This window comes from Prosopis cineraria, unplaced genomic scaffold (genome assembly GCF_029017545.1).
Source record: "Prosopis cineraria cultivar Desert tree isolate PC_DT_omini unplaced genomic scaffold, ASM2901754v1 PC6, whole genome shotgun sequence".
Taxonomy (NCBI): Eukaryota; Viridiplantae; Streptophyta; class Magnoliopsida; order Fabales; family Fabaceae; genus Prosopis; species Prosopis cineraria.
Window position 1 is genome coordinate 43,182,342 of NW_026555337.1, and position 144,179 is coordinate 43,326,520.

General features: G+C 30.8%; 3 protein-coding genes, 1 non-coding gene and 4 pseudogenes across 30 annotated transcripts; 2 read left to right on the forward strand and 6 right to left on the reverse strand.

Annotated features, from left to right (window-relative positions):
- The first annotated feature begins 24,020 nt into the window (after nt 1-24,020).
- LOC129314722 (small nucleolar RNA R71) lies at nt 24,021-24,127 on the forward strand. Its single transcript, XR_008594232.1, has one exon. It is a non-coding gene; the product is annotated as a small nucleolar RNA R71 (small nucleolar RNA).
- Nucleotides 24,128-39,629: 15,502 nt separating this feature from the next.
- LOC129313084 (putative disease resistance RPP13-like protein 1) lies at nt 39,630-49,520 on the reverse strand. Of its 14 annotated transcripts, none has more exons than XM_054955956.1 (12): nt 45,842-49,519; nt 44,924-44,995; nt 44,102-44,159; nt 43,590-43,636; nt 43,409-43,485; nt 42,625-42,742; nt 42,076-42,393; nt 41,691-41,807; nt 41,428-41,555; nt 40,538-40,831; nt 40,052-40,376; nt 39,630-39,955 (listed from the first exon to the last, which is right to left on the reverse strand). In XM_054955956.1, exon 1 carries the CDS (start codon nt 49,308-49,310, stop codon nt 45,864-45,866), a length of 3,447 nt encoding a protein of 1,148 aa, XP_054811931.1. In that variant the 5' UTR covers nt 49,311-49,519; the 3' UTR covers nt 39,630-39,955; nt 40,052-40,376; nt 40,538-40,831; nt 41,428-41,555; nt 41,691-41,807; nt 42,076-42,393; nt 42,625-42,742; nt 43,409-43,485; nt 43,590-43,636; nt 44,102-44,159; nt 44,924-44,995; nt 45,842-45,863. The 14 variants fall into 14 exon arrangements, with proteins under 14 accessions (XP_054811931.1, XP_054811930.1, XP_054811929.1 ...); XM_054955955.1 differs by having other exon boundaries at nt 44,080-44,159; XM_054955954.1 differs by having other exon boundaries at nt 44,049-44,159.
- A 2,036-nt stretch (nt 49,521-51,556) lies between these two features.
- On the reverse strand, nt 51,557-61,623 carry LOC129313083 (putative disease resistance RPP13-like protein 1). Of its 10 annotated transcripts, XM_054955941.1 has the most exons (8): nt 57,879-61,623; nt 56,988-57,061; nt 55,304-55,640; nt 54,650-55,047; nt 54,056-54,179; nt 53,060-53,206; nt 52,794-52,923; nt 51,557-51,965 (listed from the first exon to the last, which is right to left on the reverse strand). In XM_054955941.1, exon 1 carries the CDS (start codon nt 61,490-61,492, stop codon nt 57,899-57,901), a length of 3,594 nt encoding a protein of 1,197 aa, XP_054811916.1. In that variant the 5' UTR covers nt 61,493-61,623; the 3' UTR covers nt 51,557-51,965; nt 52,794-52,923; nt 53,060-53,206; nt 54,056-54,179; nt 54,650-55,047; nt 55,304-55,640; nt 56,988-57,061; nt 57,879-57,898. The 10 variants fall into 10 exon arrangements, with proteins under 10 accessions (XP_054811916.1, XP_054811915.1, XP_054811913.1 ...); XM_054955940.1 differs by having other exon boundaries at nt 53,060-55,047; nt 55,304-55,408; nt 55,505-55,640; XM_054955938.1 differs by having other exon boundaries at nt 53,060-54,179; nt 54,708-55,047.
- Nucleotides 61,624-63,891: 2,268 nt separating this feature from the next.
- Nucleotides 63,892-67,757, reverse strand: LOC129313026 (probable nucleolar protein 5-1; annotated as a pseudogene).
- Nucleotides 67,758-74,319: 6,562 nt separating this feature from the next.
- LOC129313027 (uncharacterized) lies at nt 74,320-100,462 on the reverse strand. 5 transcript variants are annotated; one of them, XR_008593831.1, is made up of 5 exons: nt 100,245-100,462; nt 100,101-100,162; nt 80,657-80,699; nt 80,383-80,463; nt 74,320-74,822 (listed from the first exon to the last, which is right to left on the reverse strand). XR_008593831.1 is itself a non-coding variant. In XM_054955855.1 (4 exons), the coding sequence occupies exons 3-4, from the start codon at nt 80,508-80,510 to the stop codon at nt 74,591-74,593; spliced, it is 360 nt and encodes a 119-aa protein (XP_054811830.1). In that variant the 5' UTR covers nt 80,511-80,699; nt 100,101-100,149; nt 100,245-100,462; the 3' UTR covers nt 74,320-74,590. The 5 variants fall into 5 exon arrangements, 3 of the variants coding, with proteins under 3 accessions (XP_054811830.1, XP_054811831.1, XP_054811829.1); XM_054955855.1 differs by having other exon boundaries at nt 80,383-80,699; nt 100,101-100,149; XM_054955856.1 differs by lacking the exon at nt 80,657-80,699.
- Nucleotides 100,463-114,485: 14,023 nt separating this feature from the next.
- On the forward strand, nt 114,486-117,710 carry LOC129312464 (annexin-like protein RJ4; annotated as a pseudogene).
- Nucleotides 117,711-126,717: 9,007 nt separating this feature from the next.
- Nucleotides 126,718-129,697, reverse strand: LOC129312510 (annexin-like protein RJ4; annotated as a pseudogene).
- Nucleotides 129,698-139,695: 9,998 nt separating this feature from the next.
- On the reverse strand, nt 139,696-142,599 carry LOC129312523 (annexin-like protein RJ4; annotated as a pseudogene).
- Nucleotides 142,600-144,179: the final 1,580 nt, after the last annotated feature.

The window sequence follows — 144,179 nt, forward strand, 5'->3', positions numbered from 1 at the left end:
CGAGGGTAAGTAACCAAATGCAGTAGAAGCCACGAAACAAACGTGGATACACAATCCACGAGGGTAATGCTAACCAAACGTGGCTTGAAGCCACAAAACAAATGTGAGCACGATGCTCATGAATAACCATCTCTCCATTCCACGTGCGTTGGCCATCGCACGGGGCTAACATCTCTTATAAGCACCCTACTAGCTAGGTGTACCATGGCACACCAAGGGCTAATGGAACTGCTGTTAGCAACCAGTGTTCTGTATAAAATCTCCTACAAATCCATTTTCAAACATGCGAGAAAGTCATCATTATTAAAATGTAGTTTCCATTCTCAAAATCAAACTCGCATGAAGAATTTTGAACATTAAAAACTTGCCAAAATAAAACTTCATAAATGATGCCCATGCTTGCATTTATTGAAAAATTAAAATTACCAAAGCTGATAAAAATAATTCCATCAATCTTGAAAGTATCCTTTATAAGGAAAAACAAATACACGTCATAATTCAAATATCCTCCCACATCCTTTATAATTTCCCAGGATAAAAATGATTTAATTAAAACTGTATGAAATATGTAATATAATTGTTATTAAATGATCCAAGTAAAAAAATATTTTTGAAAAAAAAATTATTATAAATTAGTTGGGACGCTATCCACTTACCTGTAAAGTTTTCAAGTGTATAATTTACTTCCAAACTAGTCCTCTAGGGTCAATGCTCTATCTTAAAATTCCTAATATTCAAATAACATCATTGTCACTTCCCCACTTATACTTTACCATCCAAAATCTTTAAATCCAAAACAACATAGAAGAATAAAAGAAAGAAATTCCTCACTTCTATCTTTCTCAACATTGCAAAATATCCCAATGATATCCCATAAATGAATAGCAAATTGGTTCTTAGATTACTATTCAAATATCTCTTCCAAAAACTTCTAAGTTCTACTTTAACTTTCATTGCAAAGAACAAATGCCTACATGATTGTTTAATCCATGATGCGATACTTGTCATATATATATCTATATATATATTTTCTACCACTTTAGATCAAAATATTCCTTTCTTATGCTCAATGTCTAGACCATAAAAGCCAGTTCTTTTTCTCATCAAATTCCTTCCCAAAAGCTTTCTTATATTTGTAATTGAACCTTTCACTTCTCAACTTCTATCAAAGAGAGCAATTATCTTCTAACAATAGTTTATTTAGTCAACAATATACTTATCTCATGTGTGCGTGTGTGTGATGCCATTATATAACAAGAATCCCTCTTGATCATTTTGTCAAACACCTTATAGGCAATAAACCTCAAATTATTACCAAGCTTATTCCTATTCAATTCTACTTCCCAAACATTCTCTATCATAAATATATGAATAAAACAACTCTCCAAGTTCCATTTCTTTAATAAAATCAATATAAATTCTAATATAGCTTATTGGACTAAATTTTAGCTTGGTTCAACAGCCTTTTCTCCACACATATGTGTGTGGACCGTCTTACAAACCAAATAAAAAAATTAATTTCAATCTCAAAGAAAACCCAATTCCCGTCTCCCCAACACTCACAGTAAATAAAAATGAGACAACCATGACCACAGCCATTAAATGTACACAGCATCGATGAAGTGAGGTATTGCAATTTCAACCTCTTAAACATGCACACATACGCGAACAAACAAGAAGGAGAAAGCATAGTAACTCCTTACCTCAAACAGCAATGACGGGAGCAGAGAAAGAATAGGGAAGAGAGACGCTAGCTGGACGAACAAGGAAAAGGAAGAAGATGATGATCCTCACGCATCTATATTACGACAGACACACGCACCACACTGGCAACTGGAAATGGAAGAGGAACATTCGTTTCGAAGCTTCTAGACGCTAGCTAGACCCTCCCTCTTGCTGAATTTCCTACCGCACCTCAGGACGACAAAACAGAGGAAGAGCAAGAAGGAGAAAAAGTTGGCCGTGCGAGCTGAACAAGGGAGGGTCTATTGCAACCAAAGCAACAAGAAAGAACAATGATCAACTTGATCGATCTCCTTGTGACGTCAAACTCATGGCAACTTGAACTCCATGCCAACAGCCAACGAGGAACGAAGAAGGAAAGGAGAAGTCAACAGTGAATGAGGGAAGGAGGAGAGGGAAACCGACAGCTCAAAGGAAGGAAACTCACAGTAGTGCTCCCATGACAGCGCACCAGTAGAAGAAAAAAAATCCAGGCGCACCTTCAATGGCCAGAGATCGAAAGGATTAAGGAAGAGGAAGGCAGTCTGGCGAGCTCTCGAAGGTTCCAAAATGCAGAGGGAAGAGAAAATCTGATGGTGCGGATTTTTCTGAGCTCTGTTTCCCATTCATTGTTTCTGTATTTATATATATATATATATATATATTTTTTTTAAGGGCAAACTGGAAATTTTACTATGGGCTAAAGTGAAAATAAATTTCCTAATTTTCAGTTTCAGAATTCGAACCAAGCATCAAACAATAAAGTTTTCACAATGCGTGTATGCTTTTCTTGTTATATTTGGTCCAAAACAAAATAAAAACAAAACAAAAAATTTAAAATCCCTCATTATAAATTTTAAATTTTTACTTAAAATTTTAGGTCTTTACAATAATAGTAATATAATTAAAGAATTATGAAAAAATTAAATTGCCAAACAAAATTAAAAAGAATGAAAAAAGAAATCTGATATATTAAAGTCTAATGAGAACATTTTTAATTTTTAATAATAATAATTTTTTTTAGGTCATTACACATTACATATGAATTTGATTTACCATATGCTGGTACAACTAAGTAAATTTTGTCCTAATGCCTCATAAATCTAATACTTGAGAGCATTGAGTGCATTATGTTACATTTTCCTTGAACTGTGGCTTATGAGCTACGTGCTGCACAATGCCTCTTCCCTTCAATCTGACTATTCTTCTACACCTTAATTTACTTGATCATGTGAGACCTATGGAATGAGTTTAACAGTGCAAAAGCAGAAAGACTGTTCTTTCTTAGCATTGTAAAAATCTAAAAATGGAATCTTAGAAAAATATGGTTATTTGATTTAGGAGAAACCAACAAGATACCTTTTGAATCTGATATTGCAAAAAATTAATGTATTCATAACAATACTAATACATAGATAATAAGTGTCGATACAAGATATTAGTTAATAGAATTCATAACTGGTGTAATCAGTGGTGGAACCAGCATCAAAAGTTTGGGGGGGCCAATTTTCTAAAAATTAATTAGTCTCTTTGGTTCCTATTATAATACTCACCTATCTCATTGAAATTGAGGAAATATAATTAAATTATTAACTTTGTTTGAAAATAGATTAAACTTCCAATTTTATTCATGTTTAAATAAAAATTTTCAAATCTTCATTACATTATCTTTAATAACTAATGAGTTTAAATATAAATAATGCTGAAACAAATGTATATAAATATCTCATCAAATATCTCATCAAGTGCTCTATAATAAGGACCAGAGGAAGTATTATACTATCTTTGTCTCAATTTATAAGACATTTTAAAAGAAATCATACATATTAATAAAACTCATAAAATATACTTTACAACTTTACTTTTTAAAAACAAAAATATAAACTTTTAAAAATATTCTTTATTTAATACTCTAATTGTGAAAGAATACTAAAGAGGGAGAATATAATGGGAAGATAATATTGAAAAAGTATAATTAATAAAATCTTAATTTTTATTAAAATGTCTTTGTATTTTGAAACTGAATATCCTTCAAAAGTATATCATAAATTGAAGTATATTATAAATTAGGATAGAAAGATTATATAGTTCATTATAAATTTATATTTTCAATACTCCTGACCCTCTCTTCTCTCTCTCACCATCTCACCCTCCCTCCCTTGTGACACAATGATAAATTTTTAGTTTTTTTTTTTTCTTCCTCCCTACTCTATGAAGGAGTGCGTGAGGTTGGAGGGGCCTCCAATGCGGGTCCGCCCTTGTGTAATATTGCAAAATATGCCTCCAATGACTCATTTTGTTTGTTTGTTGCTTGTTTAATGTTCTGCTTGATTTTCACAATCAATTTTGGATATCTCAAGCTACTTGGTGCTTCATTATATATAAATACATCCTTGTGACTAATCCTTTTTTACTAATGGGGTATGCTGCATTTGAGAAAATTTTGATGCTGTGATATTTGTGCATTTTAGATTCGATGGTTCTAAGTTTTTAGATATTTTTCAATTTGCCTTACATAATCGTGGTATATGATTTTCCTAACATGATGAGTACACAAATTTCCATTCATGTTGATGCAGTAGATTATTGAGGTGATCTGTCTCTTTAAATGCTAATTTGGTACTCATTTTTTGATACATACTATGTATATGCACACTTCGAAATATTCATATATTTGTGTATGTATATGCGCGCGTGTATAAGAGTCTATTTTCTAGCTTTAATCATAATTTATTGATGAATACTAATGCTCGCGTTGTTTGAAATGCCAACAGATTTTGCCCTTTTCAATTCTAATATTAAAATCTTAATATTATAATCCTAAAAAATTTTAGTTTTTCCCTTTAAAAAATTTCAATTGCCCCTGCCATTCCAAAAATATTCAGTTGTTCCCTTAAAACATGAAACTAATGAAATGCTTGGCTCAGGAAAATATATGAAGAAAAGAAAATGAAAGGAGAGAAAGCAGAAAGAGGGAAAAAAAAAAGTAAAGGAATGCAATTTTTTCTCTTTATACTTGATTGAGTAAAAGAAAATGGAGGAAAAAATATTTAATTTTATATGGATAATAATAACCTTATTATTTAAAAAACAATTATTTATATATAATGAAATTTGATGTTTTAACATGTTATTTATAAAACTGTAGTAAGTTTCTTGTGCACGGGATATATAAAAGTAATTTTATTAGCATAAGTTATGAATAATTAATTATTATTAACACATGAAATGGTATAACATAGTTTAATATATTTATTTTTATTGAGGTAATTTTTATTTATCTTTTTTTATAGAAATAGATCAATTATTGGACATATAGCTATCAGACAGTGTTATTTAAATTTTAAAGACAAAAAGGACTACTTTCATTGAGAGGAATATTTTCATTTTATTTATCTTTTATTTCACTTTGTTATGCATGTCAAATTATTTACTGAAAGGTAAATTATTTTGTTAAGACTTTAATTTGTGAAAACACTATTATGTGAATCAAAGAGAATTACGGATTAATGTTTTCAAATAAAATACATGAACCCATTTATATTTTACCTTGATCGTCCTTTAATTTATTCAATTTACAAAGCCTATATCTGAGGATTTTTTTTTTTGAGAGTTACTCAGCTATTAATTAACCAATAAGTTACATAAGTTTAACTAAATAGTAATCATTTTTAAACATAAACGTTGTGTAAAATCATTTAACCTATCCAGAAAATAAATTTAATTTGTATATATGTTTTTAATTTTTTAAATTCATATTATAATTTTCTTAGTTATGTAAACTAATTTATTCGTAACTTGTAAAAAATTAATATATAAGTTGGCTAAAATAATATTTTAAATACATATATAAAAATTAAATTAATATAATTTAATGCAATGAGGATTTAGTACAATAAGAGATACATTTTTAAATATAATAAGATATTTAATATAATAAAATTGTCATTCAAATTATTAATTATTTGAAACAACATTTGCAACAAAACTAAACATCTATTACCTACTTTTAATAAATAAAAAACTAACAATCCAGTCAAATAGATGCAAAAGAACGCATAACAGGATTAATGTGGATAACAAAATAATAATCAAAATATATCTGGTAGATATTTTAATAGATGCTTATGTAAAAGATTTGCTTGAAATTGCCATACTCTCTCTCTCTCTCTCTCTCTCTCTCTCTCTCTCTCTCTCTCTCTCTCTGCGCAATACAAAACCATGTTCAAAATTAAATTCTCACAAGCTAAAAAGTTTAAAAGTTAAAACCAACTAAAATTAATAAATATTATTTTTTATTTTGTATAAAACATGAAAGAAACAACTTAACTCTTGCACGCAATGATATTACTGGTGTCTAGGAAATTTCAATCAACTCATTAGGTGCCGCCATGAGAATTTCAGCAATTGACTGCTTCTTGGGGCATGCTCCTACGAAACTGCTTTCTAAGTGTGGGTTCATGGAGGTTATATGGCTTTCTATTGGGACCCAATTTTTGTGTGAAAAATATATATAAAATGAAATCAAATCCTACATAACTTCATAAAATTAAAGATCAAATAGGTCCCAATTCAAATGTATTTCAAAATTCCTAATTGGATTTATGAAGACCATAAATAATAATAATAATAATAATAATAATAATAATAATAATAGTCATCGTCGTCGTCGTCGTCGTCGTCGTCATAACAATAACAAAGAGAGGTAGGTATTGCAAATTTGAAATTCAAAGTGATAGATGAGAAGTTTACCTATAATGGAAATGTCATCTTGGTGTGTACGCCTGAGTATCATTAAAATGAATTATAGTTATAAATACTAATAAAATAATTATAAATTAATTATTTAATTAATGTAATATGTGTTTAATAGGGGTATTATTGTTTTTACAACCTCATTTTAAATTACGCTTAGACCTCAAGAGACTTGGTTATAGTTTGTGAATTTTGTAGGACTCGGTGTATAAGTATACTCCCCAGGACTTATAGTGATTTTTTCCTATTTTTATTATATAAATCTTCTCTATTTAAAAAAAAAACTACATTTAAGTGTAATATGTTAATTATGTTAAAAATAATCTTCTAATTAAAATTCCACAACATATTTAGTAATAAAAAATTATAATAACACAAATCATGTTTATCAATTTCCCCCTCATAATTTTGAAATATTAATTAATAGAGAAGTTCGAAAAAAACTTTTTTAAAAGAAATTTTAATGCATAATATTAATATCAACGTTATAATATCATAAAATTTTTAATAACATAAGTCTTCAAATTATTTTTAAAAAATAAGAAGAAAAATTAGGAGCAAAGGAAATTATTTTAATAAAATAATAAAAATACTTTATAAAATACAAATTTCTAGATCTGTCACCTATCTATGTTAAGTAATTAGTTCTGCCTTTGCTGATAATTCGTTGCAAACTGAACTTTTTCTCAATTTTAAAGACATATATCTTTTGTTTAATATACTAATACCATTGAAAAAAAGGATAAAATTGGTCCATTGAAAAGAAAAATCTTATATCTAAAAAATATGGACTAAATTTTTAAAATTTGAAAATGTAGCTGGTTTACATTAATACACAATAATTTTACCATTGAAAATTTAAAAATTTACAAGAAGTTTATTATTGATATGCAACTATATATCATTGACAAATATGACAAATTAGCTATAATATAAAATATAATAAATATTGGGATGTTTGCTTCGTTTGGTCCTATAACATCAATATTTGTAAAAGGCCCATGACAATATTCTTTAGAAAATTTAAAATTTAAAATTTTATTTATTAAAAATTATATTAACACAAATCATATTTACCGATTTACTCTTTATTATCTTTAAATATTACTTAACAAATAAGTTTAAATAATTGTGTTTAAAATTTTAAAATTATAAAATCAATCAACTTTATGACATGGCCAAAATGAAAACAAAAAAGAAATCAATTTTTTATAAGGAAAAACTTATATACCCTAATTTATGTATTCAAGATGTTTAAAGATCTCTTATAAAATATATTCCATAACAAACTTTTATAATTAATATTATTAACACATTAAAATTTACTTGTCTTAATTTAATTTGATAGAAGTATATTAAGTATATAAAGCTAAGCATATAAGACTTGTCATTTTTATAATATCATAAAAATATGTTAATTAAACATAGTACTGTATTAAAACTATTTTAAAATTTTAAAAAAATTAATCATTTGGTCCCTGTAATCTTGACCTAGTTCTAGTTCAGTTTCTAAACTTTGATTAATTATAATTCAGTGTTTATAATTTAATTTAATTATAACTCAATCTATGAACTTTATCTCTTACAACTTAATCCTTATAGTTTCAATTATTTAAATATTGATCACTATATTTTAAAAAATAAAATTCTAAAGATTAAAAATATTTTAAACTTTTAATATTTATAAAGATTAAAAGGTTAGTAATTTCAAATATTAGTCATAAATTTAACATAATTTGAATTTTTACAATTTTATTTTTTAAGATTTAGGGACTAATATTTAAATGATTAAAAATATAAAGACTGTGTTGCAAGAGTCAAAGTTTAAAGATTTAATTATAACTGAGTCAAAATTTTAGAGATTGAGTTATAACAAGCTAAAGTTGAAAGACTGAATTATAACTAAGTTAAAACTACAGACATCAAATGATCAATTTTTCCTTTTCAAAATAATGACAAGCAAATTAGAGAAATGCAATACCTAGGTTGGAGGTGCTAGCCAATCAAATTAGTTTGAGACAAAGCCCACTTCCATTTCTACAACTTGTCATCAATATCGTCTCCCAATAATCTTTCTTCCAACAAATAAGCCAAAGCTTCTCCAAAAGTCCCTCTCTGATGCCTCGCCTTTGATGGATCCACATGATAAAACACCGGATGCACCAATCGACCTTCTTCTTTGAAGCACTCAACAATCTCTTCAATTTCATCTAGACAAAATGTTGAAGATGCGTAGCTTTTGGAGAAAACTATGATAGCGATCCTCAATCCTTGAATGGCTTTGAACAAAGATGGTCAGATTTCTTCGCTTGCATGGAGGGATTCATCATAAATGAAGGCATGAATTCTTCTTTGCTGTAGAGAATCGTAAAGATGGCCGATGAAAGTGATGCAAGTATCTTCACCGTAAAAGCTAAGAAACATGTCATAAGTCCATCTGTAAGTGACAAAGGAGAATCCTGATCCTTGAGCCATGATACAGAGATGGCCTGTGTCATTGATCTTACCAAATTCAAACCTCAGAAATGATAGAGATTAGAGCTAAGCAACAAGATATGTGAAGATTGGAAGATGACTTGTAGGTTTAAATTCTTATCAAAACACTGATTACATATCTCAGAGTTTGGGGAAGATTCAAATCCTATTTCAAAGGGTTATGTTTTCTTTTGCCAAAAAAGAGTCATGTGTGTATAAGGTAACATTTTGATTATTTATAGTTAATATTTTCATTAATTATTTTTAAACTTTAAGCTTCCAGTTGCAACAATAAAAACATGTTTTATTTCGCTAAATAAGGTTTTGCTATATATAAAAAATATTTTTATAGGATTTGAGTTATAAGTGTTTCATATCCTGCCATCTAGTGAGTATCCACACTACAGTTGTATGATTTCAATGTTTGAAAATTCATGCTTGATCAAAAATAAATGAAACAAAAGTTAAAGGGCATTTTTGTGAGAGTTCATTTCAATTTTTTTTCTCTACAACCATACACATTATGGGATTAAGGTATAAGGTATAATAAATGGCAAAATTGTTTATGGTTTTGGGGTTCTTTCTATATTTTTATGAAGTTAGGAATCATGGATAACAGCTCCACAAGCGATGCAAGTCCAAATCATTTGCGTTATGTGATGGAAATGGTGAATGAGGAGTGGTACCACATGGGTTTTGCTGGAATTGAGATACATGTTCATAAATAAAATCAGGATAAAGAGTTGCAAGTCAAATTACATGGAATTGCAAATCTAAGAAAATAAGTTGCAAACAATTTCAAATTCAATATTGAAATATTGTGCTTATAAATAAAATTAGGAAATTAAGTTGAAAATAAAGGTAAATGAAGTTGTAAATCTAGGAGGATAAGTTGCAAATTTTTGTATTTGAAGTATTCTATTATAATTATTAAGGGTGTTTGAGTCTTTTCTAATGTATCATGATGCCAATTAAGGACCTATGGGCCTTATTTTTTTATTTTGGAATTTGTTGAGACTTTATTGGGATAAAATGGCCCTTTGGGAATTTGGTTGTCATTCTCCCAACATTTTCCCCCAATCACTGTATATTAGTCATTTTAAGATTATCCAAGTGAACAAAATCAGCCCATTCAAAAAACCTTAAACAAAATCAAAAAGAAAATAAAAATAAAAATAGGAAAAAATATTGAAAGATATGAAATCATCTTATTAAAAAAAAGAGAGAAAATTGATCTATAGATTCTTATAGTTTTTCTCAATTTTGATTTAGATTCTTGTAGTTTACTTTTATTTTAGTTAACCCTTATAATTTTATCCATTGAATATATTAATCCCCAAAGATTAAAATTAATAATGAATATAACAAAAACTCTTGTGGAGTCTATAACAAATTTGATTTAATACTTTTGGCCAAAAATAAAAAAGAAAAGAAAAATAAAATTTGATGTAATACAATATTTATGCAACATATTACTTCCTAAAACATTATTTTGTAACAACTTACTTTCTCAATTTCTTTCAAACAACATATACCACAGTATTTAAAATTCTAAAACCAATACAATCTTCTACCATGGCAATTAAAAATTTTTAGGAGATCCAATTTTAGAACAACACATAATTAACATGGATATCCCAAACTTGAAATTCAATTCTCAAATCATTGTTAGATGTCATCATCATAGTTATATTTTAATCACGAGCATCATCCTAAGACCTCAACCCTATCTACCAGCACACAATTTAGAACAAAATTAATGTAAATATAATTGTCATATATAAAGTATTAGTTGCTTGCCTTAATTTAGCCAAGGCAAATATAAAGCTTGTGTGATCCTATGTTTTGAAAATATTATTATTTAAAAACACTAAATTATCCACGATATTGACCATTGTTCAAGGACACTATAGGAGCAACTGATTAGTCTTGCTTATCAACCTAGATTTATTGAAAAAAGGAACATACAAAATGTCATGATTGTATGTGATTAGAACGTGTGTTTTACTTTTATAATTGTAGAATGGAAAGTATGGCCCTTGATGTTGGAATATTTGATAATGCCTTATCAACTCTATCGATGAATTTCCCACACCACATATTTTTTATTGAACTTCATTCTAGTTATATTGCATTGATTAATTAGCAATAGTCAAATTTATAATATTTCATCTATTTATTAGATTAATATTATTTGGTCAATTATAGTTATCCAACATTAAATGGGCATCTCGATCTTTAATGTTGTGAAAGTTATCACTTTCTAGACTTCAAATGATTTCTATTAAATTGTGGAAAAATTTTCTATTTGGTTAAGAGGCAAATCCACTAAAAATCTAGTGCTGAAACAAATAAATAAATGACAAATATCCAAGAACACCTTTCAAAGTTATAAGACGTTAAATTGTGGCAAGAAATTAAAATACCTTAATCCTTGGCCTGTATATTAAAAAAAATAGGAGGAAAGAGACTCTTAAAAATAAAATAAAAATACTATATCTAAAAATCTCTCTTTCTAATGTTTAATTCTCCTTATTTTCTTTTCCTTTGTCCTTCCATCAAAATTAAGCCTAATTTCCACTCATTTGTCAACAAATTACTTGTGCCCATTTAATGCACATAATGTATATAACAAAACTTACAAAATACAAAATAAAATAACATAAAAAAAATTAAAAAAGCTTCACCCCTCCCATTCGTTTTTGCTATTCCCAACGCTCTCCAGATCTTCAGTCTCCCCTCAATTTTCATTTGTTGGTTTGGCTCCTCTTCTCTTTAAATTATTCACTCTTTTATTTTTTTCTGTTTAAATATTGCACTAATAATATTTCAATTAATTTTTCTTTTTTAGATGGAGCGATTAATCCTCTTATCAAAAGAGAAAAATTTGAAAACAAAACTTCCTCCATTTCATCTTCTCATCTATTGATAATTAATACAACCAAATTTTTATAAATACAAATGTATTGAGAAAAAAATTAAAAATACAAAATTCAAATTTTTTCAAAAAAATTAAACTATAATAGCAGTTAAAAAAAAATCAAAACCATTGTGATATTACAAAATCACCCATTCTTATTGTTTTTTTCTTTTCAAAATTTTAATTTGGTAGAGATTTGTAAAGGTGCAAACCTTGCCAAACTTGTCCTGCCAAATATTGGCAGCAAAACTTGGTAGTGGAAAGACACCCCCAACTATAAGTAGTTGCAAGTTTGAGTTTGACTAAATACATGATGGTTTTTTGCAATTGCTACTAAGGCCTTTTGGGTGCATTCTTATCTTAGAGCCAAATCAATTATAGTTAATCCTTAGTATTCAATTTCAAAGGTCCAAATAAAAAATCCCTTTCTAAGTTAAACCTATTTTCCCAAATTATCACCTAATAATGCCCAATCATCAAGCAATAACACAAAACAAAACAAGAGTTTAAACATAAAATATCCATTAATAATTACAAAGTAATTGGTAAATCAAGATACAACTAGAGCAAATAAGTTCATAGCACTCTAGAGTATCAAAGTTCAACCACGCAACTAAATAAAAAATAAAAACAGCATAACAATGATTCAAATTGGACACATAAAAAAAAAGGAGAAAAGTGATGGAAAACTCAATGAAGGTGTGAATAGTGATAAGTTCTCTTTTTTGAAACTCCAAAATCATCCCAAGATCTCCAAAATCACCTCAAGAACTTTAGAGAACATCCAAAACAATTCTAGTTTCAAAACCCTTCCTTCTTTTATCTGATTGAAAATGGAGTTGTGAGTTTTGACAACAAAAATTGCTATGGCAGGTTCCTATTCTAGTATTTTTCTGAGAGCTCTACTGCAGAAATTTGCCGTGGCAATTGGGTGACATGCTGTGGCATCTTTCTCTTTTTAATTTTTCTTCATTTTTGACATCATTCCATGCTTATTCAAATGTAATCTCAAGGTCATTTAAAATAATACAAACAAAATAAGCAATTAAAGACATACTAAAAGATGAAAAGAAAATAAACAATCACTATTTACAACAAAATTAAATAATAAACCAAATAACTAAATAAAAATCAACACTAAGAAAATAAAAGAGAAAAACATTTTGTTGGTATCTATAGTTTTTCTTTAATTTTTAATCTAGTACCTCTACTCTCTTGTTTAATTCCCTCCTTCAACTCACCTCTATCAAGAGACTTTAGCCCTTATAGATTAGAAAATTGCTTGAGGGACAAGCGGAGACAAAGATGACGTTAAACTAGAACATGGAAAAGCATCCTGAGGCTACATGTATGACTAGCGCGACTCCATTAGTCTACTTTACTACCAAGCTAACTCTGTGAAGCTCTATTTCTCTCATGATTGACTTTTACTTTACCAACCAGCTCTTCTCGAAGCATATTCGAGCACTGCTCTATGATGCCTATGATGATTCGCCTGCCAGAATACTTTGTTCTACCTAAGGCTCCATTGTCTGTTTGAATTGTGATTAGGAAAATCACAACCTTTTATGGAATTGGGCAATCTTAGAAGACTCAAGATAGTCAGAAAGGGTTTCAAGAGCTGCAAATTTTCCATACAGTGATGAATAGTTAGAAAAGAGAAGAAGCATAATTGAACCCTCACTGAATTATACACACAAGAGGAAGTTAGATTTGAAAGATGCTACCCACTATATGCAACATATCTTAATCCGAATAGCAAAATCAATAGTGGATTTCAAACAAAGGCAAAAAGGATAACACTCATGAGGATAATCACAAAATGTTCAAGTACTATGAAATAAAGCAAAGTTTGAAAACTGCTATACCTACTATACACAACATATCATCCTCAATTGAAGCAACATGAGCAATGGTAGGTATGAAAAGATTGATAAAGGAAAACCTTAATGGTGCGGGATTGTTTAGCTGTAAGAGAGGCTTTGGCAGAAGTGTCTTCATTGACAAAAACAGCTTTCTTGAGGAGAAAGTTTTAGAGTGAATCCAAATTGGAAGACATTTCTTATTAGATTAGTGATGGCTCTACTCCATCTCTTGCTGACCTTTTCTTTCTCCTCCACTTTTTTCTACCTTATTCTCCCAACACATTACACTCAAGTGTAGACTTGTGTGTAGTCGTCAGTGTCAAAACTTGAACCCTGCACCAATAAACTTGGGATGGTAAAGGAAGTAAAGATTGGAATGCTTTCTTTCTTTTCTTTTTTTTTTAATAAAAATTGGATATCCATTAAATCAATCGGAAAAGAACAAATAACTCAATGAAAGCAAAAATGACCTATTCTCTTTCAAACATCTTCTACTCTTATAATCAAACGTGGATGATGGTCAGAGAGATAAAAACAAGTATCCATAGTAATAGCATGCCTAACTAGGGAGTTAGCTTGTTCAATTCATACATGGTTAAAGGTGATGCTACCATCCCTAAGGAGGAAGTTTCTTGCCTCCTCAATAATATCAAGAAAGGGTCAATTGCTGTCACAGCCTCTAATAACTAAATTAATGGCTTCCATACAATTCAAAAAAACATCCACATGATGAAGACCTCGTTGCTAGCATAAATGAAGACCTTGGGTGATACCAATCAACTCAGCTACTAAAGGAGGAACATAATTGAATTTAAAACTAAACCCACATATCCAATTGTTGCATTGGTCATTTAAAATACCTCCACCACCACTATGACCATTAGTAAACACATATCCATCAATGCCAAGCCTAGTAACCTCAGCATCTGCGACCTACCTTAGAGGCATCTCACTAACATGAGGTTTCAAAATTGAGCAATTGTTAAAAAGCTCTCTATTGATAAAGGCCCTAAATAAACTAGAGATACCATTATGATTCTGAATATCATATCCACAAACTAAGTTGCATCTAGTTACCCAGATATCGTGACAAATGTAATCGAATAAAGTCTCTCAGGGAACTCTCCTTGTAAACTCCATCCTAGCTTCATGCTTCAGGTTCCATTTCACCTGATCATGCTTTCTATTAATTGGAGAAGGAGAGTAGTTGACTTTTTTTCTTAAACTGATAGTATTAATGAATTAAGAAAAAGATTGAGATTAAAAAATAAAGAGTCTTGTGGTTTAACTCCTTTATTTCCAAAGCAATTAATATAGTTAATTAAATTTTTTAAACTGTTTAATACAATTTTTTATTGAGTTTCTGCTGAAAGAGGTGTCTATATTTAGCATCTGATCATTATCTTATAATTAAAATTTAAAACATGTGTTTCACTTAAAAATAAAATTTTTTGTTCATACTAAAATTAAAATCTAAGAAATTATTTTTAATATTATTCCATTCATTAATTTATATTTAATAATTTTTAAAATTGAATAATAATTATAACAAATTTAGAAGAATTTTATAAAAATCATACCCTTTTAATAGTTACACATTTAAAGATAATTTTAATAAATGGCATTTTTTTTTCAATTCACAAATCATAATCACTTAAAATTAAAATTACTTCTTTTTTAGTAGAAATGGAAATCATATATTAAAAGAACTCAAAACGGAGAACAAACAAAACAGGAAAAATGACAATTAGGATCCCATAAAAATATTAATGACAAATACAGATCTTAAATTATTGAAATTTTAGTAATAAACCATAGTTCTTACTTGCAATTAGAAAAATACAAATAGTCAGTTAGAAACAGTTGAGAATTATCTCAATTTTTTGATTCAGTTAGTTGAAAATTTATAAGATTTAATTATAAATGGTAAGCCAATTACTTATAATTTTTTTATTATCAATATATAGATAAATTTTTTAAAAATTATAAAAAATATAATTAAGATTATTTGTGACACTAGTAAGGAATTTACAATAATCAGTTGTAATTCACAAGTCAATCATTCATGATTTTTTATTTTTGTTTGGAAAATCAACAAAAAAAAAATACTTGAGAGAATCTTTGTAACAATAATTGAAAATTTATAAAAGTTTGTTGTAAATATTAAGATAATTAATAAAAGATAATTTATTATAAGTATGAATTATAATTTATTATTAAAATTTTAATAATTCAAAATTTGTAAATGTTATTAATGTTCTTGTAAAACCTCTAACCGTCATTTTCCCCCAACAAAAAAAAAAATAGCAAGAGCTAAGGATCTCTGTCATTATTCACGTCAAGAGGAGGGGATGATGAAAGATTAAAAATTTAAAACATTGCAATTATCCAAATTTTTGAATTTATATTTTTAATTAAAATAGTTCTGAGGAAAAAATGGAATCGGAAACGCCATCATTTCCTCGATAATGACAGGTAAATTCATACCCTTTAACCAACGATGAGTAAATCACATTATATTTTTATAAAAAAATAAAAAATAAATGCTGAGACACGTGTTGTGTAGCGGAGAAACTCACACGAAAGGCATCACAGAGCACTATCGGACAGGACCGGTTTCTACGCTCATCTCAAGAACGAACACCATATGTTTTATCTTGAGATGAGATTGAAACCATCCAGATTTAATTTAAATGGTCTAACTTTAATGTATTATAATGCATTATATTTATTAAATAAAAACTTATAAAAATTATAAAATAATTTTAATAAGTTTTTTATTTTTAGTCAAGTCTATATTTATATTTAATTTAGTTGGTATAATTTAATATTAAAATTTTATAATTGATATGTATTGATTATTTAGATGCACTTTGTATATTCCTGAATTGTACAGAATAAATCTAAATAATCAATATACATCAATCATAAAAATTTTAATATTGAATTAAATCCTCTAAATTAAATCTAGATCAAATTAAAAATAAAAAATTTATTACAATTATTTTATAATTTTTATAAATTTGTATTTTAGTAAATATAATATAGAATAATATAATAATACTTTAAATTTAGAACATTTAAATTTTAATCTGAATGATCTAGATCTCATATTAAGGATGAGCGGAGAAACTCAATCCCAATCGAACTCGTTGCTTCCTGAACCGTTCCACATTCCCTCCTTGCATTGTATGTATGAACCTGAAAGCTCACCGATCGCTCTTGCAAGTGTACAAGATCACAGTAATAAATTATCCAGAGTATTTTAAGTGTCGAACCCACAGGAAAGTTACACTTTTTCTAATTTAAATAATTAATAGTTTAAGAAAAATAGATAAAATGGATAATTTGATGAAAATATAAAGAATAAAAGTAAATCAAGAAAATGATGATGATGAAAACACAATCACTTGAAGCATTGGGATTTAAGATTCACCCAAATTATTAGTCCTAATATTCTTAAAGTATCCTAATATAGTGACAACTATTCTTAAAGTATCCTAATATTCTCCAAATTATTAGTCCCTTTTTAATTAGTGTTGAATTCATTTCCATGATATCCAAACAACTAATTAAACCATGAAGCTATAGTTTAAGTCACCATAAATTTCTAGAACTATCCCTAGCCTAGTTATTTATGTTTATTTTTCTAGATCTAGGTTCTCTCTTCACTTCCCAGTCCATCAAGATTACCCATAGATTTGATTAAATGATGGCCAATCATTAAATCAATATAAAGAATAAGAGAAATAAATATAATTGGAAAAAAATAAAAATATTCATAAACATAAATGCAAAGAGTCAAAACAAAGGAAATAAAAAACTAGCTCTCCAATTGGGCTATATCCTTACCCCAACTAGGTAATTTAGAAACACATAATATAATCAAATAACACCGTTCTAAATTCCTCAATCATAAAAAATGATCACAGAGAAAATTAAGGAGTAAAAAAGAAATAATTATAATTTGTGAAACTTCTCAATGATTTTGCTTTTAGCCTTCAAAATGCTTCTACGAGCTCCAAATATCTTAGAAAAATTCTTGAGGTACTCAGATAAGTGATTGCACGCCTTCCCTCTTGATGGAGGGAGAATTTATAGTTAAAGTGGAGGCTCCTTCTTTTTTTTTTTATCGATGTGGGACTCTAATATATATATATATATATGTATATATTTCTCTTTTCCTTCTTTCCTTCTATTTGGTTTATTTTTTTTTCTCTGCAAAATATAAAGATAAAAAGATATGAGTGAATTTTGTATTAAAATTCCTTTTCATCTTATAATTAAGTGATGAGAAAAAAATATATAAATATCAATTAAATAGATATGAAATCTTAATAAATATAATCAAATTCAAACTAAAATCTATACCTATTTAATTATAATATATGCATTTATCAAATTTCCCACACTTAACTTGTTGCTTGTCCTCAAGCAAATACTTCTGCGTTTAGCCTTATTCCTTAAATAAGTATATCAAATATAGAAACTTTACTCAAAGTACTAGTAAAACTTAATTATATAACCAACCTACAGAGCTTCAATGTGAGAGAGAAAGTTAATAATTATACTAGTACCACCACAGGGAGTGAATTAAATTCTGATTGAGTGCTTATCTGTAAAATAAATTTGTCTATACCCTTAGACCTTACCTATTTCTTTTTCTGAGTTAGTGCAATGGGGTCACCATCCTTAACTATTCATAAATTGCCTTTCTTCTTAAATACTCCTTAGGTCCTTTTGACGCGAACCCTCGTATTAGTGATACAAGGATCCAGTTACTCAAACTTCAGGAACTTTATTAGCATACTCTTGATCCTTACTAAGCTGTTTGATGCGAAGGCCAACATTGGTGATAAAGGTCCCTAGTTACTAGGCCCAATTGGTATTAGCGGAGTGGGTACTCAGCAATTTTTTTTCTCTCTCTTCTTTTTTCGGATCATTCCCCTTTTTAACTACTTTGCAAGGTGTTAGCTTTCTAGGCATAGACATAAATAATTAGGATAGATAATTCATGCATTAAGTATATTTTTGATAAACTCTTATGGGGTATTAACAATTTTAAATTCTTTCTCAAACACATAGTTGCCCTTAGTAGTTATATAGCTAAATAAAATAGTACAAAAGAGCAAAAAGTTTCAAAAAAAATTCAAAAATTTTCAAACTTTTCGGAATTAAGGCCAATTACAGCATGTAAATTGCTAAGGAAATTATAACAACATAAGCAATAGAAAATTATCATGATATGCCCTCCCCCACAGTTAAATTTCACATTGTCCTCAATGTTCGTAGAAAAGGAAAAAGATAAAGGAATTGAAACTCCCCTGATTTAATTTATTTTGATATAACTTTGATAACCTTTAAGAAGCTCCCTTTTAAGCATTGTAATCATGCAATTCATCTTAGCGAGGGTCTTAGTGATCAAATAAAATTTTATGGGGATAACAGACAGTAAAAAGAAATTAAAACAAATTAAAATAACAAAGAAAAGGAAATAAAAACAAAATTGGGTTGCCTCCCAACAAGCGCTACATTTAATGTCTATAGCCAGACACTGCTGTAGTAGTTTAGATTTCTTTAAGTGAGATAGACTGAGATGTGTCAATATAGATTCCTTCATAATATAACTTTAAGTGTTGTCCGTTGACTACAAATGTCCTCCCATCATCAGCTTGAATTTCAATAGCTTCATATGGTTTTACATCTACAACTTCAAAAGGACCAGACCACCTTGATTTTAGCTTACCTGGGAATAGCTTCAAATGGGAGTTAAATAATAAAACTTTATGTCTAATTTTAAACTCTCTTTTGAGAATTCTTTGGTCATGCTAAGCTTTAGTTCTTTCCTTGTATATACGGGCTTTCTCAAAAGACTCTTATCTAATCTCATCCAACTCATTAAGTTGTAGAAAATGCTGTTCACCTGCAACTTTCAAATCATAATTTAAAGCACACACAGCCCAATATGCTTTATGTTCAATCTCTATAGGAAGATGATAAGACTTACCATATATTAACCTATAAGGGGACATACCTAAGAGTGTTTTATATACAGTCCTATATACCCACAATGCATCATTCAATTTCAAAGACCAATCTTTCCTAGATACACTTACAGTCTTTTCTACTATACCCTTTAACTCCCTATTCGAGACTTCAACTTGACCACTAGCTTGTAGATGATAGGTAGTACTAGCTTTAAGGTGACACCCATATTTACTTAATAAGGACTTGAATTGTTAGTTCCTAAAATGCACCCCATTATCATATATGATGGCCCTAGGAATGCCAAACCTAGAGAAAATTTGTTTAACAAATTTGATCGCACTAAAAGCTTTATTATTTGGTAGTGCCATAGCCTCTACCTATTTGGTAACATAATCAACAGCAACAAGTATATAGAGATTACCATATAAAGGAGGACAAGTGCCCATGAAATCTAATCCCCAAACATTAAAGGGTTCAACTTCTAATATACCTTGTTGGGGCATCTCATGTCTCTTACCAATAAAACTTGTTCGTTGGCATTTGTCACAAGTTGTCACAAAGGTTCTTGCATCCTTGAATAATGTTGGCCAATAAAATCCACTTTGAAGGACTTTAGCTACTGTCTTATCGGGCCCATGGTGGCCTTCGTAAGGTGAGGAGTGGCATCCTTCAAGAATTGGGATCATCTCTTTATCTGGCACACACCTCCTTATGATCCTATCAGCACATTATCTAAAAAGAAGTGGCTCATCCCAAAAGTAATGTCTTGCTTCTGCTAGGAACCTTTTTCATTGATTGGAATTCATGGCATTAGGAACTATACCTGTAATAATATAATTAACAAAATCTGCAAACTAAGGAGCAGGTAAGGATTTAACCACCCAAAGCTTTTCATCTGGGAATTCTTCCTTAATAGGAATTCCATTTTTTGGCAAATGTTCCAATCGAGATAGATGATCTGCAACTAGATTTTCTGCACCTTTTTTATTAATAATTGTGACATCAAATTCCTGTAAAAGAACAACCCATGTAATTAACCTAGCTTTAGTATTTTTTTTATTCATTAAATATTTCAAAGCTTGGTGGTCAGTATATACCGTTACTTTAGAACAAGAGAGATATGATCTAAATTTCTCAAATGCAAAGACTATAGCTAAAAATTTCTTTTTGGTGGTAGCATAATTAAGTTATGCTCCATCTAAGACCTTACTAGCATAATATATGACATGTAAGTGTTTATCTTTCCTTTGTCCTAACACAGCCCCTATTGCAAAATCACTTACATCACACATAACTTCAAAAGGAAGACACCAATCTAGGGAAACAACTATAGGAGCAGATTAATTTTAATTTATTAAATGTATCTAAACAAGCCTTGTCAAATAAAAAATGTGTATCCTACACAAGGAGGTTAGTAGAGGTTTAGCAATTTTAGAAAAGTCTTTAATAAATCTTCTATAAAAGCCTGCATGACCTAAAAAACTCCTTATACATCTTACTGAGGTGGGTGGGAGCATATGCTCAATAATTTTAACTTTTGCCTTATCCACCTCAATTCCCCTTTTAAAAACTTTATGGCCTAAAACTATACCTTCACTTACCATGAAGTGACATTTTTCCCAATTAAGCACAAAGTTAGTTTCTTGACTTCTCTGCAAAACCTTAGAAAGATTAGTCAAACATAAATCAAAAGTATTACCAAATACAGAGAAATCATCCATAAAAATTTCAATTATGTCCTCTACCATATCAGAGAATATAGCCATCATACATCTTTGAAAAGTAACAAGGGCATTACAAAGCCCAAAAGGCATTCTATGATAAGCAAAAGTACCATAGGGGCAGGTAAAAGTTGTTTTTTCTTGGTCATCTTGTGCTATTGGTATTTGGAAATACCCAAAGTAGCCATCTAGAAAACAATAAAAAGCGTGCCCTGCTATTCTTTCTAACATACTATCCACAAATAGAAGAGGAAAGTGATCTTTGCGTGTTGCTTCATTTAATTTTCTATAATCTATACATACACGCCACCCAGTAACTACTCTTGTGGGAATGAGCTCATCCTTATCATTTTTCACCACAGTTGTACCTCCCTTCTTAGGAACTACTTGCACAGGACTTACCCAAGGGTTGTCAGAGATAGGATAAATGATACCATATTTAATCAAATTTAAAAATTTTACTTTAACTACCTCTTTCATATAGGGGTTGAGTCTTCTTTATGGTTGCACCTTTGGCAGGTAATTTTCCTCCATAAGAATTCTATGCATACAAATGGATGGACTAATGCCCTTTATGTCAATAATAGACCATCCAATAGCATGCTTGAATTCTCTTAGGACTCTTAATAGTTTATTTTCCTATTCAAAAGTTAACACAGAAGAAACTATGACAGGAAAAGCCTTAGAATCACCCAAGAAAACATATTTTAAATGGGAGGGAAGAGGTTTTAATTCAACAAAGGGTAGTGAGTTTGGGGAAGGTAAGGGCGATAAATTGCCTATTCCTAAATCCTCATATTGTTTCCTATAATATTTATTTTCAATTTCAAAAGCTTCCAAACTCATTATTGTTGATATAAAATCATGCTCATCCTCTTCTTTTTCACTTAAGTTTAGTGCAATGCATGCCTCAAGGGGATCACTATATGAGTACATGTTAAAATGTTCTTGGGTAAGAGTATCAGTAATATCAATGATAAAAATGGTTTCATCAAAAGATTAAGGAGAATTTAACAGCTTTAGCTACTTGAAACACTTCCTTCTTGTTACCAACTCTGAAAATTAATTTTCTCACAGGTACATCAATTAAGGCTCTACTAGTTAATAAAAATGGTCTTCCTAAAATTAGAGAGACGTTCCAACTATCCTTAATGTCTAAAATAATAAAATCTGCAGGAATGTAAAATTTACTGACTTTCACTATTACATCCTCAACTACACCTCTTGGATATCTAACTGATCTATCTACGAGTTGAAGAGTAACATTGATTGGCTTGATATCTGTCATCCCAAGTTTCCTGCATAAAGAATAAGGAATTAAATTAACACTAGCACCTAAATCACATATACAATTTTCAATAATATTTGAACCAATGTCACAAGGAATAGTAAAACTCCCTGGATCTTTCAATTTAGGCGGTAGATTTTTTTATAAAATTGCACTGCACTCCTCTGTAAGTGTCACTGTGGCATATCCTTCCAACCTTCTCTTGTTTGAAACAAGCTCCTTGATGTATTTGGCATAAGCAGGCATCTTTGCTAATGCCTTGATAAAAGGAATATTGATTTGAATTTTTTTAAACATCTCAAGGAATCTTTGGAAGCTTAAATCTGGATCTTTTTTTCAAAGGCGCTCAAGATATGGAATAGGGGGTATATAAGGTTTATTTTTAGAAGAAGGGCCACTTTGAGTTACAACATTAATTTTAGGCATCTCAATTACCTCATCTTCATCATTTTTCTATTTGTTGACCTTTTTAGCCTCATTATCAACCTCTTGGAGTTCTTTATCATTTCGTAAGGTGACTGCCATGACTCCTTCCCTTAGATTAACTTCAGTATTACTAGGAAACTTATTTTGACTCTGCCCAGTGAGTAAGTTAGCGAAGTTACTTATTTGGGTTTCTACATTTTTCATAGAATTACCCATTTGCAATTCCATATTCTTCGTAGAAGCTTGTATTGAAGTGACTGCTTGTTTAAATTGGTCAATCTCTTGATTCATACTCTTCATACTATTCACTTGGTAATTTTCCATTTGAGCCAAAGCTTCTTCCAACTTTATTGTACGATCTTCAATTGTATTTCTTTGTTGTTGAAAGCCTGGTGGTGCTTGTGGCTTTTGAGTGGTATAATTTTTTCAAGAGAAATTTGGATGATTTTTCCACCCTGGATTGTATGTGTTAGAGTAGGGATCGTTTCTAGGATTAATTCGATTGGTACCAGTTCCTATATAGTTAGAATCCTCTACATAATCACCATCACAACCTGTATGAAGAGAATTATTAGTAAAAGAAAGGGAATTAACAGAACTAAAATTTTTCAAAAATAAATTTAAACTCTTTGTTAAATCTCGTAGTTCATGTGAGACATCTGATGTAGAAACTTCATTAATCATCGCCCTCCTTCCTCGAATCGCTTTCTGCCTTGAATTTGCTGCTAGCATTTTATAAATCTCTTCCCTTTCTTTAGCCGTCATATTACTTGGATCACCTCGAGCTGTATTATCAACTTTTGATTGGAATTTAGCATTCAACCCATCATAAAAAAAAATCCATCAAGAGTATGTGTGGGAATTGGTGATGGGGACATTGGCTTATGAGGAGATTATAACGTTCCCAAGCCTCATGGAACAATTCACTATTTTGCTGTGTGAATAAGTGAATCTTATCCCTTAATTCTGAAGTCTTTTGAGGAGAATAATATTTCAATATAAATTGCTCATACATCTCCGTCCAAGAGCTTATGGAAGCTTCTGGTAATCGTAAAAGCCATTGATGAACTTCTCCTTTTAAACAGTACGGAAAGCAATGCAGCTTTAAATCATCATCTGATAGATTATTTAGCGGTAGTGTATCAATTACCACATAAAATTCTCGTATAAAATCCAAGGCATCTTCAGTTCGGTGCCCGTTGCAATTAGGTAGTGCATTTAAGTGAATATTCTTAAATTCATAATTACACACTCTCGTACTCAGTTGGATGCATGATAGATTAGATGTGATAAATGGGCGTTGAATATCTCTAAATGTAATGAATGGCTCTGGAATAGTTTTGTCACCCATCTTTCTTCTTCTTTGAGATCTATTTTTCCTACAAAATTGTTCAATTTTTAAATTAATAGGAATCAAATTTAAATCACCAGAACTTCTTAGTTGCATAAAAAATAAAAAAAATAAAATAAAAAATTTAAAATTTAAAATTTAAAATTAAAATGAACTAAAAATTAAATAGTTAGTAAATTTGTGACTTCCCCAGCAATGGCACCAAAAACTTGATAGCTCTCGCAAGTGTATGAGATCACAGTAATAAATTACCCAAAGTATTCCAAGTGTCGAACCCACGGGAAAGTTATACTTTTACTAATTTAAATAATTAATAGTTCAAGAAAAATAGATAAAATAGATAAATTTGATGAAAATATAAAGAATAAAAGTAAATCAAGAAAATAATGATGATGAAAACACAATCACTTGAAGCGTTGGGATTTAAGATTCACCCTATAGGTTGTTAGTTTCTACCCCTTGAGTTGACTCGAATCAATTATAGTGACAACTATTCCTAAAGTATCCTAATATTCTCCCGAATTATTAGTCCTTTTTTAATTAGTGTTGAATTCGTTCCCACGATACCCAAACAACTAATTAAACCGTGAAGCTATAGTTTAAGTCACCATAAATTTCTAGAACTATCCTTAGCCTAATTATTTATGTTTATTTCTCTAGATCTAGGTTCTCTCTTCACTTCCCAGTCCATCAAGATTACCCATAGATTTGATTAAATAGTGGCCAATCATTAAATCAATATGAAAAACAAGAAAAATAAATATAATTGGAAAAAAACAAAAATATTCATAAATATAAATGCAAGGAGTCAAAACAAAGGAAATAGAAAACTAGCTCCCCAATTGGGCTACATCCTTACCCCAACTGGGTAATTTAGAAACACATAATAAAATCAAATAACACTGTTTTAAAATCCTCAATCATGAAAAATGACCACAGGGAAAATTAAGAAGTAGAAAAGAAATAATTATAATTTGTGAAACTCCTCAATGATCTCGTTTTCAGCTTTCAAATTGCTTCTACGAGCTCCAAATATCTCAAAGAGAATTCTTGAGGTACTTAGATAAGTGATTGCATGCCTTCCCTCTTGATGGAGGGAGTATTTATAGTTAAAGTGGAGACTCCTTTTTTTTTCTTGTCGATGTGGGACTCTAATATATATATATATATATATATATTCTCTTTTTCTTTTTTCCTTCTATTTGGTATATTCTTTTTCTCTGCAAAATATAAAGATAAAAAAATATGAGTGAATTTTGTATTAAAATTCTTTTTTATCTTATAATTAAGTGATGAGGAAAAAATATATAAATATTAATTAAATAGATATGAAATCTTAATAAATATAATCAAATTCAAACTAAAATCTATACTTATTTAATTATAATATATGCACTTATCACTCACACAATCAGAGAGTCACTGAGCACTCGCAAACGTTACCACAGTGAGTGATAATGGCAACCTTCACCTGTGAAAGCATCGGCAACGGAAATGGTGTCTCCGCCACCACAGCCACAGCCACAGTAGAAGGCAGCAGTGGAAATAGAAACAACTGCATCACTGATTTCGTTGGCCAAGGGAGCGTGGAGAGCTCAAGGTAATACTTCGTTCGTCGGATTGTGTGTGAAATGCTTTGAGATTGTGGTTATGATGTGCCTGACTCGGAACTCACCCGCTCTCTCGTTGATTTTCGTCGTGTTTTCGGCCAACAACCGAACTTCAAAAGCCACCGTATCTGCATCCCTCTCCTCTCTGATCCATGAAGCAAGGTCTGTACTCAAATCAGTAACATATTAGCATTGCTTTGTTTCAGTTACTGAAGAAAGCTATGTCTTGATTATTATTGTTTAGCAATACAGAGAAATGCATATATATGTGTGTGTGTGTATCTCTTTTTCTCAATTTCAAAACGCAAAAATGTCATCAACTATCGTGTTTCATAATGACATTTTATTATTATTTTCTCAACTTCAAATCATATTTCATCGTCTTTGTTATTTTTGGTATGACCATGCCATTACACATTAAGGAGTCTGAAATGAAATCTTCCTTGAAGAAGTAAATGAGAAATGGATGTGAACTTTAAATTGTTAGAAGTGATAGTTCGAGACTTGAGGACCAGATACATTTTTGTTTACTTATATTGAATGAAAGGAATTCGCAAATGAATCGAAATAATTTTTTTTTATTTAATAGCTGTACAATGTCTTTCAGTCGCTTGACTGGTTTTGCTCTGTAATCATTTTTCTGAAGTAGGGGAATGCATAATTTTGTCTTCATGGAAGAGGTGGAAGGTCTAAATGAATAAATAACTTGGAGTTATTCAGATTATAATGAAACTTTGCTTATTTTTTTGGAATTTGAGTCGTATTACTAAATGGTATGGTAAGGGATTATTAAAAAAGAAAAAAGAAAAAAGGACCTAAGAGTCTTATTGTGTCTACGTTGATTCTGCCAATAACTGTGTCATTCCTCTTGAATTATCAACGAACACGACGGTGTTGGTAAAGCTTCTGACCTTTCTAGTTTCCATCCTGCTAGAAGTTCACAGTCATAAAATTGCTTCTTTCGTCTTCCTGAATTTAATACAATGAATCCAGCAAAACCTTTCCCATCTTCAAAGAAAACTGGCACTTTGCCATATATTTAAATGAGTTTCTCAATATTTATAGAGTATTTCACTATTTTGTGTGATTTATATCCTTTGAGCTTTAAATATATTTCTCTGTTTTGCATTTGGTGATGCAAAATAATATTTATAATAGGAGATGGACTCAAGTTTGACACTGTTGTCAAACTTGGGATTTAAGTAAATTCATGTGCATGTGTGGTAAAGTAAGAGTATGGAATATATACATATAAAGAAATTTGTGATGAGTTCCATATTAGGAAACATATAAATAAATGATGTGGAGTTTATAAGTTCAAATAACTATTTCTTTTAATGTACTAGTCTCTTAAGAGACGATTTTACGGTCCAAGAAAATGGCTGATGAGTGGAGAAGAAGTACATTAATTCCTATTTATAAAAATAAAGGAGATATTCAGAATTGTAATAACTATAGAGGGATTAAACTCATGAGCCACACAATGAAATTGTGGGAGAAAGTAATTGAGCACAGGTTGAGATTGGAGACAAGTATTTCTGAGAATCAATTTGGTTTTATGCCAGGTAGATCAACTACAGAGGCGATTTATCTACTAAGGGGATTAATGGAAAAGTATCGTTGTAAAGATAAAGATCTACACATGGTTTTTATTGATTTGGAAAAAGCTTATGACCGTATACCAAGAGAAGTACTTTGGAAAGCGTTGGAAAAAAAAGGAGTACGGATTGCTTATATTAAAGCCATACAAGATATGTATGAGGGGGTAAAAACTAGTATAAGAACACCTAGTGGTCAAACAAAGGATTTTCCTATAAAGATTGGATTACATCAGGGATCATCTCTGAGTCCTTATTTGTTCAACTTGATTTTAAATGTTTTGACGGAACATATTCAAGAAGAAATCCCGAAATGTATGCTTTTTGCGGATGATATAGTTCTTATAGCAGAGACAAGAGAAGAGGTTAATTGTAAACTTGAATTATGGAGGAGGACATTGGAGTCGAAAGGTTTTCGTCTGAGTAGAAGTAAGACGGAATATTTATATTGTAAATTTGGTAAAGGAATATTCGACAATAATTTGGAAGTGAAATTGAGAGATCAAATTATACCTCAAGTGGAAAAGTTTAGATATTTGGGAGCCATTATTCAAAATGATGGCGAAATCAGTGGAGATATTTCACATAGAATTCAAGTTGGGTGGTTTAATTGGAGAAAAGCTAAAGGAGTTATTTGTGACCGTAAGGTGCCTAATAAACTTAAAGGAAAGTTTTATCGCACTGCTATCAGACCGGCAATGTTATATAGTAGTGAATGCTGGGCTCTAACGGGACAGCAAGAGCATAAAGTTGGAGTAGCAGAGATGAGAATGTTACGATGGATGTGCGGACATACACGTAAAGATAAAATTCGAAATGAGCACGTACGCGAAAAAGTGAGGGTGGCACCTATTGAGGAAAAAATGGTAGAAAATCGGTTGAGATGGTTTGGACATGTACAAAGAAAACCAAGGGAGGCACCAGTGAGAAGAGTGGAACATATAACTTTGAGTCCGATTAAGAGAGGTAGAGGAAGGCCTAAGAGAACACTCTTGGAAGTTGTTGAACGCGATCTCTTAATTAATAATATTCCTAAAAGTTTGATAAATGATAGAGCATAATGGCGTCTTGCAATCCATGTAGCCAACCCCACCTAGTGGGATAAAGGCTTGTTGTAGTTGTTGTTGTTGTACTAGTCTCTTAAGAAGAGCTTCCTTTAAATTTAATTTCCTCTTAAAAATTTAAATAGCTCTCTTGCTTAAAAATTAGTTTTTTGAGATTGACTCTGTCTACAAACTTGTTATGTTTTTCACTCTTAGGTGGACTTTGTGTAATCAATTGAAAACAGAGCCACATACATGCATGTGAGGGGGGCAAATGTAACCCTTCATATGGAGAAAATTATATATGGGATATGTAAAATTTATAATCTTGTATCCTTACTTTTAGATCAACTTCACTGTTGGAAAAAAAATACTTGATAAAAAATATTTGAGTTTAAAAACTTTTTAAATATATGATATTTTAACTCATATTCCATAAATTCAAACAAATTCCCTTTCTGTCAAACTTAAGCTTTATATCAACCTTTTCAACATATTTTTGTTCGAAAAAATTCTCAATATATTTTTTCCAAATGAAAATATGCATGATTTTACTTATGTTAGTGTATTTTTTGCCTAATGTAATTATTTTTAAAATCATTATATTATTTTTTAAATTATTAATTTTTAAATTTTAATGTTTCATACCCCCGATCTCAGGTCCTGGCTTTGCCACTATTTTGTCATCTAAACAAAATCAGAAATGCATAGATTATGATTGAGAATGCAGCAAAGCATGAACTAGAATTAGGCCTCTAAACACACACACACACACAAAGATAAATGTCACTTTCAAGTTATGCTCGTATCAAACTTTTAGATATCATGCATTTTAGCTATTTTATTGAAGCACTTCTTTAATATATTTTTTTGGAGGAAGCTTTATTTTAATAATTCTAATTGCATACAATTGAGGTGTCATGTTCTCCTTATATATTATTGATTTCTGGTGGCTTAACACCTTTACAGGTATTGGTTATTTTTTTAGGAATTGTTGATGTCAAGATTGAAACCATTCGTCTTCTATATGACAAGATTATGAGTGAAGAAAGATTGAGTCTGGTTATACTTATTCTGCAAAGCAAAATGATCCCGTACGCAAGAAAAGAAATACAAAATTGGCCATTTAGCAGGGTCGACTTTTAAAGTAAGTTACAAATTCCTAATTATGTCAACCAATTCTTTTCAAGGGTATTTGAATAATTTACAAGTTGTCAAGATTTATGTGAATTTTAATTTAATACTGAATCTCAATTTTGGTTTCATGGTCACAGAGACAAGGAGATTCTTTGTCCTCTTTTGTGCACTTCAATGATGAACATTTTGAGTTGGATGCTTTCTAGGGCTACAAATATGGATGGTATTAAGGTCTTACTATCTGTTCAAAGGAGGCCAAAGTTTTTTGTGCCAGGCTAATTTTGGCTTGTTAGGTTTAATCACGGCTTTTTTTTTTTTAATATAAAGGAAGGCGGAGCCTTAAAAAAGATTAACTTGTAAGGGCTAACACATGTCTAACATCGACAACATCTCGATCCTCAAAATGTCTATGCATCGTGGTGGTGGTTCTCTAATGATCATCACGTTGTCATCCATGTCATGAGCATTTTCCCCCTACCCAATCAGCACACCTATAATTGCTAATCTCTTGATGTGCTCATGGGATATCTTCCAGTTCACATGATTAATCCTCTTATGCCATTAGCGAGATTTTAAACATTGGGTGATAAGAAATCATGGCTTTCATTTACTTACATGTCCCTTTTGAGGGCAATTAATTTACAACCTACTTTCTGAGATCCAATGTGCAGATCCAATCGGAAATTTTGCCTCATTTATTTCTTCCCCTTGTAGGAGTAAGTTACCATTAGAATAGGTCTCAAGAGATATTAGGTGTGTGTTACGTTAACCTAGCCCAATTTGAATATTGATGTCAGGCGCAACTCAAGGTAGAGAAAAGTCACGTGGATGTTGCGTGACCACCTTTCTACTTAAGTCACGGAGATACACGTGAGGAAGGGCTTGCATGAAGAATCACGTGGAATCTCTCTTTGATATCTCCTCCTGTCATTCTCTCTGCTTTCTATTATTTTTCTATTATCTTTTCTGTTACTCAATCATTTCCTCCTGCTGTATGTTGGTTCATGGTTAATTAATAATATTGCTGCCCTAAGAGTTTTCTATCAAATCCTTGTGATTGTATCATTTGGTGCTTTCATTGACCTCCCGATTGCCGACGGTACTCGTCTTACTGTTCTTAGTGCGAACGTCAAGCAACTATAGGATTGGTTAGAGGAACATGATTTGATTCTTGAAAAACGTGCCTCCTAATATGATTCCTGTCTCGAGCTTCTTGAATCTACCATGCGTCATGTTACACTTCAGCTAGAGTCCATTGGTCGCCGTTGTGACCGGATTCTCCACCAATCATCGTCTGGTTCTTCTTCAGTTTCGTGCTGCCCAAACCTTCCACTTACATTAAGTCAAGCTTGATTTTCCTTGCTTTGATGGCTCTAATCCCTTGAACTGGATTTTTCATGCCGAGCACTTTTTTCATTAGTACGATACTCCTAATGATCATCACTAATTGTTCGATTTCATTCACTTTGATGAGCATGTAGTTCCTTAGTTTCAAATATTGATGAAGGCAAACCAGTTACATGGCTGGGCTGATTTGGTTCGTGCCATTGAAGATCATTATAGTTCATCCTAGTTTTATTGCCCCTGGGTTAAACTTTTTAAACTCTCTATGTCTTCTTCATTCGATATTTATTATCATGATTTCATGACTCCAGCTAATCGGGTTGATGATTTGTCTGATCCACTTTATTAGATTATTTTTTGAGTGCTTTACCAGCAGATCTCAAGCGTGAGGTGCAGGCGAAGGAGCCTCATTCCCTTCTTCAAGCGGTTGCCTTGGCTCGTCTGTATTCTAAGATACACTTACCCCCTATTTCAGGGCATTCCTTCTTGCTGACCTTCAGGGGCTTTGGTTTCTTTGGGCTCCATTGTTCCTTCAGTTCTGAAACCATCCGCCACCTCTGCATCTTCGTCGATTGGGTACACCTAAACTTATCTTCCTACTCCCTCTTCTAAGTTGCAATGACTGGTGCGTTGCATCTTTCCCGTGAAAATGCAGATTCGATGAGAGAAAGGGTTGTGCTACAACTGTGACGAGAAATCCTTATGGAATCACAAATGTCCTAACAAGCAATTCCTCATGTTGATCACTGATGATGAAGGCTCTGACTAGCTTGATACCATCGACCTTGCGGATATGCTCATACCTGCTCTATTGTGCTCAAAGCAGCCACCATCTTCTTCCTTGCATCACTTGTGCTTACAAACCTTTCATGGATCAGGTGACTATTGTACAATCCTTTTTGATGGCATCATCGACAGTCTGCCCATTCAAAGGCATCTGACTATTTCATTCATCTTAGGGTGGTACGTCACTTGAAGCTACTTATGAAACCCTTGGCACATCCATTACAAGTACAAATCAAAATTTACACCTGACTATTGGCGGCCACTCCATTCAGCTTGATGTCTACGTTCTTTAAATCACTGGTTCTGACTTGGTGATAGGGCCAACTGGCTTGTACTCTCAGTGAACACATAATGAACTATAGTACTGCCACACTTAGGTATTTCATTAATGATTCATTTATCATTTTGCAAGGCTATCATTTCCTTGCTAACCATGCCATGCAGCCTAATCAACTTCGTTTAATGGCTACCACTGATTCTATCATAGAATGTTATCTACTTAGCTATGATCGTGTGGAGACACCTTCCATCATCGATACTTTAGCTCTCCCTGCCTCGACTCCTGCTGATTTGGCTACCCTTCTTCAAATTTTTACTAATATTTTCTAGGTGCCGAAGGCACTGCCACCACCGAGATCCCACGACCACTACATTCCCTTAGTACCCAGCACTTCCCCTATCAAAGTTTGACCGTATCATTATCCGATGATGCAAAAAATAGAGATTGAGCAACTTGACGAGGAAATGCTTTCTTCTAGGATTATACAACCTAGCCAAAGCCCATTCTCAACCCCTATGTTGCTAGTCAGAAAAAAAGATGACACCTGGCACTTTTGTATTGACTATCGTGCCCTGATTTTTGTCACTGTTAAGGATGCGTTCCCATTCTGACAGTCGACGAGCTTCTAAATGGACTTCACAGTTCACAATTTTATTCTAATCTAGATCTTCATTATGGGAAGACTGCCTTTCACGCACACCACGACCATTATGAATAGATCGTGATGCCATTTGGCCTCACTAATGCTCCAGCGAGTTTTCAGGCCTTGATAAATGACATTTCCCAGCCATTTTTGTTCAAAATTCATCCTGGTCTTCTTCGATGATATCTTGGTGTATAGTCCAACTTGGGCACTCCACTTAAAACATTTGGTTGTAGCCCTGGAGCTTCTCCGTCAACATCATGTATTTGTAAAACTTTGTAAGTGTGTTTTTGGTAAATGTTAGGTCAAATATTTAGGACACTTGGTGTCTACCCATAGTGTTGCTAGGGGCAATTCGAAGGTTGAGGCCGTTCAACATTGGCCTAGCCCAACGACCATATCCTAGCTTCGCGCCTTTCTAGGATTAACAGGGTATTTCTATAATTTTATTTGGTCATACGCTTAGATTGCAAGTCCTTTGACTCATCTTTTATAGAAGGATGCCTTCCATTAGACCTAACAAGCCCAAGACGCCTTGGCTCCTTGAAACAAGCACTTTCCACAACCCTTGTTCTAAGTCTTCCCAAATTTCACTCAACCATTTGTTCTTGAGACAAACACATCAGGGGTGGGTGTTGGTGCCGTCCTTAGTTAGAATGGCCATCCGATTGCTTTATTCTCCAAGCAGCTATCTCCTTAAGATCAATCTAAGTCGGCTTATGTTCGGGAATTACTTGCCCTCATAGAGGCTGTCGCCAAGTTTCGTCACTACCTTTATGGCCACCATTTTGTAATTAGGACTGATCACCACAGCTAATAGCACTTAACCTCTCAGAATGCTCATGCTCTTGAACAACAAGCCTGTTTACCAAAGCTCCTGGGATATGATTTCACCATTGAATTTCTCTCTGGTAAGTCTAATATTGCCGCCGATGCCCTGTCACGGGTCTCCTATTTTGCTTTTTCAATGGTCAACTCATCTTACCTAACAGACTTACTTGCTGCCTTATGAGCTTCCCCAAAGATTCAAACCTAAATACATAAGTTGCTGGCCGACCCGTTGTCGATGTTGGGGCACACAACGCACGACTGGTTATTGTTTTCGCACAACCATCTCGTTCTTCCAATTGGCGACTCTCATCTGCTTGATCCCTTGTTGCGAGAATTCCACTCTTCATTTTTGGGAGGTCATATCGGTTTCCTCCGTACTCATGTGAGGCTTGTCACTTTTTTTTTGCCACCCATGCGATGGGATATTTGCCATTTTGTTTAGAACTGCTCTGTGTGCCAACGTACCAAATCTTCTTAGCAACACCCAGCTGGGTTATTAACACCTCTGCCTATTCCTTCTTATGTCTGGGAGGATGTCGTGATGGATTTTATTGTCCGCTTACCTTCTTCTAAGGGTTATACTGTCATTATGGTGGTTGTGGATCGTCTTATAAAGTATAGTCATTTTGCCCCCTTACGATCCAATTTCTCTACTACACAGGTTGCCTCTGCTTTTCTTACTCATGTGGTCAAACACCATGGCATTCCTAGACCTATTGTGCCTGACCGTGAACGGGTATTCACTAGTGTGTTTTGGCAATACCTCTTTAAACTACAAGGTACTGAGTTATGAATGAGTTCGGCATACCATCCGCAAACTAAGGCCAACCGAAAGTCCTGAACCAGTGCTTAGAAATGTATCTTCACTGCTTTGTTATAGATAATCTATACTCATGGCTTTCTTTTTTACCATGGGCTGAGTTCTCTTATAACACTGCATTCCACTCAGCTATCGGGATGCCACCTTTTAAGGTGTTATATGGCCGCAACCCTCCTTCTATCTTGCGTGTCAAACTAGCTGATGGTACCCTTTGGGTTGTCCAATACCATCTCACTCTCTGTGATCACCTATTAGAACAATTGAAACAGAACCTTCACTAGGCTCAGGACTGTATGAAATTACAAGCGGACTCTCGTCGAGCTGTTGGGGATTTAGTCTGGGTGAAACTTCAACCCTACAAGCAACACTCATTGAAGTTGCAGTTGGTTTGGGCCCTTTCCTATTTCTCAGCGTATTGGCCCAATGGCATATCGTCTAGACTCGCCTCTTTCCTCTCGCATTCACCCAGTATTCCACATTTCGTTACTCAAGAAATTCGAGGGTTCTTTGTCTACCACACCCGTCACCATTCCTTTTGCTCTAGCTGATCAGGGTCTTATTATCTCACCAACTGATGTTAAGGATGTTCGTCATGTCAAGCTTCGAGGCACTTGGGTTACCCAATTACTAATTTAATGGCATGGCCGCGATGAGTTCACATGGGAGCCTTTGGATTTGATTCTCAAAGACTACCCAGCCTTTGACCTTGGGGACAAGGTCACTTTTGATGGGGACGGAAATGTTACATTAGTAACCCAACCCAATATGAATATTGGATCTACCTCAAAGTCCGAGCTCAATCAACCTATTGATGTCAGGCATAGCTCGAGGCAGAGAAAAGTCACGTGGAAGTTGTGTGAACACCTTACTACTTAAGTCAGGGAAATACATGAGAGGAAGGGCATGCATGAAGAATCACGTGGAATCTCTCTCTGACATCTTCTATCATTCTCTCTGCTTTCTATTATTTTGCTGTTATCCTTTCTGTTACTCAATCATTTCCTTTTGCTGTTCGTTGGTTCATGGTTGATTAATAATATAGCTGCCTTGAGAGTTTTCTATCAAATCCTTGTAATCGTATCAGTGTGTCTTAGTACTTTGGATCAATTTCTACAAATTCACTTTAAATGATTTGGTAATAAGGATAGCAAAAAATTTGTTACACTATGATATTTATGAGATTGGTGTTTTTTTCCAGGGAATTTCCACTTCTGATGGACATGGTTTGAACAGCTTTCATGCACTAATTAATTAACATTCCATGCCTTGTGTTTATTAATTTATTCAAGCTTTTTTTTTTGTCTCAAATATTTCTTATCCTTGATATATTATTCCTCCTTCTGCTTCTAATATAATATTCTTTTAAATAAATGATATTGTTCATAGATCAATGACTTGCTGATGAGTATCTCAAAATGTATTAATTTGCTGTATTAATCAATGACTTGCTGTAATAATGTGCAAAATGTAGATACATAAGGTGGCAACAACTATGAGTATAACAAGATTTAAAGACATTTAACTCGCACACAATTTGATAAACACAGGTTATATCAGCTGCTAATCTTTTTTTTTTTTTTTGGCTGGTATTTTTATGACCTCAATTAACTTCAATTGTGATTGTATATATCAGCTGCCATGCTTCAAGAAACTGATGCGACGACATGTTACTATAGGCTGGAAAAAGGACAAGTGGTGAAGATCATTCACATTGTTGGGCGCGTTATTCCTTTGTAATACTTATCGTTGTGTAACTTAATATTTTTATTTGCATTTATGCTATCTGGGGCAACAGTGAGAACCAGATTTAGGAGAAATTTGAACAAAATAGGTATTATTATTTGCTAATTAAGATCTGGTTTAAAAATACATTCTTCATATGGAATGATCCTTGTCATCACCGAGCAATTTGTTTAGTTGTCCATAATTTTAACAATATTAATCTATCATCTCATTTTATTTATAAGTCACTTCTAACTATATTAGTATAATTAAAAAATTAAATAAGAAATTGTGTTTATTTTCTATTATTAAATTTATCATATTTAACATACATTTTCTCTTAAATGCAATATTTTACAATATTTATAGAAAATTGTAAAAGGTAGAATTAAAAGAAAGTGATTAATATTTCATATTTTTATATAAAATTAATTATAAAGTGACTATTAATTTTTTTAAAAAGGATAACTTATATATATTATTCAAAGAATAGATGTTATATATAGCCGAGCTCCATGGGCTAAACAATATTATACTTGTTGTTAATATGTGTGAGGCATGTGAATATTTTTGTAACTTGAGTAAAAAGACAATTACATCCTTGGAGGTTCTAAATAGGGGTGTTCATAGTCCATAATTTGCTTTTTTGTTGATTAATTATTGAAGCAGATATTGACACTTGTTCCTTTTCAATTTCATGCATAAAATTCAGTTGTTTTCCGATGTAACAGTTTATGTTTAAGTTTCTGTAGAAATGAAAACAACCAAGATTTTCAAATTTAAAATTATATTTGATGTGTCAAAAAACTTTCTAAGGTGAATGAAAGAATATGGGAAAATCTTTTAAATGATACAGCACTCAAAACTATTAGTTTGATTAATAATAAACAAATCATTTCAAATTGAGTCTTTACGTGCATGCAAATTTAATTTGGATGTCCTGAATCCCAATGTTAGTTCAAGCAAAATGAACAAATCATTTTTAATTAATTATCTAATAGGAATAAAAAAAACTAATAAAACAATCCATTTTGCACATCAAATAATGAAAAGACAGTTAAAATTATCTTAATGTACATATTAAAATAAAAGATGTGAAGTACAACATATAAAAGCATATTAAGAAAAATTAATTGATAAAATAATAATTTTTATTTATTTAATTTTCTAATAAAAAAATTAAAGAAGCATTAAAAAAAAAAAGCTAACCTTACTTTGGAGAAGCTAAGGAAGGAATAAGCTTTTAGTGAATTATATTTTTCAGTAAACAAAACAAATGACTAATAAATACATAATAGAGCAATAAGCTGCAAAAAACTAGCACTTTTTGTTCTGAATTCATTCACAAGTTGTTTAGTTCTAATTTTAAAATGACCAACATTCATACATTGCAGCTGGAACTTTTAGAAGACAAAGTTCTTATAACAATTTACAATCTCTTAAGTTCTCACTATAAGAATTTTTCATCTATGTCTCTTAATCCTTCAAGGTCAGTTCTCTAACATCACAATGTTCAGTTTCTCAACATCAGTACAAGTAGCAAGAACCAGAAAGCCAGGCCAGGATCACAAAATTTGCTATGAATTTGATCTCTTATATGGCAATATTGTTCTTGAAGTTTCCATTTCCTAGCAACTTGAAAATTAGCAATTCAATATGAAAAGTTTAGTGCAACCATATAACTCAAAAGCTAGCAATGAAAAAATTTTCAGTTCAATTACATTACATAATTTTAAGTTTTTAACCGAGTCTTTGAAATATTATTTTGGCCAATTTATGTATTTAAATTTTAAAAAATATTACTAAAAAAATATGCTTGTATAGGTAAAAAGTTTAAAATATAAATAAAAGGTAAATATATGTGCTTTAATTTTTTTGGTAATTTAAATAATTTTTAGATAATATTTATATTTAAAGAAGGAATATTTTGGTCCAACATATATAATTTAACCGCCAACGAACATTTGGGTGGATGGAAATAAAATATTAAAAATAAAAAGGATGTATATGTAATTAAAGTAAAATAGATGGAAAGTCAAAATATTTTCCTATAAATATAAACTATTTATGTAGCAAACTCTAATTCTTTATATCATATTACTATTCTCACTTTGTTTATGCAAAATTGATTTTGATGTCTTGATCAAAATGCATTGGAGTTGGACTTAAATTTCTTTAAATATTGGAATTGTTTGGCTATAATTTAGTAATTATGCAAAATTCTCCCATTAAATAGAGTTAACTACAAAATTTATACAATCAATTATATCATTCACTAATAATCAAATTTTTTTTATTATCTACTTTTTATATCCTCACCCCCGTTTTTCTTTTGTAATTTCCATCTCTTGGCTTCTCGCCCTTTTCTTTTCTTTCCTAATCCATGTTCCTCTAGAGGGATGACAGATCCCGAATGATAATTATGGCGGGCAAAATTTTAAATAAGGTGAAATATGAGGGATAATCAGAATTAATTTTAGCAATTTTTATAAAGAAAAAATAAATAACTTGCCGCCACTCCAACAGAAAAGGTGCATGAGGACATAGGAAGTTTTTCTGTGGCGATGGATCATGATGATTCAATTTTTAAGCATGAATGAAAATTTTCTACTGAGGCAGAAAAAAGTTCTAATCCTCATATCTTAAACCAAATCATGTAGCAACATCTCCTATCATATACTCCCTCCAGACTACAACATAAATTATAATTAATTAATTTACAATTAAAGTTAGTTGAAACTTTAAGTTCTTAAAAATGCCCATACCTTTTTATTTATACTCTTATTAAATACTCTATATAAAATTCTTGATAATAGCAATTAAAATTTCAAAGCATGATTTTTTTCCAAAAAAAAAGTAATAAATAATATAGGGATATAGTTAAAATAAATAAATATAATTTTTTTAATGCCCTGTATTTTCCAATGCCCTGTATTTTACTTTGATAGTCTGCTTTTAATTTCCAAAAAATGAAAAGGAATACATGTGCCCGCCACACACATCTACATACGTAAGTATACACAAGCATATGTGTATAGCTTTCTTGATCCATTTACTATCAAACATTGGGCTCTGTATTTAGATATTCTTGAAAAATTAAGATAAATGTACTATGGTATTATATTTATGATAAATCAAAAGGAAATTCGTTTAGTTATATCAGCATATGACAAATCAGATTCATATGGAATGGTTGTTCAAACCAAACAAATTGGTTAGCTGCAGCAACCTCAACACAACCTTGGCTCTACATTACATAAATACAGAGAGAGAGAGAGAGAGAGAGAGAGAGAGAGAGCAAAAGGAAAAGAAATAAAGGGGATAAACAAAAGGCATTTGAAGGAACATATGAATTCGGTTACCACATGGAGAGTTGCAATCTCTAAATGACCAATATATACAGTAATATATTAGCTCATAATTTGAAATACCCTTTGAATAGGTCTCTCTGGACCAACTAGCGTACATTGAATAGAAACAAAACAATTTACAAGCTCAACAACAAAGGACCGACCACTAAATTTAATTTGTTGACAATTGTAGCATGGAACATGATTCTTCCCTAACTATGAATATGATCTCTTGCATTGTTCATCAGAGGAATGGATCATTCAGCACAACACTGTAGAACTGAAAGGAAAGGATTATAAATTCAGTTTTGTCAAATCGCATAATTGGGCTTCTTGTTTGTGGAATAGACTGTCACATGAAGAATTGAATACTCACCCTTGACTAAATGAAGTTAGCTATTGGGATTTGCCACAAAGCCTTTTTTTTTTTTTTTTACCCATCATTTTTTGTTGTTGTTTTAATAGCTTTGACAGCATCTCTAGCATGCTTGCAAATTCAGAAAAATGTACATGAAATGGTTCAAACATTGGCACTACACTACTTCACTTATTCTGACAAATCAACAAGCTCCTCATGCTCCCAAAGACATCAAGATAAAAGCCTTCCACCCTTAAGAATCAAGCCATGAATGGCACTGGGCATTGTCATAATTGAAAATACAGCATGCTAGGCACCAAAGCATTCGGTTTCCACCGCTTGACTGAGATTATAACAACAAATTCAGACAAAATGAAAATGAATGAATCCCAAAGCATAGCAATCAATCTTGGCTTCACTAGATTTCTTGAGGAATAGTGAATAGTTATAAAATTAAAAAGGGCAGTGCTATATAAAAAGCCAGATTGCAATCTCATAAAGTACCTGCAACCAGCAAAGATTCCAGTTAATATGTCCAGAACCATATTCCCACCCTATCCAACCCCATTGTTCATCTGCACTTTTGACAACTTGCACAAGAATACCATCAAATGCTGTGGACGATGAAGACCAGAACTAGGAATAGCAGCACATGGGAAGATAAGGTTAGAAATGGTGGAGGCTTCAAGCATGTGGTTCCGTGGACAAGATTTGTTGTGAGGATGTGATCATCACAAATTTGCTTCACATACATTGAAACTCATGATAATCCAAAGACATGATCTTTCCTTAGCATTTCTGCATATGGATAAAGAGATAAAAGCATGAGAAAGAATCATAATTATACTTTAGTTGGATTTTTGATGATTTAGTCATCATTTGGAGAGTCATTTATCATAAGAAAATTCGAAATGACTAATCCTCTATATTAGATTGTTATTTATCTTTATGAAATCATTCACAAAAATGAAACTGAATACATCAAGATAAAACCACCCATGATAGTGGTGACATTATTAGAATTGGGAACGTAATTAGTATGTGAGGCATCAAAATAATATCCAATAATTATCCCCACTAAACTTAGACTTTCACAGCAAATAATGCAGACATCATGAAATGAATGAATCTCAGAAGTCCAGCATTGAATTTTGGCATGATTACATTTCTCTAGGAATTATGAACAATAATAAAACTCTTAACAAAAGAGAGATTCAAATAGAAAAAAGTAATCACTTTAGTTTCATTTAACATTTTAGTGCAATACTATAGAGAATAACTTCATAGGCATATATCAGTTAAGCAGTTATCTGTTTCTCTTGGCACTGTTCTCGGACATTTATCAATGTTTAAGAAACAAAGTCACGGAAAGAGATAAAAGGACTGGGGGGTACTTGAATCATGGGAGACTAATTCAACCATTTGAATTTTCCCTCATGCTGTTAGTTTTTGGCAGTTGTTTCATTTGTTGCTACATTGATTGACAAGCTGGTACGTAGTTTTGTTCCAGAGTCAAATCCAGCTACAGATAAAGAATTAAAAAGTGAAACAGATGATTCAAAAAGGAGAAGTAGATGCAGGACAAAGTAAGCTCAGGCGTTTAATGTCAGCAATAAACAGAACAGAAGATTTCCCAACCTCCACAGAAAAAACATACCCGAGGCTAAAAGAGGAGAAAATTTTTCAGGTAATTGATCTCACATAAACTGATCTCACATAGAATCAATGCTGTGTGTTGGTCACTTCAATAAGACCAACCGAAGTCTAGTTGTACCTGCAACCAGGAAAACTTAAAGCCAATTAATTTATCAATTCACACATTTTCAACATCCAGTGCAAGGGAATATAAGAAAATCAACAAAAATTGCAGTTAATGTGTCCAAAAACATACTCCTATCCTTTCCAACAGGGGAAAAAAAGTAGAGTTGGAGAGTTTTACTGTCAAATTCTTAAAAAACCAAACAACTTCGAGGAATTCAAACCTCTAGAAAAAGAAACCAAAACATAGCAGAGCTTTATTTTCAGGAAAGGAGGACTCTTACAAAACAAAAATGAGCCAAAGCAGAGTAAGAACATCCACACCCCTCTGATGGAAAATGATAGGTCCTCCTTACTTCCTTGCATGTTAAAGAGCCAAACAAGAACCAAACTAAAATATCCATAGAAAATTAAAAGCACCATTGTTCATCTGCACTTTTGATAACTTCCTCAAAGAATACCGTCAACTGCCAAGAATGAAGACTACCACTAGCATAGTGGAAGCTTCAAGCAAGTGGTTCTATGGACAATTCGTAGATTTGGTTTACATATATACATGAGACTCAAGATAGTCCAAAGACATGGTCTTCGGCTTAGCATTTCTGCACATGGAATAGATTTCATGAGGAATAGTAAACAGTCATAAAACTCGCAAGTCTTGATAAGAAAGAGTCAAATTGAACAATGGAATCAATTAGTTTCATAAAATACTATTGCGAATAACTTCATAGGTATAAATTGGTTAATGGTTATCCTTTTCTTTGAAATGTTATTGGACAAATATCAATCGTAAAGAAACAAAGCAACAGAGGTAAATAAAGGACAATAGGTACCATTGATCGTTTGCAACTAATCCATAAATTTCATGTGTGCCATTGGTTTTCGCCAGTTGTTCACTTGTTGCAGCTTTCATGGACAAGATTGGCAAATTTATTTCAGATTCAAATCCAACTACAAATAAAAAATTGAAAAGTGAATAGAAGATACAAAAGGAGAAGTAGATGCAGGACAAAGTAAGCTTCAGGTGCTTAGAGTCAGTTACAAATAATTCAAAAGATTTGTCAACTTCTATTGAAGAAAGAAACCATGAGATAAAAGAAGAGTATAGAAAGAAACATTAACACAAATAGAAAGCTTTTCAAAGGTGATCAATTATGATTCAATTCTCAAGCATGCCTAAAACTGAATTTCAATATCTTCACAATTGTTTTCAGCAGAGTATTGTCTAAGAAGTTCTAATCCTCGTTTAGCAGACTTCTTTCCAAATAAACAAGATTCCCTATCTTAAACCAAATTCATACAACTGTCTCCCATCATATATTTTGATGTGGTTAGATTCAAAGTTTCCTATTATCTAACGATTGAAAGTAGAAAAGACTATAGATTTTTGACATTTTACTATCAAATTCATCAAAATAATAAGTAACCTTATCCTGGAATTCAAAACTCTAGAAAAAGAAACCAAACACAGCAGAACTTCAGTTTCAAGGAAGGTGATTCTTCCAGAACCACGATAAGAAGGAGTACAAACAAATGGAAAATGATGGATCCTCCTTTGTTCCTCTCAGTAGAAAATTAAGAGCAATATCACAACTAGGGTGGTGAATAGAATCTAACCCCATTGTTCATCTGCACTTTTGATAACTTTCTCATAGAACAATGCCGAGGAAGATGAAGACCACAACTAGGACTACCTGCACATGGGAAGATAAGGTCGGCTAGCGGAAGCTTCAAGCATGTGGTTCTATGGACAAGATTTCATGCGAGGATGGGATATTCACAAATTTGCCTTTCGTACATTGAAACTCAGGATGGTCCACATCTATGGTATTGGGCTTAGCATTTCTGCACATGGAGAAAAATAAAAGCATGAGATAGAATCATAACTACACAGGCAAACATGTCTGTTTTGAAATTCAAATTATTGCTGGTGTGCATTAGGTGTTAGATAAAACAAAACTCATGTAAATTTTGCCACACAATCAGATGATGTGCATGAGTTTCTACGTAGCCGTGAGGGCATAATTACTGACATTTCTCGTGGTTGTAGAATTATGAACACTCAATGAATGAATGAATGATGAAAAAGTTAAGGCGCTAACTTTTAAAATTCTTGAGCTTGTTGTTAAGGCAAGAAAAACGGTTATAGATTTATGAAACTTTTCATGATGATCATATTATTAGGATTTTCACGTCCAAAAAGAGCCTACAAAAGTGGATCCTAAAAGGGTAAAACATATCCTTGGAAACTACCAACAATGTAAGAGTAGTATCATTAGCGAAATCACATGTTGCCTACTGGAAAAGCACCATGAGATGCTGAGGAAACTCAGGATAGTCCAAAGACTTGATAATTGGCTAAGCATTCCTACACAAGTAACAACAATGAGCTTTTAAGTAAATGGAGATAGCATCATAATTAAACATGTACACAGAGCTTTAATCTTGCTGTAAAATCAGATACTCCTTCCCATCCTCAATGAAAGAGCTAGATAACTAATTCACATAGATTGAGGAAATTAATTAAGTTGGTTAGTTGTAAAGATTGTATGTTGATTTTCCTAAAATAACCCTTCCTTTTAATCATTTACTACCTCTATTAAAAAAATATAAGGCATTTATTTTGAGGTTAGATATTAAAAAATATAAGGCTTTTTTTAATTTTCAATGTATAGTTAATGAGTTTTTGTTAAAAAAATCGTAATAAAAAAATCAGTCAACCCTTCAACTATCTTAAAGTCAGCTAGAGAAATTTTAAAGTAACGAATTTTTTTTCCCAAAAGTAATAATTATTTACATGAAATTATTTGATATAAATAAGAAAAGTTTTCAAATATGATTATTATTGTCAAAATACAATCTGAACACATGCAACTTAAAATGATCTAATTTCGTTTACCAAAAATAAAATAAAATAAAATCATCTAATTTCAAAGTTTGGTTGAACAAGTGGCAATGATTAGAAGATGTCGTCATTTATTAATGATTCGTACACGCTCACGTTTTTCTGCAATAATTTTGCTGCTCACAAATACTTTTAACAGTTGCACATCATTTTTAATTTTATGAAAGATAGAGAGAGTGAAAAAAATAAATTAAATCCAAGAAACGCAATGATATTAAAGTACTAACCTAATTAAGAAAGAATATTAGGGACGAAACTCTACATATGCATCATAACTCCCAGGTGAATGAATGAATGAACTGTCAACAAGAGACGAAAGAAAGGTAAAATATTAAAAGTTAAAATTACAATATTGGTTCAGCCACGGAAGAAACAATATTTTATTGTAAAGGGATTCAATAGTGCAAGGCTTCTTATTTATGGGTAGGGGCGTACTCCAACTCCAACAAATGCCAATTTTTGTTTTTTTAATTATATTCATTTTCATGGTATTATTTTTGTTGAGAATTATCATGAACTATAATATTTTCATGATTTTTTAGACATTTCTTGTCATTACAATTTTTTAATCCCTTTAAAAATTCAAAATTTATTTTTAACTTAATATCATGAAAAAATAATTGATACTCCCTCCGTTAAAAAATGCAAGGCATTTTTTGACGGGTTGAATGTTTAAAAATGTAAAACTATTAAAAGTATTGGAATAAGATTCGGTTAAAAATGCCTTACATTTTTTAACGGAGGGAATAGTTATTTATCATATGCAATTTTTTTAAAAAAATACTTTTCATTCTAATATTAATTTTATAAAGAATATATATAATTACATTTTTTTAAATAATTCTTTTAATATATTTTTCAAAAAATAAGTTTCAACTTAATAAACAACAAAAAAAAAGAAAAAAAGTAAACGGACGAAACCAAACAACTCATTTAAAGTCCCAAAAAAAAAACTCTATAATTGTTAATCCAAGGATTAAAACTAGGAGACTGGGTGCTTATTGAGTTTCAAATTCCCATGTAAAAAAAATAATTACAATGACAATTTCGTGGATTTTGAGTAGACTACAAAATATGTTGCCTTTACTTTTAGTTTGTTTTTTAAAAAAAGTGAATGTCAAAACAATGGAAGGTAAAAAACATACCTGTAAGGGAATGCAGTTCCATCTAATCCATATACACCTCTGGAATGTGAGAAATTTTATGCCAGCCTGGTCCATCCACTTTTTGTTGGTACCGCTGCTTTAGTAATGGACTATTTCCTCCAATATGTATTGAAGAAAGGGAGTCGGGTAAACCTTCCTCTGGAAAAGAATGGAGATTTGGGCAATCCCAAATCTCTAAGGATCGAAGAGATGTGAGGGAGAGAAGGCCATTGTTGTTTATTTTTGTCAAATTTGAACATCCATTGAGAAAAAGAGATGTTAGATTGGGCGGCAAATGTTGCTCTTCTAAGAAAGACGCGGCATCTTCAAAATCATGACCACCCACGGATAACTCTTGTAGAGAATGAAGCTTGTGCAAGCCCCAGCTCATACGACAAGCTATGAGTTTCGGACAACTTTTTATTGAAATCCTGACAAGGCTTGAAGGAAAACCTCTTTGAGGAACCAATTGTAGCTGTGGACATCTCTTCAGCTCTAAAGAACGAAGACAGGGGAGCTGTGCATGCATGTCTTCAAGAAGTGACTTCAGATGGGTCATGCCAGAAAGGGTGATATTTTCGAGTTTCGGATAAGAGGAATGTTTAATAGGGAATGATTCAAGTTCCAAGCCTTCACATCCTGTAATTAATAGATATCCCAAACATGGAAGGCGTAGAGGAAGGGATTTCCTTAATTTCGGACAGCTTTCTATAAACATGAGTTCAAGGCGAGGAAAACATTCACCTTCAAAATGCTTCCATTCTTCCAATTCCCCCATATCTTTAATTAGCAAATTTTCAAGGGATGGAAACGGAGCAATTGATAAATTCTCCCCGTAAAACTCTGACCCAATCTCCTTTATTCCTTCTAATTTAGAAATTCGAAGCATCTTTAGAGAGGGCAGCTGCCCAAGTGGTGGTAAACAAAAGCAATATTTACATGCCCTCAAGTCAACAGATACTAAATTAGGTAGATAAGGAGCATCCATCCAGTCCGCAAACCTTGTGCCACCATAGTTTTTAATAACAAGATGGTTCAAGTTGATATGAGGTTGAAGAGCCTCCAAAACGGACATTTCATTTTGTGAATCCACATTGTTTCCACTCCATCGCAAAGTTAAGTTTTTCAAGTGATTCTTCTCTTTCATATTGGCCACCTTGGCATCCATTGGATCGTTGATGTTATCCAACTCAAAAATCTCAAGCCTGCCTAACTCTCTAATATTGAATTTTCCTAACTCTCTAATATTGGGCCAGCTTTGCTTTCCCACACAGAATCTTGTCAATACTTGAAGATGTTCCATCCTTCCAATGTTTATTGACATCTCCCTTATGTTAGTCCCAACCAAATCAAGATGTCGAAGATTGATGAGATTGTGCAAATCTGCTGGCAATTCAGCCAAAGACCTACACCCTCCCAATTTCAACGATTGCAAACTGAGCACCTTACAAATTGAATCAGGTAACTTGCTGATCCCAGTACCTGAAAGGTCTAAATAATGCAAATTCATTAATTTGTACAAATCCTCGGGTAACTCAACAATTTCACGGCAGCAGATCAATTTCAAAGTTTGCAAATTATACACGGTGCCGATTGAATCGGGTAACTTTTTAATCCTACTACGAGAGAGGTCTAAATAACGAAGGTGCTTTAAATTCCTTATACCATCACTTAATTTAGTGATAGTTGAAACCAAATTCAAGCTCAAAACTCGCAGGTGCTTAAATCTTGAAAACATTTCAACCTCAACCTTACCACCAATAGGACCGTACATTTCTCGTGGTAGAGTAGCAAAACATCGTAACTGCTCACACTCATAAATAGGTTCCAATGATAATTCATCCTTTCTGACAAAAGTTGAGAATGAACAGTAGCGTATCCTTTCATTAATATTATTTTGCACCTTATCACCCTCCATCATCAAACAAAATCCTTCGGAGACTGATTTCGCTAAATCATTTATCAGGTCGTGCATGATTAATTTGTCATCATCAAATCTTGATTTCTCAACAAATGACCTTGATTCTAGTTCTTCCAAAATTTCATTCCCCAATTCCTCCACACTTTTATTTCCTTGGTTGCAACGTATCAAATCCTCTGCCATCCACATTTGGATTAGAGACTCCTTGTCAATTTCAAAGTCTTTAGGAAATATAGAACAGAACGCAAAACACCTCTTCAAATGAGAAGGAAGATAATGATAACTTAGCCGTAGAGCTGGCATTATATTACTCTTTGGTAACTGCCATATCTCACTCTCAAGAATTTCATTCCAATAGTTCTCTGAAAATTTTGTTTGCAAGAGGCTACCCAATGATTTTATGGCCAGAGGCAACCCGTCGCACTTTTCAATAATTTTTTTGCCAATTGCCTGTAGACTTGAACACAAGCTAGCATCGTTGTTTTTGAACGCATGTTCCTCAAATAACTTCCAACCATCTTCTTCATTCAGTAAAGCTATGCGATGCACTTCAACAGAGACCATGGCTGATGCTACCTTTTTATCACGTGTTGTAACAAGGATCTTACTTCCAGAAGCCCCAGAACGAAAAGGAACTTGTAATGATTCCAAATCGGATTTCTGGTCATTCCAGACATCGTCGAGAACCAGCAACAATTTCTTCCCCGTCAATTTCTCTTGCAGTTTCAATTGAAGCTGATTTAGATCTTCATGTTCTGTTATTGGACAGTCAAGTGCAGAAAGTATTGTTTTTGTAATTCGGAAAACATCAAATTCTTCGGAAACACACACCCAAGCTTTGAGCTGAAATTGATCCTTCATCCTCCGATCATTGTACACCAGTTGAGCAAGAGTGGTTTTCCCCGAACCACCCATACCCACTACAGAGATCACAGACAGTGGGCCCCTGCTCAGATCTTCATTAAGTAAAAGACGAATTATTTCTTCTTTATCACCATCTCTACCATATATGCGGGACTCATCAGCCACCAGAGATGTAGTTGGCAATCTAGAGGATACTTTCCCACCAACTCCAATCTCGCTACGACCACCAGAGATTTTCTTCAATCCCAGAGCATCCTTTTGTTCTTTAAGCAAATCCAGGTCGTGAAGCACTTCCTGGATTCTAGCTTCCATGCGTTTGTCAAATGAATTAACAAAACAAGTACAGAAGCGTCGTACCTTACTGGTAGCAGGTTGAGTCTTAGCTTCGATCTTTAACCTGATCGCCTTTGTAGCAATCTCATCTAAGAGGTCATCAGCCACATAAACAGTATGTTTGAGCTCCTGAAGCCACTCCTTGACATTAGAGCTTGTGTATTCCCTTGCTTCTGCATCATCAAGCACTTCATTCACAGAGATGAGGTTGATCTTGAGGTCGTGGAGCAATTGATCCACGAGCTTTCTTGACCCGAAGCAGTTGTTTGTGCTAGAAGTAGTACCCAGCCTATCAAAAACGACCTGAAGAAAAGCAGAGAGAAATGCTCCACCCACAACCTCAGCAGCCATTGTTTCTGGTATGCTTATCAGAGGAGATCAGTAGAAGAAATCAAGAAAGTTCTTTGGGAACGAGAGCGCAGAAGAGCGTAGTGTTGAATAATAATAGAGCTTATTTTCTTTCTTCGATGGGAATAATCTCAAAGCCGCGTGAAGGGATAATAAAGTTGGAAGCTTCAATTTAATTGGTTTGGTAGGTTTTCTTGTCGGCCAGTAACTGAAGCGAAGGGCAATAATGCAGGCTGCTTTAATTGCTTTTACTTAGTACTTTGCCAGTAGTCGGAATGTGAACACTGTGACCTTTTGGCTGTTTCATTCTAAATCTTTTTTCCCCCTCTCTGAATTGATAAATGACGTTAGCATCGTCGGAGGTTGGTTGCATGTTCATTGATAAGTTAAGAAAACCGCTGTGAATTTTTTTTTTTTAATACAAGACATCATTGCCCCTCTTCTGATTTCCTACAAGTTGTAATTAATATTATCTATATATTAATAATCACTTCTCAATATCCGCGAATGCTTTATTGTTACATGTGCAGTGTGTTTTAAATGATTTGTAATCAAGATAACTTTACTTTCTTTTGATTATTTTTTCAATTTATTTCCAGTTTTTTTAAAAAAAAAAAAACGTGGAGGCAGCCCCACTAAGGAGGAATTTTCATACGCACTTTGGAAGACTTGCTGCCATTGACTAAAAAGCAAGACTTTCATTTTGAAAAAATGAGTAAGAATACTAATGATAATTATACGTATTAAAATATTAAAATTTCAATAAAAAGATCATGAAAATTAAAAAAATATGAATATTCAGTTGAAAAACCAATTACAAGACAAATAAAAATAGTTGAAAATTCAGAGATTATAAAAACCTATCAATGAATGAATACGTTGTTAGATTGTCACAAATTTAAGAATCACGGTCAGACTACTAAGGTTAACGGTCAACAAAAATTTTTTGTCAATCGTTGGATTTTGAAAAATGCGTCACATTGCACGTTTAAATATTTTAAAATATCAATTACATTTCCAAAAAAATTTTAAGGGCAAATTTTATAGTTTATCCCTTAAAATTTAGAGATTAACATTTTAATAGTTAAAATAATGATAATTGAGTTAAACTTAAAAACTTAATGATAAATAATTAGTTTTTTATATGTTAATATTAAATGTTTTAATTAAAAAATATGATAAATATGATTGGAAAAGGCCAAGTTGAGGTGGCACCATTATCATGTGTAGTCAAAATTTTAAGGAAGACGTAATGTAGTAGTGTACCTAAATTTGAACCTTATTGCCTTTCAAGGTGACCCACGTGTTCTCTCTTGATCTACTAGTCTATTTCCCTGGACTGTGTTCGGGTTGAAGGAGGGGGTTTGGTTTTGTTGAAGGAAAAGGGGAAGGAGTTTTTAATAACATTTTATATTTAGTTCAAGAGGAAAGATGAGAGGAGGTTATAACCAAATTACTATTATATTCATATATATTATTTTTTTATGTTTATAACTTTTATCTTATATAAATTAATTTAGGGAAAAACCATTTTGTTGGCATCTATAATTTCTCTCAAAATTTAATTTGGTACCTCTACTTTTTTTTTTCTTTCTATTTCCTCCACTGAAGATGTTAGCCCTTCTGATTGGAAAATTGCCTGAAGGTGAACGGAGGAGAAGATGATGTTAAACTAGAAAGTCCAAAAAGGGGGAGGGTTCACGTGCGACTGGAGATAGGTGATTCGTGATCTTTGTTCATGCAACTAGGCAACCTACAATCACGAGATAGGCAACTCTATGCTCCCAAGTTTCAACAGGTTCTCTCTCATCCCCTCCGTTGTTTTCTTTCTGTCTTCATGCTCCCTTATTCACCTTCATTTCATCTTAGCTGACTAGATGCAAGCAGCCCAAAGTGAGACTGGGAATGTTCAATCTAGGGAAGTTGAATTGAGGGCTAAGATCCAAAAGGCAAAATAGAGCCCGGAGAAAGCCATGTCTCACTGCATCCAGTCATTGAAATAGGAGCTCTAGCACACTAAGAAAGAATTGTAGGAGATGAAGGGGAGAGAGTTAAGGTTACTGAAACAAGAGGGACGATCCAGATAATGAGAACCTTAAGTTCATTGCTAATGCAGTGATTATAAATCCAGATATTGAGAACCTTAAATTCAGAGATTATAAAACCTCATTGTTAATAAAAACCAAAGTATCCTGTTTCCACAACTTGACTGAGATTATAACAACAAATTCAGAGATAATGAAAATGAATGAATCCCAAAGAACAGCAATCAATCGTGCCTTCACTAGATTTCTTGAGGAATAATGAACAGTCATAAAATTAATAAAGGGTAGTGCTATATAAAAAGCCAGATTGCAATCTCAAAGTACCTGCAACCAGCAAAGATTGCAATTAATATGTCCAGAACCATATTCCCACCCTGTCCAACCCTATCGTTCATCTGCACTTTTTACAACTTTCACAAGAATACGATCAAATACTGTGGAACATGAAGACTAGAACTAGGAATAGCAGCACATGGGAAGTTGAGGTTGGAGATGGTTCAAGCATGTGGTTCTGTGGACAAGACTTGTTGTGAGGATGGGATCATCACAAATTTGCTTCACATATATTGAAGCTCATGATGGTCCAAAGACATGGTCTTTGCCTTAAGCATTTCTGCATGTGGATGAAAAATAAAAGCATGGGAAAGAATCGTAACTATACAGGCAAACATGACTTTTTTAAAATTCAAAATATTGCTGAGGTGCATAAGGTGTTATGAACACACAATGAAGGAATGATGTAAAAGCTAGGCAGTTACCTGATACAATTCTTGAGATATTTAAGGATAAAGACAAGTATAAGGGTTATAGATTCATGAAACTTTGCAGGATAATCACATTATTAAGATTTTCATCTCCAAACTTGAAAAATATTTTGTCCATCCTTAGAGACAATTTAGTGGATTTTTGATGATTTAGTCATCATCTGGAGAGTCATTTATGAGAAGAAAATTTGAAATGACTAATCTTCTATATTAAATTGTTATTCATTTACATGAAATTATTCACAAAAATAAAACTGAATACATCAAGGAAAACCCATCCATGATGGTGGTCACATCATTAGAATTGGAAACTTAATTAGTATGTTAGGCATTGAAATGATAGCCACTAATTATCCCCATTGAACTGAGACTTTGACAGCAAATAATGCAGACATCATGAAATGAATGAATCTCAGAAGTCCAGCATTGAATTTTGGCATGACTACATTTCTCTAGGAATTATAAACAAAAATAAAACTCTTAACAAAAGAAATATTCATATAGAAAAAAGTAATCAGTTTAAGTTTCATTCAACACTTTAGTGCAATCCTATAGAGAATAACTTCACAGACATATGTCAGTTAAGCAGTTATCTTTTTCTCTTGGCAATGTTCTCGAACATTTATCTATGTGTAAGAAACAAAGTCACAGAATGAGAGAAAAGGACTGTGGGGTACCTTTGATCATGGGAGACTAATTCAACCATTTGAATTTTCCCTCATGCCATTAGTTTTTGGCAGCTGTTTCATTTGTTGCTACATTGATTGACAAGCTTGGCACGTACTTTTGTTCCAGATTCAAATCCAACTACAGATAAAGAATTAAAAAGTGAAACAGATGATACAAAAAGGAGAAGTAGATGCAGGACAAAGTAATCTTAGGTGTTTAAGGTCAGCAATAAAAAGAACAAAAGATTTTCCAACTTCCACAGAAAAAAACATACCCAAGGCTAAAAGAGGAGAAATTTTTCAGGCAATTGATCATTCATTTGATCCATAACACATAAACTGATCTCACATAGAATCAATGCTGTGTGTTAGTCACTTCAATAAGACCAACCATAGTCTAGTTGTACCTGCAACCAGAAAAACTTCAAGCCAATTAATTTATCAATTCACACATTTTCAACAGCCAATGCAAGGGAATATAAGAAAATCAACAAAAATTACAATTAATGTGCCCAGAAACACACTCCTATCCTTTTTCCAACAGAAGAAAGTGCTGAAAGTCACAGAAAAGTTCACTGTCAAATTCTTAGAAAACCAAGTAACTTCATCAAGGAATTCAAACCTCTAGAAAAAGAAACCAAAACATAGAAGAGCTTTATTTTCAAGAAAGGATGACTCTTACAAAACAAAAATGAGCCAAAGCAGAATAAGAACATCCACACCCCTCTAATGGAAAAAGATGGGTCCTCCTTACTTCCTTACGTGTTGATGAGCCAAACAAGAACCAAACTGAACTATCCATAAAAAATTAAGAGCACCATTGTTAATCTACACTTTTTGATACTTTCTCATAGAATACCATCAACTGCCGAGGATGAAGACCACCACTAGCATAGTGGAAGCTTCAACCATGTGGTTCTGTGGACAAGATTTCTTGTGAGGATGGGATCATCATAGATTTGCTTTACATATATACATTGAAACTCAGGATAGTCCAAAGACATGGTCTTCGGCTCAGCATTACTACACATGGAATATATTTCTTGGCTTCACTAGATTTCTTGAGGAATAGTGAACGGTCATAAAACTCTCGAGTCTTAACAAGAAAGAGTCAAATTGAACAACGGAATCAATTAGTTTCATAAAATACTAATTCGAATAACTTCATTGGTATACATTGGTTAATGGTTATCCTTTCTTTGAAATGTTATAGGACAAATATCAATCTTAAAGAAACAAAGCAACAGAGGGAAATAAAGGACAATAGGTACCATTGATAGTTTGCAGCTAATCCATAAATTTCAATACTCCATGTGCCATTAGCTTTCGCCAGTTGTTCACTTGTTGCAACTTTCACAGACAAGATTGGCAAATTTATTTCAGATTCAAATCCAACTACAAATAAAAACTTCAAAAGTGAATACAAGATACAAAAGGAGAAGTAGATGCAGGACAAAGTAAGCTTCAGGTGCTTATTGTCAATTATAAATAATTTGAAGAAAGTAACCATGAGATAAAAGAAGAGTCTATAAAGAAGCATAAACACATATAGAAAGCTTTTCTAAGGTGATCAATTATGATTCAATTCTCAAGCATGCCTAAAACTGAATTTCAATATCTTCACAATTGTTTTTAGCAGGGTATTATCAGAGAAGTTCTAATCCTCATTAAGCAAGCTTCTTTCCAAATAAACAGGATTCCATATCTTAAACCAAATTCATACAGCTCTGTCTCCTATCATATATTTTGTCATTTTCATGTGGTTAGATTCAAAGTTTCCTATTATCTAACAATTGGTATAGGTTTTTGACATTTTACTATCAAATTCACCAAAATAATAAGTAACTTTATCCAGGAATTCAAACCTCTAGAGAAAGAAACCAAACAGACCAGAACTTCGGTTTCAAGGAAGGTGATTCTTACAGAACCATGATAAGCAAGAGTACAATAAATGGAAAATGATGGGTCCTCCTTTCTTCCTCTCAGAAGAAAATTAAGAGCAACATCACAACTAGGGTAGTGAATAGAATACAGCCCCATTGTTCATCTGCATTTTTAAAACTTCCTCATAGAATAATGCCAAGGAAGATGGAGACCGCAACTAGGACTACCAGCACATGGGAAGATAAGGTTGGATAGAGGAAGCTTCGAGTATGTGGTTTTGTGGACAAGATTTCATGTGAGGATTGGGATCTTCACAAATTTGCTTTACATGCATTGAAACTCAGGATAGTCCAAATCCATGGTATTTGGCTTAGCATTTCTGCACATGGAGAAAAATATAAGAATGAGATAGAATCATAACAACACAGGCAAACATGTTTGTTTTGAAATTCAAAATATTGCTTATGTGCATTAGTTGTTAGATAAAACAAAAATCATGTAAATTTTGCCACACAATCAGATGATGTGCATGAATTTCTATGTAGCTGTGAGGGCATAATTAACGACATTTATTGTGGTTGTAGAATTATGAACACTCAATGAATGAATGCATGATGAAAAAGTTAAGGCGCTACCTGATAAAATTCTTGAGCTTGTTGTTGAGACAAGTAAAAGGGTTACAGATTCATGAAACTTGGCATCATGATCATATTATTAGGATTTTCATTTCAAAGAAGAGCCTGCAAAAGTGGATCCTAAAAGGCTAAAACACATCCTTGGAAACTACTAATAATGTAAGAGTAGTATCATTACTGGAATCACAAGCAGAATCCAACCATGTTGCTTATAGGAAAAGCACCACGAGATGCCGAGGAAGATGATGATCACAACAAGGATTGGCAATACATGGGATGGCATATGATTCTGGGAAACTCAGGATAGTCCAAAGACTTGGTATCTCGCTAAGCATTCCTACACAAGTAACAACAATGAGCTTGTAAGTAAATGGAGATAGCATCATAATTAAACATGTACACTGAACTTAAATCAAGGGGCAAGAATTCTCTCCTCTTCCTTTTTCATCCTCTCCCCTTCTTTTCCTTTTTAACCATTAGATTAAAATTTGGATGGTTTATATTTAATCTCCTATAAAATTATTATTGGAATGTTAAAGTATAAAAAATATAAAATATTAAAATCCAAACTAAAATTTACTATGAACAATTAAAAAATACAATAAAAATAAAAAAGAATATTACATAGGAAATCAAATATAGACTATCATAACCTTGATCTAATGGTTAGAAATCAAGCAGATGATGGGAAGAAAAGTGGAGAGAATCCTCACCCTAAAATCAGATACTCCTTCCCATCGTCAATGAAAGAACTAGATAACTAATTCAAATAAATTGAGGAAATTAATTAAGTTGGATATTTGTAAAAATTGTATGTTGATTTTCTTGAAGTGCCCCTCCCTTTCAATCATTTACTTCCTTCGTTAAAAATATATGGCATTTATTCTTAGGTTAGATGTTAGAAGATATAGGGACCTTTGTAGATATAGTCCATGTTATATGACCAAACCAAGCAAATAGCTCAACATTTATCATATTTTGCATTATGGCTAATTTATTATATTTGTTAATAATATACAATTGTATGTCAATGATAAATCCCTCGTAAATTTTCAAAATTTTAATGATAAACTCCTTGTATATTAATGTAAACTGACGTTACTTCCAATTTTTAAAAAATTTGGTCCATGTTTCCTAGATATAAGATTATTTTCAGCTAGTGGACCAATTTATCCAAAAATATAAGGCATTTTTAATTTTCAATATATAATTAATCAGTTTTTCTTAAAAAAATCATAATAGATAACTCAATCAATCCTTCTACTATCTTAAAGTCAGCTAGAGAAATTTTAAAGTGAAGAATTTTTTTTCCCTAAAATTAATAATTGTTTGCATGAAATATAAAAAGTTTTCAAATATTATTATTATTATTATTATTATTTTGAAATGATTATTATTGTTAAAATACAATCTGAACACATGCAATTTAAAATCATCTAATTTCTTTTACCAAAAAAAAAATAATAATGATAAGATCATCTAATTTCAAAGTTTGGTTGAACAAGTTGCAGCGATTAGATGTCATCATTTATTAATGATTCGTACACGTTCACGGTTTTCTACAATAATTTTGCTGCTCATAAATACTTTTAACAATTGCACATCATTTTTAATTTTATTAAAGATAGAGAAAGAGAAAAAAAATAATTAAATACAAGAAACGCAATAATATTAAAGTACTAACCTTTAATTAAGAAAGAATATTAGTGACGAAACTCTATATATGCATCATGACTCCCGGGCGAATGAATGAAGGAACTGCCAACAAGAGATGAAAGAAAGGTAAAATATTAAAAATTAAAATTAAAATATTATTTTGAAATAAAACTGTCTGAGAAATAAACAATTTTTTTTTAGAGGCCAAAGAAGAAACAATATTTTCTTGGGAAGGGATTCGATAGTACAAGGCTTCTTATTTTATGCACATTATCCGAAACCTTGATCAATCCTGCCCTGCCTGAGCCATTTAGGCGTACTCCAATCCAAATGCCATTTTTTGTTCGTTTTTAAATTATATTAATTTTTGTTGAAAATTATCCTGAACTATAATATTTTTATAATCTTTTAGACATTTCTTGTCATTACAATTTTTTTAATCCCTTTCAAAATTTAAAATTTATTTTTAACTTAATGTCATGTAAAAATAATTGATAGTTATTGATTATATGCAATTTTTTAAAAATTATTTTTGATTCTAATATTAATTTTATAAAGAATATATTTTCAATGATAATAATTATATTTTTTTAAAGAACTCTTTTAATATATTTTTCAAAAAATAAGTTTCAACTTAATAAAGAACAAAAAAAAAAAAGTAAATAGACGAAACCAAACAACTAATTTAAAGCCCAAAAAAACAAAAAACTCTACAATTGTTAATCCAAGGATTAAAACTAGGAGACTGGGTGCTTATTGAGTTTCAAATTCCCATCTAAAAAAAAATAATTACAATGATAATTTTGCGGATTTGAGCAGACTACAAAATGGTGCCTTTATTTTGGTTTAAAAAAGAGAGTGAAAATGTCAAAACAATGAAATCAACTTATTAATGGAAGGTTAAAATAAAATAAAATACCTGTAGGAATGCAGTCCCATCTAATCTATACGCACGTCTGGAATGTGAGAAATTTTATGCCAGCCTGGTCCATCCACTTTTTGGTACCGCTGCTTTAGCAATGGACTATTTCCACTAATCCATATTGAAGAAAGGGAGTTGGGTAAACCTTCCTCTGGCAAGCACTCGAGATTTGGGCAATCCTCAATCCATAACCATCGAAGAGATGTGAGGCAGAGAAGGCCATTGTTGTTTATTTTTGTCAAATTTGAACATCCAACAAGATGAAGTTTCGTAAGATTGGGCGGCAAATGTTGCTCTTCTAAGAAAGACTCGGCATTTTCAAAATCATGATCACCCACTTGTAACTGTTTTAGAGAATGAAGCCCTTGCAAGCCCCAGCTCATACGACAAGCCATGAGTTTCGGACAACTTGTTATTCTAATATTGAAAAGGACAAGGCTCGAAGGAAAACCTCTCTGAGGAACCAATTGCAGCTGTGGACAGCTCCTTAGAGTTAATTCACGAAGACAGGGGAGCCGTGCATGCATGTCTTCATGAAGTGACTTCAGTTGGGTCATGCCAGCAAGGGTGATGCATATAAGTTTCGGATAAGAGGAATCTTTCATAGGGAATGATTCAAGTTCCAAGCCTTCACATCCTCCAATATCTAGCCATTCCAAACATGGAAGGCATAGAGGAAGGGATTTCCTTAATTTCGGACAGCTGAGTATGCGGATGTATTCAAGGCGAGGAAAACATTCACCTTCAAAATGCTTCCATTCTTCCAATTCCCCCATATTTTCAATTATCAAATATTCAAGGGATGGAAACGGAGCAATTGACAAATTCTCCCCGTAAAACTCTGACCCAAGCTCCTTTATTCCTTCTAAATGAGAAATGTGAAGCCACTCTAGAGAGGGCAGCTGCCCAAGTGGTGGTAAACAAAAGCAATATTTACATGCCCTCAACTCAAGAGATACTACATTAGGTAGATAAGGAGCATTCATCCAGTCCGCAAACCTTGTGCCACCATAGTTTTTAATAACAAGACGTTTCAAGTTTATATGAGGTTGAAGAGCCTCCAAAACAGACCTTTCATTTTGTGAATCCTCATTGTTTCCACTCCATCCCAAAGTCAATTCATTCAAGTAATTCTTCTCTTTCATATTGGCCCCCCCGGCATCCATTGGATCACTGATGTTATCCAACTTTAAAATCTCAAGACTGCCTTGAAGACAATTGAGTTCTCCTAACTCCCTAATATTGGACCCGCTTTGCTTTCCCACAACGAAGCTTGTCAATCCTTGAAGATGTTTCATCCTTCCCATGTTCATTGGCATCTCCCTTATACAAGTCCCAACCAAATCAAGATGTCGAAGATTGATGAGATTGGGCAAATCTGGTGGCAATTCAGCCAGAGACCCACACCCTTGCAATTTCAACGTTTGCAAACTGCGCACCTTACAAATTGAATCAGGTAACTCGCTGATCCCAGTCCTAGAAAGGTCTAGATAATGCAAATTGATCAATTTGTACAAATCCTGAGGTATCTCAACAATCTCACCGCAACTGTCCAATTTCAAAGTTTGCAAATTACACATGGTGCAGATTGAACCTGGTAACTTTTCAATCCCACTATTAGAAAGGTCTAGATAATGCAAATTGATCAATTTGTACAAATCCTGAGGTAACTCAACAATCTGACCGCAACTGTTCAATTTCAAAGTTTGCAAATTACACATGGTGCAGATTGAATCTGGTAACTTTTCAATCCCACTATCAGAGAGGTCTAGATAACGAAGGTGCTTTAAATTGCTTATACCATCACTTAATTTAGTGATAGTTGCAACAGAATTCAAGCCCAAAATTCGCAAGTGCCTAAATCTTGAAAACATTTTAGCCTCAACCTTACCACCAGTAGCACTGTACCGTTTTCGTAGTTGAGCAAAACAACGTAACTGCTTGCTCTCACAAATAGGTTCCAATGATATTTCATCATCCTTGTTGACGAAACTTGAGAATGAACAGTAGCGTATCCTTTCAATAATTTCATTTTGCACCTTATCAACCTCCATCCTCAAACAAAATCCTCCAGAGACTGATTTCGCTAAATCATTTACAAGGTCATGCATAATTAATTTGTCATCAGAAAATGTTGATTTCTCAACAAATGACCTTGATTCTAGTTCATCCACAATTCCATTCCCCAATTCCTCCACACTTTTATTTCCTTGGTTGCAATATATCAAATCCTCTGCCATCCACATTTGGATTAGAGACTCCTTGTCAATTTGAAAGTCTTTAGGAAATATAGAACAAAATGCAAAGCACCTCTTCAAATTAGAAGGAAGATAATGATAGCTTAGTCTTAGAGCTGGCATTATATCCTCATCACCATCTGCTAACTGCCATATCTCGCTGTCAAGAATTTCATTCCAATATTTCTCTGAAAACTTTGTATGCAAGAGGCCACCCAATGATTTTATGGCTAGAGGCAACCCTTTGCACTTCTCAACAATTTTTTTGCCAATTGACTGTAGATTTGAACACGAGTTAGCATCCTTGTTTTTGAACGCATATTCTGCAAATAACTTCCAGCCATCTTCTTCATTTAACAAAGTTATGTGATGCACTCTAATAGAGGCCATGACTGATGCTACCTTTTCACTACGTGTTGTAACAAGGATCTTACTTCCAGAAGCCCCAAAACAAAAAGGAACTCGTAACGAATCCCAATTGGAGTGGCGCTCATTCCAGACATCATCAAAAACTAGAAAAAATTTCTTCCCCGTCAATTTCTCTTTCAGTTTCAATTGGAGCTGATTTAGATCTTCATATCCTGTTATTGGACATTCAAGTGCAGAAAGTACTGTTTTTGTAATTCTAAGAACATCAAATTCTTCGGAAATACACACCCAAGCTTTGAGCTGAAATTGATCCTTGATCCTCCCATCATTGTACACCAGTTGAGCAAGAGTGGTTTTCCCCGACCCACCCATACCCACTACAGAAATCACAGATAGTGGGTCCCTGCTCAGATCTTCATCAAGTAAACGACGAATTATTTCTTCTTCATCACCATCTCTGCCATATATGCGGGACTCATCAGCCACCAGAGATGTAGTTGGCAATCTAGAGGATACTCTCGCACCAACTCCAACTTCGCTACCACCAACAGAGCTTTCCTTCAGTCCCAGAAAATCCTTTTGTTCTACAAGGGACTTCAGGTCGTCAAGCACTTCCTGGATTCTAGTTTCCATGTGTTTGTCAAATGGATTATCAGCGGCAGTCAAGCAGCCTCGTACCTTATTGAAATCAGTTTGATTCTCAGCTTCTATCTTCAACCTGGTCGCCTCAGTAGCAATCTCATCTAAGAGGTCATCAGCCACATAAACAGCATGTTTGAGCTCCTGAACCCATTTCTTGACATTGGAGTTTGTGTACTGCCTTGCTTCTGCATCATCGAGCACTTGATTCACAGAGATGAGGGTGTTGTTGAGGTTTCTGAGCAATCGACCCTCGAGCTTTCTAGATCGGAAGTACTTGTATATGGTAGAAGTAGGACCCAGCCTATCAAAAACAACTTGAAGAGCAGCAGAGAGAAATGCTCCACCCACAAGCTCAGCAGCCATGGTTGCTGGTATGCTTAACAGGGGAGATCAGCAGAAGAAATCAAGAAAGTTTTTTGGGAACGAGAGCGCAGAAGAGGAGTAGCGTGGAATAATGATAGAGCTAATTTTCTTTCCTCGATGGGAATAATATCAAAGCCGCGTAGATGGACAATAAAGTTGGAAGCTTCAATTTAATTGGTTTTGGTAGATTTTCTTGTCGGCCAATGCTTGGAGCGAAGGACAATAATGTAGATTGCTTTAATTGCTTTTACTTACCTTGCAAGTAGTCGGAGTATGGACACTTTGACCGTTTGGGCTGTTTCTTTCTAAAAATTTTTCCCTTTTTGAATTTGATAAATAACGTTAGCATCGCTGGACATTAGTTGCACATTCATTGATAAGTTAAGATAACCGTTACGATTTTTTCCCCTGATACAACCGTTATGATATTTTAAAACAGTGATTAAAAATAAACTTTTCATTTTGCAAACTAACATTTGTCTATAGATAGATCTCCTTAGAATATTTTTTTTATATTTTTATAACTAGTTACCTGCATTGTTTTTATAATTAATTATCCACATTGTCAATTATATACTCACTTTGTTAAAAAATGTGAAACATTTTTAATCAAATATAATTTTAATAAAATAATTACTTATTTTTGAATAACATCATATTTTTTATACTTACTCTTATTTAATTAAGATGTTTTACTTAAAAAAATATAAATAATTTATTTATTATGGGAACTTTTAAACAAAGTACATTAATTATATCTTGAATTGTTAAAAATATCTTATATTTTTTAATATTTAAATTTTTTAAAAAAATATTTTATATTTTTTAATAGGGCAAATACGTTTTGTAATTTCTTGTTTCAGACGCTACATTTTGATTGTTTAGTTAATATTCACCTTTATGTTTTTAACTTTAATCTTTCAGTTATAACAAATATCAACAATAATAACCCCTAACCAATTAAATGAAGTTAACGACAAGAATTATATTAAGTCACCACTCCTTGTTTTATAAATAAGTCATTTTTAACTATCTCCAAAATTAAAAAAAGAGTTAAATTATTAATATTATCAAAAAGACAATAATTTCTCATTTTACCCTTATTAAATATATCATGTTTAAAAATAAACTATCTTTCTTATATGGTATGTAACGTTTTACTTTACTAATAGAAAATAACAAAAAGATAAGATTAGAATAATGTTATAAATGATATATCTTTCATACAAAATGACTTATAAAAAAACCATCAATTTTTCTAAAAAATGATTTATATATAAGATGGGATAAATTCTATACGCTAAGGGAAACAAAAAGAAAATAAATAAAAAATAAAACTCATGGCTGAACTGGTGAGAAATAAAAAAAAAAATCAAACTCACAGTTGAACTAACATGATACATTCATAGTATAAAAATTTAAGTCAATCCACCCAATTGAACTAGTAAATTGTTAACTCATTATCTTAATCAATTTAATAAAATATTAAAATATTTTGTTTATAATTGATCTGACCACATCATTTGACTGTCATTTTAATCATTAATCCTTAAACTTGTGTCTTAACCAATTCAATAATCAATTTGATGTTCAATATCTTAACTATAACCAATATCAAATTGTGATCAAACGCATAGTAATTAAATATAAAAATTTTCTTTTGAAATAAAAGAGATCATAAATGAATAAATATTTCTTCTCCCTCCTTCAATTGCAGATTTTTTCATACCATTGGAATTAATGAAGACTATATTGACCTAATAATCGGTATTTACCAATTCAATTACTTTTTGAATTTTGCAATTGTTCCAGATTATATTGATGACCAATTCAATTGTTCATGGAATCACAAGCTGAGATAGCCAATTCAATCTTTTTTTTAACACACTGCTACTAATCAACAAATTTCGATTGATAATTTCCTTAGTCATTCTCAAGTATGTAGACCAACCCAAAAATTAATGCTAGAAAAGTAGGCCTTCTCATACACTACATATTATATGTAAACTTGTATTAATGCATGACATATAAACATTTTATATATCATACTATACTAATACATTGTAAACTTGTATATGAACTCTCCCAAAAAAAATCTAACATGCATATATTATCGTATCATACTATCTTCCATGGGCAAAGCCTACTTTATCAATGAATATTTCGAAGCATGCATGGCATGGATTAGAAATTGAGCACTGACTAGCGTTTTAAAGAGATAGAAATTACCCCAGTAATCTACAACATCATCATGAATGGAAAGTTGTGTGCTCATCATGTTAGGAAAAATTATATACCATGACTATGAAAGAAAATTATGAATATATATACATATATATCCCTAAAAGTTTACAACTAGTAGCATTTACAATGCACAAATAAACATCACAGCATCAAAATTTCCTCAAATACAACATACTTCATTAGTAAAAATAATTGGACACAAATGTATTAATGTATAATGAAGCAATTTATATATAAGGAAGCACTGAGTTACTTGAGATATCCAAAAGTGATATTGTTACCGATAGATGGGTTAGCTGATAACTACAAATTCAATCCCTATGGCTATTGATCCTCTATTTTCTTCTTTTAGTCTCTCTTTTTTTTAGGCATTTCATCTGATTCTTCTTGTTTTGCTTGCATTTTCCTCTTTTTCTTCTTTTCTCCCGCATCAGCATCGTCTCCATTCAACTCACTATTCTCACTAGACTCCTTCCTTTTCTTCTTCTCCTTTATGTTAGCTCCATTTTCATACTCCTGAACAGCATCTTCATCCTCTCCATTCTTCTTCTCCTTCCCTTTCTCTTCTCTTTCTTCTCACTAACAGAAGCCTCCTGGGTTCCATCTTCATTTTTCATTGGTTCCTGTTCAGTGTTCAAATCTGCTCAACCAAGAAAAGACTTGATGGCAAGATTATATGTCTGCAAAACACAGTAGAGTCAGCATTTATGAAAAAAGAGCAAAACATTACAGAGGCATCAAACAAATAAACAAGGGTGATTCAGAATCAGACCTTAGCCAGTGTCAGTAGTGCTCTAGCTCTCTTCTTCCTATCCTTATCATATGCTTTTATCTTGGGCTTTCCTTTAGCTGAGCCAGCAAATCAACCTAATTCCTTGCCTTTAAGATTCCTCAACTGTGCTTCAAACTTTTAGAATAGGCATGTCAAACTAAGAAGCATCGATATGGATACCTGTATTAGATACCACACAGCATAATTCGATGGATACGGTAAATTTCAAAAATTTTAGGATTCAAGTACAGCAATATTTATAATATATATTTCATCATTTTATGATATGGGAATAGGTATTTTAATTTTTAATCAAGAATTTCTAAAGTAATATAAGGATGTTTGAAACAATCAACCAAAATAGTAAGCTTTTTTTAAGTTTTTAAGTTGTAGAACAAATTTATTATAAAATAGAAATAATACAAATGTTAGAATATGTAATGCATATGCTAAAGTATCCTACCCCACAAGTATCTTATTGGATAGGTATCAAAAAGTCTCGAGTAAATATGAACAAAGGGAAACTACCGATGCAACATTGAGAAAGTACCTTGCCTCTGTTCTCCAAGCCCATGGAGTTATCCTCACATCTTCCAAAGCATCACACCATATGGCCAATGCAGCCTTCACAGCAAGTGACCGAGAAATTTTACCCTCGAACTTGGGACCTGCCTGACTAATTAGTGATGGATGGTAAATAAGACCATATTTAGGAATAGAGTGCTCAGTCTTCAAGGCCCTGAAGAGAGCCTTTTAAGCATTGATAATCTGCACTGTGCTCCCAAGCTGTTTTGCAAGATTTAATAATCTGCCCCAATGGGCAATGAGACAAGCACCAACTAGCTCCCTAACAAGAATAGTCAAATTGGGTGCGATGGTGTCCATCTTGCTTTTTAGGTAATCATATAGCTGGGCTCTGTACTCAGAAAGAGATAACACCTGATCACACAATTCTTTGATATTCATCAAACAAGCTTACCAACTTCAGTTCCTATGGATATAACAGCTGCCTACTTTAGTTCTATCTTAACATCCTCTGACAAGATCTATGGCACATAAAGTCAAAAAACTTACAAATCCATGAAAACAGCAAAGCCTAGCTTCCTATTTTGTATTACTATATATAAAGAGGGTTTTGATGTTAATTAAATTTACAATAAAGGGTTTCCATGTAATGTAATCCTAGGAATAACTGTGCATCCTTGAGTTCAAACATGCATGATAGTGGAACTAACCTTAAGATGTTAAAACCAAAAAGCAAAATTACAAAAGGTACTTTCAGTATAGCTCACAAACCATACCTCAGAGAAATCAAGTTTTGCAGCATTGGCCCGATCTCCCATCAATTTGACAGCCTTTACATACTGGATGTTATCTTGTATTATTTTAGTAAGCTCAGGGAAATGCCAATCGTACCATTCTCAAACTCTCAAGGCATATGTATTTAGCTCTTTATCCAAGTCATCAAGCAGACTAATGGCCTGGACAATCATGGTATCTGCCTGTAACAAAATAGGTGACATTCAGACAACAGAAACCTCCAACTATGTTTCCCAAGGGATATTAAAAAGAAACTATGTTTATTGAATGTTCTAGAAGTACGTTATTCTTCTTTCAATAATTCAAATGTCATATCTTTATTGTTAGCATGTTGTTCTTTTTTTTTTTTAGGCCAGCCACCTAGGTTTTGTTTATAGTTTTTGAGTAGGGATAAATCTAGGGCGAACTACCATCATTTGACTACTTGATTTATGTTTATTGACTTATTGTAATATGTTTCAACTCCTTGTTCAAAAAAAAAACCAAAAGGGAATTCATGTGGTGAAAAATTTTAAGCATTTTTTTAACATTTATAATTTAAGATCCAACAGTTGATAACACCACAACCCACTGAACATAGGGCAAGCAGCATGCTTACAAAATGATTATATAGCAAAATGGGTGTCAATAGCAACTTCAGCAGGAAAAAAATGGCAAATACAACATGCTACCAAATAAACATCCACTCCTAATGGCAATTGTCAAAAGTTTAAAGAAACCACACCTTATCTGTACTGAACTTTAACTTATATCTTGATAGACTATAAGATAACCCCTAGCTCATTAGAGCCATATCTTGCATTGAGAGACCAGTTATGAGTTCATTTAACTGATTTCTCACACCTCTCATTAACTCCATAACAGCATTGCTGTGAATACATTTAATTTTTTGCATGATCAAGTTATGCCAAATTCAAATTACAAATTTAGCTGCAAATAGTTTCACCACTCTTCAAAAGCAATTTGATTTTCTACCAGGTTTTCCTTTATCACATTCCCAAGCTTTGAGTCAGATATGGCTAAGGTTTCATTTTCACAATGTGCACAAAAGAACTTTCATAGTCCTTTGCTAGCTTTACCTTCAATTAACAAAGTTACAGCCTCCAGAGCTTCAAAAATATTCTCAAACTTAGAAATGTTTTCACCTTGACAACCTGATATGGTGCCAAACATAGTGAGCTTTATGCATATGCTATTGGAACATTGAAGCAAATTTAACAGTAATAAAGTCAGCATAGAGCATAAGATGGAGCATGCAAACTGAAAACTTGTCTAGCTGTTTTTGAACTGTTAAACTCCTTCCACAAGTCTTGCATGAAAAAATAAATTAAGATGAAGAACAACAACCTGAATTAAGTTACAATAATAGGCAAACAAAAAATTTGAGGGGGGGTTGGGGAATTGTGCCACTCATAGCTCATAAGTCATGTCATAAGCTTTAGATAAATGCACCATGGTATCAGATTAATGAGAAATCAAAACAAAATATGGCATGCTAGACTCCAAGGCAAATACAAGCTTCTGCTGTCCCAAACCTTGAACACACTTGCTTCCCTAGAAGCCTTCTAAATGGTTAACTAAAAGGGGAGTAAGGGAGAGAGCATGTATGCTTCTAAGCTTGCCAAATTACAAGACACAGATGATACAAGTAGTAGAATTCCATATTTTAAAAATTAAAAAAATAGAAAAACTTAAAAATGACACCAAAACCACTCAGCCACCTATGAAATATGTTAGACTTCCTTAGAGAAATTTTAAGCAAATGAAATTGTAATCTAATGCTAGATGGCATTCTCTTATAAATCAAATAACTATCAGTATTGTTATCTCAACTTTTGAAAGCTTTTTAATAAAAAAAATTAAAAGCTTTCTTTCATCCAAAACCTTGAAAAGGGCAAAACTTGCTGGCATTTCAAACAACACAAGCATTTTATTACTTGCTGCACAAGCCTGGGGAAAACAACATGAGTTCTTTAGTAATAAAAGCTCAAAAGTCAAAACTACGTAACAGATTCTAGCATCACCATCTCTTAGCAACAGCAATAATACTAATAATAATGGAAGCTGACGAGAAAACAAACGCTAGTAGCGTTCTCGAAAATGCACTAAACTATACAGACATAGTTTTTTTTTAAACTAGTGAGTTCCAGAATCACCATAACCTAACATATAAATCATAGTAAGAAACTTTAAAGTTTAAAAGTTGACAAGATTTTACCTGTTGTATCGAAATATCAAAATGAGATAGATAAAGAATTTCACAAGTAAGAGCTAGATTGGTAGCAAGAACGTAGCAGGGAGGCTGGGGCATCTTTAGGGTTTAGGGTTTAATGCTAACGGACGTGAAATGAGGGTTTCATAAACGGACTTACTAGGATTGAATTGAATGGTATGAATTATGAAAATAGCATGAGTACTATATTATATAATTATTTTATTTTAATTATTAAACAGTCTTGGTATAATGCAATATATTATATTGAAATTAATTATTTGGACAAGATTATGTTATATTTAACGGTATAATGTAATATATTTATATGAAAATAAGCTTCAGGCAAGGTAATTATTATTTACTTTAATTTACATGTCATATTTAAATTATAAATAATGTTAAAAATGTATGAAATTAATGAACATGAAATTTTTTGGCCAAACAAAAAAAATGAACTTTTTAAAGATAAATAATAATTTAAAAAATAATAATACTCCATTTACATTCATTTTTTGTTCAATTTTTATATGTATGCAAAGGTATTAAAAAAATAGAGGGTATTGAATAAAAGAAAGATATGCTCAATATATATTTGTAATTATTACACAATAATTTATTTATTTCTTAAATACAAGTCAATTAAAAATAATTTTTAAAAGAAGAAGCATAGTATATATATTTTGAATATTCTATAATTCTCAATTCTTGGTATCTTTTACTCTTTATTTTTTATGTTCTAAATTCCATAACCAATGAATGGCTTTGAATGAGCCTTCTTAATTTTCATGGTTAATGATATATAACCATTATTTATACTAAGAATTTTATTTATTTCTTTATAATCCTAGACACCAGAGTTAGCTTTTTATGATTGAAAGTTTATAAATAGTGATGACATTAAAAGAATTGGTCATTTATATCACTATATGGATGGTTTGGTATATTGGAAGTAAACCAGTTTTTAAAAATATATTTGATATGTATATATAAAATCTATATGCAGACTATATGCGTTTGCATGTATTTATTTATATTAAGAAAAACACTATGCATTTGATTGAAGTGAAGTAATTTCTTGCTCATGTTAATCATGGACGGAGGGATATTGACCAAATAATATGTAATATATAAACTATTTGCATATGCATGCTTGTATGCATGTATGTATTATTCTTTATATTAATTTTATTAGCTATTTACTGAATTGTTAGAGATATATTTTTATGAAATTATACTCCCTCTATTTAAAAATATAATGCATTTTTTAAAGAGTTAGATATTAAAAAATGTAAAATATTTTTAATTTTTTAAGGTGTAAGTATTGTATTCTTTTCAAAAATGTCCCTATTGATAATAACTTTATATTTATTATAGTGTATTTAATAAAAATAAATATAAAAACATAGACTTAATTTAAAAGTAAGTAACTACTTTATTAGAGGATAAAATTTAATTAAAATATCTTACATTTTTTAACGGAGGGAGTATATGATTATAAAATTAAGTAGCTGCATGTATACAAACAAGCTTTCTATTTTTGTTTCATTCTCTCAATGCTTTTTCTGTTTCTTTATTTATATATGAAATCTGGTTTAAGCATATCACATGCATGATTTTTTATACATTTAAGTATCATATCAAAAGACTATATTTTTATATGTTCTTTATAACAGTTTAAGAATTAACATATTAATATTGATGGCTTTTCTTTGCTTTGCGTGTTTTTGAAATTTTTAAAATATTTTATGCTTAAAAAGAATTTATTATCTAATTACATATTTATTATGAAATTATTTTTAAAAATTATTAAAAATGGAGGAGGGAGTACTATAAAAAAATGCGGTAGTAAATTTTTTTTGAAAATATCACATCTAAAAATATTTCAAAAAAAATTATTCATAAATAAGAACAAATAACAAGTCACCATTCTTAAAAATATAAAAAACAAGTCTCCATTACCATTTTTTATAACAAAGTTTCCATTATCATTTTGACAACAAATAATTCTGAATTAATCATTATATGTAATAATTCTTTTGGATAATCCTTGAATGTGATTCTCCAAAACTTTTTCTCACACAATGTTTGGCATTGTCAAAGTGAAAATTGTACTATTGAAGAGATAGTAATGAATTGAAACCCTTTTGAATATTTGCTTTTGCTCTTCACCCCCAAGGTTAGCGTCCCATTTGCATTTGAAAAGTTCCAGCCAGGCCATTGGCAAATCCACTTTCCCGTTATTTTTAGTGTACTTTTGGAAGGTCAATTTGGCACATCTTTAAGTATTCAAACAATATTTCACCTTTTTTAAGTGGAAAAATACTTTCTAAAAGCTAAAAGCACCAAATCCAAACAAGCCCTAAAACCTATATCCCATGCCAATTGTAGGTATTGTAAGCATGCCCAAGCTTCAGCTTCAAGTGGACTATATTGACCAATGTTATGAGTGAAGCTAGTAATCCAATGACTATTGTAGTCTCTAATGGCTCCTCCACAACTGACACACTGAGTTATACTAATTAAAGGCATTACAATGGGATGTAATGCTTTTGTTGTTTTTGTTCATTGGGGATGACATCAATGCATTGTCTTGTTAAGGTAGAATGAGTTAGTGCATTGTTTCTTTCTTTGTTTTTTCTTTCTAAACCAATCTAACCTGATATAAGTTTACCAAAAATAAAGCTTCATTCTATAAAAAATATGTTGAAATCTTGACTTCAAAAAAGTTAATTTGTTTCTGATTCACTAGAAGCCATTGAGAACATCCAAAAAAATCAAGATAAGTTACACCAAGCTTTCGGAATCTCATAATAGTAGGAAAATACTACTTATAATAATATGTTTAAGGAAGTAAATACTTGAACAAACTAGTTAATATGCAATACACTTTTTTTAGATTTGCATAATTTGAAACTACCTCTAGTGTCACGCTCCAAAAATAAGGCATGACTAGCATGGAATATAAAATAATACCCTATATCCCAAAAGCCTTAATTTAAGAAAACTCTAATTTCTAATATCTGAATATGTAATTAATATAATTAAATAACTTTACAATACATTTTTTTATATATAAAAGCTGCGAATAACTAATTTTTTTTAAAAAAAATTGAAACAACTCCTCTTGAAAATAGAACCTCCCAAAAATCTTACAGCACACAAATTTACAACATCAATTCAATAAAGAAAATTCTACTCCTCAACAACAATCAAATAGTACAATATGAGAATCAAGACTCTAACTATAGTCTATGTAAAACGCCTAAAACATTATTTATAAAATACAATATATAACTTATGATTTTATATCAAAATAGAAATCAACCAAAATAGCATCTCAATTTCAATCAAAGAGCAAAATCCCTTCAAGGATCGGATGGAGGTACAGGGTCAGCTATGTTATTTGAAACCAAAAATATTTTTTCAGTGAATAACATCCCAACAATAAATAATTAAATATGAAAAAAGAAAAGAAAAACTGAAACTATTATGTAAGTTAAAGAGGCAATGATCTTCATAAAATTTAATAAACTTTAAAATAAAAGGATTTATATAACTTTAAATAAAATCTTAAACCATTGAAATATCATATCAAATATTATTATAACTTGATTAAAAGGAAGCAAATAAATAAAATAAATAATTATAAATAATTTATTAATTAAAATCAATGAGATGTAAAATCACCAAATAATCAAATCTATATTATAAAGATTTATATCAAAATAATTAACAAATGTGAACACACAATCCATGAGAGTAAATAACCCAACGCGACTTATGCCACGAAAACAAACGTGGACACACAATCCATGAGAATAAATAACCAAATATAGTCTAAACTATAAAACAAACGTGAACGCACAGTCCATAAAAGTAATCCTAATCAAATACGGCTCGAAGCCATGAAATCAAACATGGGTGTTAGACCCAAAAATAACAAACATAGGAACAAAGTTCATGGAAACAAACTAATTATCATTAACCAAGGCATGTCAAGGGCTAACGGGACTACCATTAGCAACCGGTATTTTGTATAAATTCCTTTTCAAATGTAATTTTAGACATGCGAGAAAATATTCACTATTAAAATAAAATTTTCATTTCAATGTCAAACTCAAATGAATCATTTTCCATATCAATCCAATAATTTCCAGAATCAAATCTCTTAATTAAAGTCCACACTTGCATTTATCGAATAACTAAAATTATCAAATTTGGTAAAAAGAGTTTCACAAAATAAAGTAATTTAAGTATCAAAATGAACAATAATCACATTGTTGTTATTAAAATGATTTATATAAAAATGTAACATTTTAGAAAAGATAAATTTAATTGAAAAATTAGTTGGGACGCTATCCATTTATCTGTAATGTGCCCAAGGCTCAAAATTTACTTTTTACCACTTCAATCTAGATTTTCTTCCTCCAAACCCCCTATTCGATATTGAAAAAAGAAATTCAATGGCCTTTACTCAAGTTAAATAAATTATCGTCCAACATTGACAATTCTATAATCAACCAAATTTCAAATTATTATAATTCAAGTCTTAGTTTCTCCAATCCCTTTAATACTTTTGATCATACTTTAGCCTGTCTTTTGATGCTTCTAAGTTCTAACACATAACTGAACATTAAACAAGAGTGTGTGAGTAAGTATATATATACACACCCGCATACCACTAGCACATAATCACCCTATCAATCTATAATTCTTCCATTACTCATTTTATCAAACATCTTAGCTACATCTAGAAATTAAAGAAAGTCACAAAACTGTATCACAATTTATAAATTATCAACCACAAAATTCTAAAAATTTAATTAATCATATACTAGCTCCATATTCATTAAATTTCTTTGCAATACTCAAGTTAAACTCACAAATAAATAGTACTCAAACCTTCTATGCTTCTCATAAAAATTCATGGAACTTCAGAAAATACATATTCAAGCAAAATCTTCCTAACAAGCATTTTATCAAACACATTGCAAGCATTAAATTTCAAATTTTAATTCTAAAATCTTCTCTTCAAATCTAAACCCAATAATTTCGTAATATCAATATTTGAATTAATCTGTCTTCCCAACTTCATTCCTACAATGAAAATCAATTTTAAACTTAGAGAAAACCAAAGCCATCCATCTTTATCAGGAAGCAACCAAAATATAATAATGAAATTACTACAAAAAAAATGCTCTGTTAAACTTCAATCCTCAACTCATTGAAGCCCCATCTTTTTTTCTCAACATATTCGCATATGATAGCTGAACAAGGAAAGGAATCAAAATCTTTAGCTACCCAAACACATACAGATCCGATGCGAGTGAGAAGAGAGAAAAATTTGAAGCACCTAACCTCAAATCAATAATGGATGATGCAAGGATGAGTTGCAGGTCATTTGAACATGGAGGAGAAAGAAGAGAATTAAAACTCAAAGCCATTCACACTCAAGAAAATGCCACAGCCACGAGACAAGGGAGATGATCGATTGTGCATGAAGAACTTGCGATTCCACCTCTTGCAGCGACAGTCAAGCTTCTACACATACCATCAGTGGCGACAAGATAGAGACAAGAAGGAAGAAGATGAAGAAATGAGAGGATGGCTTAGGGTTCAGTTTGAGGCTCTCGTTCTCGGTCTCTTGCTAAAATGAAGAAATGGTGGGACGAAATAAATTCAGATGGTATGCGTGTGATGGTCTCTGATTTTTTTTCGAGGGCAAAATGGCAATTTCATAATGAAAGAAAATAAAAATATTTTTTGACATTCAAGAAGGTTCGAACATGGGACCTAACATTCACATTCATTTCCATTGCCCCACCATTTCACTGTCAGTTAAACTATTCCAAAATTAATTAAAAAATTAAACATAATTAAAATACTTTCTCATTAATTTTAATCTTATTCAAATTTTTGAATTATTACATCTAGAGTGTTTAGCCATCATGGGCTTTAATCTTAGATATAGACCTATGGACATGAATTAATTATCTTTTAGTTCCTTTTCTAATATGTAGGCTTTTGCCTATGTTTATAATTTAAGTATTTAACAGAAAAAATTACCTCAATTTGAAATACAGAAAAATAAAAACCAAAAACTCAAACCCGATTCATAATATCAGACAATCATATAATTTAAGGCAACTTTTATAAAATAAAGCACATTAAAAATATTAAGTCTGATAGGACTTAATGTAAAGCATATACAGAATATCAAATTCATAGTGCCCATATTTCAAATCACAGCTAATCATATTATTATTAAACTATACGTAAAAAGAAAAATATATATTTTTCATACTCCTAAGTAAAACCATCAACCTAGAAGCTAGTTGATGAGACTACGATCCCCACCAGCTTTGTTTTCATTTAGAATATGTGGAAATCTAGCCATAAGCATTTGAGATTTAGCAATTCTGACATGAGCTCTATTGATCTCATCCTCTGTCAAACCTTCAACTTTTAATAGTTGCTTGCATAGCTATTTAGCTATTGAAACCATTTGAGATTCCTGACACATGTTTGCATATAAACTGCTAAAACTTTACAAGACTTGGATCATAGTGGAAGAAGCTTCCTTCATTGCAGCTATCAACAGTTCTACAACAATGTCATGGCTTGTCCTTTGTCTCTTCCTACTTGATTCTGCTTCACTGAAAGGAATAAATGGCTCCTCAAATTCAGCCTCATCTTTATCCAGCTCATCATCTAGCTCATCCTCTGTCTCAGGTTCCTCCTCTATTGCCTCTTTACTGTCCTCTTCTTGTTGCTCTATTCTATGAACCACAAGTCACAAAAAAGGGCGGTAGGTAAAAAACCATATTTGAAGCAGTCAGTTTTTTTTTAATACAAGCCCACAGGTAAATCGTGCAATAACAAGCAATTAAGACATGACTAAACTCATAAAATTTCAACACCCAGGTGGTTGGTCATAAAAAATTTTACTCCCTCTATCATAAATTATAAGATAACTTTAGAGGTATTTTGTTGTCCTAAAATATAAGAAAATTTAACAAAAATAAAAATATTACCCTTTAAGTGGAGAGGTAATTAAAAGGATTATAATGTAATAATTAAGTGTATAGATTTAAATTTATATAAAATGAATGACATTTTTAAAAGTTTATTTTTTTAAAAAAAGTAATTTTGTAAAGTGTCATTATTGAATTTTATTGATATATAGTAATCTTGTTTCTTATAATTTGGGACAAAAGTAGTTATGATAGCATGCCCTTATTAATATATAAAAGGCACAAGAAACACATTAGCCCAAATCCAAAGATGGATTCTGCTGATAAGAAAGTTATACATGTTAAATAACTTCTATCATCTATGTGTCCACTTGATATAGTTGCAGTTTTAGATTCCTATCCCAACATGCTGAGTTGTCAATTAATTAGGAGATCAGTTATTTTGATGTCACTTAACCGTAGATTGCAGTTGCATGCTATATAATCTTTGTAAAACTCTTTTATGGGGAGATATGAATATTTTTATTTTTGACTTATTGGGGATTCTCCCCCTTAGTCTTGTCTAAATTGTATGAGATTCTCATTTAGTTTAGGCCCAAATTGAATTTTATTTCTATTAAATATTTATTTCTAACAAATTGGTATCAAAGCCTGGTTATCCCCAGGATGGTGAATACAAGATCTAATAACTATAATGACTCTTTTTCTGCAACTCCAAATTTCTTAGAATCTATAGTACAACAGTTAAATCTACTATCTACTTAAATGAATGTAATGGATGATATCTCTGTCGACTTAGTAGCTTTGAAAGCACAGTAATAGCATCTTTTAGAGGATACTGTTCAAAATTCTAGAAATAAAAATCCTCATCACAGTCATCAGGTGATGAAGATAAACGTGATGTACCTTGGTGGCTTTAAAATCCTTCAAAAAGACCTTATACGAAGATGGATTTTCCTAAATTTGAGGGAGGAAACCCAAAAGGCTAGGTACTTAAAGCAGAAAAATATTTTAGATATTCCCAAACACCTAAAGTCATGAAAGTTGATATTGCTACCATGTATTTAGAAGGAGGCACACTTAACCTTTTCACTTAGGCAAACATTGAAAGGACGATTATCTATTAGGAAGATTTAGTTCGCACACTGTAAGAGAATTTTGGGCTAGTCGAATTTTAAAATCTTGATGAATATTTATGTGGAATCAAACTGGTAGGCACATTGCAAGAATATTGCCTAGAATTTGTAAAGAGATCAGCGAGAGTTAGCAATTGGCTTGAACATTGTTTATTAGGGATTTTTTTTGAATGGGCTCAAAGAAGAATTAAATGCTGATGTAAGAATACAAAAGCCCAGGACTGTTTACAAAGCATTCAGCTTAGCCTTAGAGTACGAGTTTAAACTTTAATATTCTAGAGGACCCAGGACAGCAAGTATTACTTCTTCTTCAAATTGGACTGCTGCATCTTCTACATGGCAGACTATAGACTCTAAAGGAGCAGTTACAACTCCTTTCAACACATTGCCCCTTCCACTTCCCAACATGCAATGCACAAACTCCTCTTGGGACATGGAAAAATAGTAATGATGTGATAAGGCTCTTTGTTTTCGCTGTAGAGACAAATTAACCCTAGGCTATCACTACAAAAATGGAAATCTAAATTTAATGGAAATCACAGAAGAACTCGATATGGAGACTAAAAATTTAGAGGCAAGAAGTTTAGAGGATGGCCAAGATGTTCATGTTTTTATCTCTTTATGCTATTCTAAGACACCCAACGAGTACAACTATGAAAGTGGAAGGATTGTTAAAGCAAAGGAAGGTACTCATTTTAATTTATAGCAATTCTACCCATAATTCCATTTCATCTATCCTGGTGAAGGATCTACAAATTCTTTCAAAACCAATCACTTCCTTTGGGGTACAAATTAGTAATGGTCACATTATTCATTGTAATGAAAAATATCCTAAGTCTCGATTAAAGTTCAATCATTAGAAATTATTGAAGACTTTTACCCATTTTCTTTAGGGGTGTGGATCTAGTTCTGGGCATCAAATGGTTGGCTTTACTAAATACGGTCCAAGCAAATTGACAACGTATGTTTATGGTCTTTTAGGTCAACGATAAAAGGTATAAGTTACAAAGAGTCCAAACAGGGAGTTAAAGTGAAGCAAGTTTACGATCCATGACTCATTAGGTAATGACTAATACAAATCAAACAATATTCCAACATTTACTCCAGGAAGTATTTAATGATTATGCCTCTATCTTTGATACTCCTACTACTCTTCCTCCCTTTTAAAGCAAATTCCACTCTATCAACTTAAAATCCAAGTCTAAACCACCCAATATTAGACCATACAGAAGCCCTTATTACTAAAAAGATGAAATTAAGAGACAAGTTATAGAATTACTAGCCAAAGCTTTCATCTGCCCCAGTGGAAGTCCATTTGCAAGCTTAATCCTACTATTCCTGACAAGTACCTTATCCCCAACATGGATGAACTCATTAATGAATTACATGGCTCCACAGTCTTTTCAAAGATCAATATGCATTTGGGATACCACTAAATTAAAGTTAAACCTAAAAATATTCATAAAACTACTTTCCGAACTCATTTAGATCATTATGAGTTTACTGTCATGCCATTCAAACTCACCAATGCTCCTTTAACTTTTCAATATGCCATGAATGATTTATTTAGACCCTACTTAAGGCATTTCATGCTAATCTTCTTTAAAGATATGCTAATTTTTAGTTCTACTCTTATGCATCACTTAGTTCACTTACAAACTGTACTTCCAAGTTTACAACAGCATTCCTACTTTGCTAATACTAAGAAGTTTTCTTTTTTATTGTCTTAAATTGACTTCCTTTGACATGTCATCTCATCAAGGGAAGTAGCCATAGATCCTACAAAAATCTAAACTGTTGTGGAATGGCTAAGGCTAAATAATGCAACTGAATTAAGAGGGTTTTTGGGACTTACAGGCTATTATCGAAGGTTTGTTCATCATTATGGGCATATTGCTTGAGCACTCACTGACTTCACTAAACAAGGAGCCTTCTAATGGACCACCTTGGTAGACTAAGCATTCTGAAAGCTTAAACATGCCCTCATAAATGCTCCTCTTTTACACTTACATGATTTCACCAGACCTTTCATAGTTGAATATAATACTTCTTCATTAAGTGTTGGAGGCATTTTAATTCAGGATACTCATCCTATTGCCTATTTCAGTAAGGATTTTTCATTCTTGAATCGTCATAAATCAACTTATGATCGAGAATTATTAGCCTTAGTATTAGCTCTCCAAAAATGGAGACATTATCTTCTTTCATCATTTTGAAATCTATATGGATCATTCCAGTCTCAAATATTTAATAGAGTAGCAGCTATCCACTCCTGAACAACAGCGACTTTTAATAAAGTTGTTACCCTTTGATTTCATTATCCGACACAAGAATAGGTGTTCTAATAGTGAGGTTGATGCATGATCCTGTCTTCCTCAACATGTAGATTTCTTTTCCCTACAAATTTTGAGGATCTTGATGCTTGGATTGTACTAGACCTAACTACTCAACAGATAAAATAGTGTCTTCTTTATGACCTTTCTACTGTTCCATATTATGCTTTAGTTGATGGCAAACTTTTTTATGATGGTCACTTGGTTATTCTTGATCATCTAACACTTAGATCTAACTTATAAGGGGCTATGGGGCTATCTTCGTACTCTTAAAAGGTTTTAGACTCATTTCTTTTGGCCCCATATGAAGAAGGATGTCAAACAACATATACAAGATTTCCAGGCATGCCAAGTTTTTAAATATTAGACTTTATCATCGATTGGACCCCTCTAACCTATCCCACCTCCACAGCATGTATGGGAAGATATTTCGATGGATTTTATTGTTGGGTTACCTAAATGTGGAGGCTTTGACACCATCTTTGTTGTGGTCGATCGTTTTAGTAAGTATATTTATCTTCTTGGCCTTTCCCATCCTGTCACTGCTAAATCTATTGCTGCTCTCTTTAGTTGTTAAGTGTTTGGTCTTTATGGTCTACCCAAATCTATTATTTCTAGGAGAGACCTACTCTTTCTTAGTACATCTTGGTAAGAACTCTTTTGATTATGTTGTACACAGCTTCATATGAGTACTGCTTATCACCCACAAAGTGATGGTTAAACAAAAGTTGTCAATAGATGCATTGAGACTTACCTACGCTATTTTGCTCATAAATAACCTAGATTATGGAGCAAGTACCTTTTGTGGGCTGAGTACTCTTTCAACACTAGTTTTTACACAACAACTGGTTATACACCTTTCAAAATTGTATATGGTCGATCATCCCCATCTCCTTTTGTCTTAAGTGAAACTAAGGTGGTAGATTTGGAATCACAACTTTTGGAGTGTGATGCTATGTTACAATTAATCTGTGACAATTTGCTCAAAGCTTAACCTCATATAGATATGAATATTTTCATCTTAGACTTATTAGAGATTCTCCCCCTTAGTCTTATCAAAATTGTATGAGATTCTCATTCAATTTAGGCTTAGATTGAATTTTATTTCTATTAAACATTTAGTTCCAACAAGTTATATCTAGATTGTTATTAGGAGCCCAATGAGCAAGCCAAAGCAACCAATTTAAACATGACTAAACAAAACATATAGCAGTAAAACACAACTACTAATAGAACCTAAAACAATTGAAGAACATAATTCAATAGACTATAAAATGCATAATAATATGACAGAACTAAACATATACAAGTCACAATAAAAGACCATAAACAACTTCCATCTCTTGTGATTTAAATCTTCAAGAATTGGCTTATGAGTTTCAAAAGGCTCTACTTGGACATGCATCATTTATCCGAGCAATATGTTGAAAAAAATAACAGCTGTAGAACAAACCATATTCAAAAATATTGTGTGAACAGCATGAGCAATCATAAACCACCCAAGCATAAGATGAAGATTTCCTTGTTCACATTTTTGGTCCATGATTGTCTTCTTTTGTTAACTACCGAATTATCTTAATGTTTTAATACAATAATAGTATCATAAATATTTTTTCTAAACTAAAATTAAAAGTTATTGAGCTATTCAATTAGATATATGACCAAATGCAAGAATGTTTTGCTATAGTCATAAGTTGAAAATCATACAAAAATTACAAAAATCACAATGTTTAACCATAAAACTAGAAAAATCATAAAGGCAGCAGACCAAAAAATTGAAAATTAGAAAAATTAGACACTTGAAAAAAAAATTAAGAGACCACAAGTTCAAATGATAGCAAACCACAGTGTTTAAACATAAAACCAATTCGCTTACATTACAGTGTAAGATTTTACCTCTCCAGTAATGGAACTTCACTCTCACGTATCTTAGTTGTATCCTCAGCTTCACTAAGCTTTAAGTTGTCTCCCAATAAACTACGAGATAAATCCAAGCTCATTGCATCTATATCTTGTAATGGCATGCTATTTATGAGTTCTTTAAACTGAGTTCTTACTTCTTACACCTCTCATTAACTCCATAACAGTATTATTATGAATATATTTAATTTTTTTGCAAGTTAAAATGATGTTAATTTCAAATTTAGTTGCAAAGTAGAGAATCTTTCACCACAAAAAATTTGAAGAGATGATTGATGCCCTACCAGCTTTTCCTGTATCACATTCCCAAGCTTTGAGTCAAACACAGATAATGTTTCATTCTTATAATGTTCTTCTAGGAACTTTTCCAATCCTTTGCTAGTTTTGCTTTCATTTAATAGATTCGCAGCCTTTAAAGCTTCTAAAGTAATTTCAAACTTAGAAAATGCTTTCAACTCAACAACCTAACATGGTGATCAAATTAGTGAGCTGTTCATGTTATGAAGATTGAGAAGATGAAGCAAACTCAACAATGATAAAGTCAACATAGAGTGAGAGATGGAGAAAGCAAGAACCTGTCTAGCTATTTCTGCACTGTTAAATTCATTACATAAGTCCTGTATGACCTAAAAAAATTAATTAAGATGTAGAAGAACAACTTGACTGAAGCTTTAAGCAAAATGGAAAAAGAGACATTGTGCCACATATAGCTCATAAGTCATCTCATAAGCTTCACAAAGCCCACAAATATTAGGTTTATAAGAAATCAAAACAAAATATAGCATTGCTAGACTCAATGGAAGGATGAAAACATGCAAACTTTTAAGGTTCGCCAAATTACGTGACATAAAAGACATATGTAGTAGATCTCTATATCTTAAAGATTGAAAAAATATAGAAAAGAAAAAAGCAATTTGAAGTAATATAAATTTTAGCATTTAGACTTTCTTTTAATTATTGATTTAGTTTTTATAGTTTATTGAGATAAGAAATTATAAGAACTGAATTGTAACTATAAGAATTGGTTAAGAAAATAAAATATAGGGACTAAATTGTTTTAACTTCTGAGTCAAACTTTAAGGACTGATCAAATTGATAATTGAGGAAGAATTTAAGGCTAAAAGTTATATTTTCTGCAAAAAAAATTAAGAAATAAAATTACAATATAGTACCAAATGTATAGAATTCTTGAACAATTAAGGCAAGAATCATCAGCATTATTACATCAACTTTTGAAAGCTTCCCTTCATCCAGCACCTTAAGAAGAAAAAAAACCTACTAATATTTCAAATAACACAAGCATTTTTTTTTGTTTTGCTTCCCAAATAGGATTGGGAAAGGGAAAAATGTAAGTTTTTAGTGAGAAATAAGAAAGGATCAACACAAGTTAAAAATTTTGCAAAATACCATCTTTCAACCTACCATAACAGCTTATGTACAACCAAGATACTAATAATAATGATTGAAGCCAACAAGAAACAAGAACTACTAGCCTTCCCAAAAACAAATTGTACTTGCTCAATAAAATGTTTATAATGATTTTACAAATAAACTATTTTCTCTTTCTTCTCAAGACAAAAACATTATTGAATTAAAAAATAATACAAAAGCATTATATTACTGCAAGCAAACGCAAGACATTTTTTGTATTTTACCTTCAAAGTCCAAAAAAAAGTCCAATTCAGTTGTCAAAATTTGAATTGATATGGACGGGTGTAAAGCATACATAAGAACAATTCTACTTAAGGCATGTTCATCACGTTGAGTTTTTCAGTTATAAAAAACTACCTCATTCTACTAGAATCAACATCCATTGATTCATATGTATGTATTCATATGTTCTCTTATAAAGCAATTCATACATTTCTTTTATAAACAAATGCTTTATTAAGCTTATATATTAACCATGAAAAGTGTGTATTTGGTTTTAGGCAAAAACAAACCACCAAACTTTAAAACCAGATATGCTGTAAGAAACTCTAAAATTCTAAAGTTAACAACCATTTACCTTTTATGACGTAACACCAGAATGAGAGAAGTAGAATTCCAGAAGTAGGTGCTAGTTTTGTAGCAAGAATATAACAGTCAACAAAGAAGCTGAGACATGTTAGGTTTTAAGGGTTTATGTAACTGACATTGGTGGAATAGGATAATTATTTTAAATTATTTTAGTTTGATAATTTTAATTTTAAATTATATATGAAAGGGCAAGACTTATATATTTAATTTCATATATTTCATATAATTTCATTCAACTAAATTAAAACATGTAAATTTTAATACGCTAATAATATTAATAATAAGAATTTGTTATAATTACATAATTTTTAAAAGGTACAATCATTTTGATTTAATTAAATTTTTTTAAGTATATAAGGTTAAATATATAATTTTTTTTATATGAAATATGATTTGAAATCTACATTAATTACATTAATTCATTTTCATCAAATATATCCAATCTATAATTAGAATTAGAAATTTGTATAATTGATCTAATATATGTTGGATATGCTATCAATTATGTTCAATGCATCTTCCAAATAGGAAAGCAGCTCCTACCAATTTAGGAAATTAGTATTAGTAATTATATAATGAAAATTGGGCCCAAAGGATGTGACTATTTTTTATACCAATGTTTAAGGTTCTAAAAACTGAATTAATTATTGAGCCAATTAAGGCATTGATTCAAGGGTTAGTGGTCAAAATTGTAATTAAATTATGATCAAACTAATCATAAAAAATATTTTACTAAACTAATTAAGATACTGATAGAATAGTTTACTAATTTAACCAGGCAGGTTGATCTAGATTTTCATTATATGCAATATTAATAACAACGTATAGTATGATTTTATTTGTCATGTGTATGGTCCTTATTATGGTGGAGATAAATAAGCAACTTGTCATCTTCTACTTGAATTCACCTTATAGTAAATTATGGTGGTCCCCTATATTAAGAAAAAATTAATATGGGTTAAAAGTCAATTTTATTCTTAAACTATAGGTGATGTTTAAAATCCTAAACTCATTTTTTAATATAATTTTCCTATTTAACTTTTAAAAATGGTACGGCATCACCTTTACCATTAACAAAATTAGCTTTAACCTTTAATTGATAAGAAAATTACCAGAAAGGACCTTAAAAATACCAAAAAAAACCAAAAAATTACAAATATAAATATAAAAATTAAAGAAAAATGACCAAGGAAATGACCCTATTAAAATTATTCATATCTTTAAAATTATCCATCACACGCACGCATAGGTCTTACACGCACAACATGCACATCACCTACCACTCACGCAATTTGTTCCCCATCTTGAATCACTCGAGGATTGATATCTGTACCCTTTCTTCAAGGAAAATATCATGCTATTTAAGCTCTAGCTTACTGGCCTTACTAAGACATTATGAGTAATATTGTTAACCTTATAAATGTGAATTGGAAGATCTCTATAAATCTCATGTACGAGGAAACAAACAATTCTTCTCACGGATTAGCTAGAAAAAAGTAAGGAATTATATACCATTTCATGATCCTCCGCCTTAATGGTGGTGAATGCTGAAGGATGTCCTTTCTATGTTTTTAATGTAATTTTGTAAATGTTTCCCATTAATGAAGATATTTAGGTCACCATTAAAAAAAAAAGATTTGCATTCGGTACTCATCATGCTCATCACCTAAAAGGTGATCTGAGCTCTTCATTTTCTCCCTTAAATGATCTCTACAGTTGATTTTAAATTATTTTTTTGAATATTTTTAATATTATATTTATCAAAATAAAAATATATTAAATTTTGTATAATTTTTATATATTTTTATTTTGATAAATATAATATTAAAAATATTTTTAAAAATTTAAAATCAATGGCAAAGAACATTTGAGAAGAAAATGAATGCCCCAGATCACCTCATACATTACAACCATAATAACAAACCTTATTTTAGTAGGTGAGGTTGGTTACATAAATTGCACGTTGTCATTTTACTCTATTATCAACCAACCTTTTAGAAAATATTGTTAATTAAGAAATCTCACTCCAATTAATATTAGGAAAAACATAATCATTGATGTAACATCCCAAAAATTTTAAGACTCAAATTTATTTTAAAAAATAAAATAAAATATCTATAATTAAATTAAAATTTAGAATAATTTGATAGAGGTCCAGAGTTTGAATTTTTCTCATCAAAAGTTTGGTTTTGTTTGATTTTTAACTATGAAAAAAATTACCAAAGTTGACCTGGGCTTTTGTGTTATAATAAAAAATGTTGGACCCTTTATTTTAATTTTCTTCAAAGTCTAATATCAGCAATTTAAGAGGAAAAACAGACGCAGCAACGCAGAAAAGGAAAAGGAAAGGAAAGGAAAGGAAACGTGTGTGAGAGAGAGAGAGAGAGAGGAAGAAGAAAGAAAAAAGAAAGGGAGTTAGGCTCGGATCCAGGAGACTTTACGGCCATTGTGAGCTCGGCTACGCGATAGGTAAACTCCCTACTTCAATCCTCTTCCCTTCCTCTTTGTTTTTCTCAATTTTTGGAAGAGGAAATTTGTGGATTTTGATCCCAAAGGCTTTATTCTTGTAAGCTTTTGTTTATTTGGATCCTAGGGAGGATGTTTTGAGTTTTTATATAGTGATATAATATTTTTAGTGGATAATTGGATGACAAGAGGTGTTTTGAGCACAAATTAAACCCTGAGAGATTGGGTTTTGCTCCTCAATGGTTTAAGCCTATTGATTTAGTTATAATTTTGCTATTTAAGCCCAATAAGATTTAAATTAAGGTTTGGTTTTCATTATAAGAGCTAATGGCAAAAGTTGGTGACACTAAGTGAAGGTTTTTAATTGATTAAAAATTATATAAATTGGAAATTAGCTTAGTGATGGCTAATAAATGGTTTTGGTGGTTAAGTGATACTATGTGAATGGTTAGTTTAATATATGGACCATTAGGATGAATTATGGCTCATAGACCCAAGTTGTGTGGTATGAGTTGTAGTCTTCATTAATACTATTTGACATGATAAGTGATGTGGATCACTTATATGTTGTAGGAATTGTTAGTAGAATTTGTTCGGAAGTTAAGGAATAAGTCGAGCCCTATTTTGTATAAGAGGAACCCTTTTGGTACTAAAGGGTTGAGGTAATAGGGGAATTTATATTTCTTATTACTTTGTTTTAGCTATTTTTGAATAAATATTACCAGCTATCATGCATTACATGTTTTAAAAGATTAAATGTACTTTATAAGGGGTTACGGGGTACTGCTTTGATTATAGTGCAAATATGTTTTCTAATTGTTTAACAACAATGTTTTTATGGAAACGAGATTTGTTTACATGTATTTTAATCATAAAGAATATAAGTTTCACTTAAGGAAGTGTAACTAAGTAAGGTACCTTAGATAGGCTAAGGAACCGTTTAAGGGAGATTTATAAATATTATACTACCTTAGAGTGTTGAAGTGGTCAATACTCGGGAAAGGTAGACACGAATAAAAGGTATGATCTTGGTGGAAATTCACCAATGAGAAGGTGTGGACTTTTGATATTCCATGGCACACTGCCAGTACTCAGTGTTGCCTTACGTATTATAGGCTTAGTGCACTAAAGTGGTTAGTGTATTGAGTGTTCGACACTTCTCAGTAGGGGAGGGAATTCGACATATGAAGTGTGAAGTTGAGTGCCTAAGCCAAGGTAGCCCTCACATGGAGAGTAAGTCGGGCTGGCTCTGGGAGGGAGTTACCTTTGATTGCTCAGGATTCACGTCGAAGGGGCATAGGCGGTTCGGTGGATTAGATCATGCCTTAGATTATGTTTTGTGCCTGTGGAGGTACAAGTAGGTATAAGGTTTACCTGCGAGTTAAAGAGTGCCAAGGGGCATTCTGTTGGTCATGAAAGGCCATACCGGCCTAGGTCATGCATTCATGCATTTTAAATGGCTAAATTATATACTATGTTGAATTTATTATTCGCTTATTTGATTATGGCTTGCTTTGTAATAATCAATGTAGATTTCTCTATTATTGAGACTATGGTTGTCTCACCCCTTTCTTTTCAATATTCTAGGTCTAGGTGAAGGAACTAGTGGAGGACAGGGAAAGGAGCAGAGTTAGGGGTTGTTTGTGAATTGTAAAAAACTGCAACCCTTTTTCTTTTGAGCAAATCTATTATAATGTATTTAGGATTAAAGTGTCAGTAGGATATGATTATGTATATGTGCGTGAGTATGTGTGGATTGTATGGCTTGTGTGTGAATTTTTGATTGCTTCTAGACTTGTGGCTAGGAAACTTGGCTATGGTATGTGGTTTTGATGGATTTATTTAGTAGACCAAGTTTTCACTACAAGCAAATATTTATTTTGATATATATGTGATTCCACAAGCAAATGCAAAGTGGTTGTATTGCAAATGGTGTGTTATGGGCAAACATATACCTTGGCTAGAGAGAGTGAGTGCATGGGCCCCACAGAGATCTCTGAGGCAAGTGAAAATGTTTAGCGTGTGTATTCATGTGTATATGATATTTGGAATAATTTTTGGCCACTCTTGTGTGATTTGTACATTTTGGGGGTTTAGGGTCCATTTTGGGAAATGACACACGAGTGATCAAATTTTGGTATAAAGGATTTTTCTACTATTTAAATGTTCTATCAGGTGTTTTTAGTCCTATTTGATGTGTCCGAAGTGTTCCCACAAGTTTGTAACCATTAGGATGAGATTTGGACAATTTTGAAAATGGTTTTTATCAAAAACCTGCACTTTTACATCTGGGTATTCAAATCTTAATCCGACCGTTGGATTCCTCTAAAATTTGGGTCACAAGTAAAACCTTTTATAAGCTTTATATGAGCTTTGGAATCACTTCGATCGGATTTTGGACGGAGAAACGGCACACTCCAGAATTTAGTCCGGAGGAGCTGTGGTGCTGTCATGACAACAATATATGTTAATGTTGCAACATGCACGAAATTTAATCCATCCATTGGATCTTTCCAAAATTTGGTATGCTAATAGTACTATTTAAAAGTGACATGTGGGATTTAGAATCGCTCCGATCGGAGGTCGGATGATGAAATGGTGCACCCCAGAAGTTAGTCCGGAGGTGCTGTCATGACAGCAAAAATAATTAATCTTTTAACATATCTAATTTTTAATCTGACCGTTGGATATTTTTAAAATTTGGTGCACTTATAGTACCCTTTGAATGTGATGTGTGAGCTTTAAAATCACTTCGATTAGAGTTCGAATAACAGAACGGTGCCTCCCGGAAGTTGGCCCGGGATGGCTGTCATGACAGCATCTTTTTATTCCACTTTTGTCTAGCTTGCTTCCGTGCACTATAAGTAGAACCTATAATTTTTTTTTAGGTTTTAAATGATTTATTTCTTAAGTTGGTTAGAGGATCAACTCCTTAATCACACTTAGTTTATTTGAATTATATGATTTTTGGATAATACTCAGGGCAAGTGTTACAATTGAGTCCTATAGTTTTTTAAGGTTTTGCATTTAATCCCTTTAATTTTTTTCAGTATTTTTAGTTCCTATAGGTTCAATAAGATTAGATGACAATTGTTACTCAAATCCCTATTTATAGTTTTAGTTATAAGGAATAAAACAATGAAAATAAATAATAGAATTAAAAGTAAAATCTAATAAAACTATAGGGACCAATAATTATATTTTTCCTTAATATTAATATTAAGATTGCTTTTTGTGGTCACCCAAAAAAATATTTGTTTAGCACCTATGATCATGTACTTGAGAATTGACATCGATATTGAGCAAGATTTCTTTTAGAATATATGCCTATCAAGGGCTCAACCCAGGCTACCCCACTCGAGCTTTTATGCCTTAAAAGCAAGACAAAGCATAAATCTTGCATCATCACCATCACTATCATTATTATTAGATGGAAATGCTAGTAAAGATAGATTGCTCACACTACTAGTTACTTGTAACATGACATTCCCTTTTAACCTTATACTCACATTTATTAAAAAAAAAAAGCACCTACATCTGACACTTTTGTGCTAGGACCTTCTATTGAAATTAATGACTGAGAATTAAGCCAATAATTAAGTATAACTCAAATTGCCAAATCAAAATGTCAGTCAGCCTACAATATGAAGTACTAACTAATGGGGCCTCTTGTATTTCTCTTATGAATGACTTTTTGCCTCCAACCAAAAATGTAATTGACATCCTAATCAAAATCACTCTTTGCTACCCTAAGTTGATGATGAGGGTTTCCAAGTCGCATAAATAAAAATCTTACAGTAGTTTTAAAACTTGGTCTACATCAATGAAGCCAAGACTTGACCTATCTGAGATTTGAGTGGTTTAACTATAGAAAACATTCATGGAGATTTATGACAACATATCATCTTATGTTTGAATGATACACTCTAGTCATGTTTTTAAAACAAAAGAGATGTAAATATCACTGAGACTTAAAAATTGTGCATGCATGACATTGATACTTGGGATTCTTTACGACGATAGCCCTCAACACTTGTGCTAGATTAAGAACAAGATGGCTGCCAATAAAAGAAAACCTTTGCATTACTAGTAAATCCAAACATGATTGCATGTGAGAAATATATTAGTTAAGTCATACAAGAAGGAATTACCCTCAGTGTTTATTGAGAACCTCCTCCTTTATTGAGAAGCTTCGAGCTCCTAAACACCAACATCAGCAAGCTCATTTGTGGATGTATTTTTAGATGTGTCAACGTAAGAACTATTTTTAAACTGATCCATAGGAGGTGCCTCAAACATTGAGCTAGAATTCTTAAACCCTTAGAGAGATAATAGTTGATTACTTTTGAAATCCTCATCTAGCAAGCACACCAAAGGCAAGTCTGAAAGGTTCGTTGCCTTGTTTTCACATTGCTTGTTGGCAAAAAAGGTGATCTCAATTTGTCAGGATGATTTCCTCTTAATTCCAGAGGGCTATGAAAGAGCAAATAAGCCACAGCTTGATTAATAGGATTTTTTTTCTGTTTTAGCATTAAGCGTCTTGTGCATTTGTGACAATAAAAATGATTCATAAAGAAAATTTAAAAAAAATCAATAATCTAGAAAAATCATCGCCAGAGCACCTACTAGACATGCTATTTAGTGGAGATATATGTCAAACTACAATTGTTAACTAAAAAACTATAGCCATATATAAGTCAAAAAACAAGTGTTCAGTTAATACAGAGAGACAAATAGTGTTAGTGTTGAAGAACACAAGTTATCACACGTTGCACAATTTAATTCAATTAATCCATTTTATTTTATTTAGTTGCAGTATTTTCAGCATTCTCGTCATGAGGGTAGAGCCAGTAATTCGGGCGGGCCGGGCTTATTTGGATCGGGCTCAATTCGGGCCGAGCTTTTTCGGATCGGACTTAAAGCATCCTACCCCTTCTAAAAAGCCCATATAGCCAAGCCCGGCCCTAACACCTTCAGGCTTCGGGCTTATTCAGGCTAGCCCGAATACCCGAAACTTTTAAAAATATTTTTTCTTTATTTTTTGAACCAATTTTAATTTTTAAGTAATTCTATTAATCATAAAATATTATCTTAATTTTAAAAGAATAAAATAAAAAATAACTTATTAACTTTGTATTTAAGTAGTTCTGTTATTATTTTGTTGTATTATGTATAATTTATTCATGAGTATTTTCTTTACTTGTAAATTAGTTGTTTAAATATTGCTCTTATCATAGTCATATATAAATATTTTATATATTTTAATTAAATTATATTATTTTAATTATGATTAAGCTAATCTCAATTCAATCATAGTTACACTACTAACTTAAAATTATTATCTCGATTAGTTCAAAATTTTTAATAACTTTTAGGTAAATTGTACTTTTCATTTTTATGAATATAAAAAAAATTGCCATCATTATATTATATAAAAAATTATTTAATTATGAGTAAAATATTTTTTTTTTTTGAAATCATTTTTTTTAACTTTTTATATTATTTAACTCTTATATAAAAGGGATTCTTACTCTAATTTACCCTTAATTTTCAACCAAATCTAGCATGGACAATAACCAAGTAATTATTCAAGAATATTATTCTATTTATTATGTTTATCTAGTAGTAGAGTCGGGAATTCATGTATGCCTAAATTTTATTTTTAAAATTACTTTTAATTTTATTTTTACTTTAAAATTAATTATCTTAATTTATAAAAAATATAAAATTATTTTTTATATGAAAATGATTTATAGGACTAAATTTTTTTAAACAAAAATTGGGTCTTAAAATATTAAAATCAATATTAAAATATATTTAAATATGATTTTAAGATATTTTATTGATTAAAAATAATAAAAATATGAAATATAACTATTTTTAATTTTTTTCAAAAAATAACTACATTAAAACACTTATATATATAGTATTTTGGTATAAAATGATATAAAACTTGAAAAATTAATTAATATTTATAATTTTTTATATATTTTTTAAAAAAGTTATTTTTTTATTTGGGTATTCGGGCCAAGCCCGAACCCGATCGGGCTTAGCCTGAATTTCCTTGAGCCTATTCGGGCCGCCCGAATAGGCCCAAATAATAAAATAATAATATTTTTTTGGGCTTGGCCCTAAATTTTTCGGGCAGGTTTGGGCTGGTCCGTTGGGCTCGGCCCAAATTACCGGCTCTACATGAGGGCAATAACAAAGAAAAAGAATTAGAGAAGGTGGATTACGTGAAGGGCCATGAGAGCATTATAAATGGTATCAGTAAATGGCTAAAGACTAAATTGTTCTTTTTCTTTTTTTTTAAATTTCAAATATTCTCATTAGACAAATTTTTTTAACAAGCTTGCCTACAATTTCAAACGAGTTTCAGGAAAATAAGGATTCCATTCCTTTTTCACCTACTTTGCACCTCTCTCTTAATATGTTCTACCTGTTTGTCTACTTATTTAAATTGTTGTGAATGTGGTCAGAATCTATTTCCTACGACAAAGTCCAATCTTGCTTCTTTTGCAATGCAAAAATAAAAAAGAAAAAGTGTGGCCGTGCACCTCTTCTTTTAAAGTTATTCTTACTATGGTTAACAAGCCTAGCCAAGGGTCCTGACTCTATCACTGCGTACAGAAACTAGAGCCATAAGTGATGGATAATCTCATAAAGTATTCCTAAAAGTGACACATGATAGTATTGTTTTCCACCTTTATCAGTTTCTAATTCCGTCAATCATTGAAGGAGGAACTATACTGTACTCATAATAGCACATGCTTGACTTGTAAGTTGTATGGTATTCTGGATCAATAAAAAATTAACTAGTTGTGGCAGCTATTAATGGTGAATATGGGTAGCTTACTAACCTGTTCAAGCAATTGCTTTCCTCTATTCCAACAACTTCAAGTTCTTCTCTGCTACTTTTGTTTGTACTACTTGTATCACTGGCATAATGCCTTTGCATTACACTTTGGGCCAACCAAAACAAGCTATCTCTGATACAGAGTCATATTTTGATATCTAACTATAAAAAAAAAAATTTCCTTGCAAATGTAACCATGTTCAAGTTAGTACACAGGGAAATTAATAGATTACAAACATACACCTAATCAATTCATACCTTTGAAACAATATCTTGAAGCTTGTATAGTATCGCATCTTTATCAAAATAATCATCAACTGGCACAGAAATTATATTAGAATCATCTTGTTCCAGAGAATGCCCGGGTGTAGGAAGACTGATTAGATATTTAATTCAAGGATCAGTCCTATTAAAGGAATGACTTGGCATTTCTAAAGGACATTTCTGAGGCATGGACTCATTGCTGCTGAGAACTTGATGGCCTAATTATTGTTGTTGTTATTTCTAAATAGCAAGCATTGCCTGTAATTACTGCTGCTTTCCTTAATTTCTCAATTTTTTCTTGAGAAGTCATGGCCAAAGGCTTGACTGAGTCAATAGGATTCACTATTTCAGGAGACATTTCACAACTAGAAAGTAGAGGTTGATGCACAAGATCCTTTGATTGGGCCTAAGAGAGTAATGGCATAAAAGGACATGTATTTATAAGGCTTTCATTGACAGGAGATGCCACATACGGATTCATTATATTCTGTTACAATGTCTTAGCTACTTAAAGCCACTTCTGTTACCCCAAAATTAAAGAGGGAGAAGATTGTGTTTTGCTCAAAAGCCTACATGTATACATGTACAGATATAGATATATATAAAATGATAAAAAGATCATTTTGATCAATCTTAGTCAATTTGATAGGAATAAGCTGGATAAGAACTTTTTTTACTAGATCTACTACACATAGTTATCAAATAGTTGTCTAATATATCCAAGCAAATCATTTAAAAAAGCATGGATATACAAGCAAACACAAAGTAAACAAAGGTACAATTTAATAAAGGAACAACACCATTTGTTAGAAAAGAGAAAATATTAATGAAATAAGTGAAAAGAAAAAATGAGATTACTCATCAAGAGATCTTCCTAATGCCAACAAATGTGCATATGAGTTCTTGAAGGTAAACCAGTTTAAATGGATGACCCAATCCCTATACAAAAAGTAGTATCAAGGAAGAATATGTCTTAAAAGAGCTGTGGTGGTAACAATCCTGCTGAATAACTTTATCAATGTATTCTATTTAGGCAATTTCTACTAGTAAAAATTTCAAATAATGTAATTATTTTAGTTGTGTAATAGGATGACCCTAACTAATGACCCTACATATAATTTCAACTCCTTCCCCATATTTATAGGCACCCATGTATACATCCTCAAACATATTCCCTTCTCTTGCTTTCTCACTCTTCTAACTATCTCAGCTAGATTGCCTTTGCCTCACTTGAACTCTTTTGGCTACTATATTTATTCCCTTCATCTTTCTATCATAAATAACTATTGGCACAATATGATACATAACTCTCCTATTTTATAGGGATTTATATTAGTTCTTTAATTTATAGTTAGTTGTAGATTTATTTGAAATTATTAAGAAATATCTTTCTTGTTTTCATATTTATTATTCTATTCTAAAATTCTCTCCTTCTGTTCTGATTTGAGTAGAGGGATTGCTACTGCCAATCCAATAAGGGTTTGTCAAGATCCCTCAAACCATATCAACTATTGTAATTCTTTCTTTTTGTACTAATGTTTAGGACTAAATTTCTAATAGGATGGATCCCTAGCTTTTGGACATAAATTTTTAAAGGGCTATGGCAAGATAATAAAGACAAAAGAGAGGAAAAAGGACTAATGAGAGGGAAGAGAAGAAAAGTTGGGTTGCCGTGAATGTGACTTAGGTCGCAAGTCAGTTAAGCTAGACAAGAGTGTGTCAGTGTGATTGGAGAGGTTTATTAATGGGGGTTTGGAAGTTTATTGGGAGGTAGGCAGGTGGTGGTTTTGTGAGGGAGAGTGCCTAGTCTCTCAAACACCAGGTTGTGGGGGGTGAGGAAAAGGGTCTTTCTTCTTCATCTTTATCTTTTCTGTTTTTAGTGTGTTTTATTGTTAGTGAGATTTGTGAGTGAGACTGTGTATTTTTTGTCATTTTTAGTATCTTATTTCCTTTGTGTGTGAGCTTATTTATTCTGTAATTCTCTTTCTTCCTAATGAGAAGGAGAGTATTTTGATACTGAACATATATTTAATGTTAGATCTCTATCATTTAGATTGGGCTCCATTATTTTGGCATTTGAGCTATTAGACTTGTTCATTTCACGAAGAGCAAGTTAGGTTAGTTTTTGTTACTTATACAGTGAGGTGCAAACTATAAACTCTTGCACATATATGATTTGTGTTTACAATTTGAACATATTAAATCTCTAAATTTATTTGTAAGCTCATTGTGTTTTTCTAAGAATACCTAAATAGATGTTAGTTGAGTTTATCAGAGTCTGTAAAAATAGGACAGTTATCTTATGGTATGATTATAAAGTTCTGGAGTAATCAATGAAATACCTTAGCAGTATGTTTATTTACTGTTCCAACATTTTTAGAAGCTAAACTAAGGGCCACAGAAGTGATCGTTCCTCCTATGTCATGATTTGCCTGTGGGAAGAAAAATGGAATGAGAAATTTCCTTACTCCACTACACAATTTAAAACTTGATAGCGTATTGATTGCACATACTGCTAATTGTCTGGATATACCAGCCGCTCCTTTATGATAAGCTTACTTCTAATTCTAGCATATCCCACACCAACAGCAATTTTAGGTGCATTTTGTCTATCTTGAGATGCAGGACTTGTGATTTTGTCATAACAGAGCATATATGATTGATCATTATCACATTGAATAGATTCTGCTTTATTTTTTAAAAGGCTCAAATCTATTCCTTAAACCACTTACTAATCTTGTGTCCAAGGATATGGGCACAAGACTGTTACTCTCATCTTTTAAAGACCACAGCTCATCACCATTATCAATACATACATGGCTAAAAATAGGGTCACCATTGCTATAAACTGTCACTTGTAAGAATAATGAGTCAATCTAATGCCATTATAAAATACAATAAATTGTAGAACAATAAAAATTAAGGAAAAATGAGTGTCAAATGACATACATCATTAATAACAAACTTGGCTTCTAAAATTAAATAAAATAAAAAGATGGAGCCTTAGTCATTAATGTTTTGACAACTTAGGTTGTTTTCAAAAAAAATGCTTATTTTCCTTTATCAATAAATTCAAATAGAGTTACTTATACAAGTGATGCATCCATAAATTTTCCTTGTGACAGTAGTTAAAATTTTCCCTTTTAAACTCAGATGGAACCATGAATATTCTTATGATTGCAATAGTCATTTAAGTAGCATTACTCGTTTGATATCTTAAAGTGGGATAAGAGAGATAAACTTGGTCCTTTACTTCTTAGTCAACTTCTAGAAACATGTTTGTGAAATATAGTAATGTGTGAGAAAAATCATAAAGATTTACAGAATCTCTAGTGGAACGACATCAAGGCAATGCATATATCAAATATTTCATGACATCGTGATGGAATCTCTTTTGCTACGCAAACATATAAGAGGAGAATACGAAAATACAAGGAAATGGAAAAGCAACTTTAGGAGGGGCTGAATGTTGACTTTGTAGGCTTAGCAGAAAATGATGTTGGAGACTGTGCAAGGTGCTTTTGGGTCATAATAGTCACAAGTGTCATTTAGGAGAAGAGGATATTTTTTGTATTTTGAGAGAGAAAAGATTGGCTCTCGAAAACCAAAGGGCATCTTCGTTAGCATTACAGTGTTCTTATAGTTCTCGTTTCTTAATTGCTATTTAAGAACTTTAGCTATAATAGGGAATAGCATTTTGTTCTAAATCAGTAGAGTGCATTGTAACACTGATTTAGTCTTTTAGAACATTAATATCAAACCTCAATATTTCCCTTGGACCTATCGAATGTTTCTTTTTTCTGCTATGTTTTGCATTTATATTTGTTAACAATAAGGCTGTAACACATAGATTTTCTACTTTACCTAAAAATGTGATCAAGATCATCAAAACATCCTATATTAGCCCAGCCATAGTCAATTAAATCTCCTTGTTCTTTCCCTTGGCATTCATTCTTGAAAATTTTAACATCTTTATCTGGTTGTGTAGCCTCTTTGTCAAACATGTATGTAATTAGCAACGGCCAATGAAAATTACATAATGCGTGTATTTTTTAGTTTTCTTAGAAAGATAACACTACTCATGTATAGAAAACATACACAAATACATAGAAACCCAGCTATTTAGTGTTTAACCATAATTCTAGAAATTAAGAAATTCACTACTTTTTGATGAGCTGTGTTTGCTAATTTCACTTAAATTTTTAGATACTTCAGTTCCCAAGGCACCCTGATCAATTTTAGTTGCATTGGATGAAGATAAGTTAGGCCAGGAGCTTTTACCATATTTAAAGGGAGATAGTCCTTTATTGATATCAATGTTTGAACTGCTTCCTATCCTTTTATCTTGAAAATCAATTTTAGCCTTAGGTTTCTCCTATTCAAAAAGTGTAATGCTATCAGCTTCTTGATTCCATTCTTTCTTTTCACAAAGATCTTCATTTGCCTCTGGGAAAAGCATAATATGATCATCACTCTTAACAGCATCATCCAGTAATATGTTAGCTAGCTAAAAATAAGTCATGACGAAGCATATAATAAATATGGATAAGGAAAATAGTCAATAAAGAAAGAGAAAAGGCTTTGTAACCTAATAGTATTAGCATTCTTACCTATTACTAAAACTTATTTCACTATTTAAGCTCACGAATCTAGCATTCTATCTAAGATTGCCTCAGTTTCACTCTCTTTATATACCTACAAACTATCTTTTTAAATATGCCCTCCTAGCTCTTTGCTCTTCCTCATTACACTTTCCTTTTTCTCCTCTCTTTCTTGTGTTCTCTGGTTCTTAATCCCTGAGTTTTCTTCTTGATCTATAGTCGCCCCTTTTTGCCACTTGCCATTCCCTTATGTTTCTTACTATGCATTTTCCATATAACTTCACACCCTGAACTCATTAGCTATTTAGATAAATTCTATTTTTTTGTCCATAACATTCTCATTGAAAGGGTTATACCCTATATAGGCTGATGAATTGAGCATTCTATCTCAAATGTCTCAACTATACTATCACAAGAAGAATAGGCTTCATAAGTTGCCTTTCAACATGGGCAGCCCTGAAAAGGTGTACGATTCTCACCTATCTCTTTGCTCAAAGTTTACCACCCAAGTCATGACTTGATAATTTTCAGCTTTTCAAGTTTACATTTTGTATTACAAGTAATTGAATACGTAGCCTCTCCACTCAAGTAATCTCCCCTTCCTTCCCTTAATTAAAAACTATCATAGACTCGCCCTATAATAGATAACCGTGACCTAATCTATTTAATATGTAAGCAGTGCTCCAAATGAGCATTGACAGAGAAGGTCTAAAAGGTTTAGGTTTCCTTGTTAGTGGGAGCTCATCTTTTTCTTCAATCATAATGGACTGGTGACTATACTCGGTCATGGGAAAAAATCAGGCCAGGGAGATTCCAATACCATGTTAAAAAAGTGAGAGAAATATTAATTTGTTTCACTGGATTATTTATTTCATTCCTTTTTTTCATATAAAGGGTTGATACATAAATAGGAATCAAGGTAGTTTAGCTTCCTTAAAATCCACAATAGTGATGAAAGGGAAAGAAATTAAAGCTTAAACAAATAAAAATCATTACTTGTAAAGGATAAAAAAAAAGATGAAATTAGGGTTATTGTGTAAATTAGCCCCTGAACTTTAGGTCCAGTAACAGCATAGACTCTGAACTCATTTGTTATATAAATTATTCCATTAACTTTTGAAAACAGTGCAATCTTACCTCTATTGTTAACAGAAATTAATTTTGACTATTAGTTAACCAAACAAATATAGAAATGACCTAAAAAATGATAGAAAATGACTAAAAAAATTGTTTGCAATTTTTAGGTCCTTTATTGTAATGTTTTTGGTATTTTCTGATCAACTAACTGTCAAAGTTAATCTATGTTAATGGCAGGGGCTACATTATATCATTTTTAAAAATTGAGGAATTAATTTGAACAATAAATAAATTTAGAATCTATGGTGCTATTAGACCTAACGTTCAAGATATAATTTACTCATTTAGCCATGAAACAAAAAGATTTAAAAGTACCATAGATGGTAGACCTAGACTGCACAGGATCTAAGCTTCAATCAAGCATGAAAATGACTCAATATAAAAAATTTTAATATAACAAAAAAATACAGAATGGTTCACAAATGAAGGCATGTCCAAACGATAGAATTTTCCTATCATGGCACCTTATTTATCAAATCTATAATCTACAGTGCCTGCACCATATTTCAATCTTTTCAACTATTTTTAAATTTCTATCTTCTAAGCTATTTCTTTGTACCCATTCTTGTATTTTCTTACTTCTTTAAAGACAATGATATTAATTTAATTTTTAAAAAAGAGAAAAAGTGACTCCATACATCAAATTTAAAATCCTTCTCCCACTCTGTTAGAGATTATGATAACAAATATTATTCGTGGACCTTCACTTACAAACGTAAGTTTAGAGTTGAAGTTGTTTTTGACATGGTATTGCAGCATCTATAACCAAATGGCAAAGAATCTTATCTTTATTCTCTTAATTAAAGTAAAGCTTCAGAAAAATATATAATAGGACTAGGTTTTGTCAAAGATATAATAGGACTTTTGCGTGAAGAAATCTAATAGAGATTAAAATCATACTATTCAATGACTATCAAAATCATTATTTCCAAATAATGAGTTATCAAGGCCTTTTATTTCCAAATTGACTATAATGGATAGAAGACCAAAAGAATTATATGAATCCATCAATCTAGATTTCCAAGTTAAGGAAAGAAGGAAAAACTAAAGAACTTGGAGGGAAAAACAATAGAATTATTATTTTAATGAAAAATTAAATAAAGTGAGTGTTTTAGTGGTTTTCAGTATCCACCTTTTTTAGCTCACTTCTCTAAATATTGGTTAATAAGAACCAATACTAAAAGAATCATGATAGGAAGAAACCAAATCATCCTAATAGCTCTAGATGCAATATCTTACTCCACTCCTCACCCATGCCACCTTAATATAATAGGTAACCACATAAGATTGTGAATTAGAGACAACTCACCTTCCCTAAAGCTACCGATATGTCTTGGATTTTCTAATCTCTTCTAAGAAAAGGGATCATTAAAATATGAAGTTATTCCATCTCCTCAAACTAGCTTAAGGTAATATTTTATCCTCAAACCAACTTAATGTAACTATACTTGCAGACCACTAGCCATGTCATCAACCCTATACCATCTCCATAACTCCATATTGTGGTCAAGATCTATCTCACATCTTCTCATGGAAACTAATTACAACTCAATTCTTAGTACCCCTGTAACTACATATACTTTAATAATTTTAAACTGGAACATTAGTCGCTAAAATAAAAACACACTGAAACCCAATCGATTCCTTGTCTCATCATGTGAATGCAACTTAAAAAAAGGAAAAGGAAAAAAAAATCTCCCAATGAACTCATATTGGCATATTCTTAAATAAGTTTAGGACTACCATAAATTGAAGAGCAACAACAACGTATTGAATAAAAACAAGTGAACTCATGTTATTCCACAACCAACATAAACTCTTCTTAAAATAATGTAATTTATTATAGCCTTGATAATATAATCATTAGGAATTTAAATATATAAAAAAAAATCTCCCTTTCCTTGTTTCAAATATGTAGTCATTATTCAATATGCCTATAATAGGGTAAACAAACATATGAACATTATGAAAAGAAATCAAAGTTCTTCTCTTCCCTCTTAGTTTGGACTTAGGCCTCAAAGATACACCAATGACAGAGAATATGTTGATACAACTCCCATAATGTGCATGATAAATTTACATAAACTCAAAAAATGTATCACATTCAAGATACAATTCAAGAGGTCCTTAAACTATACAGAAGAATGCCACAAGCACAAACATTTCACCAAACGTAAATTGAAAAGATAGTAGGGAAAAACTAAAGAGGAAAGTAATGAATTCACCTCAATTTCTTATGTTTACAATAATGTGCAACTACGCAACCATATAGACAGCAAACCATTAACTTAAATTTAAAATACAACTAAAAAATCACAAAAGGGAAAAAGATAATTGAAAAATTGACTCACCTCTTCATCGTTCCAATCAAACATTTCTTGCATATAGACCGCAACAATCCTTAAAGCAAAAACTAGAATCAAACACAATCTAGTAAGTTAGCTCACTCATTGCCAGATTTCGTAGAAAAATCACAGAGAAAAGCAACCCAATACCACTGTTCAATCAGGCCTAGAAAATAGCAGCTTTTAGAGACATCACAAAAAGTAATAACGGAGACACACGCAACCGAAGAGAAAAAGAAGCAAAGCTCTTTCAGTTCCTCCCTCTTCTCTTTTCTCTTCAAAGCTTACATGGTAAAATTGTAACAGAGTTTCCGGAGGGTGGGTGAAGAGAGAGATGAGATAGGAGGCACGGGGTCTATCGCATGTGACGTCACATGGGTCGTTACGTTAGGTGATTTTGTGAGCCGTATGGTTGATACGTAGGAAGTACGCATATCTAAATTAGTGGCTTGGAGAGGTCTATCTAAAAGTGAGTTATGATTGGTTAGGATTTTGGGTCTCGAATCTCTTGCTTTGGTGGATGATGTCATTTTAAAGGTTGCTTTCCCATGCAACTTCTTGACCCTCGTAAAAGCCACATGTCTTATCTTCTTCCACAAATAACTCAATATTACAATTATTCTATACTAGATTATTCAAGCGAGCCGCAGGAATTGACTTTTGATTTTTGGGTACACAAGGACAAAGCCCAAATAAAATTAGACTAAAATTAATCGTGGGCAAGTTAAGTCCAGTCCATCTCCATACAGTAAATCAAGTAAATCTTTAAGAGGCTCACTCAAAACCTATAGTCCACATTCCCATAATAAACTTCAATTAGCCAACCAGTTAGCACCAAAATTTCCTTCCCTATAAATATGGGTCATGTGTGTATTCTAGCTAGCATCAAGCATATTCTGTATTTGACAAAGGAATTGATTCTTTACACAGGAACATGACAACAACTGTTTCAGCATATGTAAAGAACAACATGAAGCATTGTAAAATCAAAACTTAAAGCCAGCAATCCCTTACATGATTAATTTTTTTAATTTATTAATTTAATTTTGAAATTTAAAGTTATTTGTGTATAATATTTCTATGTTCCGTATATCAAGAGCTATATTTTTGTAACATTTAACAAACTGGGAAATGGTCTGAAAAAAAAATAAAAGGAGGATGGCAAATAAGGACTCATAAGAACATTAATGTCGAATTAGGATTTTTTAACACTAGCATTCCTAAATTTAGTACTCCTTCTCCCATATTTCAGTAGTAAAAGTCTTGATTTAATATTAATTTTTTACAAAGTCCTTACTTTTCATTCTCCCAAAAATAAATGTAAACAACTAATAACGGAGTAAATGATTTTTTATGCGGGTTTCAATAATATATATTTTTTAGCCAAATATATATATATATATATATATACACTCTCTCCATTCAAAAATATAAGAGATTTTTTGAGAAGTTAAATGTTAAAAATATAAGCTATTTTTAATCTTTTAAAGTATAATTAGTACTTTTTTTAAAAGTGCCCCTATTGAATAGATAACTTTTATTTTTTAAGGTGAAATATTCTATTAAATAAGGGTAAATATAAAAATATAGAATTAGTTTAAAGACAAATAACTACTTTATTGGGGTGAGATTTTGTTAAAATGCCTTACATTTTTTAACTGAGGGAGCATTAAAGCCTGTTTGAAATTATTTTTATTTTATTGTTTTAAGATTTAGTGTTTTGTATAACATGTTATGAGAACAAAAGAATAATGAAAATAGGTATTTTTTTATTTTTTTGTTCTTCAAAACAATAATCACATAACACTTAAAAAATATTTTTATTTTTTTATTTTTCAAAATAATATTTAGTTCTTTTTAAAAATATATTACCAAATATATTTTTTATTTTAAAGAATAGAAAACTACTTTTAAAACACTATAAAACATTGCCTTAGTTCTTTTGTTTTTTGATGGCAAGTAGACAGACGCTTGAATTATCATCCGTCAAAACAACAGAACTTGAGGGTGTGAATTATCATCCGTTAAAACAACAGAACTTGAGGGATTTGAATTTTCCGATTGAGAAGAGAGAGAGAGAGAGAGAGAGAGAGAGAGCTAATTAGAGTCCATAGCTAATTGATGTTTTATCTTCTAGAATAGAAATGACATGTTTGAAAGCTTAATGATAGGAAAAAGAGACATGACACGTGAAAGGAGAATGAATTTGGTGCATTCGTTTTCTTTTCTTCTTGTTTTTTTTTTTTTGGGAATTTTTAGTATAAGGATTTAAATACTCATAAATTTAACTAATGTATATTTTAATTTACTGATATATGTTTGCCTCACGGGAAGGAAAAATTATATGTTACCCTTTAATTTTTTATTCGCCTTCCTTATCAAATATTCACTTGCCCTTTCTAAAATTTTATTTTCTTTTTAAAAAAGTTAATTTCACTAGCCCCTTAAATTTTTTTTGACCCAAAATCATATATGTGTATTTAAAAATATATAGTTTTATGGATATCTAATTAAGTGAGATCAAATATTATTAAGTCCAATTAGGGTAGCTATCCTAAAGACATTTTCTAGATTTATATAGACTCCAAATTAAGATCTTGTGCAACATATATATATATATATATATATATATCTTATTGATTTTAAATACTCCCTCTATTAAAAAATGTGAGGCATTTTTAATCAAATCTTACTTCCTAATAAAAGTAGTTACCCACTTTCAAACTAACCCTATCTTTTCATATTTACCCCTCTTAACCACCCTATAATAAATATAAAATTATTATCAACAGAGGCATTTTTAAAAAAGACAATAATTATACCTTGAAAGACTAAAAATGCCTTACATTTTTAAACATCCAACTCCTAAAAAAATGTCTTACATTTTTAAACAGAGGAAGTATAAATTTTATGGAATAGATAAAATAATTTAAAGTTTTTCAAATCAATTTGTGGTTTTTATTCTCTAACAGATATTGATGATATATTCTCTAATAAGAGACAATTGTTCTAAATTTATTTAAGAAAAAATAAAAAATTTCAATTCTAATAGTGTATAGGTTCGATAAAAAACTTGTTTGTATTAAGATAGTTTTATTTTTATTTTAAATAATATTATGATACATCTATATATATTATTTATTTTGTATTCAATTTTAATAAAGTTTACCTGTAAAGTAATTTTATAAATATTCAAAATTACATTTCTTAAATTTTTGAAATTAACTGGCACAAATTTTGCCACGTTATCTAAATTTTCTGGTTCCGGTATAATAAACTTCATTATATGGTATGTATATAATTAATTACATGAGTCCCTCAATTTTTTCCCTGGAAAAACCGGGTGCCGATCTTCTCAGCGTCTTTAAATCCTGCCAGTTTAAATAATCTGTTCGCCCATAATATGCCACGTCACAAGACTTTTTTAAAAAATGAGAATGACAGAAAAACCCCAAAAAATAAAAATTAGCGACATTTAGATTTCTGACAATTTTTTTTTTAAAATGAGTTGTAAAAATTGATTGTAGCATATGAGAATTCCAATTGTATATTGAGAGCGACATCTAAAATTTAAATGTTTTACAAGGCTTTTAAAAAAGGAGAATGACAATATTAAAAATTTAAAATTAGACTGTTCACTAATATATTTTTAAAAGGAGAGATGAAGTTAAATCTTAAAAGAGAGATTTAATAACAATTAAAATATCTGATAATTTTATAAAAAATAAATCATAAATATTTATTCAAATAATTGTAAATTCAGATTTTCCAAGGCTTTTAAAAAGGGGATGACAGTATCAGAAATTTGAAAATAAACTGTTCATTATTCAAGCATTTTTTTTAAAATGGAGAATAATAGTTTTGTTCTAAAGGATGAATTTAATACTCCCTCTATTTAAAAATATAAAAAAAAAATTTAACTGAATCTCACATTCCAATGAAGTAATTAGTTACTTTTAAACTAACTCTATTTTTTTATATTTATCCATATTAAACACCCTATAATAAATATAAAGTCATTATCAACAGGGACATTTTAAAAAAAAGGCAATGATTACACCTCAAAAGACTAAAAATGATTTACATTTTTAAACATTTAACTCATTAAAAAATGCCTTGAGGGAGTAACACTCAAGTCTTTGATATTTTTTCAAAATAATTTATAAATATTGTATTTTAAATAATTACAAATTCAAAAATTTTAATTGTAACTAAAATATTTAAATTCTAAATATCACTCTTAATCTATAATTGAAATTATTAAATGCAACAATCAAACTTTTTAAAAAATTTCGGAACTCAAGCTATCTTCAATTTTTTGTTTTGGGCCGTTATTTTCTTTTTTGAAAAAGCTATTGATGTGATGCATTATGAGCCAGCAGATTATTTAGACGGGCATGATTTAACGACGCTGAGACGACGTGCTTCCGAAAAACCAGAGACAAATATCATATATGATTGAATATATATCAAATAATGATTATTTTGTTTAAAAATAATTAAATCATTTTCACTGGATCCAACTGTTATTAGTTTGTTGCCGTGTTGTAGTAATTCTATGGTTTTGCCTATCAAACCAATTTAACGGTAAAAAATAATTAAAAATACGAAATTTAATTTTTTAAAAAACACAAGAAGTTGACAAATCATGGAAAAAAATTAATGTTATGCACAGAAAGAAAAATGTGGGAGATTTATTTCTTATTTTCATTGAAACAAGTAATGTGCTAGTAAGGGTGGAAATATGCTAGACCGAGTTAGACTTTTAATCAAATTCATTTGAGCTTGTATGATAAGTTAGAGGCTTAAACCTGACCTGAAACCCGTATAAGACTTTTTTAATTACTCAAGCATAAAAGCTTTTCTACTTAAATGTAAACCTTTTAAATAGGTTTAATTTTAGTTTTAAACATTTCAAATATACTTTAAAACTATTAGGATATAATATATAACTTAATTTATCAATTACAATATATAATAATTAAAAGGACTTATAAACTACAATACAATACAAAAATAAAGTAATAACATTAAAATTATATATAAGTCCAATCCGATTAAAAACATAATTAGAAACAAAAAAAAAAGAATAGATTGACTCAAAATCAAAGGGTGAAAATGATGTGTGTGATATATTACATAATGTGTGTGTAAATAGGCCAGCTTGTTAGACTTGTAGGTTAGACTTCAAAAAAAAATACCTGACCTAATTAAATGCTGGAATTTAACCTAAGTCTATTTAGCAAATAGATTATAGGTTGAGTTGAAGTAGGCTTGAACGTAAGTTTTTGATAGAGCTTTGATCTATTCCCACCCTATGTGCCAGCTAAAGATAATGTTAACTACACCAATTACTGTCCTTTATTAGAAAAAATAATTAAAAATGGACTTTTCTTCCTTAATTGCATTGCGATGCATGGAGAAATCATAAAAGAATTTGGTATGGTAGCATGAGAACTTGAAATTAGTTTAGGAGAAAAAATAATAAAAATTGGAATTAAATAAAAGTTTATGACATAGTAATATATTGCAATATTCTTTGTCATTCTGTCTCTGAAAAATCTCTAAATGGACTGAACTTAATGAGATGCATCTAGTGTGACAAAATAAAATAAGATATGTAAGAAATGGGTTTGAAGTTACCATACCATTAAATAATAAATAATACCAGGTAATATATATATATATATATACACACATATACATGCATATATATGTGTGCGCCCATTCAAAAAAGGAGAAATTTTATTTTCATTTTAAAAATTTACTTGATTTACCTAGCTAAAAGTTAAAATTGTTTGGCCAAAGAAATAAATTTGAATAATCCTCTTAAGACATAAAAAAGTGTAGATAAATGACAAATAAATCCTTAGATATAATAAAGGAGTACCATAAAATGTGGCAGCTACTCTAAAGTTTCTAAAGACTTATTTGACATAATTTTTTTTGTAAAATTATGTCATGACTCTTTACAAAATAATAAAAAATGTGGTTGTTAAAAATAAATTAAAACTGTTAACAACAAATGAAAAATTATTGTTATTAATATAAAAAGTGTAGCTATTATCATTGTTGTCAAAACTGGATTAAATCGGCTAGTTTGACTAAGAATTGGCCTATGATTTGTTCCGGTCAACCTCCCAAAATACGTTAAAAGTGAACTGGTTGCCAGTAAAACCAACCAAAAATCAGTTTTTTTTTTCAAAAACCAATAACTGAAAATTATGTTATTTTGTATTTTTATTTGTTTTGTGGGTGGTTTTTCTTTAAGTGTTACATATGTATTTGATAATTTATTAATGGTTTAGTTAATAATAAACATTTATGTTTGTTTGACTAGACAATTATTGTGGCATGTTCAATTATTTTAATTACTTGTAATTGATAATAAATAGTTTATTATAGTGTTTGTGCAATTGACAATAAATTTGATATTTGTGATAAGAATATAGTTAAATATTGTCTAAAATATTTTTATTTTTCATACATAATTTTTGAACTTCATTGAGACCAAACCATGGTCCACAAGTCAGTGAACTAGTACCATGAGCTGTTCAAATGTTTAATAATGTCAGTCTAGTTCTAACCACATTAATTACTACATAACTAAAATGAAGCTATAGATAGGTATGTTGTTAACAAGTAAACTGAAATTATTAATCACTAAGCTAAAGTTAGTGTACTTATTATTGCATAATTAAACTAACAACTACTTTCTTCGTTTAAAAATATGTAAAGTATTTTTTAAGGAGTTGAATGTTTAAAAATATAAAGTATTTTTAGTCTTTCGAAGTGTAATCATTATTTTTTTTTCAAAAATGCCCTTATTAATAATAATTTTATATTTATTGTAGAGTATTTAATAGGAGTAAATATGAAAAAATAGGATTAGTTAAAAAGTAGGTAACTACTTTATTATGAGGTGAGATTCGGTCAAAAATATTTTATATTTTTGAATAGAATGAGTATGTTTTTTGTATTAACATTTTTACTTTAGATTTTAAAAACTAATAGGCTTTCTATTATTTTGCTGATGGTTAAAAACATAATTTTGTAAAAAAAATATTTTTTGGTCTGACAACAAAATCTAAATATGTAAAAGCCATATATAATATAATTCATGAAGACGATTTAAAATCTAAAAAATCTAAAAACAAACTCTTAAATCTATATCTCTATCCAATTGTTAGCAAGATATCAAACACCTCTAACCATATTCCCTGTCAAGGGTAGCCAATTATTTCATGTTGATTTCAAACATGATGTTACCTCCGGTATGAAGCACGCTCGTAAGTCACAATTACTTAGCTCATGGAGTATATATTAAAAAAAATTAGTTAAATTAGTTTTTCTCATTAAATATGCTTCAAATTAATTTTTTTTTCCAAATTTTTCCTTGTTTATCTCTCTTTGCTTCTTGATTTTGAAATAAGCATTTAATGATTTTTGATACATTAAGACAACTTGAACTAGAGAAAATGACAATTAGAGACCTTGTATAAAGATATTAATGACAATTAAATATCACAAAATATTGAATTAAAGAAGAATCATATTCTTCATTTGCAATTAAAATACTTCTAATTATTGAAATACCAATAGAAGATCATTAATAATTTATGGAAAGTTAGTTGTGAATTTAAGGAAGATAACTTGTAAATATATAAAAAATTAATTATGAATGAATAGATAGTTTCATGAATATATACATACTCATACATCTATATGTTTAGTTTATGGCAAGTTAGCATGTGGCTAAAATAATCATTTAGTAATAAATCTACTAATATTGTAAGGTATTTTTAATTGAATAACATCGTCAATAACATTGTCTTCAAAATTATATTCTCTTTTCATATTTATTCTTATTTAATAAGATATTTAAATTAGAAAATATTATTAATTGTACTCATAATTAAGGATATTGTTGGGAGAACTTTATTAATTTCATCTTGAGAAAACCAAAATGTCGTATTTTTTTAATACAGTACTTTATAGGGTTAAAAGATAATTTTTTTCTTAAACTATAAATCCAAAAATGTTTGGGGCTTTAAACTCTTTTTTGGGAGTTGAACTGAAATGTACCTGCAGTTATTATATGCGAAATTAAATATATATTATGTAACTGCATACACATATATCAAATAATATATGATTAAAAAGATATACATATATTATATTTTATTTTCAATTATTAATATGACAAAATGATTTATATGAATATTTAAATTATAATTTTAATAAAATATTATTTTTTTACCAATAAATATTATTTTTTTAGGAAATGAACTTAAAATAAAAAATTTTTAAATATTAAAATAATATTCTTATATACATTGTAATAAATTTTAAATTATATTTTTATTTTTTAAATGAAAATTATTAAGTATATAATTTATTTATAAATATGTATTATATTATTTTATGTTAAATATCTTTTACTTTTTTCTTCTCCATATTTTTCTCAAAAATTGATAAACTAAATGATTAAATTTTTATCTTCTCTCAAAATAGCTAAATATTTCCCACTCTTTTAATAAAAATATATTTTATAGATAATTTTTCAATATCTTAAAAAAATTATTTTAATAAAAAAATTAATTTTAACCACATAAATTTTGTTAATAGTCATTTTGAGTAATTTTGAAAATGAATACTAATAACTTTTGCAATATATGATAATTACAAGAATCTCTGTTTGATCAATCTAGTTAACATCTAATCATCTTCAATCTTATAGAAAGGTGGATTTGAGTAGTTATTCATATTATTCTTAGTAATAATTAGTTATAAAATGTTATTATAGCAATAAAAACCTAAATATACTAGGAGGAATTACATGAAATCCTTGTCCAAAAGTCATTGGAGCTCAATAGAAGAAGTAAATACCATATGTTTATCAAGCTAAGCATAAAGTACTCAATATGCTAAGTAATCTATAATATCATTAGTATCTCACGATATTTGTACAACTTTAACTTCCTAATGCCATTTATGTATTTGATTGTAAGTAATAATTTATGTATAACTTAACCTAATTATAATTGAAGTAATAACCCATTAAGATTTAAATTTATCATATTAAAATACTAGCTTAATAACATAATTCCTAAAAATATGAGCTATATATGTCTAAAAAATGATTATGAATAATATAAAATTAAAAAAAAATTAATAATTAAACTTAGCACACTTTAACTATTTTTTTTATTTCACATTCCTATATATAATTTATTTCTAATTCTATACATAAAAAAGAAATTTAATTTCATAAATATATTTTGAATAATTTTATTAAATTATTTTTTATAAAAATACTTTTGATAGTAACAAAAAAGTAAATTATATTAATTATTTTTAATTTTTAAATTATTTTTTGTAAAAACGCTTTTGGTGGCAACAAATGTCGCCGCCAAAAGTAAATTATATTAATTATTTTTAATTTTTAATTTATTTTTTATAAAAATACTTTTGGTGGCGACAAAATGTCGCCGCCAAAAGTGAACTTTTAGCGGCGACAAATCAAAGTCGTCGGTAAAAGTGACTTTTGGTGGCGAGTTTGATTAGTCGCTGCTAAAAATATATAGTTTTGATGACAACTTTTAACAGTGACAAAAAGTTCACATATTTTTTGTAGTGATGTATTAGGTTTAAGGCATAGTTTTTTTTTTTTTTTGGGATTGGCTAAGGTATTTTCATAGTAGCCAGCTGTAAAACTAATCCTACAAGAAATCTAAGCATATTCAAGGGTTTTTCTTCCCCCAAGCGATATTTTTCTATACACATCTTGAGGAATTGAACTTTGAAAATGCTTAAGAGGCTCAAATCGTTAACATTTATACCATACTCACTCAATGGGTGTGAGGCATGATTATTGATTAATAAAGGTGGGTTTTGTTAATGCGGGGTTGTCCATCTTGATGGATCAAAACCCAAACTACAAGCCCAAATCAAAGTGAGGGCTTTATGAGAATATTTAGAAAGGCTGGGTTTTTGCACATAATAAAACTGGCCATAAGTGTAACATTTCTATTGTCATTTTGAAGATGATGCACGATCTACACATTATCACCAAATGGCTGGTTCATAAGAGAGGCTTGAGAGAATACGTTCTAACTTTTCTGCATTCTACAATAACTTACCCTCGTCTCTTTTGTCTCTTCCATTCCTCTGCGCTCTGTATTTGCTGTGTGTTTTTGAATCGAGTTCAATCTCTTGACTCCGTTCCCTGATGCTCCTAACATCCTGTGCAACTTACAATGGAGTTGAATTTTTCTCCCTTGCAAAGGAGAGAAAAGAAAAAATTAGTACAGATATGAACCGTTAAATTAGATTTAAAAATTTAAATTTAATAATTTTTAAAAATACAAATTTAATTTAAACAGTTTAGATTTATAATGGAGAGACAGTAGAAAAAAACAGCAGAGGAAAGAAACCCACCCCACTTACAATGTATGTTTGCCTTCTCCTAAACTCAGAGTTTGTACTTTCAAATTGAAGCTGCTATTGCCTTGTAGGCTTGCGGCTTACTGGTTAGGGTGCTTTTACCTTAACTTGGAAGTCATGAGTTGGAGTAAGCAGTTAACGGGAAAGGGTGGGGGGGGGGGGGACAAAAGAAAATATTATTTTAATTTAATCTTTAATCTTTAATTATTGGAATTAATCATATAGTTTGGCATAAAATATTACTCCCTATCATGTCCTAAATATATATGACCTCAATCTTAATTATATATCTCATTAATGTTATTTTCAAATTACCCAATATTAATTTCATAGTTTTTCTTAAGCACTTGGTCTTCCACATTTAAAAGTATTATAGAAAAAGTGACACCGATTTTTCACACAATAATAGAAGATAACCCGTGTCTCGTCCCAAAAATTCTCGGGCCGAAAATGACCAGGTCCTGACATGTTCAGGATAAAGACAGGTTAATTGGCATTGAAACGCTATGAATACCCCGCTTTCTATATTATAGGTCGAATTGATCAATTCAATGCAAAATGAAACCACAACATTCCAAAATGTTTCACGTGATTTTCAATCTCTAATTTCCTTTTGTTCACATTTGTAAATTAATTTTTCAAAATCATATATATATATATAGCACCTTTTTTTTCCTCCAATTTTTGGACATTTTTTTTGGTACATTGCAAAATTTTTAAATATGTCATCATATTCACCCTTCCATTCAAAATCAGAGGGCATTTTTAGACAAATCGTGTTTAAAAATGTAAACAATTTTGGTGTTTTCTTTGAATAATTAGTGAGATCTTTTTAAAAAATGTCGCTGATGAATACTCACTACGTTTAACATTATAGGAGACTTTTAATAAAATTAATTAATTATACCTTCAATGAATTAGTTAATTATCTTTAAAATTATATATTTTTCTTGTTAACACATATATTGGCAAAAAAAAAATGTTGACACTTATTTAATTGAATGTTTCAATTAGAAAATTTTATAAATTACACCCTTTAATTAATAATATTTTTAGAAAAATATCATTAATTACACTTTAAAAGATTTAGGATGCCTTATATTTTTTTTAATAATATTTTATATTTTTTAACGGAGAGAGTATTTGAAACTAATACAGTTTTCATATTTATTTGCAATTAAGTTGTAAGGATAAAAACATTCAAAGAGTAGTTAGTTTTTAACTATGTTAATTATTTTATTAGTGGTGGAAGTTAGTTAAAAAATGCCTTGTAATTTCAAATGGAAGGAGCGTGATTTATATGAATAAGGTGATTCATAGTGCTCCCCCAATCCTGATCCATTTAAAAACATTTTATAGAAAACTTTCTTTGTCCAAGATATAGATTTTTGAATAGTTATATTTTTTTTTCAACTGTACCCTATGTAATCTATTATTCCTTTGTAAAAAATAGTTCTTGGAATTTCAATTGTTCTTATTAAAGTATTGTGGATTATTTTTTTATCAATTTTTATAGGATATTTAATCATAATATAATTATAAGGATATATATACTTTTTTTAAATGTCAAGATTTAAATCAACCTTTTTAAAAACATGAAGTAATTATTAATGTCATGGACTAGAGACAGTAATACTCTCTTCAGTCCCTATTTTAGAGCACATCCTAGAAGGATGTTTTAGTCCTTAATACTTCTCAATCATCTTAAATTATAAAATATTTTTTTAAAAAAAATTGACATCTCAAAATATAAATCATTTTGAAAATATTAAGATCTTATTAAATAATCTTATTTCAATATTATCCTTTCTATCTCTATTTAATTTCCATCCTACTCTCTTTTTAATATATTAAATGAATGATATTTTTAAAATTTTATATTTTCATTGTTTTAGAAAAATAAAGTTGCAAAGTGTTTTTAATAAAGTTTATTGGTATATGAGATTTTGCTATAATTTATGATGGAGAGAGTATAAGGCATTTGATAGGGTAATTATGTTTTTCAATATTATCCATAATTCATTAATCATCAATATATATCGTAAAGTGCATACCATGGTATTGTTCATCAACAGTTGGATGAACAGTATTATTATTTTTTTCTTTTCTTTTTTAATTTGTTTTTGTATATTAAGAGTTTATATGAAACCCATAATAAAAATTAAAAAAATAGATGTGGAACCCATAGTAAAAAGCGCTTCTAAATACGAGACTCATAAAAAATAATATGTGTGTGATCTAATATTTTTTTTTTGCAAATGTAAGAAATATATCATTTGTATTTGTATTTTGTATATGTATAAGATAATTAATTTTATATAACATACAAATTTAAATAATAAAGTATCAAATATAATATTTTATTATTTAAATCAATCAACTAATTCTCATTTATTTTTATATATAAGTAAATTTTAATCAATTCACACAATGTAAAAAATTGATCAATCCTGATAATTATGTTTGAAATTAAAAAAGGTTGAATTGAGACGTTTTGTGACTAACATTTTATTTTCTCCTAATTTAATGATACTATCATTTTTTTGGACAGAAATGATACTATCATTTAATGAAGAGTAATTAAGAAAAAAATGTCATAAATAATCTTTCAAAAATTATTTTTTTGCTTATAAAAAAAATAACAACAAACTATATGAAAATGTTTGAGAGGTGGGATTTTAAATTTTAGTGCCTTCAATTTTAGAAAAGAGATAACTGTGGTTAGAAAGTTTTGAGTTGATTTTTTTTTCATTTTTTTTACATCTCTCAACTAAAATTTTATAACATATTTGTCTATTTTCTAAAAAATAAACTCATTAAAAATATTATCTTTTTTATTTATTTTAAACAAAAAATGGGGGTTAATATTCCAGTGCATTGCATGGGTATAACATCTAGTTATGAGAGAATGCAATATAAATTTTCAGTTAAGTATAAGTAAAATTGAAAGTTTATTCTATTTTTAAACAAAGTAAATAACTAAACCACATCTTCTTAGTTTCTAGTGAGATAGTTAGAGGTTCCTTGTGTAGGGAATAGTGGGAGTATTATACACACACACACACTCACACACACATATATATATAGGATATTAATTCCGTTTATTTTCTCCATTCAATATCATAAGGCATTTTTTGGTGTAAAGTATAATGTTAAAAAATGTAAGAATTTTGGTTCTTTTCAAGGTGCAAGTAATAAAGCTTTTTTTTTTTCAAAAATACACTTAATTAAGGGGTAATTAATAAGGCTTTTTTAATTGAGATACTTTATTAAATAAATGTAAACGTGAAAAAGAATATGTAGTTATTTTTGATACAATTACCTATTATGTATGAGGATCATATTGGCAACAAAGTTTTCCCAATGAGTATTTAACACAGCTATATTTTCAAAACTCAAACTTAATATCACTAGTTAGTATAACCCTTTACCAGTTGAGCTACATGCTCGTTTGTAAAGAGTGTATTTTTAAAGATAAACAACTATTTTTTGAATATAATTTGGTTAAAAATGTTTTATAATATTGAGCAGAAGAAGGAGTAACATGTAAATAATAAAATATAATTGAATAAATAAAATTATTGACATAGAAAAATTGCCAAATGTCACCCATGCAACCGTAAGGGACCAAAAATACACCTCATCATACCCATACGTAACAGCATATTTATTTTTCCAAGGGAACAACCTTCAGACATTGAAAAAGGGAATATCAAGTTTGCCATTATTTTATTTGTGCTTAGCAGTTAAGGAATTCAATATATTAATTAAGTATTAATTGCATTAATTATATATTACATTACTATATATAATAATAAAAAATTCTTCAAACACATGACAAGCCTGAGCAGGTGTTGATTCCAATGAAGCCAGTTTTGCTTATAAATTGCGGTTTCTTCCAAAACACATATCACTTTTATCTTCTTCAATCTATATAGCTCTGAAAAGAAGCTCGAAGCAATTTCATCAATGGCTACCTTGATTGCTCCTAATGAAATTTCTCCTGTTCAAGATGCTGAAGCTCTCCACAAGGCCTTCAAGGGTGTAAAAGATCTTTCTCTCTAAACCTTGTATATATATAATCAAATTATTCTGTATTCATTAGTGAATTGAATTGAAACGAGATTCTTTCGAGTGAAAACTCTATTACCTATGCTATTACGTTTTTATGATTCAAACCCGAAACTCTTGATTAATTAAACTGATAAAACTCCATCTATCGTAAGAAGGTGTTGATGCCATTGGCTTTAATCTCTTCCATTTGATTCCATAAATTGCTGTTCATGAAAGTGGTAGTAATAATCTGGAAATAAATAAATACTACAATTATTATTCAAATTTTAAGTCAGGTCGCGGGTTCCAAATAAAAGTAAGTTTTTTTAACGCGGTTTTTTATCCACAAAATTTTTAACTCAACTAAATCACACCAAATCATTTTCATTACACACAATATGAATATATCCATTCATATAAGAGAAAATGTAATATTACTGATGTGGAGTTAAATTTTGTAGGATGGGGCACTGATGAGAAGGCAGTAATATTAATATTGGGTCACTGAAACACTTTTCAAATTCAGCAAATCAGACAATCCTATGAACAACTTTATGAAGAGAATCTAATCAAACGCTTCGAGTCTGAGCCCTCGGGTGATTTTGAGGTATATTTTTTTTGGGTCTTTATTATATGGCATCTTCTTGAATAGATAAATGATCCTTGTTATAAGTGATCACTTGATAGAGTACATTAATTAAGTTTTTTTTAATATTATCCCTATTTAAAGACTAAAACAATGAGAGATAATGTAATAATGCATACATTAATTTTTTTAAATATGTGTAAAATTAAAAATTTATTTTTTAATAAAGGCTGGGGTGGTACATCTCCCTTCATCCTAGTTTTATAATATTTTTTTTGGCAAAATTATGCATATCAATTAAGTTTATTGAATACATTTTATAATTTTATTTTTTGAAAACACAAATGTAAATTTTCCAAAATACTTCTCATTTAATGTAACCTTATCTGTGAAACACTAAATAGAGGGAAAATGTAATAAAAAGGAAATGGTAATATTGTGACAAGTTTAACAAATAAAACCTTATTTTTACTCAAGTGTCTTATATTTTGGCATATCAAATTATCTCTTGATGAAGTGTCCTATAAACTAGGACATACAGAACATATTTTATTGCTTTTTGTATATAGATTTATTAAAGTTAGTACTTTTCTTTTCCGCACTTATGTGTATTTACAAGTTTAATTAATCTGGAAATAAAACAGAGAGCTGTGTATCGATGGGTATTGGAGCCAAGAGATCGAGATGCAGTGTTGGCAAACGTGGCCAGTAGAAATAGCAAGAATGTTGATTACAGTGTCATTGTGGAAATCTCTTGTATCTATTCATCTGAAGAACTCTTGGCTATGAGACGAGCCTATCACAATCGTTATAAGCATTCTTTGGAAGATGTTGCTTCTCATACCACTGGTTATCTTCGTCAGGCAAGTTTTATTTAATTAATTGGGGCTATGTATAATAATGTATATTAAAGATCTCCTAAATGTAAATTTAAGTCTGAAACTCGAGATTATTAGCTATTCATATAGGAAAACTATCAGTCCACATACTTATACTTTTATTGTGTCTTCTTTTTAGTCCTTATAATTTATTTTCATTGTTCATATTATCCATTCTATTTAATTCATTTGCAATTTAAACAGTACCCACAAGGACCATGTGACGGCACCAAATAAATGGTGTGTTTTATCTTGCTAATGTAGACTTAACACAGTTCAAATTATAAGATGATCTGGAAAACTGGTTTGGATCCACTTTCTAGATGAATGGTGAACCGTGAATTGTGTTTAGTTCATATGTCTGCAAAATAAATATTGTTGCTAGCTCATGGTCCTTAAAGGTAATTTAAAAAAAAAAATCGAAAGGACTAACATTATATTGCAGACAATAAATAGAAAGGATGAAAATAAACAGAACTAATAACAAAACATGATTAAAGCAGGGAGAATCACATTTAAGGACTAGCAAAAAAATTATTTGCAGACAAGGACTCAATATGAAGTGAATTATTATTAAAACAGGAATATAGACTTGTTTTTTTCTTGAATTAAACTTGTTCTTAGTTATTGTCTAAGAATAAGTTTCCCATCAAGTTCTTGGATGTGATTCTCTCATTAAAGTATAGGGACAGGTCTTTGACAAAAAGAAAAAAGGATAGGGATGGGAATGTTATTTTTCCTTGTACATATAAATATGTTGTTGAAGTGAATGGGTGAGTAAAAAAGTATCAATCTTAGTTGAGTGTTTTGAGCAGCTTTTGGTAGGGTTGGTGAGCTCATACAGGTACGAAGGTGATGAAATAAATGCGAGGTTGGCACAAACTGAAGCTAACATTCTTCATGATGCTCTCAAATACAAGAGTGGCAATCACAAAGAGGTTGTAAGGATTCTCACTACCAGAAGCAACACTCAACTTGTTGCAACTTTCAATCGCTATAGAGACGATCATGGAACTTCCATCACTAAGGTTCAATAATTATCTCTTGATTATATTTATTATTTTTTAATTTTTCCTCATACTAGTTATAATTATTTCTTGATTTTATTTGTGCAGAAATTGCTGGATGATGCATCTGATGATTTCCTCAAGGCAGTTCACACTGTCATTCGTTGCATCAATGACCATCAAGAGTACTATGAAAAGGTATAATTATGTTTGTAATTAACAACGTTAGTTTCTTTTGTTATAAGATTAACAGATTAACCTAGGTGGAAAAATTCTTACTTGTATCTTTATAGGTTCTTCGAAATGCGATTAAGAGGATAGGGAATTATGAGGATGCACTGACACGTGTCATCGTGACAAGGGCTGAGAAGGATTTGAAGCATGTAAAAGATCTGTATTACAAGAGGAACAGTGAGCATCTTGAGCATTCAGTGGCTAAGGAAGTTTCTGGAGATTACAAGAAGTTTCTGCTCACTCTTCTGGGACAAGAATAATATGATTGAGTTCTTCACTGATCTTCTAATAATAATCAATGAGGCAACTTAATGATGAATATTGATCGAGTTCATTAATTAGTTCATCTTAGTGTATGTGGTGGTGCTTGTCATCATATTTCATATTTCCTCTAAATTTGATCTCTGTTTCGATCATTTCTGATCAGAGGCACAAACCTGTGTTTACTTATCTCTCTGTGCATGACAACTTGGACTTTCAATCTCCATTGTTAATGCAATAGTTGGTTTTACTAGAATCATGATTAATTTCTCCCGCCAAAATATTTTTACTTGCAAGTATCCGACATCAATATTATTGATCGACACCGTATATAGTAAGAACTGTAATTTGAGATAGAAATATCTCCTTGAATTGAGTTTAATAAAAGGGGCGATTACCTCATAATAGAACCATGATTCAAATATTCGTTAAGAGAAGTATTCATATTTAATCCTTGATCTTGTCTCGAACAAGAATATTCCTAAGAAGAATCAGGATGTGCAAGAAAAAAAAAGTTGGGACAGAAATCAAGAAAAATCTATTGCCAACAAGGACGTAGCAAAATTTTTGCAACGAATTTGCAACAAAAAATTGTTTTATCACTAATTCTGTCAATCTTTTTGTTTTTCTGTGACTAATCTAAATTGTTGGTTCTGACCTCTCCTAAAGTAATGCGAAGGAAAAAAAAAAAAAGAACAAAAGAAGAAGGGATATAAACCAATGAGTATTATCGAAATCTGTTGTTTTCAAAAATTTTACTAAACTACTATATATGTATATATATATATTATAAGTTGGTTTAAATATCTCTTCTCTAGTGCAGATTTAGACTTATCTATTATTTATTCGGTAGAGATTTTGGGTCCATTTCACTACACAAAAAAATGTTACTTTTAGGGCATTTTTTGCTGCTTTAGGTGATTCTGGCGTTTTCTAAAAACTCCACCAAAACGGATGCCGCCACTAATTTGGTGTTGTTTTACTAAAACACTGGAAAACCAAAAAAAAAAAAAAAAGCCTCATAAGGAGGCATTTTTTTAACTATAAAATGCCTCTAAAGAAGTCATGGAGCTAAGGAATTTTTGGAGGCATTTTTATACAAACGCCCTCTTAAGAGGTGCTTCTGAGAAAACACCTCCTGTGGAGGTGTTTCAGGAAAAATGCCCCCTATGGGGGCATTTGGTATTGACAACTGCAGAAGACGTGCTTCAGTATAAATAGCCAATTTAAAACATTTTCAAAATTTTTTAATATTTTATGTTTTAAATTTTCAAAATATGAATTTTATGTTTAATATATAAATTTTACTTCAATCATTTTTACTATTTAATTTACATATTTGAAATTAATATTCAACAAAAATCATTTAATTCTTTTTTAGTGTCATAAGTTTATTTTATTTTATTTTCTTTGTAAGAAATAAATTATTTTGTGACCAAAATAATAAAAAATAATAATTAATGTTAACATGATGATAAAATTACAAATGTTAACTATTAAGAATGTGATGAAGAAGAAACTAATATTGTACGTTGATGCTAATTGCTTGTGGACAGAGGCTGAATCAAATAATTGGCAACCTTGAAAGCCTTTGGTGGAGAAGAGAAAGATGAAAGTATTGTAAAACGATTTGAAATACAGGGAGCATGGAAGAGGATGACATTATTTATAAACAAAATGAGGTAATAAATGCTTCCACAGGAGACATTTTAGCTGTAAACACCTATGGGGCATTTTTAGATACAAACCCCAAACCCCGCCAACGGAGGCATTTATCACAAATGCAAAAAAAAAAAAAAAAGCCCCATGTGGAGGCGTTTCTTTGATCAAATGCCCCAACAAAAGACGTTTGTTAATTATATTTTATATTTTTCTTTAATTATTTTTATTTATTTTATTTTAAATTATTTAAATACAGTATATAAATGAAAATATATTAATATAAGAACACATATGAAACAAAGTCCATCATAATATTAACCACACATAATAAAAATACATAGGTCTTTACAAACACACCATAGCAAGAGTCACAAATTTTGATTGAGAATATTCAAATCATACAAACAATAGTATCTTAATAGCAGCCTAGGATACTCATTGCCCATGATCGCTATAAAATGAAACTATACAAAAAATATTTAATTATTATTACTATTAAGCGATATGAGTATTCACAAAATTAAATTGATAACTTTAATCACGGTGTCACAAATGTCATCCTTCTTTTGTTGAGGAAACTTTTTCCAATTATTAAATCCAATAGGACACAACTTAGGATTTTTTGCAATGGATGCAATTAAAAACCCAAAAGTCCATTGGATTCATTATCTGGCTGTCCATATTCCTTTTTCTCAATCATAATTTTTTCTGTCTCTAGTAATGACCAAACATCCTTCACATACAAATGACATACTTTAATATTTCCAAATTGATCTACAAAAAAAACAAATGCATAATTAATAAGTATGAATATTAAATAAAATTCATTTAAAATATTAAAAGTCAATATTAACTTGTTCAAGAAACATACCTTGAACAGGAACATGCCAACTCCATCATTGAGCATGGCTTTGATGCTGCTATTCTGCATCCTCTTGATCATCTAGTATCTAAATCAGTATCATCCATCTCTTGCTCTTGATCAATACCTCCCTCCTGCCTTAGACCATTGTTTTCATCTACCTTTAGTGGAGATTGTACTGAAAGAAATGGAAGAAACCAATATTTATAATAAAATAAAAAAATGACACCTTGATAAGTTCAAATCATCGGGAAATATTATTTTCAAAGATATTAGTTTGAAAGACTCAACATCATAATTGGAATCAACTTTTTCACCCCCATGTCAAACAAGTCTCAAGGTTTTAAGTGCACAACCATGCTCCAAATAGGATTTGAAACTTCTTGCACATAAAAAACTTGTTGTGCCTTTGATGTGAGAATATGTGGCTCATCATCTTCATATTCACTAGTGTGAATTAAATGGGAAAAATTCACAAATGTAATTCCCAAATTATTAGTGGAAATGCTTGTGGAAGTTGTAGTATTTTTCCATAAACATTTGAATAGTGTCACTGCAAAATGTCTATGGTAATTTATTTCAACAATATCAACTAACATCCCATAATATGGAACCCCTCCGGATTGCATATTCTCATTGCTACTACTTGCATAACTTCTTGTTTCAGATGTCCCAAACACACCACAATTTTGTGTTTGAAGGCTTTCATCACATGTAGCAATTCAAAATTTGAAACCATAACATTGTAAGCCAAATATCTATGTGCATGATCTAGAGGGCCCAATACAAGAAACTTGAGGTCTCCTGAGTAGTGATCACTATATTCATTTGATATCTAAAAAATATTTTTAATAAGTATTGTGTATAATATATTATTATAAAAGATATATTTCATTACTTACTTTATGATAAAACCAATCTACAAATTCACGATGAACTCTCTTATCAACCTCAGTTGATGACCTTGTATGACTTCAAAGTTGTCTCTTTACAATGCTTCTAAATTCCCTATTATAATGAAGACATTATTAATAATAATATATAGCTAATAAGAAACAACATATGTTGATTCGTTACATAAGATTTTAACTTACCTAAAAATTTTAATAGGATTAGAGCTATCAATTAGGGCTTGCCCGGCCCTAAAGGGTCCGCCCATAAAGGGTTAGGGCCTAAAGGGGCTAGCTCTATAAAGCCTGGTTTCACTTTAAGGTTCTATTTTAGCCGCCTCAGCCCTGGCCCTCAGGGCCTCGACCTTATATATATATACATACATATATATATATATATACATATATACATATATATATATATATATATACATATATATGTATATACATATACATATATATTTTTTATTTTTCAATTTAAAATTCTAAAAAATAAATTTAAAATTCTAAAAAAGTTATTACACATAATATTAAGTCTAGCATAATAACAATACACAAAATAATAAATTTAAGTCTAATTAAAAGTAGCAAGATCACAAAATTGACACCAATAATAATTAAACTTTACTAGCATCATTAGCTAAATTTTGATTATTTTCATTATCATCAACATTAATATAATTTGGTCTTTCTTCATGTGGAGTTTCATCAGTTATTACACATAACATTTAGTTTTGAAGTGTTTACTTTTATATTAAATTTTAAAAAAATATAAGAAGGCTTAAAAGGGTTGGCCCTTTTAAGCTTGATTTACCATTTTATAGCTCAAAGAAGAGGTTCGGTCATAGATTTTTTTGAGCTTAAAAGGACTAGCCTAACGAGCATAGCCCTAATTAACGGCTCTATATAGGATACATCCATTGATATTGTATTGGATCCCCAAGTTTTGCTTCACCAACCAAGTGTATAATCAAATGCACCATTACTGTGAAGAACGATGGTGGAAATATCATTTTCATGTGACGAAGCATTAGCATGACTTTACGTTGAAGTTGATCAAGCTCATCCACAACCAATGCTTTATTATAAAACTTCTTGAAGAAAGAAGACAAGTCAATTAAAATAGTAGACACTTCCATTAGCAATGTATTTTTCAAATATCAATGCATCTAGAAATGTTACTAGCATATCCATCAAGCATAATTATGTTCTTCAAGATTTTCAAAAACCTATCCTTATTTGCTTTTGATAGTGTAAATGAAGCTAGATCAAATTTATCATTGTTATCTGGCCATAATTATGAACAAATGCCTATTTCTTGTAAATCCTTCCTTGCTTCAAGATGATCTTTTGACTTTTCAATCTCATTCAGTAATGTAAAGATTACATTGTCACATACATTTTTTTCAAAATGCATGACATCTAAATTATGACGCAATAAATTGTTTGCTCAATATGGTAGATTAAACAAGATGCTTTTCTTATGCCATTGTTAAATGTCCCCTTAGATGTACCTCGAGACCTTTTTCCTGATATGCCTATCACATTATCTTTTTTGAAGACATTATTAATATTATCAGCTTGTCTCAAAATATCCATTTAAAAGAACAGGAGGATCTTTGGCTTCCATCAAATTTAACTCGAGCTACCCTAAATTTGTGTTTATGATCTAAAAATCAACAATGCCTCATAAAAACACCATTTTTGATTATGAGGAAGCCTATGAGAAATTGAATCAAAGTTACAAGACAGGCAAGCTAATCCTATATGTACATTCCAACTAGATAATGTCCTTAAGCCTAGGAAACCACTAATAGTCCACATCAAAGCCGCATGCAAATTAAAAACTTCCTTAGAGTACAAATCATAAGTATCAACACCAATGTTCCACATATATAATAATTCTTGAATTAATGGTTGTAAGTTAACAATTCTCGAATTAATGGTTGTAACAATTCTTGAATTACCAGGTGCTCTCTTTGTAGGAATAATCATTGACAAGATGAAAGAACTTTGTTTCATACACATCCATGGTGGAAGATTATATTGTATGAGAAGCACCGACCAGATACTATAACTTGTACTCAATGTCTCAAATGGATTAAAACTATCTATGGCCAAAATTAGCCTAATGTTTTCATAGGTCTACTGCAAATTCAGGGCACAATCTGTTAAAATGCTTTTAGGCCTCAGAATCCCTTAGATGTCTTAACATATCATCATCACTTTTTTCATCATAATACCATCTCATGTGTTTGGATGTCTTTGATGACATATATAACCTCTGTAAGCGTGGTTTCAATGAAAAATATCTCAAAATTTTTGCAGCTTTTTTCTTTCCTTTCTTCCCCTTCTTTGACTTCTATCTAAAAGAATTGCACTTTTTACACACTTTAATGTCTTCATCAAGACCCTAGTATAACATATAGTCATTTGGACATGCACCAATTTTTTTATAGTTCAATCCTAATTTATTTATCATTTTCCTTGCTTCATAAAATGATTTTGAAATTTTAGCATTTTCAAATGCATCTACTAATAATTCAAAAATCATGGACATTGCCTTGTTACTGATTCCACACAAGCACTTGATGTGATATAATTTTACCAAAAAAGAAAGCTTTATGTATTTTTCAGACCCATCAAACAAAGGTTGTTCTCCCTCTCTTAAAAATTCATAAAAATTTCTAGTCTCTTCATCCATTTGATTCAAAAATAATGAATCACCACCATCTACTTCTTTAGAAATTGTTGTTTCTTGTGACACTCCAAATGCATCATGAATTATATTAATGATTGGATTTTCCTATTACACTGGAGATAACATTTTAATTCTTGTTGCTTCTAAAGTTGCTGAGGTATCTACATCTACCCTATCACGTGTCCCCCCATGCATTGCCTAAAACTTATCCTCGAGGAAATTGTTTTAACACCAAGTGCTCTTGGACATCATTCCTCTTATGCCATTTTTTAAAATTACACTTTGGACATGGACAAAGAATAAGTTCAACTTCATCTCCATGTGATATTGCAAAATCTAAAAATGTTTCTAGTCCATTTAGATATTTTTCAAAAGTCCAAGGCATATTAATCCACGACCTATCCATCATTGAAAAAATTTAACTTTTATGAGATTTATATCCTAACAACAATAAAATATACATATTAAAAAAATTTATTTATAACATAAATTTTTACCTAAATTTAATTTAATATTATATTTAATAAAATCACTTAAAATTAAAAAGCTGAATATCATAAACATAAAAAATACACATGCATTAACTATATGTATATTAATTCCATCATTTATTTATTTTGAGCAAGCACATAATAATATTAAAATAAATAACTATATGGATAAAAATTTAAATTTAATCATAAAAAAGAACTTACAGGCTTTCTTCACAAAAATTGAGTAAAATATTTCAATAATCTACTAATTTTTAATACAAATAATCACAAAATACATTATAAATAAAAAATTTATGAAAAAACATTCTAAAAATAAAATTCTTCACTTTGCATGGGAGGAGAAGGCGGGCAAATGAAAATTTTCATTGACCTGCCTTTTATAGACCTATGAATGCTCCTTAGGGGCGTTTTAAATAGTACAAATGCTTCCTGAGGCGGTGTTTGTATGTAGAAAGGCCCCCTTAAGGAGCGTTTGGAAGGAAACGCCCACAAGGGGTGTTTTGGAGGTGTTTTCGTACAAGCGCCCTCTTAAGGATCGTTTAAGTATATAGTACGGACAAACTCCCCCATGAGAGGCATTTACAAAAAATGCCACCAAAGGGGGTGTGTTGTTTGAAAACACCGTAAATGTTCCAATTTTCAAGGTGTTTTTGTAAAACATTTTAAATGAAATGCCTCTAAAGCGCAACTTTTTTGTTAGTGTTTGTTCATGTTTATAAATTAAGTTCGTTTTAAATATAAGTTTTTTTATTAAAAGAAGAACTTTTTTCGTGTTTGGACATGCAGAAATATTCATTGTTTAGTAATATTTAAATCTTATGACGTATTGACTTGTATGTTTGATAGTATTTTCATTAACTTTCTTTCTCAAGCATCCCATCTGATTATTTTAAAAAAATTATTCAAAGTAACTTCCTAAAATAATTAAAAACAAAGTTTTTCCCAGTTTCGGAAACGATATGCCAAAAAATATCTTAAGGGATATTTCTAATTAATATTATGACTATTATATTAATATTAATCATTGATAATTTATCCTGCCTGTACAAAACTGGGGAGAATTTTAATAAAAGATTAGTAAAGCATAATGACCTAAATAACCGTACTAAATGCAAGGAAAACTAGCCAAAAAAAGAAGGATTCAATTTTAGGCTAGCTACGGCTCATGCTATTTCCCATCTTTCTCCTTCTGTAGATAATGTAATCTTGCTTAATAATATCTCATTTTGACTGATTTACATGGTCTTATTTATTTACATGTTTGGTTGAGGAAAGAGCTTGGTTGATCAACCTGAAATTCCATTGCCATTTTAACTTGTCTTAAAGAAAGATTCATTGATCTTCATCATCTCATTAAACACAAGTAGTTTGCAACGTGTAGCATGAGGTGTGGAATAACAACAAGCTTTATTCTACTAGGTAGGGTCAACAGCATAGATTGCATGATGCCATTATACATCATCATTTATTAAGTTTTTATAAATATTGTTAACTAAGAGATATCAGTCAACTATTTTCATAAGTGTTTTCTTCACTCTTCTTAACAGGGCTCAAAATTATCCATTACACTCTTCTCACTAATGCCTTCTGCTGTCTTCTTTGTACATGTCAGGACTATCTCAAATAATTTTCTACCATTTTTTCTCAATAAATGCTATGTCCACTTTTCCTCGTATATGCTCATTTTACATGTATTATGCCCTCATGAGGTGTGGAATAACACATGAGTTATTTACCACAGATGGTGATGAGCATTTTTATGATGCAAATTGTATTCCTAAAATATTAATGTTGCATAGTTGGTGGGTTTGTGGATTAAGGTGCTATACTTTTAAGGTATTGAAATTATTGTGCTATCTAGAACAATTATAATTTTTTTAAAAAGTTTAATATAATGTTTTAGATATGAGAATTGCAGTTGTAAATTTATAAATTTGTTTGAGTGATTCTAATTAAGATAATTAAGGTTTACATTTTAATGAAAAGGATCACATGAGTTGTGGCTTGCAATTCTTTGAACAATAAATTCACTGATCAATCCCAACCTTCCAATCCTAAGGATCATTAAGAGTCATCGCAAGTTAAATGAGCTAACCCATGAGTTGGGTGGGTTGTAAAAATTTTGCTAAGCCCTTATTAGTGAAATATACCATTACAAATTAAGTCAATTTGCAACTAATAGATCTTTCTTGATTTCCATATCAAATTTTAGTTCTTGTTATTGTGTTGATTAACAATATTAAATGTCAGAAAATTATCAAAATAAAATATTTTGGGAGGCAGAAATTGATCAAATTTTAGTAAGTAATTAAATCCAACTTACACTAAATATTGAGATAAGAGAGTCCGAAGTGGTCACACACAAAACATATGAAGAAAGACAGGGTTGTGCCTCTGATAAAAAAATGACCGAAACAGACTCAAATTTAGAGGAAATATGAAATATGACATGCACCGCCACATACACCGAGATGAACTAATGAACTCGATCATTATTCATCATAGGTTGCTTCATTGCTTAGAAAAGATCAACGAAGAAGTATTTAATCTTATTCTTGTCCCAGAAGAGTGAGCAGAAACTTCTTGTAATCTCCAGAAACTTCCTTGGCCACTAATGCTCCAAATGCACACTGTTCATCTTGTAATAAAAATCTTTTATGTCTCTCAAATCCCTCTCAGCCCTTGTCACGATGACACGTGTCAGTGCATCCGTATAATTCCCTATCCTCTTAATTGCATTATGCAGAACCTATATATAGATATAAATAAGAAATTTTCCAGCCACGTTAATCTGTCACTTGGGAAAATACGAGTTCAATCTCATAAGAAAAGTAATATTGTTATAATTACAGACTTAATTATAGAATTGAATCTACCGTTTCATAGTGCTTTTGATGGTCATTGATGCACCGAATGGCACTGTGCACTGCCTTGAGGAATTCATCAGAGGCATCATCCAACAATTTCTACACAAATAAAATCAAGAAATAATTAGTATAAGGAAAATTTTTTAAAATAATAATAAATTTAATCAAAATAATTATTGAACCTTGGTGATGGAAGTTCCATGATCATCTTTGTAGTGATTGAAAGTTGCAACAAGTTGAGTCTTGCTTCTGGTAGTTAGAATCCTTATAACCACTTCGTGATTGCCACTCTTGTGTTTGATAGGATCGTGAAGAATGTTAGCTTCAGTTTGTGCCAACCTTGCATTCATCTCATCACCTTCGAACCTGTATGAGCTCACCAACCCCACCAAAAGCTGCTCAAAATAATTAATCAACTTAGATTACTGTTTATTGAACCTTTAATTAATGCGAATCAACAATGTGTATACATATAGAATTAATTATCAACTTTACTCTTTCAAAGAAACTCATAACATTTGAGATCTTAAATTTTTTTTTGGGTACAAAGTTAACTTTTGTTAACAAAGAGAATAACATTGTACTGTTTTCAATTACTAGGGGGAAACATACACAAAAAAGAAGTTTAGGATTATATACGCTCCTAAATCTATAGTTTAATAATTTATGATAGCATTGCCCTTTAATTTAACCCATATATAAAGCTTAGTTAATTACCAGTTAACAAGGGTATGTTAACTTAACCATTGGTCTTATTGATTTGAGACCTAGCTAGGTATATGCATTACACTAAAAACTCATTGGGAGATAAACTTTCCCACTTATATATAGTTCAATTTGGATTAGTTAGAGTTCAATAATACTTTTGAAAACCAGATGGTTTGACACACACACACACACACACACACACACACACACACACACCCACCCATTCTAGGAGAAAAAAGGTAACATGCAAACGTACGCAAGCCAATTGATAATGTTTGCATTAAGGAAATTAAAGCTTACCTGATGAAGATAACCAGTTGTATGAGAAGCAACATCTTCATCCAAAGAACGCTTATAACGGTTGTGATAGGCTCGTCTCACAGCCAAGAGCTCTTCAGAAGAATAAATACAAGCGTTTTCCACTATGACACTGTAATCAACATTCTTGCTATTCCTAATGGCCACATTTGCCAACACTGCATCTCGATCTGTTGGTTCCAACACCCATTGATGCATAGCTCTCTAGTTTTTTTTTCTTTTTTTTTTTGCATAAACTTTTAATTACACAACTGTACTGGAAGGCTAAAATACTAATTTAAATAAATGTATAAGAAGCTATATAAAAACACACACACAAACACACTCGGTTTCTATCATAGGGTGCATTCTAAAAGAGTTCTCTCGTCCTTAATACTCTCTATGGTCAAAAATATAAATATTTTCCTCTAGCTAATATTAGTTCAAAATATAAGTAATTTAGTATATCTAAAAAAAATTTCTCTTATTTTACCTCTTATATTTACTAACTTAGGTCCTTATGTAAATTTTCTCTCGTTATGAAGTGTGTTGTAAATGAGACTAAAGATAAAAAGAGAAAATAATATATATTTTTATAAGAATAAGAACTTTATTGGTATGTGAATTTTTTCTAAACATTGCTTATATTTTATATCAGAGGGAGTATAAGGCATTTGATAAAGTATTAATTATACTTTTTCAATATTATCCCTATTTAAACTCATTAACTATGAGAAAGAATATGGTGCAAATTTGAAAAGTTTTCATTTAGAAAGGAATAAAATTAAACATTTATTTTTTTTAAGACAAAAGTAATAATATAGCCACTTGCCTCTTCTTGGTTCGGACAAGGTAGTTAAATGTGCTTATAATATAGAGGAGAAGAAATCTCCCGGTATAGTTCAAAGTCACCAAAGAGTTCAGACTCAAGCCGTTTGATGAGATTCTCTTCATAAATTTCTTCATAAGCTTGTCTGATTTGCTGAATTTGAAATGAATTTCTGTGACCCAATATTGCTATTAGTGCCTTCTCATCAGTGGCGCCCCATCCTGCAAAAATTTAATCCACAATACATTCTCTGCAGTAATCAAACCTAAACATAATTAATCTTCTCTTCTATCAATGGTCATTGAGTCTAATATTTGGGAAATTTGATGTCATTTATGTCAGATATTGAGTACAGATTTTGTGGATTAATAAAAACTATGTTAAAAATTTACTTTATTTGAAACCCGTGACTTATAATTCGGATAGTTTTGTGGTATTTGTTACCTCTAGATCCAGATTAAAATTAGTAATACTTCATTTTTGGTGATTAAACCTAGTTAAAATTTTCACTTTCATCAACATCAATGAATCGAGTCAAATGGACGGGATTTAAGCAAAAGCGAATCTACGTGTTTCCCAGTTAATAATCTACGTATTTCAGCTAATCTTGAGTCCAAAACTTATAAATAAAAATATAGTTTTAAAAAAAGACTTCTGATTATGAAATTTTGAATAATTAGTATAACTAAATACTAAACAATTTATTGATATATATATATATATATAGATGAGGTTTACAGAGAAGTATCTTATACCTTTGACAGCCTTGTGGAGAGCCTCAGCATCTTGAACAGGATAGACTTCATTAGCAGCAATCAAGGTAGCCATTGATGAAAGAAATTGCTTGGAGCTTTCAATTTCTTTCAAGGCTACAGATGAAGAAGAAAAGGGGTGCGTCTATGGAAAATTTGGTGTATTTGGATAAGGGCCAAAATCGATTAAATAGCTCAAAATTGATTTTTTGGGCCAAGTTATCCAAACAGTCAAAAAAGTCAAAAATCAATGATTGGCTTATACACACGTTTTTTCATAAGCTCTCTTAACGAGCTTTCTGCAAAAAGTTATCAAAGAGTGTTGGGAAAAATTATAAAAAAAGCACAACATTAAATAAAAATAAAATCAAACTCTCCTCTCTTCTCTATTTTTTCTTCTTAGTAAAATTCAAATTTTGAATCTTTAAAAAAGTTGCTAGCATAAGTTCTTGTCAACCAAACATCTTCTACTTAGTATTTACTATAAAACTAATTCAAATTCAAATATAATATTAATTGGTAGAGAAAAATTAATTTTATTTAATTTAAAATTTAGACTCATTACAAAGAATATTGCAAAGGACCAAAAAGAGAGAGAGATTTTGAGTCATTTGTTACATTACTACATTTTTTATGTTGCTAAAACTTTAAGGTAATGCTTAACATCTTCGTTAGATATAACTCATATCCATGATGTCATTAGAGATCAATTTATATATTATCATTTTCATTAGTTATTGTAAAATTGATATTTAGTATTTAAGAATTAAATATTTCTCTTTTATTAAATTTATTTTAACTAAGATATATTGAGTTACTTATTTACGTAAATTTAAATCTTAATATTAATATAATTTAAATTTTTTAAGTAATTAGATATGTAATTTAAATAATATATTTTACTTCTTAAATAAAATGCAACAACTTTAATAATATTATATACAAATTTATCAATAATTTAATTTTAAAAGGTAATGTCCTTTATAGTAATTTATACAAGTAAAATTGATTCTGAATAAATTATTCAAACATCTTCAATTCTGTTAAAATTAATTTTAAAAAAATTATATCCAAATAAATTGCGTTATTACATAATTAATTATGATTAAAATCTACTATGTAATCAATTATTTTCATAATGTATTATACCCAATTGAAATCCAAATGAGCACTTAGGTTTGATGGAAACCTCAATTTATAATCCAAACAAGCTTCATTGGAATCCACGCCTACTCATGCTTGGTTGAAGTACTTTATATTATTATATGATCAATGTAATTAATACTTCCTCTATATCATGATGTAAGTCATTGTTAACTAATTTATATTTATAAATAAAGTTAGTTAAAATTTTAATTTTTTAAAAAAATTTACACCTTTTCAATTTTACCTATAAATAAAATGAATATAATATTTGATTTATTTAAAACAATCATTAATTATTTGAGTGGAATATAATAAAGTAAGTATATAATTGGAAAAATATATATACAACTTACATAATATTATATATTTTGGACCAAGTGAGACTTCTAGAAAACATCACATATTGTGGTTCAGAGAAAAACAATAGTTAATAATATTCCCCCCAATCTTAATTGTAAAGTTGATTTAAGATTTTGGTTTGATCCTAATTTCTTTGTGATTTTCATATTCCTTTTGCATAATACCTTTATTCATGGGAGCATTTTTGTGCTACTGCATTAAATTATGGCAGTGTTTATTTTTGAAAACATGTCATAAATTTTTTACATATTAATTATTGTTAAGTTGTTCAAGTATAAGTGAACTACAGATAAAGTTAGATTTAATAACTAATATAGAATAAAAAATGACCTATAAACTTGAGTTTTTAAATTTTGAATTGAGATATAATATCCTTTTGCTACACTTAACCTCTTGTTATCTTCCCCGTTTTTGAAAGATCGATCCCATTCTTAAGGATTACTCCATCTAGACCACAATATAGATCATCTTCTAGAAGCTTTGCTTGGTCCAAGATTATAAGGTATTGGGTAAATTTTATAATTATTTTTTCAACTATACCCTATTTCGTTTATTATTTTCTTTTGAAAATGATGCATTAGAATTTTAATTATGATTATCAAATTACTTATATAGGGTATTTAATCAAGGTAAAATTGAAAAGATGTAAAATTTTTTAACAACTAAGATTTCAACTAATATTTTTTAAAGAACCGTGACTTAATTACTAATGCTCTATATTTTGGTAAGGAGATAATATATCACAAATAAACAACTCACTCCCTTTTCTAGAATTTACAAATTAGTGGGAAAACTTTGATTCCTTAACTACTAAGCACAAATAATAAAATAGTGGAAAAGCTTTGATTCCGTACTTAAATGGCTGAAGGTTCTTTCCTTGGAAAAATAAACATGCCATTACATATGATGATTCATGACGGTGGTTTTCATTCCATGTCATGCATGGGGACATTTCACAATTTTTTAATTAATAGTTTTATTTAATATCAAAAGAAAAAAAAGTCTGGTTAGCATGGATATTTGTCCATAACCTATAAGATTATGAGATTGGATTCTATTGTTGATGCGAGGATCTTGCTAATAAAAAATATTTATAAATGGTTTATAAATACTTTTGTAAACATGCTTTGAACAAAAGCATGTCATGACTCTAATTAGCTCTTAAAATCTAACTTAAACTTTCCATCATTAAAAATATTTTTGTTTAATTAGCTTGGATATTTGTCCAGAACCTATAAGATTGAGATTAGATTCTATTGTTGATGGGAGAATTTTGTTGATAAACAGTTTATAAATACTTTTGTAAATATATTTTGAACTCAAAAGCATGTCATGACTCTAATAAGCTCCTAAAATCTAGCCCATTTAAACTTTCGATCATTAAAAATATATTTATTTACTCAATTATTTTAGTTTTTATATGTTAAAATGAAGCAATTATATCATTTTGAAATATATAATTTACATCAAAATCGTTCAATTCATAAGTCAAAAATATTATGACACTCATAATTTAAACGTTTTGTAATGTACCAAAAATGTCTAAAATTTGGGGGGAAGATAAAGAAATCTCTCTGATGTGGGGGAGTATCAAGAGGAGTGGTGGCTATCACAGTTTTTCACCTTTAATATTTTAAAAGAATGCTTCGAACTTGATGTTAAAGAAATATTTTTCATGAAGTTAATTATTTGTCCCTAATAGGGACTTCGATCTCTTGCAATATATTATTTTGTAATATAAATTTACTAGTGTGAACGGAAGAAAATTAGACTGAAAGTCATGTGAAGCATTTTGGAAGGTTGTCGTTTGCCTTGAATAGATCAATTCCACCTAATCCAATACCCATACGAGGATTGTATGAGTAATGATATCTTATTGTATGATTTTATTTACATTATTTACTCAATAACTAGTTTACAATTGTTCGATAGGAAGCATTATCACAATTAGTATTACAGGATGATATAGGTGGATATGTGGACATCGTTGGTAAGGCAGTAGGAGCCTTAAAGGTCCCTAGTCATATTAGAGGAATTGGATCTCAAGGTACATACTTTGGACATCAGTCTAAAGTTTTTACTGAAGATGACTTTAATTCAAAGATAGCAAAAAGGGAGGCAAGAATGGAAAAAAAAAAATTTCAAGATCACATGGAAAAAAGATTACATCAAGTGATTGGGTAGTAAACATTTTACAAGCCAACCTCAATGATAAAGATAGTTGCTCATTCCACACTATCGAAGATTTTCCCAAGGTTATAATTTCTTTTTATTCATGAATTATATGTCACATTTTCTTAAAACATTAATTTATTAATTTTTTAAGGTGAATCACAATGTCAATTATGGTTAGAATCACCACATTATCATGTTGTGGCACTCGAACTTGTGTATAATGATAATAGCATTACTATACACCCTAAACCTTTGCCTGTTGATCACTTGAAGGTGACTATAATTATCCCAATAGAAAATAATGCTGAGTTGCCACTGCAAATAGAAAATGAGGATATATTCACAATTTTTGACACGGCTAGCACTCATGTGGCTTGGCTTACAATGGTTATTAAGTTATAAGTATAATAATTGCTAGTTCTTTAAAATCATTTATGTTTAATTTTAGCCTTACCAATTAATTTTACATTTTGTAGTCCTCAAAATCTCAACAATAAAGAAGCCAATCAAATCAAAAGAAAAGGCATAGAAAGAATCTACCTCTATAACTAAGGTAGGGAAGACTGGTACAGAATCTACTCAGCTAAAATATTCTCATTAAAACACACGTGAAGTGATTATGTGGACAACATTTTAAAATAAGATTCATGAAATAAAATTTGAAAATGAGATTTATGGTGAAATGATTAGCAAAAAATTAGTGGCTGAAAATATTAATGAGATTCTGACCAAAGATTGGCTACAAACCACACAAATTAGTTTATACATCAAGTACTTTCTAAATTTTATTTTTTATTGTGGTATTTATTTAATATTAGTTGTGATTATTTGTATTTTTTTATTTTAGGTACTTGTATCATACTTTTATGGTGCCGAGCTCAATGATGATGAAATTTTCATTTATTAGCCCTCATAACACAAGTTCCTACAATTTTGATTATCATTCTCAAAAGATTACCGATGCATTCAAGGCCAAAAGCAAGAGAGACATATTGTTTTGAGTTTGTCACAATCCAGATTGAGTTGTTATTATTATTTATCTTTAAATCTAGTTAACATTTGAGTTAATGAAATATTAGGCAACATTGCGTGCTTATTTGTATCCATCTTGTCACGCCCCGAAAATAGAGGATGGCCGGCATGGGTGTGAATTACATCACACATTTTTGTAAGCCTCAAAATGTAAATTTGTTTCATTTTCATTTTTTTTAATAATTGAGTTATATGAAAATTCTAACACTTTAAATATTAATTGTCACAGCAAAGCTTCAATATTTTTGTGAAAATTTTGGTAGAACCTGTCCTGTAAATAGGATCTCCTAAAAATTATACAACACATAAATTTTCACAAAATATAATATCAGTCAGGAGCTTAGCTCCTTCTAGCTAGCAAACAACATATAGATCAAAATAAAATCCTAGCAATAATCTACATGGAGCAACTAATTTTTCTTTTAAATTAAAATACATATGACTTAAATATTTTCATAAAAAGGTAACAACACCAAATAAAATTTTCACCCAATATAGCTGTATTTTCCTTCAGAGACTGGTAGTAGGATCAGCTAATGAATCTGAGACCAAAATAATTTTTCAGTGAATAGCATCCCCAAAATAGAATTCAAAATAATTAAAATAATAAACTCAAATAATCACATAAAATAACTGAAAGATGATAATTCAACATAATAATTTCATAAATCTGTAAATTATAATCATAACCATAAAATAAGAGTGAATTAAAAGCACCTTATTCTATCATGCTTAAAGAAAACAAATTACTCATACAAAAAATCAAAATAGTACATTTATTAATTGAAACCATTAGAACTTTGAATAAGCCAATTAATCAAAGTTTAAAATTTTAAGGACTTAATAGAATAGGTAACAAACGTGGACACATAGTCCACAAGGATAAATAACCAAACGCGGCTTATGCCACGAAAATAAATGTGGACACACAGTCCATAAGGATAAGTAATCAAACACAGCCAAAGCCACAAAACAAATATGGACACACAGTCCATGAGGGTAAGGCTAACCAAACGCGGCTCGAAGTCACGAAACAAACGCAAGTACGAGGCTTGCCAATAATAAACATGAGAATAGAGCTCACAAAAGTCAAGCTAGCTAGTTATTAACCATAGCGCGCTACGAGCTAACAGAACTGCTGTTAGCAACAATGTTCTATCTAAAGTCTTCTTAGAAATTACATTTCAAACATGCGAGAAAAATAATTAATTTTGAAATAAAATTTTCATTCTCAATAATATCAAAATTGCATGAATTGTTTCAAATATATAAAACTTGGTAAATTAATACATCAAAGCGAATGTACAAACTTGCATTAATTGTGTAATCAAGAAATTTTAAAATTCAATAAACAAAGATGCCTTCATCAATACTAGAAATATATTTCTTGAGGAAAAATAAATGCACATATCACCATCTAATTATCCATCATAAATATTCCATAATTTTCAAAACTACTGTAATTCATAAGAGTAAAATATTTTAAAAAAGTCTATTAAAAATAAATTAAAAAAAATGTTATTCACTTACTCATCGAAGTTCTAAATTTTTAAAGATATTCTTCCTTTAATTCTTGTCAAAGTCCTGTTCTTCCACACATCCTATAAGGATATAAATAAATATAATTTTAATAATTAATTTAATTTTTAATTTTTTTATAATTTATTACACAACTTCAACCAACCACCATTATTTAAAACTCCAAAACCAAAATTCATGCTCTAGAGGTGGCTCAAGTGTTATCACTCGCATTACTAGTTTCCTCCAATTTATTTTAATCATGCCAATCCATTTTCTTGAAACATAATTTTCTCTCAAGCTTTGCACCAAATACTTTAGGTGCATTATTCTACCCATTCAATTTGAACATCTAACAATTTACCAATAACCTTACAAGTTAAATTCATGGGTCAATAACACCCAACTAAGCAAACTTCACCCAAGAATCTATGAAATTCTAGACAAATATAAAATCCAAGTAAACTTCTCCTAACAAACACTTGTCAAATACCTTAGCTACCCATCTTCAAGTTCAAGTTTAGGCTCTTTTCTTCCTATTTCATCCAAACCACTTCTTTAACAGTTTAACAATATGATTGTATAAATTATCTCAATATTCCAAAGCCATTCCTTCAACAAATATCAAAATACTTCCAAATACAATTTCAGCCCATATTGCTTCATCTTCTTCAGTGGATTAAAATTCCAACTTACTTACTTAATCATCCACCATCCATTCACACGATATAATAAACAAAAAGCAACTCACCTCTCACCCACACGTATATATTCAGCATCTAGAGAGGCAAAATGTCCACGTACTAAAATAATAAGAAGAAAAGTTCAAAACTTCATACATGAATCAACAACAATAAAGAAGAAGTAGAGAAAGAAGCTGATCGAAAACTGAGGAAAAAGAACTCACGCACCAACAATAACATCTACAGTGACACACGAACAGAGGTATTGCAAGGTGGAAGTTTTCCGACCATCCTCAACCTCCAGTGACAGCAACAGGAGAGTAGGAGCTGAGAGAAAAGAAATATTGCCGTTCAAACAAGAAAAAAAATGACTGGCGACGCCAAGTAGAGGAAAACAAAAATTATTGACGGCAACCAACCCAGCAACTCACCATAAAAGAAACGGGGAAGAAGAAATGGTTGCTGTCGTGCACAAGGGAAAGCTCTGACCACGATAGTAGAAGCACAAGAAGGAAGAGGTCACACGGAAAGGAGGAAAGAAAGGAAGAATCTCATACAGCCCTTAACCACGCCACTAATGATGACAGCAATGCAACACAAGAAGATGACAATCACAGCAAAGGCACGAACGAGAAGGAGACGCAGGGAACAAAAGGGAGGTAAGGATTTCTGGCATACTCACATCACCGGCAACGACAGCAGCAGTGGGAGGGCGATGAATCGAGATCACGAGGCAGAGGTTTTAGATCGGTGAAAAAGAAAGAATGGAGATAGAAAGATGCGATCCCGAAGCTCCTCCCTCTATCTATTCTGATATTCAGATAGCCGAGGAAAGGAAAAAAAATCTTGTCAAAAGAAGAATTGAAAAAATTACAAGAAATGGCCAAAATGTTTTCTATTATAACTTAAAAGACAAAGGCATATATTTTGTTTATTTAGAGTCATTACACATCTATCCTTTCATGCAATTTATTATTTTAACTCATTAAGAAATAGAGACTTTAAAAACTACATATGTATGAGGATATTATTTAATTAGTAAGTTTTCTATTATATATCTTTTATACATGTCTATTATAACAATTAGAGTAAGAATGTCCAATTGGTGTGTTTAATTCTTATAGAGCCATAGCACGTTGCTGAGATGGTGAAGGTCTCCCACCAAATATTGAAAAGCCTGATCCAGTTGAGTTTTATACATGGAAAAAAAGGTTTGTATTATTTGCTTAATTAAACAAGTTGGTGTGCATCTAAATGATTGTTTATTAATATTTTAAGTTTGTTTTACTGAATATGCTATTCGGGATAGATGTAGAATTTTTAAAAAATTTTGGAATGTCCAATTTATAGGGGAGACTCTGTTGGATTTTTGCCAACAAATTAGAATTATATATATAATTTCATCCCCAAAATGTTAGTAATTAAGTTGAAATTTGTTTCTATCATATTTGGATAATGACATCTTTTATTATTTTATAGGTACAAACACAAGTACAATATTAAGAGTATGGATACTATGTGATAAGTTAATGAGAGAAATAATCACATAACAAGAGTTGATCATTCCTAAGAATCTAAGTCAAGTGTTTTAAAATTAAATTAATATAATGTTAATTACTTATATATCACTTTCACTTCTCATGTAGTATTTTATGGGAGCAAGTACTTCGCATTTTATTGTGGGAGCAAATAGAAGATGTAATTGAAAAGTGGTCAAAATATATAATTGATTGTTTGTGATAGGTAGCTAGGTTTCAGTGTTAGAAAAATACAAATAGTTTCATTTGTTAAACTTGCTAGAGATTATACAAGTTCAAAAATATAAGTAGTTAGGTTGTTTTATTTACAACTTCTTTCATTGTATAGAAATTTTTATGTTCAATAATATTGTTTTTGGATATTAGGATTAGTCATTTTCAAGAGATATGAAGGAGGTAGCTTAAGAAAATTTAAATTATAAAAAAAATACATACAGGAGCACTCTAAATCAGAGTGCTCTTGTAAAAGGGGAATAAGGAAGTTCTCATGGTGTGAGCGCTCCAAAATGCCTCAACATACGAGAGTACTCTAGAAAAAAGCACTCCAATATCTTGACATATGTGAGCACTCATGATAGGAGCACTACCATATGAGGCATAAGGCATATGAGAGTGCTCATTATATGGTTGTTTATCAAGTGCTTTTTCCCTACATCTACGGGAGTGCTTTTTCATAAGCACTCTCATAGGTCCAGCATACAAGAGTGCTTTATAAAGCGCTCCCATGTATACCACAGCACTGGATTAGGGAGTGTTTAGGAAGCGCTCCTGAAGGCCAAAAATAAGCACTCCCATGGGTTATTTTGTAGTAGTGACATAGACGGTGTAGTGAGCATTTTTCTTATGCAAATTGTTCCTACAATATTAATGTTGAATAGTTGGTGGGTTGGTGAATTAAGGTTATACACTTTTAAGGTATTGAAATTATTGTGCTATTTAGAACAATTATAATTTCTCGTAAAAAGTTTAATATGATGTTTTAGATATGAGAAATGTAGTTGTAGATTTATAAGTTGTTTGAGTGATGCTAAGATAATTGAGATTTATATTTTAAGGAAAAGGATCACATGAGTTGTGGCTTGCAATTCTTTGAAAAGTAAATTCATTGATTAATCCCAACCTTCCAATCCTAAGGATCATTAAGAGTTGTTAGTTAAATGAGCTAACTCATGAGTTGGGTGGGTTGTAAAAAAATTTGCTAAGCCCTTTTTGGCAGTGAAATATGCCATTAAAAATTAAGTCAATTTGCAACTCATAGATCTTTCTTGATTTCCATATCAAATTTTAGTTCTTGTTATAGTGTTGATTAACAATATTAAATGTCAGATAATTATCAAAATAAAGTATTTTGGGAGGCCGAAATTGATCATAATTTTAGTACGTAATTAAATCCAACTTGCACTAAATATTGAGATAAGAGAGTCCAAAGTGGTCACATGCAAAACAGATAAAGAAAGACAAGGTTGTGCCTCTGATAAAAAATGACTGAAACAGACTCAAATTTAGAGGAAATATGAAATATAACATGCACCACCACATACACTAAGATGAGCTAATGAACTCGATCATTATTCATCATAAGTTGCTTCATCGATTACAAAAGATCAACGAAGTACTTAACCTTATTCTTGTCCCAGAAGTGTGAGCAGAAACTTCTTGTAATCTCCAGAAGCTTCCTTGGCCACTGAATGCTCCAAATGCGCACTGTTCATCTTGTAATAAAGATCTTTTATGTCTCTCAAATCCCTCTAAGCCCTTGTCACGATGACAAGTGTCAGTGCTTCCTGTAATTCCCTATCCTCTTAATCGCATTATGCAAAACCTATATATAGATATAAATAAGAAATTTCCAGCCACATTAATCTGTCACTTGGGAAAATACGAGTTTAATCTCATAAGAAAAGTAATATTGTTATAATTACAGACTTAATTATAGAATTTAATCTACCTTTTCATAGTGCTTTCGATGGTCATTGATGCAACAATGGCAGTGTGCACTGCCTTGAGGAATTCATCAGAGGCATCATCCAACAATTTCTACACAAATAAAATCAAGAAATAATTAGTATAAGGAAAATTTTTTAAAATAATAATAAATATAATCAAAATAATTGTTGAACCTTGGTGATGGAAGTTCCATGATCATCTTTGTAGCGATTGAAAGTTGCAACAAGTTGAGTCTTACTTCTGGTAGTGAGAATCCTTATAACCTCTTTGTGATTGCCACTTTTGTGTTTCAGAGAATCATGAAGAATGTTAGCTTCAGTTTGTGCCAACCTTGCATTCATCTCATCGCCTTCGAACCTGTAAGAGCTTACCAGCCCTACCAAAAGCTGCTCAAAATAATTAATCAACTTAGATTACTGTTTATTCAACCTTTAAGTAATACGAATCAACAATGTGTGTATATATATATATATATAATTAATGATCTAACTTTACTCTTTAGAAGAAAGTAACATTTGAGATCTTAAATTTTTTTTGGTGGAAAGTTAACTTTTGTTAAAAAAGAATAACATTGTACCGTTTTCAATTACTAGAGGGAAATATCCATAAAAAAAGAAAAATTTAGGATTATATGCGCTCCTAAATCTATAGTTTAATAATGCATGATAGCATTGCCCTTTAACCCATATTACACTAGCAAACTTATAAAAGTTCAGTTAATTACCAGTTAATGAGGGTATGTTGACTTGACCATTGGTCTTATTGATTTGAGACCTAGCTCGGTATATGCAATTAACACTAAAACTCATTGGGAGATAAACTTTCCCACCCATATATAGTTCGATTTGGATTAGTTAGAGTTCACTAATACTTTTGAAAACCAGATGGTTCACACACACACACACACACACACTCTAGGAAAGAAAAGGTAACATGTAAACGTAGGTAAGCTAATTGATGATGTTTGCATTAAGGAAACTAAAGCTTACCTGACAAAGATAACCAGTGGTATGAGAAGCAACATCTTCATCCAAAGAACGCTTATAACGATCGTGATAAGCTCGTCTCACAGCCAAGAGCTCTTCAGAAGAATAAATACAAGCGATTTCCACAATGACGCAGTAATCAACATTCTTGCTATTCCTAATGGCCACATTTGCCAACACTGCATCTCGATCTGTTGGTTCCAACACCCATACATAGCTCTCCGAGTTTTTTTTTTGGCATAAACTTGTAATTACACAACTGTGGAAGACTAAAATACTAATTTAAATAATGTATGAGAAGCTACACACACACACATACACAGACACATACTCAGTTTCTATCATAGGGTGCATTCTGAAAGAGTTCTTTGGTCCTTAATACTCTCTCCGTCTTAAATATAAACATTTCCCTTAGCTAATATTCGTTCAAAATATAAGCAATTTAGTATATGTAAAAAAAATTTTCTCTTATTTTAACTCTTTATTTATTAACCTAGGTCCTTATGTAGATTTTCTCTCACTCATTATGAAGTGTGTGTGTAATTGAGACTAAAGATAAAAAGAAAAAATAATATATATTTTTATAAGAATAAGAACTTTATTGATGCAAAGTTTTCCTAGAAACTGCTTATATTTTAGATTGGAGGGAGTACAAGGCATTTGATAAGGTATTAATTATATTTGTTCAATATTATCCCTATTTAAATCATTAACTATGAGAAAGAATGTAGTGTAAATTTGAAAAGTTTTCATTTAAAAAGGGATAAAATTAAAAATTTATTTTATTTTTAGACAATATTTATAATCTAACCACTTGCCTCTTCTTGGTTCCGACAAGGTAGTTAAATATGCTTATAATATAGAGGAGATGAAATATGATGGTGTACCTCAAAGTCACCAGAAAGCTCAGACTTGAGCCGTTTGATGAGATTCTCTTCATAAATTTCTTCATAAGCTTCTCTGATTTGCTGAATTTGAAATGAATTTCTGTGACCCAATATTGCTATTAGTGCCTTCTCATCAGTGCCCCATCCTACAAAAATTTAATCCACAATATCAGTAACATTACATTCTCTGCAGTAATCAAACCTAAACATAATTAATCTTCTCTTCTATCATGGTTATTGAGTCTAATATCTGGGAAATTTGATGTCATTTATGTCAGATATTGAGTTCAGATTGTGTGGATTAATAAAAACTGTGTTAAAAATTTACTTTTATTTGAAACCCAACCTGACTTATAATTCGGATAGTTTTGTTTGGTATTTATTACCTCTAGATCCAGATTAAAATTAATAATACTTCATTTTTGGTGATTAAACCTAGTTAAAATTTTCACTTTCATCAACATCAATTAATGGAGTCAAATGGAGGGGAATTTAAGCAAACTTATAAAATAAAAATACAGTTTTAAAAAAAGACTTCTGATAATTAAAATTTTGAATAATTAGTAGAACTAAATGCTAAACAATTTATTGACATATATATAAATATATGAGGTTTACAGAAAAAGATCTTATACCTTTGACAGTCTTGTGGAGAGCCTCAGCATCTTGATGGAGAGATTTCATTAGGAGCAATCAAGGTAGCCATTGATGAAAAAAATTGCTTGGAGCTTCTTTTCAGAGCTGCAGATGAAGAAGAAAAGGAATACGTCTATGGAGAATTTAGGGTTTGATGGAAACCTCAATTTATAATCCAAACAGCTTATTCTTTGGAATCCACGCCTACTCATGCTTGGCTGAAGTACTTTATATTATTATATGATTAACATAATTAGTACTCCCTCTATGTCATGATGTAAGTTACTGCTAATTAATTTATTTTATAAAAAAAGTTGGTATAAATTTTAATTTTCCTAAAAAAAATTTATACCTTTTCCATTTTATCCCTGAATAAAATGAATATAATATTTGACTTATTTAAAACACTAATTAATTATTTGTGTCGAATATAATAAGTAAGTGTATAATTGAAAAAAATTATATCCACAACCTACATAATACTTTATATTTTGGACCAACCGAGGGTTCTAGAAGACTTCTTATATTGTGGTTTAAAAAAAGTAATGGTTAATAATACTCCCTCCAATCTTAAATATAAGGTTATTTTAAAGATTTGGTTTGATCCTAATTTCTTCTTGATTTTCTTATTAAAATTTCCTTTTCCATAATACCTGAAGCATTTTTGTGCTAGTGCATTAATTATGGCAGTGTTTATTTTTGAAAATATGTTATAAATTTCTTACATATTAATTACTGTTAAGTTATTCAAGTGTAAGTGAATTTCAAGCAAAGTTGAATTTAATAACTAATACATAATAAAAAATGACTTATAAATTTGAGTTTTTAAATTTTGAATTGAGATATAATATCCTTTCACTAGTCTTGCCCATTTGTTATCTTCCCCATTTTTGAAAGGTCACTCACATTCTTAACAATTACTCCATCTAGATCACAATATAGAGACATCTTCTAGAAGCTTTGCTTGTTCCAAAATATAAGATATTCGATAAATTTTACAATTATTTTTCCAACCATACCCCTACTTCATTTATTATTCTTTTGAAAGATAATGCATTAGAATTTTAATTATCATCATCAAAGTATTTATATAGGGTATTTAATGAGGGTAAAATTGAAAGGATGTATAATTAAGATTTTAACTAATATTTTTTTTAGAACCATGATTAATTACTAATGCTGGGGATAATATATTACAAATAAACAACTCCCCCTTTTCTTGAATTTACAAATTAGTGGAAAAGCTTGGATTCCTTAACTGCTAAGCACAAATAATAAAATAGTGGAAAAGCTTTGATTCCGTACTTAAATGGCTGAACGTTCTTTCCTTAACTGCTAATTGTCAAATAAACATGCGATTACATTTGATGATTCATGATGGTTGTTTTGGTTACATGTCATGCATGGGGACATTTGACAATTTTTATTAATAGTTTTTTAATATAAAAAAATAGTCTAATTAGCTTGGATATTTGTCCAGAACCTATAAGTTTGTGAGACTAGATTCTATTGTCGATGGAAGAATTTTGTTGATAAACAGTTTATAAATACTTTTATAAATATATTTTGAACTCAAAAGCATGTCATGACTCTAATAAGCTCCTAAAATGTAGCTCATTTAAGCTTTCGATCATTAAAAAATATTTTATT

Bases quoted from the DNA above. Each gene is read 5' to 3' on its own strand.
- LOC129313084 (XM_054955958.1), bottom strand. From the start codon at position 49,310: ATGGCTGCTGAGGTTGTGGGTGGAGCATTTCTCTCTGCTTTTCTTCAG.
- LOC129313083 (XM_054955943.1), bottom strand. From the start codon at position 61,492: ATGGCTGCTGAGCTTGTGGGTGGAGCATTTCTCTCTGCTGCTCTTCAA.
- LOC129313027 (XM_054955855.1), bottom strand. From the start codon at position 80,510: ATGCCATTACAAGATATAGATGCAATGAGCTTGGATTTATCTCGTAGT. The intron at 74,823-80,382 runs GTAAAATCTTAC...TGTGGTTCATAG, and splicing joins GAAGTTCCATTACTGGAGAG to AATAGAGCAACAAGAAGAGG.